Here is a 139,424-nt window from a genome sequence, read left to right as displayed (position 1 = left end):
TTGGGAATCGAAGGGTCTTTCTTGGGATTGCTATGAGCTCAACAGTAGTTTCAATCCACTTTCAATCTTGCCTCTAAATCTAAATGCTGCAAACAGCTTCTACAAAATAATAATAATACCATAATAATAACAATAATATTAATAATTATTATAATTAATTTATTATTATTTATATATTTATCTGCCACCCATCTCACCACAAAGCAACTCTGTTTTGAACAAATATCATTTTCTGCTGTTAAGACTTCTGTCCTATAGGCTTAATATAAAAGTATGCAATTTTAAACCAGCTGAAAAAATATCAGACAACTTTTAGAAGAATCTATTGAACTGCTTCCTAAAGGTCAATGATCAGAGTTCTACACAGATTTCTCCATATTGTATCTTATTAGCAGGTCCTCCATTCCCACATAAAAATCACTGAAACAGAAGAATAATGAGAGCTTAAGATAGTTCATCACATCTCACATTATTTGTTTGCGTGTTCCTGCGGCTGTATTTCTAATCTATCACACCAAGAGGAAACTATGTAGCTGCAGGTAGAATATAAGCAAATAGGGAAAAAGGAGGATGTATGCCAATTAACCAGCTTAGGGTCAATTTAAACATCATGAAGTAAGTTTCCTTAACTTTAGGATAATGCAACACAGATTTTGTACCGTGGCGCAGAAAATGTTGAATAAATGTTGCTTGTTATCCCCTTATTTCTGAAAAAGAGTCTCAGGAGTTAGCATATTGACTCATATGGTTTGGCTTTCACATTTGCAGCTGGCATGTTATCAATATTGTGTGTGTGTGTGTGTGTGTGTGTGTGTGTGTGTGTGTGTATATATATATATATATATATATATATATGTATGTATGTATGTATGTATGTATGTATGTAGGTCGGTCTTTGGTTATTCGGGTTTTCTCTCGCGTAAAATTGGAAGTGTCTTGGCGATGTTTCGACGAAGTCTCATTCGTCATCTTCAGGCTTCAGCTTCGTGCTTCTGGGAGCAATGTGTGATTGCAGCTGTTTCTTCCTTTTTAACTGCTAGTGGGGGTTTGAACTGATTGGGTGGGAGCTTGGCTGTGCTCTGATTGGATGGGGTTTTTTTGTGCTCTGATTGGCTGGGGGTGTGTCCTGTTTGGGTGGGGGCTTGGTTGTGCTCAGATTAGTCTGAGTTGCAGTGGGATTTGAGCTGACCACAAACCTAAACTCTGGCTCAGATACGTAGACGACACCTTCATAATCTGGCCATATGGGAAAGAAAAACTTGACAACTTCCTCATACACCTCAATAGCCTACACCCCAAAATACAGTTCACCATGGAAACAGAAGTTAACAACCAACTTCCCTTCCTAGATGTCTTAGTCTACAAGAAACCCAATGGCTCCCTAGGACACACCATCTACCAGAAGAAAACACACACAAACCGCTATCTGCACGCACTCTCACACCACCACCCAGCACAGATCAACTCTGTAGCCAAGACACTCATCTCTAGAACAAAACACTTAGCTGACGAACAACACCTAAAAACCGAACTACACACTCTCACAAACGTACTAACATCCAATGGATTCCAGAGAAATAAGATTACCAAACTAATCCAAAAAGAACCCCCCACTAAAACCCAAGACAGAGAACAAGAAAACGGCACAGCCCTCCTCCCATATATAAAAGGCACCACAGACAGAATCAGCAAGATCCTCCACAAACATAACATCAAGACAGCATTCTGCACAAACCAAAAAATATCCACCATCCTAAGAAACCCCAAAGACAAAATTGAGTTAGAAAACCAAGGAGTATATGAAATCCCATGCACCACCTGCAGCACCACATACATTGGACAAACCAACAGAAGAATAAGTGCATTGAAGAACATAAGAACTCAGTCAGAAAAGAGGAACCAACTTCTTCCCTGGTCCAACACCTTAAAGCCACAGGACACGATATTGACTTTAAAAAGACCAGAACTATCGCCAAAACTGAACACTTTAACAACAGAATAATCAGAGAAGCCATCGAGATAGAAAAACGCCCACACAGCATGAACAAACGAGATGATACCTCCCGCCTACCAGCCATTTGGAAACCCGCCCTTATTGACAAACGAGTCCTTAACACGAGGAATGACACCAGACCCACACTCACGAGGTCCACAAGGATGTCACCACTACACATCCACCCAGAAAGCAGACCCAAACCCACACTGATCAGGAAGCACGACCAAGGACCAGAAGCCAGACCGCAGCTGCAACATCAGCCATTTCAAACCCCTCCAATCCATACATGCAGCAGACTGACACCCACTATGAAGATGTAGCACGACCACGAACACGAAGCCAAACAGCAGCAGTGCAGCTCACCAGCTCAAATCCCCCTGCAACTCAGACTAATCTGAGCACAACCAAGCCCCCACCCAAACAGGACACACCCCCAGCCAATCAGAGCACAAAAAAAACCCCATCCAATCAGAGCACAGCCAAGCTCCCACCCAATCAGTTCAAACCCCCACTAGCAGTTAAAAAGGAAGAAACAGCTGCAATCACACATTGCTCCCAGAAGCACGAAGCTGAAGCCTGAAGATGACGAATGAGACTTCGTCGAAACGTCACCAAGGCACTTCCAATTTTACGCGAGAGAAAACCCAAATAACCAAAGACCTACATACAAACACCCACGAAAACCTCAGAAAACAAATATATATATATATATATATATATATATATGTATAAAACAATATAAATATACCATTGTGAACATGACATTGGATCAATCCTCCTATTGTTTGTTGTTCAGTCACTAAGACATGTCCAACTCTATGCCCCCCCATGAACTATGGCATGCCAAGCTTCCCTGTCTCCCCAAGTTTGTCCAAACTTAAGCCCCCTGCATCAATGACACTATCTAACCATCTCCTACTCTGCCTTCTCCTTTTGCCTTCAACCTTTTATCAATGACTCCCCTCTTTTCATTAGGTGGCTAAAGTATTTGAGCTTCAACTTCAATATCTGTCCTTCCAAAGAAGAGTCAGGGTTGATTTCCTTTAGGAAATTCCGCATATTAAAGATAAATATGTTCTTGATCATATCCATTGTATTTGGCTAAATAAATTATCATGTAATATAGAGAAGATACCACCATACTTAATTCGCAGGAATACAGTTTTTATATGTGTTGATTGTCAATATTTCAATTCTGGGAGGTTTCCAACATAAGGATGAAGAAAATTTTCAGGCAAAGATTTTCAGAGTTGTTTTGTTTGAAATATAACATTCCAGACCATTTGTTTCTCACCTCAGACTTTTTTAAAAAACTATTGTCTTTCCATCTTTTTTCTGCTCTTTAAAAATTATCACAGTGTGTTATGATTCTTGTGCTCCATTTACTAAAATTTGTGATTGGTATCATTGAAAATAAGCTTCAGTAAAATCATTTTAAATTGGACAGTGACACCAAGTGGTTATACCTAGTATTATCCCCAGATGCTACCTGTGCTCCAAATTCAAATATGCTTTTTATCTTCAATCCACTTAGTGAAAATTTTAAAAGCTCTCTTTGGGGAATAAGTCTATCAGGTTGCCATTGTTTAACTCTCTCTTTCTTTCCTTCTTTCCGTCTTTCTTTCTTTCTTTCTTTCTTTCTTTCTTTCTTTCTTTCTTTCTTTCTTTCTTTCTTTCTTTCCTTCCTTCCTTCCTTCCTTCCTTCCTTCCTTCCTCCCCCGCCCTCTCTCACACACACACACATTATGAATTTGTAGAACATTTTCTTAGAAATACAAGCATAGCTTCCAAAAGGGATACTTATCAGGATCATGGCAAGCTGAGAAACAAATTTGCCTCTTCCAATTTCTATTGCACCTAATATTTATGTAATTAAAATGCAGATTATTCATCGAATTAACATTGGTTTTGCTTTTGCCTTACAGATGGTATTGACTTTATTCAATGATTTTTATCCAACAGATACTGAAGTAGCTACCCTGAATTTGTTTAGAAACATCCAGCTCCTTTCTTATTAAACTAACAGTAAACTGAGATACCACTTCCTTTGGAATGAGCATACACTTTGAAATATATTACTCTGTGAATTAAAAAGAAAATATATTGCTAAGTTAATTAGTGGCCTCCAAGATGTTGAGTACCCAGTGAAGGAGACAGAGAAATGATAGCAATAGCACTTATATATTGCTCCATAGTCCTTTACAGCACTCTTTGGATATGGACAACATATCATCCCCAATAATCTGGGTCCTCATTTTACTGTCCTCAGAAGAATTGTAAGGCTGAATCTACCTTGAACTGGTCAGGATCAAACTCCTGGCAGTAGGCAGAGTTAGCCTGCAATACTGCATTCTAACCACTATGCACTACAGATGATGAAAGGAATTGTGGTTTTTGACCCCCGAACAGTTATCGAGGTAAAGGATTAAGAGTGGAGAAAAGGACATGGATCTCTTTTCTCTGCACAACATAGTAATTAAAAACAAAGATTTGTATCTGTCAGTCTGTTCTTAGTCTAAACTCTTTATATACTGCATATAGTACAACAGGAAAACAGTGAGAAAGAAAAGGTGACCTTTTTTCTAAATCTACCCCCACAGATCTGTCAGATTTTTATACCCCACTTACTGGAATCTCTAAATTGTTTGCCAGGGTCAACTTTCTTAACATAGTTCTTTTCAGAATCATTAGAGTCTCATTATCTATAATGAGCATGATCCGTAACTTTTGTTTACACAGCCCTATTATTACACTCTGTAATTTAGGTTACAGAGTGTAACACTGCAGATGGTTTGGTTTTCAGGGCCTGTCCCCCTCATGTCTCCAAAGAATGAGAGGTACTCTTCAAAATATACTTACTCTAAGATGCAAAAAGCCTTAGGGGAACTTGATGTTGCAACATTGGGGTTTGCAATTCCATATATCATAAGATCCAGTGTGGCTTCGTCTTCAGTAACAGGTTGCGTTGGAATAACCTGAATATTGGACTACAAAATAATACAGGCAGAACACAGATAAGGAATTATTTGAAATTGCCCACTGTGTTAACTGAATCAATAAAATAATGTTTTTGACTTTACATGGTACAAGATATTTTCTACTTTTCTATTAATAAAAAAATGTTTAATTATAGTCAATTAATATTCATAGGCACCCAAGAATCTATTTGTCATTTCAAATAATTTTCAGTGTTTGATTTTATATAGGATCATATGATTGCATTACATTTTTATTATTTGATATTACCAGAAATGATGTTACCAAAAAGACCTAAGATTACATTGGGGAGCATACATATTAAATGCATATGCCTAATATGTGAAAATCATGTCCCTTACAATCCCTTGTAGACTTACCTGGATGGGTAGCCACAGTGGAATCTGCAAATAAGAGTTATTTGCCTGGTGGGTGACCATGGACATTGAAGAAATAAAGCCAATAAATAGATAAACAAATAAAACTAAATGTGCTTAACATCATACTGATGTGATCATTTGCCGTAATTGTTCTCAATGAAACAAGGCATTTTAAATGCCTTTTCTTCATACTGAAGGCATATTGAAGGATATCTTTGTGCCAGGTCCAAGCTGGTACATGTAGTTCTCAACTTACAACCATTCGCTTAGTGGCCATGAAAAGAGTGACTTATGACCGTTTTTCATATTTATGACCATTGCAGCATCCCCGTAGTCATGTGATTGAAATTCATATGCTTGACAACTGGTTCATATTTATGACAGTTGCAGTGTCGCAGGATCATGTGATCACCTTTTGCGATCTTCTGACAAGCAAAATCAATGCAGAAGCCAGATTCACTTAACAACAGTATTATTAACTTAACAACTGTAGTGATTCACTTAACAACTGTAGCAAGAAAGGTCATAAAATGACACAAAACTCACTTAACCATCTTGCTTAGCAACAGAAATTTTGGGCTCAATTGTGGTCATAAATCGAGGATTACCTGTACCAAATTCCACCGTTAATGAAGATATGAAGATATATAACCACTATAAGATGCAGGGAAGAGCAGTATAAAATATGTAATAAGTACAATCTTGGCGATTTTGACAATGTCTACTAATTTACCAACAGAATAATTCTGCTAGAACTATTTGATGGTACAAGTAGGTGTTGCAGTGGGGTCCCTGTCAAGTAACTTACAATCTTTTAGGCCTTCTTCAACAACTCACATTTACTGCTTTTCTCTCACAAAGCAAAAATAAAGCTTTCAGGTGTATTTTATGTAAATTTATATCAAATATCAACAACAGAGGCTATAAATCCAGCAGAACATTCAAATCTACAGCAAAATTATTACACCTCAGAAGACAAAAGGATAGATCTACCTAGAAAGACGAAGAGACTTCCGTCATTCATAATGCATAGATGGACATGGCTATAGCATATCCAAGATATTTTATTGATTAAAACAAATAACTCCTCCCCACCTATATTCTACATACAGAAATTAACTGGAGCTGGTAGATATCTTTAATAAAACTATGGGCAGCAGGTCACAACAAGTGGCGGCACCTAAGTGACCTTGTATAAAGCGCCAAAGCTCAGATTTTGTATTTGGTTGATAGACTCTTAAGAAACAGAGGTGCAGGTTGGACTAGGAAGTTAAAAATGCACCCCAGAGGAAGACAATGGCAAACTTTTGTATCAGACCAATCCAGCTTCCTGAATGACCAAAGCCATGGAGAAGGCTTTGTTCCATGTCTCAGCCAATTACACCTCAGTAGTAAAGCAAAGCAGTGCAAAAACTGAGAAAAATAGCATGGGCAGCCTCTTAATGTCCAGCATTCTGTTTTTCTCATTGTGTTCCAAAATTGTACGCCCAAAACATTACAAAATGATTACACTACAAAACATGGCGGCCATTATGTTTTTTTCATTGTAGCCATTTTGTTTTTCCCACTGTGTTGCACACTGATAATGTCCAGGACAACATGGGAAAAATAAGAATGTGTATGACAGCCAAACTATAATGATTCTCCCAAGTCACTGCCTTTTTATTCAATTTTTACAATTGTTTTTTTTTATTGTAATCAAGTAAGTAAATGTGTCTGCCAGTTAAGAAGAACATTCCTTACATCTAATGTAGTAGATTGCTGTAATAAGGTGAAACCTGATGTCAATTTATTTTTCCAAACTGAAGCCCCCCCAAAGGCAAAGCTGTTAAGCTTTTATGAAAAAGACAATTGTGCGGTTCTGATATCAGAAGCAGACACATAGCAGGCTTGTAAATCAGATTATATCTAATCAGCCACAAGAAGACTTAATGGGAAACTTGTAAAAAGTAAAGAAAGTGAAGAATCAATGAAACAACAACAACAACCCTCAAGACTAAACTAAAACTTAAACAATGACTTTAACAGCAGCATTTATTTAGAAATAGCTGTTTAGGAGAACACTTTTGCTGCCTTGGATGTACCATGCAGCTTGACTGACTTTTAAACACAGGTAAGTCTGCCTTTCTAATGCAGATCTATAATTTTTGCTGACAGAAACAGGTGCTCCTAACTATGGCAGAGACCATTTCATCTCATACAGCTTTGTAGGACTGTTAGGGCAATGTTTGAAGGCATGATTCAGCTGTGAATATATTGCAAAAGCATTTTAAAAGAAGATTTGCTCTCTCTGAAGTATTGAGTTGACAAAAACCACAATTACAAAGATTTCCATCAGAAAAGAAATCCCTGAAGATTAGATTTCTGGCCAATTTCATTATGTCATTTGTTTCCTTAAAAATGTCTCATACACCTCAAAAGTGATCTTTTTTTTTCTTTGAACAATTTGTAGAATGAATGAAAGCTGAAGCATGGCCGTAACTATTGAGCTGGGAATATAGAGTGCAAATCCTGTCATCATTTACTTAGCCTTATATTTTAAGAATCTAAATAAAGAATTCTGCTTTACTGTGTTACTAAGTACAAAAGTATTACAATTACTATATAACTGCTTCTTTGGGATGGATGTTTATATAATCTCAGATCACCCCAAATGGACCTTCTTAAACAAAAGACATTCTGGAAAAGACTAATGTACCCCTTCCAAAATATTTAGATTCTGCATTTATATCCTGCTTTTTCTCTTAGCACTCAAGGCAGCAGGGAGGGTGGGCTCCCTCATTTCCCACCACCACCACCACATATAATGTTGAGAGAAAGAGAGAGAGACTTGAGTTCAAATCATGCCGTGAGCTCTCTGGTTGACTGGGGACTTGAATCTGGATCTTCCCTGTCAAAATCCAGCATATTTATATACATATGCCAAAATATATGCATACATTTATACACTCAAGAGCACAGACACACAGACTCATACTCCCCACTGAGCTCTTCCTGACAATCTTTCCTTTTACTGCACATCAGAATAGAAATAGTAGAGCTACTAACATTAGAAGTACTAGTGGAAATAGTAGAATTGCTACTATTACCAGTAGTAATAATAACACAGCAACATAGTGTTTCTGATTCCAGGAAAACACTTTGAGTAAAGGAGGTGGTGACAGGGTAAGATGATCTATCAGCATCTCCTTAAACCTGTATATTTCTTGGAGAACCTAAGGAAACATGTGGTTTCTTTAAGGAGGTCTTCAAACAGAGGCTGGTTGTCAAGTTCCGGGTTTCAGTCAATAGAAGACCCCACACTGCAGCTGCCAAACCAGATGATCTCTAAGGTACTTTCCAAGTCTAAAATTGTACCTCTTTGATCTAATGGAATACATCTTTTATGTTCTCAAACAATTTTCTTGGAATCGTGGAATGTGTGTAAGCTTCCAGGATTTGGATTTTGCTATGGTTTTCTTACCTTCCAGAATGGAATTATATTGCTAATATAAAAAATTGGCTCTTGCAGCAACAGCAGAAAGACAAGTGAAGAAAGGAAAAGAAGAGAAAGAAAAGGCCTTTCTAAAAGCTTACTATCTCATAATTACCACTTTAGAAGCAGGAAGCCTCCGGCGCTGTTTGTACATATTGATGAGTCTGTTCCAGGGAGAGAGCTCCGATTTTGGAGATTCTTTTTGTACATCTTCTACAGGAAAGAAAAGCCACATCACAACAGCTTTCAATAGCCAGTGTTTTCCTAGGTTCTGCCTCTTCGCTTACCCCGAACAATAAAAGTATCATGTATTTGACTCTATTTACTTGTGTGGCGCAAAGAAAACAGGCAAAAATCAGAAGCAATTTGAGGTAACAAACTGCTCACTTGTCCAGAGCAGTAGGACATTTGCACATGAACTGGGAGTGTCTTTTGCAACAACTGACCAAACTTACCTGCAGCTCTGTTCCATTAAGAAGTTGAAAGAAAGGGCCCTGAGCGGGAGTATTAGCTAGGAAGTAAAATAGATATTGTAGAACAGCCCTCCACAGTTGCCAAAAATCACAAGTTGGTAGCACCTTTTCCGACTAACACATTTTATTAAAAGGGATAAACTTTTGTGAGTATCTAAAAGCATACAGTATACTTTTTAATTGCCATATTTTTTGGAATATAAGACACACTTTTTTACCCCCTAAAAGAGTGTGGAAATGTTGGTGCATCTTATACACCAAATACAGCCATTTTTGGCCTCCAGAAGCCCCGCCCCGCACATCCTGTTTTTCGCGAAAACTGGGCATGCAGAGACTTTGGGAGCCCTGCAGAGTGCTCCTGTGGGTTGGGGAGGGCAAAAACAGCCCCATTTTTGTGAAAAACAGGCAAAAACCGGGCCCATTTTTCGCATAAAGAGGGCGCACAGAGGCTTTGGGAGGCCTGCAGAATGCTCCTGGGGGCCAGGGAGGGCAAAAACCATTTTTTTTCTTGCTTACGTCTTCGAAAACTTGATGCGTCTTATATACCAGTGCGTCTTATAGTCCGAAAAATACTGTAAATGTGTTGATGAGAAAAAGTGCTACATGATTCCTTCTCATTCTAGGAAAGTATAGTTCTTCAAATTATGCAAGAATAGGATTTTCTTCTTCCGAAAAGAACCAGCCAATATAATCAGATGGGGTGTAGCGCTCCCAATAGTTCATTTTTTTACCCATTTTAATGGCCCTTCTAGCACAGTATAGTGTAACATGTCACCTGGTTCCTTTAAATACAACTTTAGACTCTCAGTATTCATGTATCAAAGGAGATGCAAGCAATAGGATTAACCCATAGCTATTTGAAAAATAGATCAGAAAAACCCTCCTCCATTTTTCACCTTTCAGCAGATGCTCTGTTTCATCTTCAACATTACAATCCTTAATATCTGCCATGGATCCAGCAGCCATTGAGACTCCATCTTCTGCATATGTAACTGGGGTGATTTCATGCCTAAATCCAAAACATGGTTTTTATGAGTACTCTCTGAAGAATACATTCCCTGCACTTGATTCTTTACCTATCATGGGGAAGGGGAAATCCCCATTTCTCTTCCCACCTTAATATCTATGCCCAAAACCTTTATTTATTTGGTATATCAGTGGTACCGCCATAAATGTAGGCACAGACATTGCCGGAGTGAATAAAACCTGCACTATTGACAACAGTGTTATTAGGAATGAGGAAAGAGAGTGAATTGGATTTGCTAGGATCACACGTATCCGGAAGCTATACCCCTTGTTTGACTGTATAAATTAAGCTATTAATCTTTTTGATAATCAGCCCAGTGACTCAGTCTCCATGATTATAATTATAGAGTATGGAAAACTCTTCACTCAGAAAAGGTTACATAAAGCATTACGCCTGGTGTCATTGTTTATGTAAACCATAATACTCAAAGCTACCTTCACAGGATAACTAATTCTACTAATTCCTAATTACTACTAATTCTCACACAAAATCCCACAAAAGGTTTAGCTTGTGAAAGCCAAATTAATAATATCACATTTTATTTCAGAAAAATCCTTAGGATTCTCTCCCCCCTTTAGAGTAGTGTAACATACTTTGTTTGGATTGTGTTCTAAGGCCTTTCTCCTGTGAAAGGAATATACTCTGTTTTTGCTGCTGGGTTTCATCAGTCTTCCAGGAACTGGGGCACCATAGGATGAAACAGAGTGGACCTTTCTCTGAAAAAGTTCGTCTAAGAGCAGCAGCTCAGAGGCAAGCAAATTTGTGTGATGTTGCCAAATGAACTCGGACAAATGCCAACATTCACTTCTGCATATTTCTCAGTAAGAGCAGCTCTCCCAGGAACAAAGTTACTATTATCATTAGATAATTCATAATACATTCATTAGATTGTACTATGTGCTAAGTCTAGTTCTGCTGGATTTTTCCTCTGACTTTCTCTGACTGCAGAAAAAACAATTGCTACCAACCTGCCTTCTATTGAGGCAGGTTGGTAGCATATATATACTATATACTGCATGAGTCAAAAAGAGGGCTGTGAAAATATTTACAGACCCCTCACATCCTGGACATAAACTGTTTCAACTCCTACCCTCAAAACAACGCTACAGAGCACTGCACACCAGAACAACTAGACACAAGAACAGTTTCTTCCCGAACACCATCACTCTGCTAAACAAATAATTCCCTCAACACTGTCAAAACTATTTACTAAATCTGCACTACTATTAATCTCATCATTCCCATCACTCATCTGCTTCCACTTATGACTGTATGACTGTAACTTTGTTGCTTGTATCCTTACGATTTATATTGATATTGATATTTGTTTCCTGCTCATTGCTCATTTGTACCCTATCACTATCATTAAGTGTTGTACCTTAGAATTCTTGATGAACTTATCTTTTCTTTTATGTACACTGAGAGCATATGCACCTAGACAAATTCCTTGTGTGTCCAATCACACTTGGCTAATAAAAAATTCTATTCTATTCTATTCTTTGCATCCCTCACTCCTGGCAGCACATCAAAATGATAACAAGTGGATACTGTGAAACATTGGCAGGCTGCCAACTCTGTTCTTCCTTCCCTACATGTCTTTATGGGTAGTACAGAGCCTCATACCATGGGCTTTAGTTAGCTGAAGACCCTCATGCCATCAGTTCGGTGTATGATATTCTATGTAAAGGAAAGTTAACAAGGAAACCTATTGTCTTAGCCAATCATAGCCAAATAAAAATAGAAACAACTTGATCTCTATAACTAGAAGCTAATTAATAGAAATCCCTGTTGGATTATTATCTAATTCTCTGTTCACATTCTGCCATGAATGAGACAGGGCTTAAGTGAACTATGCCAGTCAATCCAAAAAGAGAATCACTTTTACTTGTCCCTGATAATGTGAAAAAGAGCCAATCTCAGACTGCACACCATGAAAACTAGTAGCCTACTTAATGTGAGGCCAGTCAGAAATATTGATTCACATTATGCTGTGTAACCACAACATTGGTAGTACAATACTTACTTTCCTAGTGTTCCTCTTTCACTAGAATCATGGTCCTCCTCTCCTGTAGCAGAAACTCTTTCATTGTTACTTAGCATAGATTCAACAAAGAGGGCTGTGTCTCCTAGGTCCATCCTTGTTGAGTTAAATAAAGCAGAGACTTTGTTCTCATCCTTAAGGGCAGTGTCTCCAAGAGTTGCTTCCTTTATCAGGGAGAGCTCTTCAGTATGGCTACTCATTACCACCGGGCAGATTTCACTTGAAGTCATCTTGGGAATGGAAGGCTCTTGGCTTGGGATGGCTACTTCAGTGTCAGACAAGGCACAGTCCAAGAGCTCACTGTTGATGTCATCTTTCTCTTTCACACCTGCTGTAGGTTTTTGCCCTTCTTGGGTCACATGCCTGCTGCCTCCAAATAGGTTTCGGAAGAACTGAAGCACCCAGGCCCTGTTAGAAACAGAGGAGGCAGTAAGAGTTTCCATTGTGAGCCACTTATGGGACAAGATGGCTGTTCCACTCACAGGATTGAAAGCAAGGCTTCAAACTGAAAACCCAACTGCTCAGAATTCTCTGGGAATTCTGAGGTTCTCTAAAGGGGTGGGGTCTAAGAATAGGAACTTCCTGGATTTCAGCATCTTGGATTAGATGTCTATCCCTCCCATTACACTTCTGTAGTCTAGTGGCTACAGACCGGATGTATTTGGACTGTCTCTCATAATCTCAATTGCCCTGTTGAGATATAGAAGTCATAATCTAAGACTCAGAAATTCTGTAATAAGGAAGGTTTCCACATAAACAGCTGTGTCTTAGACCTAAATTATTGATCTCTTGGTAATTAGTAACATTTGAATAATGATCTTTTGTAGGAGATAACAGGATAAAAACAAGGCAGCCCAACAGTGGGGTTCATCGTCATTCATCCAAATATCCCAATATTGCCTTTTATTGTCTACCAGTGTTGCTGCGAAGCTCAGGCACATAAGCTTGGCATTATGCCGATAAAAACTTGATTCCCTGAATTTGAGATACTTTTACCTTTGCATAGGGGCTTCTGTGCCCACCTACAAATATGAATCACCAAGTACAGTAATTCAAGCAAAGCAAAGAGTCTTTAATAAGGGGAGAGTCAATTCTTTTTACAGGGCACAAAAATAAAGGATTCATATATTCCGTTTCCGTGATACGTTAGAAAACAAGTGAATCAAAGAAAGAAAGAAAATGATTACATGTGAGAATTGAACAATAGAAATGTGGCAAGTGGCAAAATTATGGGTTACATTACTCTTTCCCAGATGAGTTTGTATCTTCTTTAAACTTGCAAGTGTATTCAAGGACTTTCAGAATACACTCTTATTATTTAGTGCTGAAAATACAAGTTCTTGCATAGCAAAAGACATGGTCTTGGCTAAGAAATAAAAACTGCTTTCTTGAAGATAAAAAAAAAGACTAGACTGCCATGTTAAAAGTATTATATCACCTTTTAAAATGCTAATAAGCCTAAAACACCAGCAACCTCTCCAGAATCTTAAAGAGAAATGTCATGTCTCACATTGTTTGACTCTTTTAAATAGAAGTACTACAGACTGAACCAGGAGTCTTCAGATGTAAGGCATGTGCTCTACTGGCAAAATGTCAATATCTTCTGGGATAAGCAGCAAACTTCTACAGGAAGAAACTTTGTGTGTCTTTGTGTGTGTACACATGAGCATATACGTAGGAATGTGTGGCACTTTTCAAGGAATGTTCTCTTAAGGCAGCTCACAATACTATCAGATTGTAACATCAAATTGCAGTCTACACAAGCAATGGCAAAAAGAAAACACAAAAAGACAAAGCAGTATGGAGCTGTGAACATGGCCCTGCCCCACCACTTTGTTTGTGAAGGATAGCAACTGACTGGTTTTTCTTGCATGGCTGGCTGGTGGGAGTGCACAATTGTTGGGAGAGGCAAAGCAGAGACCAATAGCTACATTCAGAGTGCTCTCATTCCAGGAAATTATTAAAACAGCAGCTCTTGCTTTCTTTATTCCCAAAGCAGAGAAGTGACCGTCTCTCACAGTGATGGCTAACCTTTTTGCCGTCATGTGCCAAAAGTGGGGGGAATGCAGGGGAGTCATGTGCACGCATGCCCATAACCATAATTCAATGCTCCCCAACCGCTGTGCATGCATGCGTGACCCCCCCCCCGCACTCCCCCACTTTTGGCACGCAATGGCACGGGGGCCCAATGTTGTGTCTTGTCCGCTCTCACCGCAGCCGGGGTCTGCTTATCTGCTCCCGAACACGGAGGAATGTATGCCTCCCGGCCCCAGTTCTGGCTCCATGCCCAGACAAGCTGCAGAGGAGGGGGCACCTCCCGGCCCCAGCCCTGGCTCCATGCCCAGGCAAACGGAGCAGCTAGACCCCTCCCCCTCCTCCACAGCATGTGAGCCTGAGGAAAGTTTACTTCCAACAACAACTGATTCGAGTGACCCTCGCATCAGAAGATTGGATAGGCGGAGGCAACAGAAGGAAGGGAGGGGCAGGCCTTAATGAGTGCTGAGTCATGGAGCCACACCCCATGGCCTATATAAAGGATCTGCTTTCTGGCAGTCTCTGAGTCAGGCAAAGTCGAACTTATCTTGCTGAAGTCACTTACTGGTCTCCTGCCTGCTCTGAGGACTTTGCTAGGACTTTGGGCAGAGCTGCAGAGGCAAGCCTGATTCGGATTTCCCTGACCCGGCCATCAGCGGAGGAGTGGGACACGACACCCGGTAGGTCCAGAGGCTTTCTTGGAGCCTGGGAGGGCAAAAACAGCTTCCCACCCCCACCCCCCAGAGGCCCTTCAGAGGCCAAAAACAGCGCGTTTCCTGACTTCCAGTGTTGTGTCTTGCCCGCCCTCAGAGCAGCCGGGGCCTTCTTACCTGCTCCCCAACACTGAGGAATGTATGCCTTCCGGCCCAAGTCCTGGCTCCATGCCCCCACAAACTGCAGAAGAAGGAGCATCTCCCTGCCCCAGCCCTGACTCCATGCCCAGGCAAACGGAGCAGCTAGACCCCTCCCCCTCCTCCACAGCAGGTGAGCCTGAGGAGGGTTTACTCCCAAGAACAGCTGATTGGAGTGACCCTCGCATCAGAAGATTGGAGAGGCGGAGGCAACAGAGGAAGGAGGGCAGGCCTTAATGAGTGCTGAGTCATGGAGCCACACCCCATGGCCTATATAAAGGAGCTACTTTCTGGCAGTCTCTGAGTCAGGCAAAAGTCAAACTTATCTTGCTGAAGTCACTTACTGGTCTCCTGCCTGCTCTGAGGACTTTGCTAGGACTTTGGGCAGAACTGCAGAGGCAAGCCTGATTCGGATTTCCCGGACCCAGCCGTCAGCGGAGGAGTGGGACACGACATCCAGTGGGACCGGAAGGCCCATTTTTCGCCCACACTCGAGGCTTTCTTGGAGCCTGGAGAGGGCGAAAATGACCTCCCCACCTCTGGAGGCCCTCCGGAGGCCAAAAATGGCCTGTTTCCCAACTTCCGGTGGGCCCAGAAGACCTGAAAATCAGCTGGCTGGTGCGCACATGCGCACTGGAGCTGAGCTAGGGCAATGCTCACGTGCCCACCGATATGGCTCTGCGTGCCACCACATGCCTTAAGTTCGCCATCATGGGGGGTCTATCAAGACAGAGCAAATTTATACTGGTGGTCTTGGTGCCATTTTAGAGACTGAAGGCAGGCTTATTAAACTCACTATCTCGATATGCCAAGAATGCTGAATCTTGGAGGTGCAAACCAGGGGTGAAATGTAAAATTTGTTACTACCGGTTCTGTGGGCGTGGCTTGGTGGGAGGTAATGTGACTGGGTGGGTATGGCCAACTTTTTTTTTTTTTACTTTTAAAAGCATTTTTTCTACCGAAGAAAAAATGCTTTTAAAAGTAAAAAAAAAAACCTCTGATGATCATGCAGCTCAGCTGGGCATGTGGGGGTCAGGGATTTTTGCTACTGGTTCTCCGAACCACCCACCACCATTGCTACCAGATCTGGTCCAAACCAGGAGCATGGTGCAAACTCACATTTTGTGGGCATGATTGCAGCCCTATCAAGTTCACTTCTCCCTCCATGAATGTGTCTGTTTTATCTAGACTGAGTTCTTTTAAAATTTCAAGCATAATTCAATTCTACAAATCAGTAGTGGGTTTCAAAAAATTTTACTATCGGTTCTGTGGGTGTGGCTTGGTGGGTGTGGCATGGCTTGGTGGGCGTGACAGGAGAAGGATACTATAAAATCTCCATTCCCATTCCACTCCATTCCCACCCCACTGCAAAAATCCCCATTTCCTCCCGATCAGCTGGGACTCGGGAGACAAAGAATAGATGGGGGCGGGGCCAGTCAGAATTTTTACTACCAGTTCTCCAAACTACTCAAAATTTCCGCCACCAGTTTTCCAGAACTAGTCAGAACCTGCTGAAACCCAACTCTGCTACAAATACTCTTGACCCTCTAATCTGTCTCCAAATTAATCAGTTTACAATTTACAACAATTATTTTTTTAACAAATCCTATCCAAGTCCACTTAGTAGCATTTTTATTAGCTGTTTTCTGGTAATTGCAGCAAAACTAATATGGTTGTGAACAAAATAGATCCTCGGACTAGTTTAAATTTTCAGGCTAATATTTAAGAGCTCTTAATAAATAGAACATATTATCTCAGGGTACTTAAAACTAAATCAAACTTCTAGTTTAAACACTCCTTTCTTTTAAGGCCTACATTGCAAATACAATCAACAGCAAAATTAAGCATTCAGATGCTTTGCCCTTAGATTTTAACAGACCACTGTATCATCAACCACAGGCTGTTTATGATCAATAATATAGCAATTCTCCCAGATGTAGGATAGGGCTAGTTATGTATTAGGTTCATCACTCCTTAGCTTTTGAACTCAAAGAGGCTGCCATTTGTAGTCCTTGACTTAAAACCATTCATTTAATGACTGTTCAATGGCACTGAAAAACGTGACTTATGACCGTTGATGTGAAGGATCCCCATGGTCATGTGATCAAAATTCAGATGGTTGGCAACTGGTTCGTATTTATGAGAGTTGCAGTGTCCCGGGGTCACGTGATCCATTTTGCAATTTCAGAGAAGCAAAGTCAAGGGGAAGGCAGTCATCTTGCTAACTTAAAACTACAGTGATTCACTTAACAACTGTGGCAAGAAAGGTCATAAAATGGGGCAAAACGCACTTAACTGTCATATCTAGGCTCTGCGCATGCGCGAGGATGGCGGTTTTCTAGAGGAGCTCGGATCGGCGTGGGGGACTGTTTCCCGAATGGAGGACTCCGGATGACCTACCAGGCTGCTCTTGTCCCTCGGCACGCTGTGCCATCTGCTTGGCGGCCGCAGGAGAGGTCTTTTGGCCTTCTCGGATGTGCGGCAGCCGAGAGCGGGCCGAGGGAAGAGCGGCGGACCGGTTGGTGGCGGCCATCTTGGGGACGCGAGGGAGGCGAGGGAGGCCTGCTGCTGCCTGTGTGGATTGCAGGCCTCGATTTTCGGCCTTGATTTCGGCCCGGCTCCAGCCGACTCCAGCGGCGATGGGACTTCGGCCCGTTTCTATCTGGGGCATGGATTCCGGCCCGTTCGCCTGTCCGTGGGCCCGCCTGCTCCATCGGCGCTTTGTTGCGCCTGGCGGGGCCTTGTGGGCCGTGAGGCGCCTGTCCAGCGGCGTCCAGTGTTCTGCGGCCCCTTCGGCGGCGGGCGTGGTGAGGCCGCGGTCGGAGATGAGGCCGGAGGCAAGGCTATGGTTTGTCTCCCTCTTCTGGCACTTTTGGCACTTTACATCGTGCTTTGTTCATCTGCCTCTTGTTGTATGGCTTGCCTTTCCCCCCCCCTCCCGGACTTTTGACCATCGAAGTTGGGTCGCCAGGTATTTTTACCCACGGGTTTTTGGACTGGACTGGACTGGACTGGATTGGACTTTGGACTATGAACAGATTGACGGACTGACAGTCATTTCTACCTTTGTTAAGACCTTTCGTAGAAACGTTCTCCATAGGTTTACCATGGAGGCTGCCGGTCTGTTTGCTTAGGCTTATCATCTTCATCTGGTTCCAGCTTTATTTGTCCTCTTTGACATCTAGACATCCGTTGGAGGATCCATCTTTTAATGTCTTACCATCTGGGATGTTACCATCTTAGCACCCTCACCGATTCGTACTTTTCTATGCGTTACGCTGTACAGGAACTCCTGCGCCTGCGAGGTGCCCCCGCCTCGCAGGAATGGCCCGCCTCATTACCAAGGGCCGGCCTCAATGTGGTCTTGGGACCCACAGAGGTGGCATGCGAAAAGAAAGAGCCTTTGGGGGTTTTTAGATAGGGCATTTTTAAGGGGTGGGAGGGGTAGGGCGGGTGATGGGGGTAGCCCGTCGGGAGGGAAACCAGTTCCAGCGCATGCTCGTGGCGATTATCAAATGGGTTCGGAGGTTATGGGGGGGGAGGGTGTTCCTTTGTGTGAGGGTGAGTCTATTGGCACGGTAAGTGGGAGGGGCAGATATGGCGGAAGGGGGGGATCGTATCGACATAGGGGGTCACGCGTTCGATGTACGCAGGCGATCGCGTGCCCCGATCCCCCTAACTTTACCCGTTCCCCGGATGGTCAGGACCCTCAGAGCCTGGGCCTTCGGCTGATGTTATGCAACGCACGGTCCGTGGCCAATAAGGCCCCCCTAATACATGATCTAATTCAGGGGGGTGCCGCGGATATTATAGGCGTTACGGAGACCTGGTTGGGCAATGAAGGGGGTGTGCCCCTGGTTGAGATGTGCCCACCGGGTTTCCGTGCATTCCATCAGCCGAGGCCCAGGGTAGGGGTGGAGGGGTGGCGGTTGTGATTAAAGAGAGTCTAGAGCCGAGGGAGACCACTGTACCTCAGATAGCCGGGTGTGAATCCCTCTTTGTGAGGTGGGGTCATAGATGTCAGATGGGCTTGCTGGTCGCGTACCTGGCTCCTTGCTGCGTGACAGCTGCCCTGCCCGAGCTCCTAGAGGTGCTTGCCGGGTGGCGGTGGAGACCCCAGACTTTTAGTCATGGGGACTTTAACCTGCCATCTGCCGGCTCGTCATCGACAGTAGCTCGGGAGTTCTTGGCTTCCATGACGGCCTTGGACCTGACTCAAGTAGTGGATGGCCCCACTCACATCGGGGTGGCACACTGGACCTGATTTTGTCTCTGGTCAATGGTCGAGATCTGGACTTAAAGGAAATAGTCATTGAACCTTTGTCATGGTCAGATCACTCTCTCCTTCGCCTGGACTTTCTGACCGCTACCCAACACCGCAGGGAGGCGGAACCATTACGTTGGTACCGTCCCAGGCGCCTGATGGACCCAGTGAGGTTCCGGACGGAGCTTGGGCCATTTCCTGAGGGTCTGGCTCACGGCACGGCAGAGGAACTGGCTGCAGCCTGGGAGCGGGCTGCGGCCGGGGCCTTTGACCGTGTCGTGCCTTTGCGACCTCTGACCCGGCGTAGATCCCAACCGGCTCCTTGGTTCTCCGAGGAGCTGAGGGGATGAAACGCCGGAGAAGACGCCTAGAGAGTTCCTGGAGGTCCAGCCGTTCAGAGGCTGATCGGACACTAGTTAGATCCTATACTAGGACCTACCTAGTGGCACTGAGGAAGCGGCGTTGCTCGCCTCCTCCCTCATTGCGTCGACAGATAACCGCCCAGCCGCCTGTTTGGTGACCCGCTCCCTCCTTCACCAGGGGGCGGGATGACCCGATGCAGGGGCGTGCTGAGGAGTTTAACGGTTATCTATCGATAAAATCGTTCAGCTGAAGGACGGTCTGGACCAAGATTGCAGCGATTCGGACGGGACGTCTGAGGGCGGTCTTGGTGATGTTGTGTGGGATGAGTTTGACCCGGTGACTCCCGAGGACATGGACAGGTTGCTGGGTAGACTGAATGCCACCACATGTTTACTGGACCCGTGCCCCTCCTGGCTGGTGCTGGTCACTCAGGAGGTGACACGAGGCTGGCTCAGGGGATTATGAGTGCTTCTTTGTTGGAGGGAGTCTTTCCGGCCGCCTTGAAAGAGGCGGTGGTGAGGCCCCTCCTCAAGAAGCCTTCCTTGGACCCGGCTGTTTTAGGTAATTATCGTCCAGTCTCCAACCTTCGCTTCCCCGCGAAGGTTATAGAAAAGATGGTGGGATATCAGATTCCCCTTCACCTGGAGGAAACTGTCTATCTGGACCCGTTCCAGTCCGGCTTCCGGCCGGTTACAGTACTGAGACGGCTTTGGTCGCGTTGGTGGATGATCTCTGGAGGGCCAGGGATAGGGGTTATTCCTCTGCCCTGGTCCTATTAGACCCCCCAGCGGCTTTCGATACCATCGACCATGGTTTCCTGCTGCGCGGGTGGGGGGGATTGGGAGTGGGAGGCACCGTTTACCGGTGGTTCTCCTCCTATCTCTCCGACGGCCCGCAGACGGTGTTGACGGGGGGTCAGAGGTCGACCCCGCGGCGCCTCACTTGTGGGGTGCCGCAGGGGTCGATTCTCTCGCCCCTTTTGTTCAACATCTATATGAAGCCGCTGGGTGAGATCATCAGTGGCTTCGGTGTGAGGTACCAGCTGTACGCTGATGACACCCAGCTGTACTTTTCCACACCAGGCCACCCCAATGAAGCCATTGAAGTGCTGTCCCGGTGTCTGGAGGCCGTACGGGTCTGGATGGGGAGGAACAGGCCCAAGCTCAATCCCTCCAAGACGGAGTGGCTGTGGATGCCGGCATCCCGGTACAGTCAGCTGAGTCCGCGGCTGACTGTCGGGAGCGAGTCATTGGCCCCGATGGAGAGGGTGCGCAATTTGGGCGTTCTCCTGGATGAACGGCTGTCTTTTGAAGACCATTTGGCGGCCGTCTCCAGGAGAGCTTTCCACCAGGTTCGCCTGGTGCGCCAATTGCGCCCCTTTCTAGACCGGGATGCCTTGTGCACAGTCACTCACGCCCTTGTGACGTCTCGTCTGGACTACTGCAATGCTCTCTACATGGGGCTCCCTTGAGGGGCATCCGGAGGCTACAGTTAGTCAGAATGCAGCTGCGCGGGTGATTGAGGAGCCCTCGTGGCTCCCAGTGACACCTATCCTCGTCGGCTGCACTGGCTACCTGTGGCCTTCCGGTGCGCTTCAAGGTGTTGGTGAATGTCTTTAAAGCGCTCCATGGCATAGGGCCGGGATATTTACGGGACCGCCTGCTGCTACCGAATACCTCTCACCGACCCGTGCGCTCTCACAGAGGGGCTCCTCAGGGTGCCGTCGGTAGCGACAGTGTCGTCTGGCGGCGCCCAGGAAGGGCCTTCTCTGTGGGGCTCCGCCCTCTGGAACGAACTCCCCTGGACTTCGTCAACTTCCGGACCTCCAGACCTTTCGCATGAGCTTAAAACCTACTTATTCATCTGCGCTGGACTGGGTTAGTGTTTTAATGGGTTTTAATGGGTTTTTAGCTCCAAATTTTAATCCTGGCCAATTTTAATAAGTTTTTTAATTGTATTTTAATTTGTATTTATTGTATTGTATTTTTACCTGGCTGTGAACCGCCCTGAGTCCTTCGGGAGAAGGGCGGTATACAAATTTAAATAATAAATAATAAATAAATAAATAAATATCTACAGAAATTTTGGACTCAATTGGGGTCGTAAGTCGAGGACTACCTATACATTATTGCTTAGTTACACTAGCAATTACAACTATAAGTCCAGAACTCTGGAATTCTCTGGTTCTCTTGCAGTCATCATTGCTACTAACTCAATGACAATGGAAAGAACCTTTGTTTGGACTCAGGAGCTAAGCACTGATGGGCCTAATAAGTACACAGATAGGAGATGACCAGATAATGCCATGGCTACAGCAGGGGTGAAATCCAACAGGTTCTGATAGGTTCTGGAGAACTGGTAGCGGAAATTTTGAGTAGTTCAGAGAACCGGCAAATACCACCTCTGGCTGGCTCCAGAGTGGGGTGGAAATGGAGATTTTGCAATATGCTTCCCCCAGGAGTAGGGAGGGAATGGGGATTTTGCAGTATCCTTCCCCTGGAGTGGAGTGGGAATGGAGATTTTGAAGTATCCTTCCCCTGCCACACCCACCAAGTCATGCCCACCAAGCCACGCCCACAGAACCGGTAGTAAAAAAAATTGGATTTCACCACTGGGCTACAGGCAAGACTGGAAGCCAATAGCCCCCCGTCAAAGAAAGCAATGACTTTCATCCTCTCACCACAAAAATTGTATGAATGAGTCCATGACATCACCAGAAGTGCAACTCAACTCAAACAAGTCTTTGTTATTTTTATTTGGTTACAAAATTATCATGCATGTGACGCAGAGGAGCCCATGAAATTTTAAATTGTGACTTTAATTAAAGTTTAAGCCATGTTAAATGTTTTAGATCCAGTGTGCCACAGGAATCTTTTGTCATAGACTTCTTTGTTCCAAAAAGGTTTATGTATGCAGTTTGTATAGTGTCACAAGAATTATATGGCAGCCAGCAGAAACATTTCTGCTGTCAGATGGCACATAATAAAGATGTGTTTGATCTAGAGAACACCTGATGGATGCTCTGTCCAGACCCTTGCATGATTTGAAGCTTCTGTCTACCTCTGAATTGGCAAAACTTTCATCAGATAGAAAATAAAGAACATGTCAACAGCTAACTGCATCACACTCATTCATTTTTCAGAACAAAAACAGCTCTGTAGAAATACTAAAGAAGCTTATACCCAGATTCCAATATCATTAGTGATAATTATCTTCAAGAACTTCCCTATTATTATTTGGGTAGGTCAACTGAAATAAAAAATATGGTTCCATCAAGCTGTAGTCCAATTCTTTTTCAAGGAGGCTCATTCCAATATATGATGTCCGTTTTTTTTTATTAATGTATGTTGCAGATGTTTTGTGCTCTTATAGAAATTGTCACAGGCTGATTATCCAGAAAATATTTGACTGTGCCGAAATGAATAAACTAACCTTAGAATTAAAAGAAAAAGATGATTCTGAATATTATGCAGTTTGGGAAAAATGGTATAGACAACAGAAACAAAAATAGATAATATTCATAAGGAAGCTGAGGATGTATATATATATGTATATAATGTAGATTTTACTTGAGCTGTTAATCCAAAGTATATAAAAATGACACTGTCTGTTTGACTATGTATTAGAGTTATAGAAAAGAAAAACTACAATAAAAATATTTATAAAAAAAAGAAATGGTCATAGGATTAAGATCCACCATTTACAGTGCTTTGCTGTTCTCCTTTTTTTTTGGAGGAGGAGAAGAAGACGTGTTGCAGAACTGTCAAATGCAAACTGTCAGAGACAGTCAAAAAAGTGTGCATGTCAGCTACCAAATGCAGGCAATTATGCATGATTTTAAAATGTTTCAACTGCTTACAGATAAGTTTCTCTGCCATTTGCATTACAGGTAATCCTTGACTTACAACAGTTCATATAGTGACCGTTGAAAGGTACAACGGCACAGAAAAAAGTGACTTATGACCATTTTTCACACTTACAGCCATTGTAGCAGCCCCATGGTCACGTGATCATAATTCAGATGCTTGGCAACTGACGGTTGCAGAGTCCCAGGGTCAGGTGATCACCTTTTCCGACCTGACAATCAAAGTCAATGGGGAAGCCAGATTCACTCAAAAACCATGTGACTAATTTAATAACTGCAGTGATTCACTTAACAACTCTGGCCAGATAATTTGTAAAATGGGGCAAAACTCACTTAACAACAGAAATGTTGGGCTCAATTGTGGTCGTAATCAAGGACTACCTGTATGTCCCGTTTTATATAATTTTATTTAATGTATTACATTTCTATCCCACCTTTATTACTTTATATATAACAGAGTAGTGAACATACAACCTACTCTTTACTCCTCCCACAACCCTGTGAAGTGGTTTCAGCTCAGTGGTGAAATCTAAATTTCTTTCCTACTGGTTCTGTGGGCGAGGCTTGGTGGGCATGGCTTGGTGGGGAGGTCATGTGACTGGGGGGGGTGGCTATGTGACTGGGGGATCAAAAGACAGAAACTCACTAACAATGTCCTGCTGGAGCAAGGTTGGACTACATGACCTCCAGGTCCTTTCCAGCCCTGGATTATCCTCTAAAGCTACGTCTAGTGCCAGGTTTGTAGTCCTTCCTTCCTCTCCTTTTTCCTCCCTCCCTCCCTCCCTCCCTCCCTCTCCTTCCTTCCTTCCTTCCTTCTTTCTTTCTTTTTCTTTCTTCTTTCTCTCTCTCAAATAAAACTCCCCATTTTTTGCCTACACCCCCCATTTTTTGCCTAGCAAGTTTCAGCTTTTTTTACCTTTTAAAAAATGCTTTTAAAAGTAAAAAAACCCTCTGATGATCAGGCACCTCAGCTGGGATCATCAGAGCCTTGTTTTTACCCTTTAAAAGCATTTTAAGCACCTTAACCACTAGACTAAACATTATATAGTCACTTGCAAGATTTCTTTTATTATTAGCATTAAAAATGGGTATGGAGATGATAATTGGTACATTCTATTGCTATTCTCCTCCTATATTGATTCATGTGGAACAGTTTTACTTCCCCTTCAAGTTTTCAGAATTGTGCATGTGGCGCGGATACAATGTTTTTCAATCTTGGCAGCTTTAAGATGTGAGGACTTCAACTTGTTAAGCAAAATACTATGGTCAGTAAGGTAATCTGCAGTCACTGAGTGAACACCACGGTCGTAAGTGTGAACTCATTCTTCAGAAAAATAGCAAAAATGGTTGTAAATCAGGGGTCTCCAACCTTGGCAACTTTAAGACTTGTGGACTTAAACTCCCAGAGTTCCTCAGACAGCGAAGCTGGGAACTCTGGGAGTTGCAGTCCACAAGTCTTAAAGCTGCCAAGGTTGGAGACCCCGGTTGTAAATCATAATCACATGACCACAGGACTGCAACTGGTCATAAATGTAAGTTGGTTGCCAAATGTCCAAATTGTGATCATGTAATTGTGGGCGTGGTGTGATAGTCGTAACTTGTACCTGCGAAGTCCGGAGTTTTTTCAGCACCTTCGTAACTCTGAGTGGTTGCTACATGAATGGTCATCAATCAACTGAGGACGCTTCTTCAATGAGAAGCAAAATGTTTTCTTCTTCTTCTTCTTCCTCAGGGAAAAAACAATCCAGTTGACTTTGGAAAAAGCACCTTTGAGACAATCTTACCATTATTCCAAGTGTGTCTGATCTTTTGATTCATATATAACCTTCTTAAATCAGATTTTTATTTACCTTTTCTATTTATTTCTAATTCTTTATGTCCTTAAGCGTATAGTTCAATTGTCAATTGTGTTGTAAATGTTGTACCTTGATGAACGTATCTTTTCTTTTATGTACACTGAGAGCATATGCACCAAGACAAATTCCTTGTGTGTCCAATCACACTTGGCCAATAAAATTCTATTCTATTCTATTCTATTCTATTCATTTTTCTTTTATTCAAAATGAGGATACTGGTAGTCATTTTCAAACCTGTTTTGAAGATCTCCAATATCCTTAATGCAGTTGAATCAGTAATTTTCAAAAGCAATTAGAAAGTGAGTTTAATAAATTTGGTGTACTCAAAAGCTGAAAGCATGGCGGAAAGTTCCCTTTGCCACTTGACATTCAAACCCATGGGAAACTGCTGTCCTGTCCTGCAACCTCCTCGCAAGGAGCAGCAATATAGAGCGCAAGAGGGCAATCTCCCATTCTCTCCTTGTCCAGAAAGGTTCTGGGCAGGGGTGAAATCCAACAGGTTCTGACAGGTTCTGGAGAACCAGTAGCGGAAATTTTGAGTAATTCGGAGAACTGGCAAATACCACCTCTGGCTGGTCCCAGAGTGGGGTGGGAATAGAGATTTTGTAGTATCCTTCCCCCAGGAGGAGGGAGGGAATGGGGATTTTATTTATTTATTTATTTATTGTTTAAATTTATATACCGCCCTTCTCCGAAGACTCAGGGTGGTGTACAGCATAGATAAAACAAATGTACAAAAAAATTAAAATGCAATATATATTTAAAAATCTAATTCCATGAGCCGAGATTTAAAATAGGAAAGTAAAATTATAAAATAAAATAGCCCCACTAAAAAACCCCGCTAGGGCCTGTCTGTGGCTCAGACTGCTAATGCAGTCTGTTATTAACAGCAGCTGCCTGCAATTACTGCAGGTTCTAGTCCCACCAGGCCCAAGGTTGACTCAGCCTTCCATCCTTTATAAGGTAGGTAAAATGAGGACCCAGATTGTTGGGGGCAATAAGTTGACTTTGTATATAAATATACAAATAGAATGAAGACTATTGCTAACATAGTGTAAGCCACCCTGAGTCTTCGGAGAAGGGCGGGATATAAATGCAAATAATAAAAAAAAAACTCCTCAATTAAAGTTTATCATTAGGCCAGCCCTGCTTGATGAAAGAAAAAAGTCTTAAGCTTGCACTTAAAGGTCTGGAGATCGGGGAGTAAGCGTAGCCCCACAGGTAGTTCATTCCACAGGGCAGGAGCCCCCACAGAGAACGCTCTTCCCTTGGGGGCCGCCACCCGACATTGTTTGGCCGATGGCACCCTAAGGAGGCCCTCCCTGTGAGAGCGCACAGGTCGATGGCAGGCTACTGGTGGCAGCAGGCGGTCCCGTAAATATCCCGGTCCCATTCCATGGAGCGCTTTAAAGGTGATGACCAAAACCTTGAATTGCACCTGGAAGACCATCGGCAACCAATGCAGTCTGCGCAGGAGAGGTGTTATATGGGAGCTACGAGATGCTCCCTCTATCCCCCGCGCAGCCGCAGTTTGCACCAGTTGGAGCCTCCTGATGCTCTTCAAGGAGAGCCCCATGTATAGAGCATTGCAGTAATCCAGGCGGGAGGTAACAAGTGCATGAGTGACCGTGCATAGAGAGTCCCGGTCCAGGAAGGGACGCAACTGGCGAATCAGGCGAACCTGATAAAAAGCTCCCCTGGCGACGGCCGTCAAATGATCTTCTAAAGATAGCCGTACATCCAGGAGAACGCCTAAATTGCGCACTGATTCCCTGGGGGCCAACGATTCGCCCCCCACAGTCAGCGATGGAATTAGCTGACTGTGCCGGGACGCTGGTATCCACAGCCACTCCGTCTTGGATGGGTTGAGTCGAAGTCTGTTCGTCCCCATCCAGACCCGAACGGCCTCAAGGCACTGGGACATCACATCAACGGCTTCGTTGGGGTAGTTCGGGGTGGAGATGTACAGCTGAGTATCATCAGTGTACAGTTGACAACTCACCCCATAACCACGGATGATCTCCCCCAGCGGCTTCATGTAGATGTTGAACAGGAGAGGCGAGAGAACCGACCCCTGTGGCACCCCACAAGAAGGGGTGCCTAGCGGTCGACCTCTGCCCCACTGCCAACACCGTCTGGGAACGGTCAGAGAGGTAGTAGGAGAACCACCGAAAGACGGTGCCCCCCACTCCCAAACTCCCCAACCGTCGCAGCAAGATACCATGGTCGATGGTATCAAAAGCCGCTGACAGATCTAATAGGACAAGGACAGAGGAACAACCCCTGTCCCGTGCCCTCCAGAGATCATCAACCAACGCGACCAAAGCCGTCTCCGTGCTGTACCCTGGCCGGAAGCCAGACTGGCACAGGTCTAGATAGACAGTTTCCTCCAGGTACCGGGGAAGCTGCCATGCCACCACACTCTCAACAACCTTCGCAACAAAGCAAAGGTTGGAGACAGGACGATAGTTAGCCAATATAGCCGGGTCCAGGGAAGGCTTCTTAAGGAGGGGCCTCACCACCGCCTCTTTCAAGGCGGCTGGGAAGACTCCCTCTATCAAAGAAGCACTAATAATTCCCTGGAGCCAGCCTCGTGTAACCTCCTGTGTGGCCAGTACCAGCCAGGAGGGACACAGGTCCAGTACAACCTCCCCAGTATCTTGTCCATGTCCTCGGGAGTCACAGAGTTGAACTCCGCCCAAGTAATATTCTCAAGAACCCCCTCCGTCATCCCACCTGAATCTACCCTTCCCCCTGGATTGGGGAGGGAATGGAGATTTTGCAGTATCCTTCCCCCTGGAGTGGGGTGGAAATGGAGATTTTGCAGTATCCTTCCCCTCCCATACCCACCAAGCCACACCACGCCCATCAAGCCACACCCACAGAACCAGTAGTAAAAAAAGTTGGCTTTCACCACTGGTTCTGGGTGACCAATCTACTTGCCAGTTCTTTCTTAGCCACTCGTCATTCCACACCAGGAAGCTCTAGTACCCTCTCTATTTAACATCCACATGAACTTACATAAGATCATCTGCCACCATGATATATCTTTTTTTTTAAAAAGAAGTTTTTTATTAATAATTCAAAATTAAAAACATTGGACATAGATATGACATCACTGGTTCCAAGCATCTTCCAACACTTTAAATTAATACATAATAAACTAATGATAATATAATAATATGTTTCTTAAACCTTATACATTATTTACACATAATATAATAATTTATATCAGGGGTGAAATGCTCCCGGTTCGGACCGGATCAGGTGATCTGGTAGCGATGGGGGCGGGTAGTTCGGAGAACTGGTAGCAAAAATCCCTGCCCCCTCCCGCCGCCCATGCTCACCCAATCGCCCGGTTCCTACTTGCCTACTTGGCAGCTTGCTGCTTCTTTCGGGCTCGCTTGCTTTTCCTGCCTTGCTTCGGCAGCTGCAATCAATTGCATCAGCTAGCAACTCAATCTGCCTGCCTTGTCCCTTGAATTGGGTAAGTAACTGGGGTTTTTTTGGGCGGGGGGAAGCTTTAAAAAAATAGTTAATTGGAGGTTTTTTAAGGAGTTTTATTTATTTTTTTAGACATAGCAATTTAAAGTTAAGGATGTTTTAAATTTAGCTGCTTTTATCTAAAAATAAATAAAATAAAATAATAAAATAAAATATTTGTACAGCTTTCTGAGATTTGGTGTGTTTCTGTAGTGTTTCACTCTAACTGCACAAACACATAAAATCTCACAAAGGTGTAGGTAGCATTTTGTGTGTGTCAGTTGTGTTGTGTGTGTGTAAAGTGTAAAAGTTGGTTTTTGAGCTTTTTGTGGCTGTGTGAGGTTCCTGCTTGTTGCAGGGGCCATTTTGGGTGAAGTGCAGCTGCTTTTACATTGTGTGTGAGTCAGTTGTGTTGTGTGGTGTGGTGTGGTGTGTAAAGTGTGAAAGTTGGGTTTTAGTACCTCTTATTGTTTTATGTACTTTATTATTTTTATTATTTATTGTTATTGCCCACGCCCACCCAGTCACCTGACCACCAAGCCATGCCCACCAATTAAGCCACACCCACAGAACCGGTAGGGAAATTTTTTAGATTTCACCCCTGATTTATACCTTAATTCTTTACAATTACAATATCTATTGATACATATATCTATCTATACAATTCACATACCGATTTATCTATAATAACGTATATATTTCTAGTCTAACACTACATATTTTTCTAGGCTTCCCTCCTTTTATCTAACAATTCATAGAATTTTACCCAGATTTTACAGCACGTTTCACTTTTATCCTTGAGTTCCAAGGTGCCACCATGATATATCTTGGTGAGGTGAGCTAACAATACATCTTTAATCCGATGAAATAAGTGATGGTCTTGATGTCCTATCCCAATGCCTGCCAATTATGGGGAATAACAGGCTTCCGTTGAACTCTGGCAACACTGGGTGCATTTTAAATATTGAATTAAGAATCAAGTCACAAAAGAAATATATGAAAGAAGAGTGGATGAGCGGAGAAAAAAAGGAAGCTTGCAAAAATACACAGCTGAATGGAGTTAATGAGAAAGATGAGAAACTAGGCAATGTAGGAAGTGGTAAGAAGCAAAAATGGTTTTCAGAGACATAGGGAGATGTGGTGTTTGAAGCATTAGGTAAGGCATTAGGCTTGAAACCAGGAAACCCTGAATTCTCGTCCCACCTTAGGCATGAAGCCAACTGGTGACCTTGGCCAGTCACTTTCTCAGTCCTAGAGAGAAGACAATGGAAAACGACTTCCAAAGTACAGGGACTAGTCCAGGAGTCACCACTGACCCTTCCCTGATCAAAAAAAAAAAAATGGACACACAGGATGAATGGTATTGTCCTATAGACTTAGCAAGTTTCCTGTTGAGTTTTTAAACCCTTTTTCTCCGCTTTCCATAACCGCATCTTGCCAGGGGCTACTAGCACTACAGTAGTACGACCCACGTATACGAACCTATGTTTTCGAGCCCCATTTGCTCAGGGCCAAAAGGAAGCGATTCCCTTCTCACCCCCCCATTTTCCTGCACGACATACGGCAGCTACGAAGCACACGACCTCTAGAGGGCGCTGCAAGAAGTCCCGTTGCTTTCACCTGGTTTGCATCTATGATTTTACATTTTTTGTGTGGGGGTGGGGAGGAGGACTTCATCCTTCCTTTCGGGAGCAAAGCAAAGAGTCTCTGGCTTTCGCCTGCCCGGCAGCGCAAGACCGCGGGCGGCGAAGAAAGAAAGCGATGCAAGAGCCGGGCGAGAGGCCCCGGTCCACTTTCTTCTTCTGAACAGCCCGTGGAAAAGCCGGCTGGCTGGAAAGGGCGCGGCCGTCTCGCCGCCGATCCCTAGAAGCGGGGTGAGTGCCGCGGCCGGGAAAGGCGGGGAATCCGCGAGAAGGCGGGTCCTGACGTTGTGGGATGCCCGCGCCGTGCAGCAGCAGCAGCAGCCGCCGCCGCCGCCGCGTTCTTCTGCCTCTTCCCGGCCCAAGGAAGCAGGAAGAACTATTGCATCTGTTATTTCTTCGCGGTCGCTTCTCCCGGGTGGGCCTTCGGCTGGATGCGGAGCAGGGGATGCGAGGCTCTGCTGGCGACGCTTGCGCCCTGAAGCGCCGCCTGCTAGGCTGAGCAAAAGTGCGCCGCAGGCCTAGAGGTGCTTCCGAGGAGCAGAAGGGGTCAAGCAGGGAGGACCCGGGGAGAAGGACGAGAGCCTCCAGGCGAGAGATTGCCGAGAAATAGAACGCAATAATCCACCTCTTTCCTCCGAGCTTTGCAGTGCATCGCTGGGGAAGAAACCTTGCGCTCGTCGTTTAAAGATATTGTAAGTTGGGAACTACGGGATGGCAGTTATCCCGGATTAGTAAACCTCTGACCTGCGGCGTGAAATTTAGAAAGGGGTGTCCCGTGTTTTCCTAACGGACTTACGTTCATCCCCCCTCCCCCTCCCAGCGATAGTACTAACAGTGGCAAGTTTTCGAGGTGCGTTATAAATGTTCATCGGTGGTTGTTTTGACTTGGTCCTTTTTTTTTTTCTTGTGCCTTATAATGTAGGGAAGGCTGCACGAAATATTGGCTGACTTTTCTTGGGAGTAACAAAACCCACTTTAAAACTAGCCCCGGAAAGCGTAAGGCGTGCCCCGATAACGTTGCGAATGGTATCCCTAACTAAAAACTTCCGTTTTAACCGACCACAGCAAGATCGGTTATCGCAAGTGTGAAGTCTTCTGTTGCCAGAGTTCACATTTGTTTCACCTGAATTAAAAAATGAATAAATAAATCAGGGTTTGCACAACTGGAAGCATATGAGATGAGACCTTATTGGGTTGCATGATGCTAGCCTGTTTAGCTTTAACTTAAGATTCCTTGTGTTTTGCCAATTCATGCATTTGCATGGAGTTCGTTAGTAGATCGTTTAATTATGCTTTGTCAAAATCTGTCTTATATAGCTTTAAAATATTGTTTTCCGACTTTGGCAACTTCGAGATCTGTGCACTTCAACTCTTCAGAATTGTCAGCAGCATACGGGTTGGGGAATTGAGGGAGTTCAAGTTAATGTATCTGGAAGTTACCAAGGTATTTTACAGCAATATTTGCATTAGTTTAAGAATGGCATATAAGGTGGAATTTTTTTGGAATATGGTTTTATAAATTATTGCTTTAAAGATTAACAATTATTAAATCTGACTGTGTTAATACTATAAATATAAGGCACTGATTCAGCTTAAATATCAGAAAATGAGGCTTTTCTGAACCTCCTTTACCTAATGATTAATCATTTTCATTGTTTCTCCTAGCACATATGAATACAATGTTTTATCCAGGACAAAAAAAACGTACATAGCATAGGACTGGCTTTAGGTGGCTTCTACCCTAATTTGGGTAGCCCAGAGATATTTGACTTTCACTTTCATAATTATCCAAAAAAAGTCTTCAATTTATCAGTCACAACTCTTCATTTTCAATTACCTGTTTAATTTGTGGATAGCTGAGGAACAGGAAGGCAGAATAAAGGAGAAAAAAACCCCAAGGAATTACTTTCATAGTTGTTTTCTCTCTAAATAAGCAACAATATACAAAAGCAACAAATAGCTGCAAAGTGACAAGAATGAAGTAGTATAAATACTCCATGCAGCTGTAAATTAACTTTTTTTAGCTTTTTTTCTCAGAGGTAGTCATCAACTAAGATTTATTCTTGGTGTTTCATTATCAATGTGGTTTTATTAGCAGCAGTAGGGAAGTGGTTTGCCCTTAGTACCTTCTGAGATTTGGGGGGGAGGGGGCTTCCAAGACTACTTTCGTGCCTTGGTATTCCTTGATGGCCTTATATCAAAGTAAGAACCAATCCTAACTTAGTTTTGCTATTTACTGTGAAAGAGAATAAAGAAACAAATAGAATCGCCGCCCCGCCTCCCAATTTAGATGCCAGTTGAATGAATTATCAAAATGACTTGCCTGTTTAATACAGTTCCTGTATATCAAAGTAAGAACCAATCCTAGCTTAGTTTTGCTATTTACTGTATATTTCAAAATTTGAGAGAATCTGATTGAGTTCACAAAACACCCTAAGCTAAAATTAAGCCATGTGGTAAAAAGAATGGTATATATAAACTCAGTCAGCTGTTGCTTATTTAATTAGCCATGGTTAAACGAATGTATTAAGTTGTTTAGAAACACATTTCCCAAGCACTTGGTGGCATTTGGGCCAGTAACAAGTGGAATAATTTGTTTAACAAAATAGCCATAATGTTTGATGCAATCAACTTCAAATAGGACTTCTTCTTAAGAATCTGGCTCAGTGTTAAGTCAAGCGTATGTTCTCTGTAGCCTTGATACAGGCAAACCAAGGCTAGGATGTGTGGTAAATGATTTACTGTGATAAAAGGTGAGAGGAGTGCAGTACAAGAAGTTAACACGGAAGACTCTAAATTGTTTAGTGTGGGGCAGGCCCAATGGATTGTTTACTCTTAAGAAAGCAAGAGGAATCTTGCATTATGTCACTGAGGTTAATCACTGCCCATAACTACTGAAAGCTGTAAAAATAAGCGAAGGTTGGCAACTGCATATGAGGAACATTTATTGCCTGGAGTTGCCAGTTGGTTGCCTGGAGGAACCACTGAGGTACTTCAATAACTTTTTGTTGTTATTATTATACAGGTAGTCCTCAACTTACAATAGTTCATTTAGTGACCATTCAAAGTCATAACTGCACTGAAAACTGTGACTTACAACCATTTTTCATGGTTAAAACCTTTGTGGCATCCCCATGATCATGTGATCAAAATTTGGATGCTTGGAAACTGGTTCCTATTTATGACCTTTGCTGTGTCCCAGGGTCATGTGATCACCTTTTGCAACCTGACAAGCAAAGACAATGGGGAAGCCAGAATATCCAGGTTACAAACTTATCAACTGCAGTGATTCACTTAACAACTGTGGCAAGAAAAGTTGTAAAATGAGGCAAAACTCACTTAACAAATGTCTCACTTAACAACAGAAATTTTGGGCTCAACTGTGGTCATAAGTCAAGGACTTCCTGTATTAATTTGCTAATTGTCTTCATAGACTCGATGATGCATCATTTCATCTGTGCTTGGCAGTTGTGGTTATTGTTGAACCTAGTTCTCTAGCAGCAGGACGGATTGCTGTCCTGTCTAAAACTGTACCAGGAAAATTAAAGGGGAAAGGGAAGAAAATGACTGCAAGAGAAACCAGTGAAACAAAAAGTGGTGAATGAAAGCAGTTTGTCTTTTGTTGCATTACAATGGAATATGGGAGCAATACCAGGGAACTGAAGGAAGAAAAGAATAAGGTACCATAATACGCTTGGGATTTCTTTTTATTGGAAACCAGTTCTGAGTATTTATTGGTGCTTCATTAAACCTGACCAACATTTTCAAGCTTCCACACAACCCTCTTTTCCAAGTTGCTTTTATTTCAATGTTGGGGGTGGAAATATTGAAGAAACGTATTCTGGGTTTTCAATAGGAGAGAGGTGTGGTGTTCCCATGATCCCTAAAGCACTTTTTCCAAATCATTTTTGTGGTTTTTAATCCAGCTCTTCCCTTCATTGCCAGAGAAAAGGGATCAGATTGAAAACACAAAACAATATTAAACTTAGAGCAGCTTTTAGCTACTTTTTCTGTTCTAGCGAATAGACAACACTTGGAACCAATGTTATCTCTATGCCATTTTGTTGTCTTCCTCTTGCAAATTATAACTTTAATTAGAAATTGGAGGAGAATCTTATTTGCCTCTCTAGCAAGGGTAAATTCTATGTCCAAAAATGAGCAACTATAGACTGGGTATGTCTGAGCCTGTCTGGCAAGAAAAGTTGGCAAAGAGCCTGGTTGTTGTTTTTGTTAGTTGTGAAGTCATGTCCGACCCATCGTGACCCCATGGGCAATGTTCCTCCAGGCCTTCCTGTCCTCTACCATCCTCTGGAGTCCATTTAAGCTCACGCCTACTGCTTCAGTGACTCCATCCAGCCACCTCATTCTCTGTTGTCCCCTCCTTCTTTTGCCCTCAATCTTTCCCAGCATTAGGTTCTTCTCCAGTGAGTCCTTCCTTCACATTAGGTGGCCAAAGTATTTCAGTTTCATCTTCAGGATCTTGCCTTCTAAAGAGCAGTCAGGGTTGATCTCTAGGACTGACCAGTTTGATCGCCTTGCAGTGCAAGGGACTTGCAGGAGTCTTCTCCAACACCAGAGTTCAAAGGCCTCAATTCTTTGGTGCTCATCCTTTTTTATGGCTTTCACAGCCATACATTTCAACTGGGAAAAACCATAGCCTTGACTATACGTACTTTTGTTGGCAGGGTGATGTCTCTGCTTTTTAGTACGCTGTCTAGTTTTGCCATAGCTTTCTTCCTCAGGAGCAAGCGTCTTTTAATTTCTTGGCTGCAGTCCCCATCTGCAATGATCTTGGAGTCTGGTGGTAATAATAGCCAACTCTGATAGTTACAAAAAGGATTGTGCTGTGCAGGTTCATAGAGGATTAGACTATTAGTGGGTAGGAATTTTGATGGCTGCTTATCATGAAATGAAGGAAGAGAGGTGGTCTGAGGGATCACTTCTCTCCCCTCATTTCTGTCTATTTCTCAAAGTCTGATAAAGCAGACATATTTCATGTCCCATCCATTAATCAATGTTCTCAGATGAGGTCTTGTAAACAGGGCCTGTGACAATTCACTACTGCCAATTCACCACGACCAACCCGCCATACTAACTTGCTGCGACCAAGTCGCTGCGGAACAAGAGTTATACTAATATCAAAGAAATGGTGGATTAGAATAATTAAATAAAGGATGCAAAAGGAGGAACAAAATGAAATGTGAATGACAAAAATTAAAGTATTTTTGTATTTGTTTTAAATAATTAATTTGAATTGTCTAATTGTCCCGTGGTGAATTGTTCTGCAGCAAGCTGGCCGTGGCAAGTTGGCCATGGTGAGGTGGCTATGGCAAGTTGTCCCATTCTGTTATAAGCATGCCTTCTCTGTTACAGTACCTCATCTATGGAGTAGGTCTTTGATATTCAAAGTACTGTTTTGAAAACTTCTTGTCGCTCCTGTCATCATCACATTAAGGCATCACCATGCCTTAAATGCAGTTTGCTGGGAACCAATAAAGGAAGATACCACACTCTAGTCCAGATGTTCAATTTTCCTAATTGGAAACTAATTGGCTACTATGTTAATTAGAATGCTGGACTAGATAATGTTCTTATGTCATCTAAAGTATTGAAATATTCACATTCTGAATAAACACATTAGGGTTATTATATCTGTGTCCAAGCAGTATCAAAGCATATATTATTATATTATTTTTGATTATATTATATTATTAATATAATGATTATATTATTTTTTTCCTTTAAAATCTTAAGATTTTTTTAAAGCAGTTCATTAGCAATAATTTCAGATATTGTGTTCGTTTAGTTTGCCATATGAATGGTAGACTAGGCACAAATTATATCTTTGGTTTGGGCCTCTCCAGCATAACTCTGTATTCAAGTTCTAGCATTAATTCAGTCTTGGGGGGGGGGAACAATAGTGGTTGGGGAGGGGGATAACAACCAGAGTGTGAGAAAAATCTTTACATAAGACTGAGAGGCAGAACATCAGGGCTTTCATCAACTAGAATTGTTGAATGGGCAGGGTCTGTGAACAACATAATACATTTTATATTACGTTCACTTGCCATTGCCCTCAGTCAACAAGCTATATTATCCAGGATTGACAGTTTTTCCCCAATAGGAACTCTGTGCAAATAAAGAGAAAAAGGAACAGCCAAGTGAATTATGTATCTGTAAGTGAATTATCAAGTAAACAGGAGAAGAAAAATGGGCATACTCAGCCCTGGCATAATGTGGTAAATCATGCTACACAAATTACCTTCCTAGTGCAACCCAATATTATTTTGAATAAAACCTTTCAGGAAACTTAAAGATCTAGAATTCTGTGAAATTCCCTGGCAACATTGGTCTCGCTGACATAACTTGATGCAGTGGTAATTTATCAGTTGCCATTATTAATGGCTTTAGTTTTTCATTTCAGTGATGTATGGAGGGCTCATTGTGGTCTCCATGGTGATTTTGTACAATTGTATCATCATACAAAATTAGTTGCCAAGATGCAGTGACATCTTTCCACCAAATAAATAAATAGGAATAACATTTGAAAAAATGTTTTTATATATATACACACACACATACACACCACGCATTCAGTGCAAGACATAATCTAAGTGGGCTAATTCTCATGGTGTTTCCTATTCTTTTGTATGTGTGGCAAAGAATTCCATCATATAAATATGAAATAGACTCAGCAGATTATTTCATTACTGTCAGTAATTTATTACTGAGTGCCCTCATAGAAGATGATATATATGTCTTTTCTCTTTTATCCATCGTATGAATTATTCTGAGCAAAAATATGGATTATTATGACATTTCAAGGACTGAAATTTATTTAAGGGGAAGAAAATGTTCTGGCTTAAGACTAAACCCTTATTTACTTAGAATTTAAGATCCCATTGCAGAGATTAGTTATTTCTTTACACAGAGGTTCTCAAACTGTAGTTGACCAGAGTCCCAAACAACTTAAAGAAGGGACTGCAATATGCTTCAAGCATGGAATTCAGGCTTGCATCATGAGTGGTAGTAAGCTTACAAATCAGTTGTCCATCTGCTTACATTTCTTAGTAGAGGTGCAAGGCTTCTGTGTGTCAAGATCCTTAAATTATAGCATGAAAATCTGAAAGGAATATTTGTGTCATATTTATTTGGTTTAGAAAATGTTTACATTTAGGCATTGACATCTGTTCTGTTTAAAAAAAGTTGGTAAGGTTTTTGTAATTCGATTTTATTGAAAGCTAATGCATTTGTGGATAGAAATGGATTGACCCCATTGAGATGGACCAAAGTCTCATTTCTGCATAATACTTGATATCTGTTGATCATATGGCAAACTATTGCCACATACTGGCAATCCACTGGATGTCTTAAAACTAAATACATGACCCCAGCATCTCTGTGAAGTGTTATAATATGTCTGTTGTTTTTGGAATGTCTGCAGAAACATATGTGTTAGTGAGAGTCAGTGTTTTCCTTTATTTTCCTCTATAAAATTGTACCATTCTATTACTGTTTTTCCTTGAGGAAGAACAAGGAAAGTTTGAAAAAGCACCTTTGGGACAACCATGACGTGGATGACTGAGAATCTCCTTAGAAAACAGTATGTAGTAGATTTCTTGTCAAACCGTAGCCCAAGGAAATAATGCCTTTTATTCATGGGGAGGCGAATTCCCATACAACCATATATGATTTATCATGTTAGAGGGTCACATTATCTCAGAATTTGAAAACTACCACCTCCTTTAACAATAAGGCATATTGGAAGGAAATCAATCATTACATTTTCCCTACTCCTACAGAGGCATTGATATTTTATCATATTCACATGCCTATGTAGAAGGCAAGGATGGGGAGACTCCCTGGATCTCATCGAAAAGCTGAATCCACCATCCCAACAACCAGATGACATTATAGCAACCACAAAACTATTTAGGTGATTATGCAACACAAAGCACCTTAACATCAACCTGTCTTTTACTGTAAAAGGTCCCTGGGGACTTAACATTGTATTAAGCAATCCATACAGGACATGTCAAAATCTTCCATGCCTCCAAGTATCAAATTCTTCCATCAATAAATTGATTGTTAAGATGATACGTACAGATCATTAAAATGTATTTAGGGTGTATTGGACTCTCCAAAGAATATATTTTAAAAGATGGACATCAGATTTTCTATTTTGGAAGTGCAGTGTAAAATATTTGAGGATTCACCGACCGATATGATATAATCATGGGATAAATTGATATCTTTTTGGAATTGTGTGTTAATATGTATAAGCAAATTTATAGGAAACTCTCTAAACATTAAGGATGTTAACATGAGGTTGAACTATTTACCAAAACGTTGGAATCTGTACATCAGGAATTGTAGGTATATCAAATGGAGGAGCTAGAAGAATCATATTGAGAAATTGGAAAAGTGATACTTAAAATGTTAAGCAGTGTTTGTCAAATACATGATCTATTTACTTTGAAAAAAGGCAGTATATTTTACTAATCAGAAGATGCTGCAATATTTGTTATTATGATAGATCTATTTTGTAATATATATGATAGCAGTATATTTATCACTAGCTGAATACCCTGTATAAATATACCAGTATATTTATCACTAGCTGAATACTCTGCTACAAAACTATGTGATCGGGCTTGATAAATCAATACTTAGAGCTTGAAAATTAATGAGTAGTTACGATCATCCTCTCCTCTTCCCTTCTCTCCCTCAGCCTTGCCCACAGAAACGTCTCCTATCCTATCCCCTTCTCTCCCTCAGGCTTTCTAGCCCCTTCTCTCCATGAGACTTGCCTCACAGAAGCCTGTCCTATGCTATCCCATTCTCTCCAGAGTTATTTTCAAGTTGGGAGAGGGAGTAGAATGTCTAATTAGCATCAGAGCATGTTATAATAATATAGGAAATACTAATGCTCTGATGGTCATTTCAAAAAATCCTTTCTTAGTGAGTACCTAGAAGCCAAGAGGAACACACGTGGCAAATTTCAAGTTTGTAGGCTTTACAGTTCTGGAGATTTTGTGATTAATGCGTGAGTGGTTTTCACTTTTATATATGTAGATTACAAATATTTATAAGGAATGTTTTTCTTTTTTCTGTTTCTTAGTTTGTCTGGGGTTGTATTTTTTCTAAGTTTCTTTTGGTTCAGTCTCTGTTTAAAATAGAAAAAGTTTTAAAAATATTTTCATCATGCATGTTAGAAATGTAAAATAAACCTATGAATATACAAGCAAGTTCAGGGCCTCCATCAACTGATTGATGTGTCGTCATTTTGAATTGTAGGCACCACATAGATACAGATGTAGATGCTCTCCCTGACAATTTATCCCTAATCTGTTCTTTCAAATCTCCCAAGGATGCACGTGTTGCCTTTGTTCATCCACCTTACTCCTCTTCTCTTCTCTTCTCTTTCCTTCCAACTAGAAAAGAGTTAATTCAGCACAATGCTAGTAGTTTTCTTTTGCAGAAGAAATGAAAGAGGAACCAGAACCAGTCCCAAGTAAATAGATGCATCAGTAAGCAAAGCCAGGAATAAGCAACTGCTTATCAGTTTGTCCAAATCATACAGGTCCTTAGTGCTAACTATAAAACAGACCTTTGCCTCTTCTGTCTTTCCAAATCGTACAGTAGTTGCACACAAAGAGCAACAACTTCACACAAAGAGCAACAACTTCCTTCTGTCGTGAAACCCTTTCTTTATCAGAATTATGCCTAAGGTGATTCTTGGAAACCATTGCATATGACAAACAATAGTGAAAACAGAAGTAGACTCAGGAAGACACGGAAGCTGATAAATCTAAACCACATAATTCCTTACATAAGCAAGAGAAGGGGCACTCCAAAGCAATTAACAACATCTGTATTCAACTGAAAGAGTGAGAAATTGGGCTTTGAGTCTCATTAGATTGTAAAGTGGTGTGGTTTTTTTTAGGGCAATTTATGGGATTGTGAAGGGGATTAGAATTGTTGGGCTACATTAATCAAAAATAAATAAGCAGGGCCCCCAGCCAACCATTGCGTTGCATACCCACTGAACGGTGAGTTTATCATACTCTTCCAGAATATCATCATTTTCTTTCCCTCCTCTTTCAGTAGTAGCTGTTTACCAGCCTGTCAGCCAGCCCTTCACAGCAGCACCAGATTCTCTGCTTAGTCATGTCAGCATTTACTTCAGTTGCATATTACCTTGAGTAGATCTACATTGGTTTGGGCACATAAGCAAATCATTCCCAAACTTCTCATAAAAGATCAAAATGGCCATTACTTTTAAAAAGCAGTCTGGAGTTACTGAAAGAAAGGCTAAAAATGAGTGGCTTCATGCCATCTCAGATATAAACGTCTCTAATTGAAGCTCGAGTTGGAAGAAGGCAGGTATCAAAATTGGGACCATGGCTCATCTATTTTTTAGAGGCCAAGGAAGCCAAGAATTGCACTATGTTTAATTTAATAATAAACTCTTATTGGAAAAGAAATGTATTGTTTTACACCAAGCATAATTGGAGCCCTCAAAGAGGTACATAAAAGACTTCCTCGATATCTGGAATTATTGAGTTTATCAGACCTGAACACCCTAATTTTACAAAAACAATACCCTGCATGGAATTGCCTTTTTTTAAAGACATTATAATAATTCTTAGGTTCTTGGTTAGGACTTGGAAGTATTACGTTCTAATAATAAGTCTTATGTTTTATATAAATCCTAATGTACAAGTATATGACTAAATCATTACTTTATACTTAAGTTTTATTTATAAATATTTAACATAACATAACATAACATAACATAACATCAGAGTTGGAAGGGACCTTGGAGGCCTTCTAGTCCAACCCCCTGCCCAGGCAGGAAACCCTACACCATCTCAGTCAGATGGTTATCCAACATTTTCTTAAAAATTTCCAGTGTTGGAGCATTCACAACTTCTGAAGGCAAGTCATTCCACTTATTAATTGTTCTAACTGTCAGGAAATTTCTCCTTAGTTCTAAGTTGCTTCTTTCTTTGATCAGTTTCCACCCATTGCTTCTCGTTCTACCTCAGGTGCTTTGGAGAACAGCCCGACTCCCTCTTCTCTGTGGCAGCCCCTGAGATATTGGAACACAGCTATCATGTCTCCCCTAGTCCTTCTCTTTGTTAAACTAGACATACCCAGTTCCTGCAACCGCCCTTTGTCTTATTGCTGTGCAACTTCATCAGATATAGAAATATTTATTTATGACATCAATTCACCAATCTCAGAATTGAAAGTATGGGTATTGCATATATTGGTATATGTTATCTGTCTGTCGACGTCAAACAGTGTCTCAGCAATTATTATTTTATTATTTTTATTTCTTTTATATAGTGTTTTTATATCCTTATAAACTGCCTTGAATCGCCATGTGCAAGTAGGCAGAAATATAAATTTTCTAAATAAATAAATCAATTCAAATCATTACAAGTTTTTTTAAGCAGCTCTCATTTCCAGTCTGCTTTTCAGGAACTGTTTTGCTGTATATCTATGAGAACAATTGGAATGATAGCATCAAAAATTAAGTTAAGGAAGTTAAGGATCAATGTTATATAAGTGTAGCAATAGTACTTCCAGTACAGGCCCCTGTAATAAGGATCATTGTTTGGGGGGAAAGGAATGATGGGAAGGGGGGCATTGCTTTTCTAAGAAAAGTGAGGCAGAGATTTGAGTGATGAAAGTGAGAGTTGGGTTTGTGATCCTGGAACAGTTATAAGGACTATTTTGTCTGTCTTTTTCAGATTAATTCGGTTCTACCAAAGCACATACCAACATGGCCTCATGGAATGGCAGCAACCCAGCAGACAGGAGAAGAACAGGAGAAAGGCGCAGATCATCTCAGGAAACGACATCAGGTAAACATGGTTGCAGCTCTTTCATTGACTCTGATGATGAATAACCAGTTGGCAGGCTTATGACTTTTGCTAAGAATATAGCTCTACCACATTTTAATGCTTTTTGTAGGAATTTATGTAGCAAGATCAACTCAAATCAGAAGAACAAATGGATCATGGCATAGGGTACATCAAACACGCCTCCCAATGCCAGCTCAGAAGCACCAGGATTTAAACAGAAGGTGGATTAACATATAGGAAGGGGAGCAACCCTTCACTTCTTGCAGTAAATTATCTCTGAATATACTAAGAGTTACAACCCTCACCTCCTGCTTCCCAGTGTGCTCCATCCGAAACATAAAACCTAATTAATACCTAATATTGATAATGCCCCTGGATTTGGGGGGGTTCTGATTTGGAACAAGCTTGTTTAGTACTTTTGAATTCAGATTTTGAGCAGGCATGGTTAGGACTTTCTGTCTTTCTTTATTTGAATTAATAACTTTCTTAATTTGAATTAATTATTTGGTGACTGCTTTTCCTATTATTTCAAATTCAATCTCAAATTTTGAATCTCAAATTCAAAAAACCTACATCCAAACCTTTTGCTTAAGTGGAGAAAGCACTTTCCTCCCTCTTTTTGCTTCTTTTTTCCCACTCTGACAAGTAAAGTTGCCAGGAACGGACGCCAAGAATTTGTTGCATCTCTGGCTCTGGTTTGACAGTACATATCAGGATAATTGATAGTCCCCCCATCCCCCATTATCACTGTTACATGTCTCTTTGAAAGCCTTGGTCTCATCCATATCTTCTGCCTGCCAGGTGACCGATAAACATCCCTATTATTTGGAGGGCACTGAAATATATAATCAAGCCATTGCAAAGTGACTAATCGTATATATAATCAGTATTGCTTTTGTATCAAGGAGATAAAGGGGAGTACTATATGAGTAATCATCAGGTTGAAATAATTCTTTGTGGTTTATTGGTGGCTGTCACTTTAGAACAATTTTTTCTGGACATGATAAGCAGCTATAAGGGGAAAAAATTCCACTGAGGTTTCATTCAGTTACCAGCATTTGATATATGGGAACCATAAAATGACATCTGCATCAGCTCTTGATAATGTGGAGTTGTTGATGTCATGGTAGGCATAATCTATGTGCAGTATTTTATGACTGTGCCCAAGAATTTATTGGCACCTCTTTCTTTCCCAGAAAAAAACAAAACCTTTTTCTGTATTCTAATATGAAGGAGAAATGAATAAGTATCTGGTGTAATTTACTCATTTGACAAGCCTGGTGCCAAGGAGAGGGTTTCAAAATTATTATTGGAGTGTGTGCATTGTGTAGTAGACTGTTGGAAGCTCAGCTACAATTTTGAATAATTCCTTCAGCTTGGCAGTCATATTTCAGCGTCATCCACCCATATGTGCAATAGTCATTAGAAAAAATCGATCAATGTGTAAGCTCCGTCTTAAAATATGTCACAGCAGGTAAATTTATTTTCTGAGCATAGGGGACTTTTGATCTTATTTGTGAATTACCAGGGTATGAAAACTTTTAGATTGGGGCCAGGGGTTCTGATGGGTTAGACTCTGCAGATGGCTCAAGTTGTTTTCCAAAATAATTGTCAAATATTTTGCTAGGAGTGTGTTAACATCTCATTAGAGGTAAACTTGTTGCAGGTTCTTATTTCCTATCCCAGGGATGCAGTTGCCTAATACTGTGCAAATATTAAATTTAAGCATAGCTTTGTCACTAACATACAAATAGCACATGGGACAGTATATTGTTTGGAATCAAGTCCAAGATTACTTTGGATTATAATTTTACAGATTTCTGTCTTAGAAGAAAACTTAATAAGCTGCTATAATATATTCATTAATACACTAAACCACTTAGGTCTGGCATTTGCATTCATCCCACCTATAGGCAGCTTCTTAAATTTTGTGGCAGTTTATAGACTCTTTGGTTCAACTTTCCCATCCATATATCTTGTGTGCAGATTTAACTGAAAAAAAATTGCTATGTTCTCAATGCAAATCTCTTAAAACCCTTGAATTTTTAAGGACAGTAGGTAGAGTGCTTCCTATTAGCCTCAACCATACGGAGATAATAATCTTGAGTGGATACCTGCTGTATAGATTAACTGAGATAAAATGTTTGTTACTAGGGTACTCGGCTCTTATGCCACTGTATAACCTTGAGATACGAGTTCTTCAGTATCATTTTGTATGTATTAATGCATAGACTATGTTTTCATTGCCGCAGCTTCATTTGTATCCTCTGAATCTGCACAATATATGACAGATAGACTGAAATTTTATTTTAGTCATTGACTATTAAAAAATGTTTGGCAAAACAAGCAAAGTTAACCCCTAACATCAATGACTATTAGCAACGATTTAGAGTGAAGTCCCAAAGGTACTTTTTCAAAAGGCAACTGGACTTTTGTTGTTTTTCCTTACATTTTCATAATTTTGCTCCATTATGTATAAGCTTCGCTCCGAAATGTCTATGGAGAGTCTCAGTCATCCAGGTCATGGTTGTCCCAAAGGTGCTTTTTTAAAAGTTCTTTCAAAAGGAAAACGTCTTCAAGGAAAAACAAAGTCCAGTTGCCTTTTGAAAAAGCACCTTTGAGACAGCCATGACCTGGATGACTGAGAATCTCAATAGACATTTGGGAGTGAAGTTTACGCATAATGGAGCAAAATTTTACTACTTTAGAGAGATTTATCCTGGATATCCAACAGACATTGCAAATAAAAATTATCAGGGTATCCCTGAAATATAGATGAAAAGGAGGTAATCATCTGGCCACAAATATCCCTGTAGAACTCACTGTACAAAAGAATACACCTGTGCAATGTATGATTATGAATAATTCCTAATCAATGAATAATAGTGTTTTCAGTGACTTTGGGATCACAATGGCTTATTTACTGGTTTTTTAAAAAGTAAATATACATAATTAATGCAAAATTAAAATCATTGTTGAGATACTGGAGCTTTGAGATCAGAATTAAGAATATGTATATGAATATGCCGTTTTTTACTTAGAAAATTTTGAATATTTAAGTTTGTTTCAACGACTTGTGAGTAGTAGAATAGAATAAATATCTACCCTATTTAACTTACATAGGCTTTTTCCAAAGCAGACTTAATTATATGATATGGGGCAAAATATACTGAATGATCAGGATTTTTAGATAATGTTACTTAATTTGTTTTACTTCAATTATTATTTTTATCATTTACATTTTGCAGGGGGGAAGACAAATGACTAATTATAAAATATAAATATACAAAAGTTGTGTTAGCAATTTGCGATATTTTACAAAACTAGAGAATTGATTATTTATTTATTTATTTATTTTTATTTATTTATTGTTCACACTTTTATACCGCCCTATCTCCCTAGGGACTCAGGGCGGTTTACAGCCATATAAAAACATATATATATACAGAGTAAAACATTAATTTAAAAAACTTATTACATAAGGCCGAATATTTAAAATAGAGATATAAATAATAAAAACCCATTAAAACCAGATTTAAAATTTAAACATTTAAAAATTTAAAAATTCTAGTCCAGTCCTGCGCAGATAAATGATGTGTCTTAAGCTCGCGGCGGAAGGTTTGAAGGTCAGGAAGTTGGCGAAGTCCTGGGGGAAGCTCGTTCCAGAGGGTGGGAGCCCCCACAGAAAAGGCCCTTCCCCTGGGTGTCGCCAGTCGGCACTGCCTGGCCGATGGCACCCTGAGGAGTCCCTATCTGTGAGAGCGCACGGGTCGGTGAGAGGCATTTGGTGGCAGCAGACGGTCCCGTAAGTAGCCCGGCCCTATGCCATGGAGCGCTTTGAAGATCATTACCAAAACCTTGAAGCGCACCCGGAAGGCCACAGGCAGCCAGTGCAGTCTGCGCAGGAGAGGTTTTACGTAGGAGCCACGAGGGGCTCCCTCTATCACCCGTGCAGCCGCATTCTGAACTACCTGGAGTCTCCGGGTGCTCCTCAAGGGGAGCCCCATGTAGAGAGCATTGCAGTAATCCAGACGAGATGTCACGAGAGCATGAGTGACCGTGCATAGGGCATCCCGATCTAGAAAGGGGCGCAACTGGCGAACCAGGCGAACCTGGTAAAAAGCTCTCCTGGAGACGGCCATCAAATGGTCTTCGAAAGACAGCTGTCCATCCAGGAGGACGCCCAAGTTGCACACCCTCTCCATTGGGGCCAATGACTCGCCCCCAACAGTCAGCCGCGGCTGCAGCTGACTGTACCGGGATGCCGGCATCCACAGCCACTCCGTCTTGGAGGGATTGAGCTTGAGCCTGTTTCTCCCCATCCAGACCCGTACGGCTTCCAGATACCGGGACAACACTTTGATAGCTTCGTTGGGGTGGTCCGGTGTGGAAAAGTACAGCTGAGTGCCATCAGCGTACAGCTGGTACCTCACACCGAAACCATTGATGATCTCACCCAGCAGCTTCATGTAGATGTTGAACAAGAGGGGCGAGAGAATCGACCCCTGAGGCACCCCACAAGTGAGGCGTCTCGGGGCCGACCTCTACCCCCCCGTCAACACCGTCTGCGACCGATCAGAGAGATAGGAGGAAAACGGTGCCTCCCACTCCCAATCCCTCCAACCGGTGCAGCAGGATACCATGGTCGATGGTATCAAAAGCCACTGAGAGGTCTAATAGGACCAAGGCAGAGGAATAACCCCTATCCCTGGCCCTCCAGAGATCATCCACCAACGCGACCAAAGCCGTCTCAGTGCTGTATCCGGGCCGAAAACCGGACTGGAACGGGTCTAGATAGACGGTTTCCTCCAGGTACTGGGGTAGCTGACATGCCACCACACTCTCTACAACCTTCGCCACGAAGCGAAGGTTGAAGACCGGACGATAATTCCCTAAAACAGCTGGGTCCAGGGAAGGCTTCTTGAGGAGAGGCCTCACCACCGCCTCTTTCAAGGCGGCCGGAAAGACCCCCTCCAACAAAGAAGCATTCGGAATCCCCTGGAGCCAGCCTCGTGTCACCTCCTGTGCGGCCAGCACCAACCAGGAGGGACACGGGTCCAGTAAACATGTGGTGGCGTTCAACCTACCCAGCAACTTGTCCATGTCCTCGGGAGCCACAGGGTCAAACTCATCCCAAATAGTCTCAACAAGACAGCTCTCTGACATCTCGCCTGGATCTACCCAATTTTGGTCCAGACCGTCCCAAAGCTGAACGATTTTGTCGTATAGATAACCACTAAACTCCTCGGCACGTCCCTGCAACGGGTCATCCCGCTCCCCCTGTTGAAGGAGAGAGCAAGTTACCCAAAACAGGGCGGCCGGGCGGTTATCTGCCGACGCAATGAGGGAGGAGACGTAGCAACGTCTCGCTTCCCTCATTGCCACTAGGTAGGTCCTAGTAAGGATCTAACTAGTGTCCAATCAGCCTCCGAACGACAAGCCAGCCGAAGTCCAGCCTTCTGGACTTTTTGTACAGATTAGGAATCATTTTATTATATCCCAACAAGCACATTTCTTTCCTGTTTGTGCTACTTATACTCTTTCTTTAAATCCTGCTGTATGAGCTAACATTGACTTCCTGCACTTATTTATCACTCCACTTATTATTCATCACTGCTTGCCTATGAAGCAACAATTTATAGTTCAAGGGGATTAATGCAAGGACTAGCAAGGAGGAAACGACCAGTTTTATTTGAATTTGTTAGTGAATTACAGTAGAACAATTTTAAATGGCCCTATGAGACAAGAAGAATGGGCTATTAACATCCAAACTTGAAAGCCTATTTAAAAGCATGTTGAAAAAGATCATTATATAATACCATAAACATAGTGTGGTTCAAAATTGCATGAGCTGTGGGTTGTTGTTGTTTTCCTGAAAGTTACATCTTTCTCTGTCTTGGAATAGTATCTTTTAAAGATGAGTTGGGAGATGCATATTTTTTGTTTTTTTTACTTTTGTGTTTTTTACGGCTGCTGGTGACATGATGCTGGTAGAATGATGTCACCAAAGGAGGAGGAGGAGAGGATGAAATGTTTAGCTTTTCAGGCAGATTAAGTAACAAAATCTATGGTGCCAGGTTTCTCTTTGGATTGGTGAGGGTGAAGGGTCTTAAGGCAACAGAAAATAGTGTGGACAATAATAGGTTGCCTGATTTTTTGGTAACAGACATTATATTAACATGTCTAATAAAACCGAAATGCAATTTTATAGCTGTTTTTTAAAGATAGTTCACTTTACATTTTAAATGTCCTAAAAGTTTTCTTTTAAGCAGACCAAAAAAGGAAAGTGGTATAATTTTCAAAAATGCTCTTTTGCTTATTTTCCTATTTGCTTATTTTTCAGGATTCATTTACCGTACTTTGCTAAGAAATGGTAGAAATAGAGATTGTGTTCTTAATAAACTAGGTTGCAGGGGGGGAAAGATTTCTTTTAATTGTTTGCTTGTAACTTGTGGGTGATTTTGCAATGCTTCAATGAGAATGTGAGTCAATTACTTGCTTTTTCTTTGTGCAGCTGTTCTCCTTTCCCAACCTGTGGTGATCTGGTGCAAGACACTGATTTCTTCTGATTTTTCAGCCATATCAGGACTTTCCATTGTACCTCACCTTAATTAGCCTTCCAATAAAAGTTCAGCTCTTGAAAATAATTTAAGTGGCTTCTTTAAGTGAAAGATGAAAAACATTCCCATACACTTCCAATCTTCATGCTATAATATAGATACTTTATAAATATGTGATTAGTTGGAAGAGGGCTGCAAATAGCTTGAAAAGGTCAATAGCTTGGAAAGCCAGCAAGCACTTCACTGACATAGTACAAAAAATGTTAACCGCATTGCAGCTTTCTTGGGTATAATTTCTTTTTTTTTATTACTTTTTTTATTACTTTTTTCCAACAAACAAAAAAAGAAAATACATTATTACACCCTTGTGCTATACATAAAAAAAAAGGAAGATTTGGGTCTTCGGATATGTCCTCATGATTGCCAAAATCCCCGTTCTCGAGGTACAGGTACCGAAGCGTCCAATTTTCCAAGCGCATAGTCCACGAATGGTTTCCAAGTCTTCCAGAAAATATCTTCTTTATACACACCACTTCTAATTTTAATATCACATGTCATTTTATCATTTAAGGCTAATTTCCACATTTCAGAATTCCACTCTTCTATTCTAAAAATCACATCTAATTTCCAATATCTAGCTATTATAATTCTACCTATTATAATCATAATTCTAATCAATTCTTTTTCATATTTTGTTACCGTATATACTCGAGTATAAGCCGAGTTTTTCAGCACGTTTTTTGTGCTGAAAAACGTCCCCTCGGCTTATACTCGGGTCTATACGGCTTATACTCGAGTTTTGTTTTTTTTTTAAGCCCCTCGGCTTATACTCGAGTATATACGGCTTATACTCGAGTTTTTTTTTTTTTTTCTTTTTTTCACATTTTACCGGACGGAAGCCCTGCCGGTGCAGTGAGAGGGCGGGGCAGGGGAGCCGCCAGCCTTCTCAGCTGAGGGAGGGAGGGTTTCCCCAACCGGTAGGTGCCTCATTTCCCACCCTCGGCTTATACTCGAGTCCCCAGTTTACCCCAGTTTTTGGGGTAAAATTGGGGACCTCGGCTTATACTCGGATCGGCTTATATTCGAGTATATACGGTAATTCTATTTCCTTAATTACCAACAATAATATAGTTTCCACTCTCAATATTATTGCTTTCCCCATCATTTCAAATATCATTTTCTCCAATTGTTGCCAAAACTTTTTAACCTTATCACATTTATACCACATATGTTCATAAGTCCCCAATTCCATCTCACATCTCCAACATTTTTTACTAATTTTTTTATCCATTTGTGACAATCTTACTGGAGTCAAATATCATTTCCAAACAACTTTATAATTATGCTCTTTAATCCTTATAGATAAAATTCTCATAATTCTACTATTCCAATTCACATTCCAATCTGACTCTGGTATTTCAATATTAAGATCTTTTTCCCAATTTGTCCTCATCACTCTTTGTAATTTTTCATCAGAGTTTATAATCTTATAAACCCTACTAACGAGTCCCTTTAGTCCAATTTCATCTTTCATAATCCGAGATACTAAATATTCAAATTCAGTTTCACATCTATTTATCGAATAGTTTTCCCTTAATTTTTTTGTCCATTTTTCTATCTGTATTTTTTCAAACCAACTTAACCCTAATTTTTCAATAATTTCTTTATTCCTCCTTTCATTTTCCATAACTTTTATCCAATCTCTAATAATTTCTATATTTTCCTCTTTAATCACTTCATTATGTTTTATAATATTTTTAATCGGCCAATTTCCAATTGTCTCCCCCAAAAAGATTATGTCCGGAATTAAAATTTTAACAAATTTGTTCCACATTTTACTTAATCCCTTTAACCAATAACTTCTAATTACACATTTTGAATTTGCTTTATCTAAAAACCACCTTGATCCAAATTTCTCTATATCCCTTAACTCTAAGTCTCTCCAATAGTTATCTTCTCCTTTAAATATTTTTACCACTATCCGGATACCATACGCACAGTAATAATTAAATAATTTGGGGATTCCTAATCCACCTTCCTTTTGATTTTGATACCACATTTTCTTCACTAATCTAGGTCTTTTCCCACCATTACAAAATTTATCCAATTTTTTCTGATATCCTTCAATATCTTTCTCTGTCAAATTTAACGGTAGCATCTCGAATACAAAGTTGAACTTGGGCAGCAACATCATCTTACACATTGCAATTCTACCAAACCAAGACAACTTTAACATTTTATATTTATCTATCTTCTTCTCAATTTCATTAATCACCACATCATAATTAAGTTTTTTCAATTCTTTAACCTTGAGTGAAAGCACTATACCCAAATATTTCAATGTATTTTTAATCCTTATCCCAAATTGCTCTTGCATATTCTCACACTCATTACCATTACTATCCATCAATAATTCTGACTTTGACCAATTTACTTTCAGACCTGTCATTTCCTCAAATTCTTTCAAATGCTTATATATCTTTTTCAGGTCTTCCTCTACATTTTTCAAAATAATTAAAGTATCATCCGCATACAAATTTATCTTATACCCCTTATATCCTTCTAATTCTTCATCTTTTTCTATCATTTTTGTCAAGATTTCCATAGCCAATAAAAATAATGTTGGGGACAAGGGACATCCTTGTCTCGTACCTGCTTCTAATTTTATCTCTTCAGTTAATATTCCATTCACCTTCACTCTTGCACAACTTTTTTAATACAATTTTGAGATAACATGTATAAACTTATTACCAAAGCCTAAAGCCTCCACAATTACTTTAATAGTTTCCCATTGTACGGAATCAAAAGCTTTAAAAATGTCCAATGATACTATACCAATTTTATCACCATTATGTTCAGCTACATCTATAATATTTAATACTCTTCTAACAATATCACTCATATATCTACCCTTCACAAAACCTACTTGGTTGTAATTTATATATCTATCTATAAATCTATTTAATCTATTACTTATAATAGCAGTAAATATCTTTGCATCCTGATTAATTAAGGAAATGGGCCGATAGGACTCAATCCTTTCTAAATCTTTATCTGGCTTAGGAATTAGGGATATCACCGTTCTATTCCATGACGAAGGTACTTCTCCACCATGTAATATTCCATTAAATAATTTTTGCAATCTTGGTATTATTAATTCTTTAAATTCTTTATAGAACTCAGCAGGTAATCCATCCTCACCTGGAGCTTTCCCTAATTTTATTTTTTGTATAATTCCATTAATCTCATCTTGTGTTATATCTTCTTCCATCAATTCCTTATATGTTTGATCAATTTTCACCACATATTTTTCTAAATAGCTTTGCAATTTTCCCCGATTAACTGGTTTCTTTGAATATAGATTCTGAAAAAAATTTCTAACCACTTCACATTTCTCTAATTTTTTATAACATCTTATACCTCTGTCATCTATCAAAACTCCAATTTCTCTCTTCTCTCTTTTTTTTTTCGCCATCTTTGCCAATAACTTAGAATTCCTGTTACTAAATTCAAAAAAAATCCTATTTAAATATCTCAAATTTCTTTTTACCAACTCTGTATCCTCTTCTATCATTTTATTTCTTAACATATTAAGCTCCTGAAGAATTTTTTTTCTTTAGTAAACAAAAATTGATTTTCCAATTCTTTAATCTGGTTTTTATCTCTTTCCATTTTAATTTTATAATTTTTATATTTTCTACTTGATAATTTAATACTCTCCCCTCTAAACACCGCTTTCATCGCATCCCAAACAATTTCAAATTTAACCTCCCCATTATCATTTAATCTCCAACTTTCCTCCAATTTTTTAAGTATCCATTTTTTATCCTTTTCATTTTTATACAGTTTCTCCTCATATCTCCAATAGCTTCTTTTTTTCTCAAAATTAAAATCTAAATCCACCATAACTTCTGCATGATCAGAATCTTTAAAAATTCCCACATCTACCTTATCCACATTATTCAATAAATCTTTAGAAAGAAAAATATAATCAATTCTAGAATATGTATTATATATCTTAGAGAAAAAAGTATATACTCTTTCAATTCCTTTGACCTCTCTCCACACATCCACCACGCCGTTTCGAAGCATCCACGTATTTAAAATCCCCATTTTATTTGCTCCTCCACAGCGGGTGGGGTTTGTACTATCTATTTTATCTCTGATTAAATTAAAATCCCCAGCCACAATTACTTTCCCTACACTTTCCTTCTCCAAAACTTTTGTTATTTTTTCAAGAAATTCTCTTTGTTTTTCATTCGGTAAATATAAATTAACAAGTGTCACTTTTTCCTCATTAAGATTTCCAACAATTATTACATATCTTCCCTCCTCATCCAAAATTACCTGATGTTTTTCAAAATACACCCTATCTGATATCAGTGTTGCAACTCCTCTGGCTTCTCGGCCTTTTGGCTAAGATCAAGTGTAGTATCTTGGGTATAATTTCTTATTCACTATACTAGTTTTAATTTGCCTTTCATAATACAAATCCTACTAAGGGGATTTATTTTAAAAATATCAAAAATCTTAGCAAAAGGAAATAATGTTTTTGTAAAGATTAAAAGGGCATTGGTGATTTTTTTTCCTAATGGCTGTTGGTAATAATGTGGTCTTGTTGGAGGGGAAAGGAGAGAAGAATCTAATTGGAGAAGGTTTGATGAGGGGACACAGAATATTTCATAAGGTTGCAGATTAGTTGATTAAAAAAACTCATGCCTAACAGGAAACTAAAGAACACAGCACTTGCACTAAGCACAATACCTAATTTAAGGTTGTATCATCCTTCGCAGCCCTCTGAAAATTAATGTTTTATTTTAACCTGCAGTGGCCGTACATGACGTAAACATTTGACGAGAGGTCTTAATTGCATTTAGTATAAAGATACTAATCCTAAACCCACCTAGAAACTGAATGTCAAATGTGCAGCCCAAACATTGTAGACAATAACCCACCCTGGCCACAGTTCAGCACTACTAGTGGCACACGCAGTGTGTACAGAATTATGGCATCAACTTGCTTCTGACCTTAAATGATTTTGGGAATGAGAGTAAGTACATAGTGAAGTATATTACAAGTGGCAGGAGCATACAGGACCTACATGAAACTTTGGTGATTTAAAATTTTGTTAGATATAAAACATAAATGATAAATACAAAATAATCCAAATAAAAGTACATGGCATCACATAATGATTCATAATGCCCTGTAGAAGAGGGCATTTTCAAGATCATTCTAAACACTCCAATCTCTTTGCCACAAGACCTTGTGTCCCTGTTTGGGCTCAAGAAATAAGCAGGGTCGGGTTTACTTAACCCTTGGATGGAGGATCACAAGAAAATCCCAGACAGGAGGACAGATCACAAAAGACACTGCAATTGTGATACAAGATCCACCGCTTATTCATTGTAATACTGTACATGCAAGAAACAAATTTTATGTGGTACCATCGCCACATTTGTTTTGTCGTTTTGACAAATTCATTCTGCAAATGCTTCTGTCCCAAGGCTGTACGTTAAATTGGAAAATTGGCGCGGGGGGGGAATCACGGAAGAAGGCAGTAGCTCTTACTGTGATTAAGAAAAATAGTGTGGACATGTACCTAAAGTCACAAAGAATTGAACTTGACTGAAGCTTACTCCAAGGAAGTATGCACATATATATGATAAGCATTAGTGTCAATTACTGCATTCTGGTTTTATGCTGCCTGTCCTTGGAATTTTCAGGACACATAGCCATTCCCCAATATCTTCATAATAATACTGGAAGATAGTTTAGGCTGAATTGTCCTAAAATCATCAGTCAGCTTTAGGGCTAGATTTACTTTAACCATGAATTTCCACAATCCAGCATTTTACTAGCATTGTGCTGGCTCCCACTTTAGCCTATGATAATGATCCTGGGACGCGGTGGCTCAGGGGCTAGGACGTTGAGCTTGTCGATCGAAAGGTCAGCAGCTCAGCGGTTCGAATCCCTAGTGCTGCCGTGTAACGGGGTGAGCTCCCATTACTTGTCCCAGCTTCTGCCAACCTAGCAGTTTCAAAAGCACTTAAAAATGCAAGGAGAAAAAATAGGGACCACCTTTGGTGGGAAGGTAACAGCGTTCCGTGCGCCTTTGGCGTTGAGTCATGCCGGCCACATGATCACGGAGATGTCTTTGGACAGCGCTGGCTCTTCGGCTTTGAAACGGAGATGAGCACCGCCCCCTAGAGTCGGCAATGACTAGCACATTATGTGCGAGGGGAACCTTTACCTTTACCTTTAATGATCCTGCAGCTAGAACGAATCTTTGTTGCTTTGGCTATTACCTTACAATAGTTTAGTGCAATATAAAATGTCTTGCTTTTTTGTTGGGAAATGAGATGAACAAAAGTTTGCATTTCTTGGCTTTACTTGCTAGCTGAAAAGAAAGATAATGGAGCAAAATATCTAAAATAATGCCCATTAAGCACACATAATCATATTCTCAGTTGAAATATAGGGGAACAGAAGAGAAAGTACATGCAGCCCTCTCTAATGTGGCTTTGGCTTTTGCACTTCAGGAGTAGAGAAGCCACAAACTGGCAATAGGCCTAGGTCTTTTATCAAAACAGCCAAAAATAGCTTGGGGGGAGGGCAGGCCCGGTTTAGAAGTAACCAATGATGAAAGGTTAATCTCTTTCTTTGCTGCCTTCTCTTCTGCATTTCTTCTCATCCAGCATATGAAATATTAAAATCTGTCAGCCCTCCAAGGTAAATCAGATCAAGAAATAGGCACCACAGGGATTCTAGGAACACTATTTTATTATTGAAAAGGGTATTAACAGAATATGTATTATCCTTTTTTTTTTAAGGACAACCCTAACCCTATCTTGATTCTCTTTCTCATGTTTTCTCATACAGTTTGTCAGGGCTGAGTCATTTCACTTCTCTCACTTCCTTTCTCAAGGCCAGAGTAAAATTTCTCAGCAAAATCTTTTTGGGTGTTTTAATGGGTACAACAACAACAAAAGAGTTATGGGAGAGAGAAGTGTAGAGGGAAAAGCAAATGGGGGTGGGTGGGAAATAATCCTATTACCAGCTGTTTTTTCTGCAGATTGCATTGTCTTCTTCTATGTTGCTGCTGTTTAGTGAGTTTTTAGTTGTGCACAGTTCGGCCTGCATGGACTATGACAATGTGTGAGGAGGAAGAGAGGCGTGGCCAGCGTCGCAACGGGATGGCATCTCCCGGTGCTCTGGGGAAAATGCCAAAATTCCAGTCGTTTGGGGGGTCCTTTGTGGACCATAGCTGTCCTGGAGGGACAGCGAAGAAAGGAGGCATTGGCCGGTGTGAACAGGGAAATTGTAAATTTCCTGGAGCGCCAGCATTAGCCTTCGATCCAGCGACAAGGAAAGGCAGCTATTAGGAGCTGTCAAAGTTGGGGCGGCCACACAAAAGAATTGAGCAGGAGCAGAGTATTGTTACCGGGTGAGTGATTGGCCAACTCACAGGTAAGAAGAAATTTTTTTTTAAAGCTTAAAAGACTTTCTAACTTGAAATTAGTGGCTAATTGGCATGCAGAAATTCATAGTGAAGGGAAACAAAAAGCAAAGAGGAACTCTAAGACTGAAGCCCTAAAAGAAATAACTTTCCATCTGGATTTAAAGTTGGATTTGGAAGAAAAATACTAAAAGGAGAAGAAAATTGAGAGAAAGCATCTTTTACTAACAAAAAGACTTAATCGAGGAAGACAGAATAATTATTTTTGTGGATTAACAAGTGACATTTTGTTGCCAGGGATTTGTATATTGGAGAGAAACATCAGCTGAAAGAGAGAAAACAACAACAACATTGCATTGTTTAGGCTTTCATGGGAAAAGCTGGAGGAGTGATTGTTTAAACAGCTGCATTATAACATCAAAAAGGGACTTGGAAGATTAAAGATTTGAATTGGAACGGCTTAAAGAAACATCTGAACTGAAAAGGGAGAAAAAGAGACAATATTTGGACTTGAATTGGAACTATATATAAACTAAAATAATAAATTTAAAAATCCTTTCTCCTTAAATTGAGACTATGGAGAGCTGGGAGGATGAGTATGAGGAACTAAGGGAGATGGTTCAAATGGTGAGAGAATCGTTTAAGGGAAACAAGGAAGCAGAGATGTTGTTAAAAAGTAAAAAAGAAAAAGATGAAGAAATTATGAGGAACAGACAAGAACAAGAATACACTGCTGAAAAGGAAATAATTGAAGATAAAAACATAGATGATTACACTGGGATTGACAGTGATGGAATAGAAATGGGGAGAGGGAAGGATATTTCAAAAAAGAAAAGAAAAAAGGAAATGGAAAAAGATTGAGGGGAAAAATTAAAAGAGTAAAAAAATAGATGATTACATCTATTGGCAGTGATAGATTAAAGAGAAGAGGAGGAAATGGAGAAAGATTGAGGGGGGAAACTAAAAGAGTAAAAATTAGAGAAAGGAGATGGAAAGGAAGAAATAAGAAAGAGAAAAAGAAGAAGATAAGAGAATGGGAGAAAGGGAGAAAAGTACTAATGGGATTTTGGAGACACTGAAAGAAAATGGTTAAAAGAAGTAGAAAAATGAGTAGCAGAAAAGAAATTAAAATAGCTGTAGAAATTTTAGGTAAGATGTAATTTAGAAGAAATATATAGATGATTGTAAAAGGGAAGTAAAAAAGGTTGAAATGAAGTGAATGTAAGAAATAAAAAAAGAAGAAATATGCTGTTAAATGCAAAATGGAGAAGTAGATGAAATGTGAAAGATATAATGGAATATATATTTTATTGTTTGAAAGTGTATGGAATGTGAGAGAATTATAGTGGATGGTAAAGAAATATAAAGATAGAAAAGAATAAAGAAATTGATTGAAATTAAGATATATAAACTGAGAAGAAGTTAAAAAAAAGAAGTATATTGTTTAAGAAAAATAGTCCAGCAGATGAGATATGAAAGACAGTATGGTGTATAAGTGAAAATAATTGAAACTGAGATGTAAAATGGAATAAAATTGAAATGTTAGTAAATGATGTATCCTATTGGAAGAGAAAAATAATTATTGAATTGTGAATAAGAATTTAAAGAAAATAAGAGATGGAAGGTTGTACTAATTAAAAGGTTGTAAGATAAAAATGGAATAAGATGAAGACAATGTTAATAATTAAAACATATGAGGGGAATGCTGAGAAACATACTTAATAAATGGGAAAATCGGGGTTGTCTGGACACCATTGTTAAAAATATTGAAATGAAAATAAATACAGCAAGAGAGAGAGATAAGAAGGAGGAGAGAGACGGAAGGAGGGAAGAAGGGAGAGAAAAAGAAGAAAGGGAAGAGGAGAGGAGAGGAAGAAAAGGAGGGGAAATAAGAGTAGGAGAGAAAGTTAGATAGGGAGGAAGAAGGGAGGAAGGGGAGAAAGGAAGGAAATAAAGAAGGAGTAGGAGAGGAGAGAAGAAAGTAGGAAGGATAAAAGAAGGGAGGGAGAGGAATGAGGAGAAGAAAGATTGCTGTAAAATGGAAAAGATGAAATGGAAGAAAGACAACCCCGAATATGTTTGAATATATCAGGATAAAAATTGAAATACCTAAAAAATAATAAAAGAGAATAAATATTAGTAAAAATGGAGAAATTAGAATTGGAGGGCATAGGAAGATATGATTTATATAATTGAGCATGGAAATATTAAGACGCTATTAAAATATGGAAAAAGAATACTTTGGCAGAAATTGAAATAGACTGAAATGTATTTGGATATGTTAAATTGTATAAGATATGATATGGCCAATACTCTGTTCATAAACTATGTATGTGTGTGAGGGGGAAATTGAAAAATCAATAAAAAGTTGAAAATGGCAAAGAATTGAAAGGACCAAAAAAAAAGGCAATTTGTGATGATTATTATAGACCAGGGGTCTCCAACCTTGGCAACTTTAAAACTTGTGGACTTCAACTCCCAAATTACTCAGCCAGCAAAGAAAGGAATTCTGGGAGTTGAAGTCCAAAGTCTTAAAGTTGCCAAGGTTGGAGACCCGTTATAGACTATTGACATCTGTACCTCACCTATGTATAGAACTCAGCCAATAAGTGTATACTGATGGAGAAGAAAGGGGATTGAAAATTTGAGCCCAATCCCTATTTCCAGCTTCTTCAAGGCTGCCTTCTTTGAGTGAAATTTAACCATCTGATGAACTAAAAAAAAAAAAAGGCTTGTTGCAGAATTGAGACTTTGGGCATTTCATCATCATGGGCTCTTAGGTGAGAGGTCTCTGCAGTTCTACCTCTTTCTCTGGACAAAGGTGCTCCCAAGATGAGAATGGCCATATTCCTACTACTGTTACATTCAGGAAAGCTGTGAAGACCTGGCTTTTTAGAGGGCCTCAGGGATGATGTGGTGAAATGGCCAATTGTATATTGTGGAAGATTAAGATACTATCACGTTTAATAGGATTTGGGTTTTTTTCCCTGTTATTTAATATATCAGTGACGAAATTACCATGAGGAAGATTATAATCCATTCAGTTTTTACTGCTTCAGCATTGCTGTTTCCTGCTGTTCCTAGGTGTCAGATATTAAGTTCTGTAAATTCATAAGTCATAGTTCTTTTTAAGAAGTTTCTTCGTTCTTTATAATGCAGAAGGTGAATATAGTTATTTTGTTGTTTAGTAACAGTAGTTCTTCCTTTCTATGTAAAGACAGCAGTTCAAAATGCCATGTCTCACCTGCTGTAAGTATTTGGTTAGATTAAAAAACAAAACTGGATAAGAAAGGCAATGGAAAAGTTCCCCCCCCCCAATTCCCTTTTGGGGAATTAGCAACATAAAGAAACAAGTCTATGGAGATTTTCAATCATCCAGGTCATGGTTGTCCCAAAGGTGCTTTTCAAGAAGCAGCTGGACTTTCTTGAACTGAAGAAGCTTCTTGGATGAGAAGCAAAACATTTTCAAAAAAAACCAAGAAAGTTCAGTTGCCATTTGAGATAAAGAAACATGCTGCAGAATAGCCAAGACCTAAAATTTGAATTTCTTAAAGATGAATTGTGGGTTAAACTCTGTCAATATCCTTAAGCAGAAGCTGCCTTTTTCCATCAGCATCTGCGGTATAATAGACAATGTTGCTGAACACATTTGGAGAGGATTAATTGGAAAATATTTGAACCAGGAAAATGAAATTCAAGTTCCGACTTGACTATCAAGGTCAGTGATGATCTTGGCACATTACTATTAGGTGATGTTCTGTCCATAAGCAGGTTTGAGCAACTTTTAACTAGGAAAACATGTTATGAAATCCAATGAATAAAGTTTTCTGGATTTATAAGCAGAAAAAAATGTCTATCCTGCTTTACAGGGTTTTGTGATAAAACAGCGAAGGACCGGCCCACAGTGCCTCTGCCAGTGAAAATGGAGCTCGGGAGGACCACATGTTGAGCTGACCATGGCCACCCTGGCTCATGCCTCCCCCCCCCCTTTCAGGTCAAACATAACCCTGATGTGGCCCTCAATGAAATCGAGTTTGAGACCCCTGTTTTAAAGGCTTAAGAGACACATTCTCAGTGTTTTAGGGAAGGGGCAAAACATGTCCTGCTAAAAGTTGATGTTTTGCTCGTGACATTCAGCAGCCTGATCTGAGAGGAGAGGGCCTTGGGCTACAATAATGGTGACCTACCTCTGCTCAAAATGAAGCTGCTGATAGCTGAAGGATCCTGTTATCTCTTCTGCAGAGGACTTGGTAGCTCAACAGACTGAGGAGGTGTTCCAGAGCTATGCTTTCCATCGATACCAGCAGGAGCAGGAGCAAACTGAGGGGGATGTGCCAGTAGATCCAGAAATTGCCGCAATTCAGCAGGAGCCAAATAGGTAAGTACCACAGGCTCTTAAATGTTTACTTAGCCTGCCTCCATGTTCCAATTTAACCGGTTCATTTGTTCATTATGCAGCATCAACAGTCAGGTGGGTCGACGCTTAGCTATCATTGCTGATGACATCAATGCACGGTATGACAAGGAGTTCTCTGAGATGCTGAAGTCCTTGCAGCCTTCCAGGGACAATGCATATGAGTACTTCACCAGAATAGCCTCCAGGTAAGTGAGACCAGGGCCATCTACCACAGTTTGATGCTTATGGTTTTTTTCAAGGTTGTGGTTGATCTATACTGCTTGTACATGACAAGGATCCCTAGTGGTATGCAAACCAAACAAATAACCAACCAAATAACAAACATGGAGCAGACTAAAATCACAAATCTAAACTCCGATCTTTTGGGTGGGGGGTTTCTGCTTTCCGCCTAGTTTAACCTGTTCTCATAATCAGATATATCAAACATTTTTTTTTTAAAAAAGTATGCTAATTACTACCTTGGTTCCAAAATCCAGCCCCTAATTTAATCATATGTTGCTGTCGCTTTGGGTAACACATGTTCTGTGTAAATGGTTTTTGACCCTTCAGGAGAAATGGAGGATTTTTCTCTGTCACATAGAGCATTTCTTGATAGCAGGGTCTTGGATTTACTACTGTGTGAAGTGTAAAGGCAATTGGTTCTTAGTTAAAAAAAGAAGATTTTTTAAATCTTCTGAATGTAAGGCCAACGTTGTGGCATCTTATCTATCTGCATTCCTGTTTACTGTATTAACTACATGGAATCTGCAATTCTGTGGCCTCTGGGAAAGGTTCCCACAGAGCAAAGGATATATCAGCTCTTCCCCTGTGAAGGTGGAGAGAAAGGATCAACTTTAGACAAGGTGCTCTGACTTCAGAAGCTGCCTCCCAGCCTCACTGAAGCTACATGAAACCAGTTCATCCACAGAATCGGACCCAGGATATATCTCTCATCGGGAGCTCCATGCAGGATGGGGTCCAAGCCAAACTGAAAAAAGAGGGTGCGGTCTTCAATCACACACAGCAGTGGCCACCATTCAGGGCTGGTTGCTGGGGTACAGCAGCAAGAGTAGACTACTGACCTGCCTATAAGCTTGCCAGGTGTGTTATCTTAGCATGGGAAAGAGGATGCTGGACTAAAAAATGGCCTTTGATCTGATTCAGAAGAATTCCTCTTCAGGTTCTTAGGCCATCAGAAGTATCATGAAGGCAATGAAAACCATTATGGACCTGGAGATTATAATGATAGTGATACCCAGACAAGAGGCTGTATGGAATTCCAAGGTGGTTTATGGTGTTCCGCTTAGGAAAGATTTAGCCACAGTTTTCCCCTCTGCTTCTTTCTTTCCTTTCCCTTTGATTTTTATTAAAGAAAAGAAATGACAAAGTGTAAAAATCACCAACAGAGAGAAAGCAGTGACAATGTGTTGTATACATGCATCTTTACATTCACAAACAATGTTTTCCTGTTCCATCTAAAGTTTATTTAACTCTCTCTCCTGTCCTCTTTTCTTGCTGTCCCCTCCTTGGGAAGCCAAGTTTCACCATTTTCCTGCCTTGAGGTAAAACAGCACCTATTGTGCCTTCTCTTTCCTCTTTGTCAGTTGCTATGTATGGGAACACACTCCATGCTATGCCTGCTATGTTTTCAGCCGCATTGAAATTCTAATTTAATAAAGCTGTTTTTTTTAAATTGGATATCGGAATCGGCCCATTAGATAGCTAAAGATTATTTCTAAGCAACCATACATCAAGTTAAAAATTAAACATCTATAGCTACACGCAAGCACAGATTTTAAAAAAAGGATGCTGCCCAACATCATGGTGGCAGAATAAGCCTTTATGGACATTGTAGCAGAAAGGAAAGCCAGCTTCTTTCTCTCCAGAGTGGGATAGCCAGGTCGGAGCTGGTCCTGCAGATTTAAGTACTGTATTTTTCGGAGTATAAGATGCACCTTTTTCCCCCCTAATGGGGTGAAAATTTAGGTGCGTCTTATACACCGAATGTAGCCCCGCCCACCCACTGGCCCCCACCCTTTGGCCTTTGCCTCTAAGCAGTTTATCTCCTTGCAGCAAGAAGAAACAGCTCATTTCAGCTTCAGCACAGCCTAATTAGCACAAGTTGATTGTCAGTTGGATCAGCCTCCCGACTCTCAGCTGTTTTGCTGGGGTCTCTGCTGCTTGCTACACAGAGGTAAATTGCTGGGGGCAGTTTTTTTGTTTTTTTTGTTTTTTTGTGCTAATCAAGCTATATGGAAAATGAAAGTAAAGCAGGCTATTTGCTGTTTGCTGCAACGAGGCAAAATTGCTGGGAGGCAGAGGCAGATTTCTTTTTCTTGTTTTCCTTACCAAAAAAGGTTGGTACGTCTTATAGTCTGGAGCATCTTATACTCCAAAAAATACGGTATGTATGTATCTCAAGTCATCTGGGTCATGGTTGTCCCAAAGGTACTTTTTCAAAAGGCAACTGGACTTTTGTTTTTTCCTTTGGACAAGCAAAACATCAAAAGGTGTGGGGGAGGGAAGCTGCACTTTGCTATTATTTTCAGCAGCCAGTGACCAGAAAGGCAAAGCAAAGATGTATTGACTCATATTTCATAGTTTTCCATCATTTTTAGCCCCCCCACTTCCTTGTTTAGAGTGCTGAGCTTTTCCAAAAAATTAACTTGTCATTTCTTTTCCCCCTTAGAAATTGGTATGAACTTGCACTGCTTATATTCAGTGATTTGTTGCCAAATTTTGGTGTTGGGATTTTCTAATGTTTCAGGATTGGCAAACGAGGGGATTGTGGGTGGCAGGTTGTCCAGTCTGAAATAGAACACAATTTTGTATTTAACTTTCAGTTTTCAAAACCATTTCAAAATGCCTAGAGATTGAAACCTGTGGCATCTCAGCCTTTCCCCTAGATTTACTGTAAGAGCAAGTAATAGGAAACAGTATTAATGTTCATTGCCTTGACTCTTATATGTAAAAAAGCTGGAATCAAAATCTGATTATTATCATGATAATGACTATTACTGGTCTGGGAAGCCCATCAGATTCAGAGGAAGAAAGCTACTTTACACAGTGTTTCTCAACTTTACGATGAGTGGACTTGGCTGGCTGGGGTTTTCTGGGAGTTGAAGTCCACTCAACATAAAGTTGCTAAGGTTAAGAAACGCTGCTTTAGAAAGTGCACAGGTACACTTATAACACCTGTCAGCAGTTCCTTAAACAGCAGTGTTTAAGAAAACTGAAGTGTTTTCCCAGGATCAAGCTGCAATTCTTCTTCCCTTTAGAACCATTAGCATGAATGAGATATTAGTTGCTGTGATCAAGGCATCTGCGTAATGCCTTTCCTGAAGCAGAAAAGAACCGAAAATCTCTAATTGCAACTGACCTTTCTCTTCCCCAGTTTGTTTGAAAGTGGCATCAATTGGGGGCGTGTGATAGCCTTGCTGGGCTTCGGCTACAGGATGGCAATCCATGTATACCAACATGGCATAACTGGCTTCCTGAGAAGAATTGCACATTACATGGCTGAATTTGTGCTACACAATCGCATTGCACAATGGATTGCTCAGCAAGGCGGATGGGTAAGTGAACCAAAGAAACAAGAGTATTCTTTGAAATATATAAATTACATAAGTTTCTAGTTTGTATAAAGTCTACTTCTCCATTTAGGCAACTAGAATCTATTTTGATGGGCAAGAACTATCTAGGGCCATGATGGCGAACCTGTGGTACGCAGAGCCATCTCTGCGGGCACCCCAGCCATTGTCCATTGCTCTTCCGGGTTCTGCCACACACATGCACACTGGCCAGCTGGTCTTCATGTGCGCATGTGCACCAGAAGACCAGATGACCACCGCGCATGCGCATGCCGAAAACCAGAAGCTCAGCTTCCTGGCACAGACATGCGCACCAGGGAACTGCTCTTCTGGTTTCCTGTGCTCCCACGTGTGCGCACCGGGGAGCTTTTCTTCTGGTTTCTGGTGCTCCCCCATGCACGTGCGCTCCCATTTCAGCACTCAGTGCTGAAAAGGTTCGCCAACACTGATCTAGAGTTTCTAGACTCAATGTGGAAGCCTAACATCCTATTTGATTCCTTCAACTGAAGAGGCCAGAAAAAAAAAAGCATAGCTGCTCTTGACAGGAATTTGAACCAGAGACCTTTGGAACCTATGAAGCTATCTTTTCAACTGGGTCAAATAATTGGCCTTTCTAGCTTTGCATTGTTTGATGGAGGCTGTCCAAGATTGATTGATTGGCAGATGGGTTGATTGCTTTGCTATAATTTATATGCCACAGTTTAAAAAAATGTTCCAACTGGTTTCCAGGAAGGGCATTCTTCAATCTATCTGGGGATACTGAGGCTAATATTTTCTGTTTCTCTAAAGCACGCATCCTGCCTCTGAACCATGATGCAAAACAGCTAAGCAAACAGTAAAATAATACATGGACCCTTGATGAATAATTGTGAAGAAAGACACAGGGGAGGGTTCTCTTCCTTCTAAAAACCAAGTGTATACTTTTTAGTTCTTCAGATACTAGTGGCCCTTTCCGAAATTACTCGGGAATATGCTGAGAGAAGATCTTAAAAGAGCCTGCCCCAACTTAATGCTTCCCCTTTTTGGGGGCTGTAATTCCCAGTGAGCAGGCTGATGGCAGTGCAGGAAGTTTAAAACCAACACTTCTAGATAGCACCAGGTTTGGAGAAGGCTAATGCAGAATTGGATCTATAACTGTACTGTACTGTTCTCTCTCTAGGTGGCAGCACTGGACTTGAGCAATATTTATTGGAAATACATGTTGATGGTAGCAGCCGTGATTTTGCTGGGCCAATTTGTTCTACGGCGTTTCTTCAATGAATGACAGGAAAGGAAGATACTGCTGGTTTGTTGCATAAGAAAGAAAGATCCAAGAAACAACAAAAGGGGAAATGATGCATGTTACCAGCTTCTGTTCTACCAGGACATCAGTTTATTTATCCTCTGCGTGGTGATTCATCTAAAGAGCCTGTAGTTTAGTTAAAAGAGTGGAACCAAGCCTGAGGCAGAATTTATTCCATCCAGCGGCCATTGATCAGCAGTTCTACATAGGAAACTCCAGGCAGGTACTCATGGTATTGCAGATGAGAAAATTAAATGCACTTTCCTCTGCAAGGTCTTTTTAAGAAGAACATCACCTCTTTGAGATCATTCTCAGGACCAATTGAATTCTCAATCAGCTGAACCTCATCACCATCGAAAGAGTAAAACCACAAGGGAAATGTTCTTTGATCTGTGCAAACCAATTTGGAGCAGTTCTGTTCCTAGGAGCTGGACAAGGGCTGAAATAATTAAATAATTGTATAGCTCTCTGAATTTATCTGAGAATCACATGCAAGATTAGATATGCTAGATATGAATATATATCTAGATATTCCAGAGGAGTTGAGAAAATAGTGATAGTAGCTACATTATTTTATAGGCACTTTTTCATGCACTTGATAATTGCTGTCCTAAGTTGCTTGTACTATGGGCAGTGTAGCTCCTGCTCTGAAACAATATTGTAATGACTCTTCTGAGGTGAAGAGAGTCAGCTGCTTGTAAAGATTAAGAAATGAGGCTTGTTTCTTTTCAAAGGATGGTGCTCTATTTCCCTTTTGCTTAGGTATGATTGTGGTTCACCTCAAAGGTGGATGTGTGTTTGGGATTGGATTGCAAAGAAATGACAACATTTCTTCAGATTCCATTGTATTTATTTTTTTTATTTTTTTTGACAATCGTTAAATCTGTCTTACCCAAAGGATAGACAAAATGTGATTTCCTGCTGTCACAGGAGTTGGAATCTGCTTTCCCTAATGAAAAATTGGCAAAATTCAGCCAAATTGAGCAAATTTTAAGGCCATTTCCTATTAAATTAGTGAGGCTCGCTTCTAAGTAAACATGCATATAATCAGGCTGCAATCCTGTATTGATTTCAATGGGAAGTTGAATATGTGTTTAATCTTCCATCTGAAATCGGTAGAACATACAAGTGTTTAACATTATTTGGATCATGCGTAACTAAATTCCTCCTTGCCTGTTTCATGAAACATCTCAATGGGAACACAGAATTCTTTGTAACAAAAGCAGGCAAATATGCAAAGCTGAAATTTTCTGTTCAAAATAATTGTTTTTTAATCTTGGGGTTTTTTTTATTTTTTATTTTTTAAAAAAAAAAAATCCAAAGTCAATTCTGTTATTTTTTTTCCCCAATACTCTCCCAAATGTTTACTGTATATAGCTTTTTTCTAATTCTGAGTCTCATTTTGACATCTGAGATAAAACTACTACTATGTCAGGAAAAACTGACATTTTAGATACAACTCTGTTTACTTTGCACACTGTATAAAGCCATAACTCAATAGTGAAACTTGAGTAGTTTTTCCTGCCATACAGTTACCAAAAATTCTTAAGCAGATGACTTAGTATAAATAGTATAAATAGTTTTTATATTTCTGAACTTTTTTTAAAAAAAGATACTCCTGAGATTTCCTGAATGCATATGTCAATTTATTTTTAATACTGAAAAACATTAGCAGCTTTCAGTTTAAAGATAGTATCAATCTGAACCTGATCAGTCTTAAATGAATTGTCATGACAAAGGATAGATAAATATATCTATTTCCTTCTACCTGAATCAGTGTTTGAGGATTTGGCCAATGTTTGAACCTCTTGTGGCAGAAGGGTAATCTAATATACTCATTTTAATGCACTTTTCTTCTTGAGCTTTCCTTACAAACTGTAATCATATCTTACCCTAATACAGACTTTTTTGTGTGCACAACTCCTTAATATATACACTTTTATTATTATTTTCAAATTGCAAATTGTGCAGCTTGCAATATGTAGATTCATACTGGTGAGCCTGATAAGTTCCTAAACTAATTGAACAAATTTCTCTTTTATTCCTAAACATGGCACTCTGCCATGTTTATCTTATACTTGCTTACTTCAAAGGATGCCCCCCTTTTTTTGTGCTGGAGCTTGCTGGCAATGCTTTCAATTCTGAAACTTAATCTTTAGAATAAACCTTATTTCCAGAAATTCTTTGTAAAAAAAAAAACCTTTCTAAAGACCTTCATGTTTGAATGGTTCAGCACAGTAACTTAAGATAACTTATAGTTAGGGTTTCAGGCAGATGTTTCTGGTAAGTAAGAGTTGTATGATGGTCACAATTACAACCAGAGCAAATAGAATACAGTTAGTGTCACTGAAGCTTGCTCCATTTTTCACCAGTGCAGTTTTATCTGTAGTGCACAAAACCAATACTAAAGCAGCTACTGATATGTAGCAATCCAGAACAGAAACTTGGAAGGGCGTTGAAAAAAATTGTCTTTTTTAATATTAGGATCAACATTGGGATCTGCAAAATACTTGAAGCATCTATTGCAGTTAATTTTGCTTCCTTAGTGCTGCAAATGAATTGAGTATTTTTCCTCAGTAACGTCTTCTGAGGTCCTATCTCAAGTTTGCCTAACGGGTTCCCCTTCATTTAGTGGGTGAATCTACCTCAGAACTCTCAGGTTTGGGTCCAAGGGAAACCAAGGCCTCTATCTCTGAAACTGACCATAGTTAGGAGAGGAGTATCTTTTAACCAGTTAACCTTAACACCTTATATATGCTTATAGGCACTGTAGTAGGCTATGCTTTTTCCTCTATTGTTGGCTCTAGAGTTTGTTGAGATCTAGGTTTCTGGTCCTCCTGTTGACTCATTTATACCAAGCAGCAGTTTTCCTCTCTCTGTTGCCATTATTCTACTGTCTTTGACAGGATTATGTGAAGGCCATCATCATTCCCACACAGTTCTCTTTCTTTAGGCTAACTTTGCCTATAGGCAACATTGAGGCTACCTTAGGTGCCTCTTGGAGGCCCTGGAACTGATTATTGTTTTTACAACAGGAGACACTGGACGTTGTGGATTTTTCTCCCTTGGGTGTCAAAAGAATTTGGCTGGTTTTGGAATGATAATCCTTAACTTTGCAAGCAAGAAAAGCAGCAGGAAATTTTGCTCTTCTGCCTCAGGTGACAAAACGTTTTGGGCTAATGCTTTATAAGAACAAGAAAGTAAGCCCTCAAATTCATAAATAACAAAAAGAGGATACCCAATGAGATTTACAAAGCAAAGCTGGGCATGACTTCCAAGAACATTTTCCAGAAGCTTGAGGAGCTCCAGTTGACTAGTGCAGGCAAATAATTGCATAGAATAAATGCCTAGCTGCAGATAGGCTTAAAAGAATGTCATTTGCCTTGCTGCATAAAACATTCGTATGTCCACCTTTTATCCTCCCCTGTAAGTTGGAGAAAATGCAGGTCTCATTTCTACTGTCCTCATGTGTAAATATGCCAGAAGAATTTTAATGAATACCCTGTGATGGACCAGTTGCCTTTTACTATAAAGGCTTTCTTCTGCCTTTACTAGCTGTGGATGCTTGGGACGTCGCTTTGTCAGGTGTCCCACAAGAAAAGACAGCATGTGGCCTTTTAAACATTTCATTATGTCATGGAATCCCAGGCCACTGCCAAAAATCCTGCTGCAGGTTACAAGGCACACAAGATGCTCTAGCATCGGTTCTGCTACCCAGTCTGAACTGAAGGGCTGCCTTACACCACTTCGCGCTCTGCCTGACCCACTAGGGAAAAAAAACATGGAAGTGGTAGAAAGTTCTTTTAAAAAGAAAGTTACCTGCCATTGCTAATCATAGAGTTTCTGCATTAATATTTGAAAGTGTGACAGGACTCCCAGCCCAGTTTAAAAATCAACGTCACTTTGTCAGTTACTACAGTATTGTTTTTTTGCAGGGAGGGGGGAAGAACAACAATGTCTGATAATAAATTTTTCATTTTTGGTTTAAAATGTAAATAATCTGAGCATAGTATTTTAACCCATAAACATGTAACACAGAGCCTGATATTCGTCACCCTGATGATTTAAGATGTATTTGCCTCAGTACATAAATGACTTGGCATTAATTGGTTTTTGAGAACTAAATAGCATCATTTGATTTAAATTCTCCATCTGAACCATGGAACATGTGCCTAACTAAAGCATTGTATACATTCCTGATGATATTTGTGGCAACTTTGAATTTACATACATGAAGGTTGAAAACAACAGAAGTAAAATAAGAACTGTCCAATCAATGAAGAAATATGTTGCTTTTTTCTCCCTTTAGCTGTAGTTTTGTTTTTTAAGTTAAATACTTGAAGGGAATATAATAATGAATGACATTGCTACATCTCTAATTTAAAAGACTACTTATTGTTGCATCATATCCTGCTTTAAAATCCACTTTCCTAAGGAGTTTAAAGGGAAATAAACTAGTGCAACTTGCCAACTTTTAAAATGTGTGGACTTCAATTCCTCAAATTTCCATGCTGGCTGGGACACTATTTAATAGGTACTAGCCTTTCTGCTAAGCAGCCAGAATCACCATTTTTTCCATTATTTTATTTAGAAATTTGAATTACCAGAGAAAGCAAGAGCTTTCCACTCACAAAATACCTCTGAAAGTTTTCAAATCACTTACTGTAAGTAGGTACAGTCAAACGCAACTATAGAAAGACAGGTTTTGGAATAAATTTGGTTTTTGAAGGATGTTGTTGAGATCTTAACTATTCTTTCTACTTGCATTGGGTTGAGGTTTGGAAATACAGTTAAATACAGGATGGTAGCTGGTAGAGGTGCTTCGTCTGGCCTCAATATATCAAAGAGGAGAAACTTTTCTGTTGTTGTTGGATAAAGAAGATAATCAAATCAATCATGTCTTAAGGAAAAAAGAACCATAGGTGGGTTCCATTCTACCTCTATCATAGGAAAAAAATGGAAATTAACCTCTATGGGGCAGGCTGCTATTGTTTCTGGAGATACAAAAAATGTGCCTTATCATATACCATAAATTTACAAGTATTTCATTGTATGCCATATCAATGAGGAAATGTATTGGGTTTTTACCAGAAAGCTGAATCTTTTATGTACTTCTTTTATTTAAAAAAAATCCTCAAATTGTGAAGTGCCTAGCACGTTGTTTGTTGGTTAAAAATAAATGCTATACAGCAGGGTCTGTAAAATATATATTATACACACACATTAAAATAAAACATGTTTATTCATATGCTTCTCTATTCTTTGAGCAGAGAACTCCAAATTATATTTGATTCTTCTCTTGTTTTTAAGAAAAACATTGAAAAGTGCAGGTGCTCTGAAAGATACCTATGACTTATAGTCATTACGCTGGAGTGTGAATGCCATAAAAGGTATTGATAATGCTACATCCAGGATTGGATGTAACAGCTTGAATAGGCAATGTTTTTTTCTTCCTGCTTTTCTGTTTCTAAATTGTAAGCTTGTATTTTCCATGTTGACAGTCTGATGAGCATAGACAATTAAAGGGAATTGTAAATGACCAAAAGTTAATGAAGGAAAAAGTCAGTTAACTTATATAGCTATAATGTTTGAAATGGAAAATAGAAAGGAGGATTTAGATTGCAATCTGATACAGTGTGGAGGGGTGCATCCCTTTTGGAGCTGAGGGCCATTCCTGGCCTTTAAATGGCACGCCAGTGACCCATATTTCAAAAAGCAAAAGCAAGGACACAAAGCTGTATTTCAATTCCATTTCAATTCCATTCAGTTTAAAATAAAAAAGTTCCTTAAGCGGTTTTCTTTATTGTTTCAGTTTTGAGTTCAAAGTGCAGCCCATTCACAAAAAGATATCATCAGCACCCACAGCAGCTGAATGTTTTTTCCTGGGGTGGAATATTTAATATACATACAAGCTTAAGATGGATCAAAGCAAAAATGTTTTGCATAGCTGTTACTAAACCTAATTAAATATAGTAATTAGCTGTATTATTTACTTCCACATTGAAAATTACAGTTCACAAGGACTTTTGGAAAGGCTCTGGAAGCATTATCCAAAGTGGGAAGGAGGGGGCAAACTGAGTACCTCTGATGTCCACTCTTGCCAAAGTTTAATTGGCCTGATGAATTCCAATAGGCTTATTTATCAGACATGTAAGGAATTGCACAGTTGTACACTTTTCAAAAAATGGAAGCTGTCATCATCTTATGGTGAGCATTCATTGCATGCCAACAAAAATTAGCTTGGTTTCAAGCAAGTGTATATATTATTATAAGATAATACTGTTGTATCATTTATCTATTAAAAATAATAATGATGCACGGGATCCATTAAAAAAAAAACAAATTACGTTGTATCCAATTTTGTGTAGAATGAGGAAGACAATATTTGGCCCTCCACATGAATGTTTGACTCCAGTTTCCATCACTATTTGCCAAACATACTGGGAGCAGTAGAAAATGGACTTCCTACACCTCTACCCATTGCCCAACTCTGTTGCTGAAAAACTATAAATGTATTTGTTATAATATTTTATTATCTTGGTTTGCAATCTATTTGAACATATAAAACAACAAAAAAAGAGTATTAAAGACCTGAAAATTTAAGTTACTGGTTTTGACTGTTGGCTTATTATAGTAATTCCTATGGAAGCTATTTAACTCCGTGTCTGCAGCTGTTCAAACAACTCTTGGGGATTTTGTAGTCTGAACATCCATAGACATACTCGGTCTCAGTGACATTGCAGGTATTTACTACAGAGAGCCCCCTTTTGGATCTGAGGGCCTTCATTTTTTTTCCCCCTGACTTTTGGGCTTCTGCTCTGCACAGGGTTAAACATTTGGAAATATTTTTCCAAATAGTCACTGAAGCAGTAGGCATGAGTTTAAATGGACTCCAGAGGATGGTAGAGGACAGGAAGGCCTGGAGGAATGTTGTCCATGGGGTCGCGATGGGTCGAACACGACTTCGCAACTAACAACAACCTCTCCTATTTTCAGGCAGGAAAGGAAACTTTACACACACTTTTAAAACAGAAGCCTCAAAATACTTCGAATTAGAAACAGAATTTGAAATTTTGAGAACCTACTGCATGCTACCAAGCAGGACTAATAAGAAAACACTTAATTTCTAGAATGCAAATATGTTTTTACAGATATTGCAATAAGAAAAAAAAATCTCAATTTCAAATAAAACCAACTCTTTGGAATGTTATTTTTCTTTGAAACATTTTGCATAGATTGTATTCCAATAAACAAACTCAAAATTTTGTGTCCTATATATATGGAAGTAAAAACAAGTCTCTTGTTCCCTTCTATAAAATTTTCTTCCTCACTGAGGTGGTGATGCTGTAGGGTAGACACTTTCTGCCAGTAAGTTCACCAAAGAATTGACCAAGGGAATGATTATCTCTAGAATAATTTTGAAAACAAACAAATTTTAAAACATGTTTTCTTCAGAGCTCATACATTTGGAAGTGGTTGGCCACAGAATGTTTATTTCAGATAATTTTGTATACTTTTAATGCTTTGCCCCCTGCCTACTGGCTGTGGCCATGGAAAGCTCCACAGCTCCACGTCAAGGAGACATTTCAGTGTCAATTGCTAGAACAATCCAACTTGAAATATCTCCTTCAGTCAAAAACTCCAGTTTCTCCACACTGAAACCTTAATGCTGGTGGAAAAGGTCATTTGCTCCAGTGCTTCAATGGTGGCAGGCAGTGTACATAGTTTGAAGGGGCTTGAAACGAGCACTTTACTGCAATTCAACAAAATGTGGAGCAAATTAGTTGTATTAAAGTGCTTGTTTTAAGCCTCACTGTCTAACCCCTTCCAGAATTTATTTTAAAATGCCTCTAGACACATGTGGTATTCAGAGGCTTCTTTAAAACATTTCTTAAAAAATAAAAGTAAAGTTGGAAACTGATATTTGATTGACCTCCATTTTGCAATTATAGGTTGGGGGAAATCAGATGGAAGAGAGGCTGTCTGTTGCCAAGCATCATGTTGGATATCCCAGTTATAAGAAAAGATCTTTTGCTAATGGGACAAGAGTTGTCCCCAAGTTTAAGCCTCCCATAAAAATGTATAGACTTGACATCATTGGAGAACCAATAAAGCTGAGTGAAAATACTTCAAATAACTAAATTAGAAGATTAGACAATTAGAATTCTTTATTGGCCAAGTGTGATTGGACAGACAAGGAATTTGTCTTTGGTGCATATTCTCTCAGTGTACATAAAAAGAGAAGATACATTCGTCAAAAATCATAAGGTACAACACTTAATGATAGTCATAGGGTACAAATAAGCAATCAAATCATACAAGGAAACAATATAAATCATAAGGATATAGCAACAAGTTACAGTCATACAGTCGTAAGATTAATAGTAATAGTAATGCAGACATAGTGAATAATTTGTTGAGGGAATTAAGAGGACAGTCAATATATACACTTTCTACTGACACAGCAATACTGAACAACAGTATTGTTACCAAAGGGATGTCCATGCTCTAAAATATTCCTTTTGCTGAGTAATGTTCCCATCATACAACTCTTAGCAAAAAGCCCTTCGGTTCTACCTTGTAACCTATGAACCTCAAGGATGAATTGAGCAATGAACCGTTGTTCTTCTAGCACCCTTATTTTATACCTAGTCCTTGAATTATGAGATCATCATCTATTCTTAATGCCCTGCCTGTTGGCAGATTGGCCAGCGGCCTATAGAAAGAGACTCAGAAAGAATGCTTGCAGCCGCATCTGCTATGACAGGCGCTTTCCCCCTTTGTTCAGAGAAAGGTTAAATTGTAATGAAAGACAAACGGCCCTCATAAAAAGTGCAGCTGTCTACCCTGCTGAGCCTCCTAATGTGAACATTGCCACTCCACGTTGTCAAGGGGATGATATGATAAATGAAAAGTTTGCACACACGGTCTTGTCAATGAAGCCAACATTGGAGTAAGGATATTTCAGTCCAGAACCATCTTTGCTCCTGATTTTCTGCTTCATAAGCAACACGGTTAATCTGTCCTGGGTGAGAGAAAGAAACCAGATGAGAGCTAGCAAAAGGGAGAATGGCCACAGAGAAGAGAATCAACAATCAGAAAGGCCCTCAGACTCCACCCTGCACAGCTTATAGTGGAATTGATCACTTTTTTTACTAGGGATTCTTAAACTCAAATTAAATACAAGAAGAGGTGGTGAGAAGGAGCTGAACTGTGTCTTATTGCCTGCAATCTATTTTATTTCCTTCAAGTCCTCAGCTGGCACAAGTACAACAGATTTTCCACTCCAGCACCCATATGGGCTCTGGACCGCCAGGATTAATCCAAAATGTTTATTATTTCCTTTTATTTCCTATATATTTTAACCTGCATCAGCGTCTTCAGGGTAGAGCCTCCCTTCTAGCTTTTGGCACCAAGTTGAGCAGTCTAGAGCAAGGTTTCTCAAGTTCAGCAACTTTAAGATGTGTGGACTTCAGCTCCCAGAATCCCCCATGCTGGCTGTAGAATTCTGGTAGTTGAAATCCACACCTTAACCTTGCTGATCTGGAGAAATCCTGTTCTAGGCAAACCATCCCATACAAAAGGAGGCCAATCCAGTTATTCCATTTGTGGCTCCAGTCTCAATTAGACACCTGGAGGTTAAAAATAAAAAGCCACATGCCAAGCTATTTGTGTAGGCACTGCACAAAATAAAATATTTTTAGAAATCATTATCAAAACTCCAAGGAAAACACTGATAATGTGGCTGTGCTGATTGGTGAAGTCACTTTCTAGTAGAATCAATTAGCAGAATGGCATAATAATAATAATAATAATAATAATAATAATAATAATAATAATAATAATAATAATAATAATAATAATAATAATAATAATAATGATGATGATGATGATGATGTTTTAATTTGTATACCGCCCTTCTCCCGAAGGACTCAGGGCGGTGAACAGGCAAATAAAATACAAACAAACGTACTCAATAATTAAAACGACCCTTAAAAAACTAATTCAAATATGCCAGAAAATTTAAAATGACATTACACCCCATAAAATTACAAAATTTAAAACCCATCAACAATTCAATTAAAATTTAAAATTAAAATCAGGCCAGTCCAGCCATATGAAATAAATAGGTTTTAAGTTCGTGGTGAAAGGTCCTAAGGTCAGGTAGTAGTCGAAGCCCGAGGGGAAGTTCATTCCACAACTTCCCCTCGGAAGTTGAAACAGGAAGTCGTTCCACAACTTCCCCTCGGAAGTTGAAAGAGAAATTGGACTATTCTTTTCTCTTCCTTTTAGCAGTCAGATGGTGGCTGGGAAGGCAAAGGATGCCTCAGTCTGCACCGTGAAAACATCTTGTTACTGAATGGTTAGACCAAGGATCAGCAAATCAAATAAAATCAAAATAAAATCAAATAAAAAATCAAATAAAATCAAATAAATAATAATAAAAGCAACCCGCAGCTCTGGAGCCACATGTGGCTCTTTCATTCCTCTGCTGTGGCTCCCTGTCGCTCAAAATATGCGTCACAACCACCAATGTGTGACCCGCTGGGATGCAATTTATTGAGCTTTTCGACCTCCAGTAGATCAACCATGGATAAATCCAGGAAAAGTTAGGTTTCAAAAGAAAACAGAATGTTTAATTCAACTAAATATGCTAGTTTTGTGGCCGCTCAAGAAAGGAGTCAGGGCTATACTACCCACTAATTAATGTGTGTGTGTGTGTGTGTGTGTGTACACATACATCTCCATCACCCTATGTATGACCCTTTGGGGAAAGCAACATGAAAAATGCAGAAAAGTGGTAAGAAATCATGAACAAAAGAAAATACAGGGAGGAAATGAAAAGAAAAAGTAAAGTAAATTCGATTGAGTCAGTACCAGTAGCCAAAGTGCTAGTTACTACCATAAAGCCATTTATGGCTTGATGTTTTGGCATATGCAGGATCTCCTTCTCCAAGAAGAGTCGATACTTCTGAGGTTCCTCCTCAAAAAACTGTTTGTGGTGCCCCATTTTTGTGAAATGAAAGGGACTGCTTTTTGGTAATCTCCCTATAGTTCAGAATAACCTCATCCAGAACTAGATTAGCCCTTTATGGTAGTTAACGAAACTGAGCTCTTCTGGAGAACATGTGGGATTAATGAGAAGTTGCCATCTACGTCAAATTCATCGCTCAGTTTTATATTTATATTTTTTACTCTGGATATTTTATTTCTTTGCATTGATGTCTGTATTTTCTTTCGTTGTTACTGCCAGCCAGTGGGATTTGTGACTTATACAGGCAGCATACAGACCTAATAAGTAAATAAATTTTTGAAGAAAATGTTTGCTGAAAGCCTCTCTTGCATCAGGCACTTAGTATCACAATTCCAGTTCTTGACTTAATTCATATGTTTTACTATTTGAAGAGAAAGCTGAAAGCAGTTAGTTAATAGCACTTCCAGAAAATTCTGGGTAATCCCGTGAGCTGAGCATCTGCTCCTTAAAACAAATGACTTCCACCGAATAATTTTATTCAGTGCTGTTTGAGCATCATAAAACATCACACTAATTCTTTGCAATCGCAATAGTGCTAAATTCCATCTGGACACATCAGCTCTGCTTTAATGCCATAAAAAATGAAATAACTATTTATAGGCAAAGTGAAGAAGTTTTAATGCTCCTTACATTGCTGGCAAATCACTAATGGAAATTGATATCTAGCTTTTATTTGCATTTAACCTACATCTGTAATGTTGTTATTGTGTATTCAAATAGCTTGTGCTAACTTTGCTGAAGAGGTGTTCCCAACTGCATATGGTTAATGAAGGCTATGAGGAAAGAACATCAGTAATTAAACTGCAAATCCAATTGCTCTGATGTTTATGCATCTAAGTTTGTTACAGCACAGGCCTGTTTGAAATGCATATTCAGGGCCGATATTGCTATAAACAGGAATACAAGCAGAGCATTTTTAAAAAATCATATTGTATATGTTACTTAGCCACTGCTGAGTCACTGTCAGTAGAAATAAGCAACAGGTGATCCTAGAAGTCAACTAACAGATGACCCTAAAAGTCTAGAGAACTTTTTCCAAATTATTTTTCAAATGGACAGCATCTTAGTAACTATAGGGACCAGTTTAGCTGATGTTTCCAATCCAATGCCACCTTCCTAGATTCAGCTGTCCAAGCAACAAACATCAGGAATAGGCAACTGGGAGCAGGTTAAAAGCACATAACTGTAAACCATTTAGGAACATCATATTGCAATGCCTCAGTTCAATAATCTGCTTCAAAAATAAAAAGGATAATTCTACCTTTGCAAGGAAAAAGGAAGCAAGCTTGAAGACTCACTTAAATGTGTATATGTATGTGTATATATCTTGCTAGCAGTCCATGGTTGGTAACGAGTTTGCTTCATGGATCCTGTCAATGCAACATTTCTACTTCAGAATCTGGTATGAAAGACTAAAGAAAATATGGCGTTCATCCAATAAAGTATTCCCATTGCTTGGACTATACTGTAAGCAAGCATGGGATGAAATCATAGGTTGGTTTCAGCAGGTTCTGATCAGTTCTGAAGAGCTGGTAGTGGAAATTTTGAGTAGTTCGGAGAACCTGTAGTAAAAATTCTGACTGGCCCCGCCCCCATCTATTTTCCCTCCCAAGTCCCAGCTGATCGGGAGGAAATGGGGATTTTGCAGTAACCTTCACCTGGATTGGGGAGGAAAGGAGATTTTACAGTATCCTTCCCCTGCCATGCCCATCAAGCCATGCCCACCAAGCCACACCCACAGAACGGGTAGTATAAATTTTTGAAACCCACCACTGGATGAAATGGTCTGTTTATTTCTTGGCTTCATCCATGGGTGAAATCCGGCAGGTTCTGGAGAACCGGTAGTGGAAATTTTGAGTAGTTTGCAGAACCAGCAAATACCACCTCTGGCTGGCCCCAGAGTGGGATGGGAATGGAAATTTTGCAATATCCTTCCCCCAGGAGTAGGGAGGGAATGGGGATTTTGCATTATCCTTCCCCTGCCATGCCTACCAAGCCACACCATGCCCACTAAGCCATGCCCACAGAACCGGTAGTAAAAAAAATTGGATTTCACCACAGGTTTCATCTAAGACAATTTTTCTAAAACAGAATATGAAGCAGGACTCAACAAAACATATATAGGATCAGACAGAGAGAAGCTGCCATTGTTTTATTGCCCGAGAGATAAATTCTGTAGTGCAACTAATAGCTTCACTTAATGAGGATACCATCTTCAGTTATCTATATCTTGGAAGATAGAGTTAGTTATTGTAAATCTCAGAATGATGGATACTGTTTATTGCAGGTGCCTTGGGTTGTTTAGAACAGGGGTCTCCAACCTTGGCAACTTTAAGACTTGTGGATTTTAATTCACAGAAATCCTCAGCCAGCAAAGCTGGCTGAGGATTTCTGGGAGTTGAAGTCCACAAGTCTTTTTTTTTTAATAAAAAAGTTTTATTTCCATTTTCCAACAACCTATTCAATGTACAGTCTCTTATTCAACATTAGTCATTAACTTTCATTTGTTACTTATTCAGACCTGCCCAGCTACCACTTCCTTCCTTGACACAACCTTTCCTCCTCCCTTCTCTACTTTCTTCTACTTTCTTCATCCTTCCTCTCCTTCGCTTTTCTACTTCCTCTCCTCCTTCCCCACTCTTCTCTTCCACCCTTTCTAACCCTCTCTCTTTCCCCTTTCTTCTTCCTCTTCTTTCCCCCTCTTCTACCTCTCTCTTTCCTACCTACTTTCTTCCTTCACTCTCTCTACTCATCTCTCCCTTTCCATTCCCTTCAGAAATGGCAACTGAGCAGCCCCAATTTCATTTCAAATTATTTCTATTTCGTAATTACATATCTTCAATCATTCCTTTACATTGATCCTTCATCTCCCCCTTCCCCTCCCTCCCCCCTCCCGCCAGGGGGCAGGAGGGAAGTCCACAAGTTTTAAAGTTGCCTAGGTTGGAGACCCCTGGTTTAGAATGTTTGCTAAATCATTCAATGATTGTTCAAGGCAAAGAGTAATAAGCTTTGGGATATAAAGCAAATCCTAGTAATATGAAGAAATGAACAGCAAGGTACTAAAGCAACTAAATCCTTAAATTTCTGTTTTGTATTCTGTCTGTTTGAAATATCTACAGATAAAATTTCAGCAGTGCCATACTGTAACATCATTGCTCTAAGTTACATTTAACTAGAATAAAGCTTATTTTGGAAATTGGGCTTAAAGAAGATATTAGCTGTAAAGTTTTGACTTGTTTTTCTGCAGCAATTCTTCATATTTGGTGTGGCAGGACTTGCATAGCTTCAGCAACTGAGCAGTTGTTTCAAAGCCAAGGAATTCCATTTTTCCTAAACTAAGCAGACTCTGATATTTGGAGCTCATAAACTGAATCTTTTTTTTTAATGTATAGCCAATATTAATGTTAGCTAGACATCTGCTAGGCTTTCAATCTGCTCTGGAATGGGGAAATTTTTTCAGAGGAGAAAAAAAATCTAATTTTTGTTGTTGTTTAAATGTACCAGGAAAGAGCAGAAGAGTCATTGAGAAGTTTAATACTCAATTTAATAGCCTAGGAAAAAAATGATGGCTCTGATAACATTATTTTCCTTAGACTAATGCCCTATGCCAGTTATACCAAGACCCAGTAAACAGTGTAAATGGGAAGAGTTAATGTATTCATAATCTTGTATGGAAAGTCACACTTGCTTTTAAATATCATTTTTATTCCTCTAGCAATTATTTTTACTGTATACACAGGGTGCCATTGGAAGAATTCTCAAATGCACCCAATTTTTCTTCAAACCTAAACATGTTTGCCAGAGTCTGACATAAAAGTATAATTTCCAGCTGAACCAGGGAATTGTTTCCTGCAAGTGTTTTTGATCTCTTGATTTGACCGGAATATTACCTTTGCATAAAACCTTGAACCAAATTGAGTATATGCCTTGGGAGGGGGGAGATGTATCACATAATTAGCTATAGCTAAAAACCATACTTTTTTCAAACTATGTCCCCTTGATCCCTTCAGCTGCCCTCCCACTACACAACATCCTATCTTCAAACAAGGATGGTTTTATAAAGTAGTGAGGTATAGAGGAACCCAGGAAGACTGACAGAAAAATACATCCAAATACTGGAATACTTTATCCATTTTCAACATCTAAGTGCAAGCAGGTGGATTTTATTTATCCAACTGAATGTTCAAGTTGTTTACCTACATAAAGTATCATTTAGCTGGTTCTGCAAAGATAAGCAAGATCTATCTTGGCTAGTACTTGGATGAAGGACTAGCTAGGAAGTCCAGTGCTGTAAGCCTGATGTCAGGGTTCCAAGGAACACCCCCAACGAAATAAAGCTCTGAGGCTTTATTTTCTTTTTGCTTCTTAACTGCCACCTTTTTTAGAAGCTAAAAAAAATCCAGAAGATATAGCAACCCTCATTTATATTATGCCAAGGAAACTAAATCATCAAGATAATAGCTCAACTCAAAGGTGACATACTAAAGAACAACAAGCCCCTAAAAATAAAAATAAAAAACAAATTTTGGATTGAATTACATTGGGAATAAAGATTGGTTTCTGTAGGTTGAACTAGGCAAAGGATATATCAAGGTTCCCCTGCCCACTTTTTGAACTATATTCTGTGCTCAGACATGCACAGACCAAAATCAATTTTAATCCTCATTCCAGACTGAATGTTCTGTGACTCAGCCTTATGCTTGGCATGGTAGGAAACACCTGGAAGACACCAAATCAGATCATCCAAAACATTAAGCAGTATTTTGCTTTCTCTTCTTGGAAAGTATTAAAAAAACAACCCCTTTCATGTAGGATAAAATTGCTTTGCCTTCAAGAATTATAAAAACCAGAAGTCTTGGGATATCACTGGGTAAAGGTAATCCAAAATTGATTCATACTGATTGAAAACCATGGTATATTTAATCAATTCTCTTTTATAAAATATCTGTAGTTTTATTTAATTGATCAATTCAGACTCTTCTCTGTTAATTAATAAATACACTGAATTGGGAATTAGAAAGGTGTTTTTTTTAATATTGTCACCTCACCTGGTGTGGATGGGTTTATCCATGTGCCAGACTGCTGCATACAGTTCCTGCGAGTTTATGCATTGATCAAGACTCAAAAGAAGAAAAGTAATTTGGGATACGCCATACATGAATGCCCATCCTGTGCCTCTTAAGGGTTAAAAGCAGGGGTGAAATCCAGCAGATTCTGACAGGTTCTGGAGAACTGGCAGTGGAAATTTTGAGTAGTTCGGAGAACTGGCAAATACCACCTCTGGCTGGTCCCAGAGTGGGGTGGGAATGGAGATTTTGCAGTATCCTTCCCCTGTCATACCCACCAAGCACGCCCACCAAGCCACACCATGCCCACCAAGCCACGCCTACAGAACCAGTAGTAAAAAAAAAATGGATTTCACCACTGGTTAAAAGTATTTTTTTACAAGTCTGAAATTCCAGGAAAAGGATCACCCTCTTTAAAGTATTGTCAGATCCAGTGTGTCCACCTATGCCAACATCTAATTGGAATCACGGCACATGATCTAGCATTTAAGAAGGAAAAAAGAAAACTCTGAAAAGGAGACATATTATCCTTCCTAGAAGGGCAAACCTAAAGGCTGGATTATTGTGTGTTCAGATTGTAATTTAGCAATTGTTGTAAATCATGGGAGTGATGACACACATAAGAAAACCTGGCAAGCTGTTATACATTCCCTACTCCACTCCCTCATTCCCAGGTTATCACAAAGGTGAAAAGATTTTAGCCCAGCTACAATATCCTGAGCAATTCTGTTCTTCCGAATACCAGCACCCTGATTTCCACATGTTCCCACACGTTCAGTTATCTTGGCAAAGCAGAAGGGGGACAATTCCAGAAGGGAAAAAGTTGGGACACGTACGAAAGATAGCACAACTTAGCCCTGAGTTCTCAAAGAGATTGTAGAGAGCCAGGGTGGATTCAGTTGCTCTGATAGCTGTGATTTTGCCAGAGCAGTAAGTGGGTGGTGCTGTAAGCCACAAAGCTGTAGCTGGGTTTCCATCTTGTAAAATGCATGCAAAGATTCAAATGTTTGGAATGGAACAAGAGCAATTTCCAGTAAAATAGCCTTTTTGCTACTGCAAGGTGAGGGTGGGAGGGAGGGAGAGAGAACTTTCCAATACAGAGAGAGATACTGGTGTTTAAACTAAAGGAAGTTCCGTTCGGTGCTGGAGTCTATAGATTTTGTATTTTGAAAAGGCAAGAGAAGATTTAATATCCCTTCTTTGTTCCAGAAGCCCTTGATATACCCTGAAATCTTTTCAGCATCCAAGGGAATTTTTAAGCTTATTTAAAATAATCCGTCTGAATTCCATGAGCTTTATTCCAAGGTAACATAAGATTGCAGCATAAGCCTACATGTACACAGTTGTTCCGGCATTTCCATTATAAACTGTGAATGTTGGGGCTTCAATACCATATTCTGCTCTTGCCGCCCCCCCCCCTTCACATATTTTATTTCATGCCAACATGGCAAAGAGGTTGTGCCTTGTTCTAATAGAGGCATTACCTTACCAGAGATTTTTAAAAAAATGTTTTCTAATTTAGCTATTTTTCACCATTGCATGGATCATGGGACAGCTGATTAAAACTGCATCAACGTGTTTTTTGGCATCTATCACTGGGAGCATATAACAAACCTTACATTGGTTCCTGGGTATAATTTAAGGACCCAATGTTAACTTGTAAAGCCCTTTTATAGCTTGGCACTTGGCTAACTGCAGGACCAACTATTCCAATCAGGACTAGACAGTTAATTAGCTCAGAGAAATTTACTAATCTCATATTTTTTAAAGTTCCAGGAGTTTAAAACAATCAGGCATTGTTTTCCCATGGCAGTACTGATTTTGCGGAAGAAACTCTTGGTTGAGATCAGACTAGTCCATTCCTTGTTGATATTTTGGAAGCTTTTAAAAAAAAACAGTTGTTCTCTTGATTTTATTCTTCCCACCTTCATTTTCTCTTTTTATTGTTTATACTATGCTGTTGTGGTTGTGTTGCTGGATGTCTTTGGATTGCAGGGTATGTGTGCATATAGAGCTATGGGATAGATAGATAGATAGATAGATAGATAGATAGATAGATAGATAGATAGATAGATAGATAGGTAGGTAGGTAGGTAGGTAGGTAGGTAGGTAGGTAGGTAGGTAGATAGATAGATAGATAGATAGATAGATAGATAGATAGATAGATAGATAGATAGATAGATAGATAGATAGGGACAGACGATGATGAATGGATGGATGGATGCAGTGGTGGGATTCAGCCAGTTCGCACCACTTCGGGAGAACTGGTTGTTAACTTTCTGAGCAGTTTGGCAAACTGGTTGTTGGAAGAAATCATTAGGGCAGAGAACCGGTTGTTAAATTATTTGAATCCCACCACTGGATGGATGGATAGATAGATAGATATAGATTGAGATATAGATTGATATATAGATTAGATATAGATAGAGATAGAGATAGAGATAGAGATAGAGATAGAGATAGAGATAGAGATAGAATGGATATGGATATGGATAGACATATGCACTGTGGTTTTGCAGGGCTTTGAATCAGAAGGAAAAATCTGCTTCGGAGGTTGTGGGAAGTGCATGTAAGTTTGTTCTTCCTGAAACCAGGAATATCTTTTCCCATAATGGCCTGCAGCTGCAGTTAGCAACCACCTCATTGTCCCAGGAAAACAAATGGCTGCTTTAAGGAGCTGCAGATAGGTTGTATGATAATCCTTCAGTGCACCATCTTTGTATCTGTACTGCTTCATGAGCCTATGATTTAAAAACATATAGCACCATCTAGTGACGTGAAGAAAACACAATTATTCCTCAGGACAAAACATTATTTTTGGGTATCTTTGGCAAAGACTTAAGGCAGTGTTTTTCAACCTTGACCACTTTAAAATGAGTGAACTTCAACTCCATGGGGAATTCTGGGAGCTGAAGTCCACATCCTAAAGTGGCCAAGGTTGAAAAAAAAACACTGGTTTAAACAGAGAGGCACTTGCTCATTAGAATTTCAAGCAGGAACTTTTCCCAATATGGCTTGGATATTCCAGGAATAAAATTTGGAATCTTTTGTAGGCAAAACTATTATGCTACAAGATTGAAAGAAAAGAAAGTTTGCATAGAACTAGAAGAAAGTGGCCAGAAGAAAAGCATACTTGGAGCACAGCCAATTTCATACCTACTTCGTATACAGAATAGAAAATTCTAATACACAGTTACATGTACAGAGATACAAGTGAAATATTTTAAATAACTTTAAAAAAGTATGTACTTGTAATATTTATCTAATTTTTTGTTCTATGCAATAGCATTTACCTTCTGAGACTTTAGTTATGGAAATCTCAACTCAAGCAGGAATAGGAAGTATAATGAATGGTAAATTGCTACTTCCCATTACGTCCCATAGAATTACCTAGTGAAGACTTACGTCCCAGAACTCTTTGATTTCCATAAAGTAAATGGGTTGTCTAAGTTTATCGCCATTTACAAAATATACCTAGCTATTAGATTATTCAAGCATATATATTGCAATAGACTCCACTGAATTAACTCATGTCATCTCCTACAGATGAACTTGCATTCTGAAAATCTTATTAAGGATGCTGATCAGTAGGGAAAAAATTCAAACTAATTCTAGAAAGACAATGCAAGCTATCATATGACATGAGCATTTCTGTCCTTGATTTTTTTTTCCATACTGTTGCTACTCCATGCTGAGCATGGTTCTACAATAGGGAGCAGCAAATGCTATGAAAGATTTCAGCTATGAAATCTTATCAATCCATTCCTGACACTCCTGGAAAAATTCCCAAGAATTAGGAGTGGGGTAGAGAGATGCTATGGCCTATAAAGCTGGAAGAACAAAGGACACACACACCCCTACTTTACTATTTACTAATTCATTGTTTATTGCTTTGCAATAGTTACACAGGAAGGGACAGTGAAGCTTTGGAATTACTGCCAGACAACATATCCAGGGATATGTTTTATTTTGATAACCAGCTGTCCCTTTTATTCTAAAGAGCACACCTCATCTCTGCATGATACAGTGTCTTATTTCACTTTTGCCTTTGGCCAGCTAAATATTTTCTGATCCTGTACCAGTGAGACTGTTGCTCTTCGGAGCTCTTTATAATTAGAAAATAACCTAGATAGTTTGCTGGACATCCAGCAAAGCTATGGTAATATAGGCATGCTATCCAACAAACCACCCCTTAAACAATTGATTGACAAAAGATCCTAAACACAGACATAATTTTAAGGAGACCTGTCAATGGATAGAGCTGAGGCAATTTTGACTGCTGCACAATATAAGACAATGAGATAAAAGCTAGTTTTAGTCACAGTGAGTGCAGTTAAGACTAGATCACAAATTGTGATTGACCAGCCTTATAAGTGGTAGAAATTAAGATTGTTATTGTTTTAATATGTTTGAACATTAAAAAGAACAAGAATCCCTGCATTGTTTTTAATAAACTTGACAGATTGTAGGACAATTTTGGCAGGGCAATATAGAAGTACTGAATAATATTGGACGTAACCGTATCAGATGTGTGTCAGGATGACATTTGAACTGTCATAGAAAAAGTGACTCACGTCAAACTGCATTTATAAAAACAATGAAATAAAAATAATGAGGACATCAAAGGTATGTTATAGAAAATCATTGCAACTATTCTTTTTAAATTCTATTTACTTATATAACAAAGCAGCCTTAACATAAAATAAATTTTCTAATTATTATACAAAGCTGATAAGTCATCCAATGTGGATGCTACTGCATATTCAGAAAATCGAACATCTAAGTATATTGTCTCATAGATATGTGCTAGAAAAAAAACTTTATCAACTGTTTCTATGTCCTCTAGCTCTAGATATCTAGTCTTCAGCTCTCATAACCCCTATCTAGCATAGCCAATGACTTGTAAGGATTATGGGAATTGAAGTCCATCACATCTGGAGACTGCCAGTTTACAGAAGATAGTTTTGCATAAGGATCACACTACTTTAACAAATGTCTTTTAGAGTCTACTGAGAACACCAATTTCTGTTGCCTCACATTGGATCAAATTGTGGCTAACAATGAATAGACTAGACTAGACTAGACTAGACTAGACTAGACTAGACTAGACTAGACTAGAATAGAATAGAATAGAATAGAATAGAATAGAATTTTTTATTGGCCAAGTGTGATTGGACACACAAGGAATTTGTCTTGGTGCATATGCTCTCAGTGTACATAAAAGAAGATACTTTCATCAAGAATTCTAAGGTACAATACTTAATGATAGTCATAGGGTACAAATAAGCAATCAGGAAACAATCAATATCAATATTGGGCCTCTTGTGGCTCAGACTGTTAAGACAGTCTGTTATTAACACAGCTGCTTGCAATTACTGCAGGTTCTAGTCCCACCAGGCCCAAGGTTGACTCAGCCTTCCATCCTTTATAAGGAAGGTAAAATGAGGACCCAGATTGTTGGGGGCAATAAGTTGACTTTGTATATAAATATACAAATAGGATGAAGACTATTGCTAACATAATGTAAGCCGCCCTGAGTCTTCGGAGAAGGGCGGGATATAAATGTAAATAATATATATATATATATATAAATCGTACGAATACAAGCAACAAAGTTACAGTCATACAGTCATAAGTGGAAGGAGATGGGTGATGGGAACAATGAGAAGATTAATAGTAGTGCAGACTTAGTAAATAGTTTGACAGTGTTGAGGGAATTATTTGTTTAGCAGAGTGATGGCATTCAGGAAGAAACTGTTCTTGTGTCTAGTTGTTCTGGTGTGCAGTGCTCTGTAGTGTCGTTTTGAGGGTAGGAGTTGAAACAATTTATGTCCAGGATGTGAGGGGTTTGCAAATATTTTCACAGCCCCCTTTTTGACTTGTGCAGTATACAGGTCTGCAATGAAAAGCAGGTTGGTAGCAATTGTTTTTTCTGCAGTTCTAATTATCCTCTGAAGTCTGTGTCTGTCTTGTTGGGTTGCAGAACCAAACCAGACAGTTATAGAGGGGCAGATGACAGACTCAATAATTCTTCTGTAGAACTGTATCAGCAGCTCCTTGGGCAGTTTGAGCTTTCTGAGTTGGCGCAGAAAGAACATTCTTTGTTGTCCATTTTTGATGACTTTTTTTATGTTAGCTGTCCATTTTAGATCTTGCGATATGGCAGAACCTAGAAATTTGAAAGTGTCTACTGTCCCATGATGTAACCCTGCCCATGAAACCCTCTATCCTTCCACTGCAAGCATACAGTCCCGCTTTTCACATCCATATACTGTAACTTCTCCCTTGATGTTCTTTCCAAGGCCGCTGGTTACACCTTCAAGATCATCTCAATGGTCCAGAACCACCCCAGCTTACTTGCTCTTTCCAAGGCCTTTGGTCGCCCTTTATATTGGTACATATCAACTCATGTTCTTATCACATATGTTCGATCCACCCCTGGTTGTCCTTTTTTTCTCTGCCTTTCACCTGACACCCATATATGCTCGTTACCGTTCCCTCACCGGGGTAGACCATCTCACCGGGGTAGAACTATATTCTTGGCCTAGCATATTCTCTATACGGATACAGAGTCACACTATGAAGCTAGTTGTTCAACCTCCTGTCTGAATGCGGATTCATCATTGTCTCGAATAAGACCGATCACTGTTGTGTCATCTGCGAACTTCAGTAGTTTAACAGATGGATTGTTAGAGATGCAGAGAGAAGAGAAGTGGGGAGAGAACATAGCCTTGGGGGGGGACTGTGCTAATCGTACAGGTATCTGATGTGATTCTGCTTAGTTCACCTGCTACTTCCTGTTAGTTAGGAAGCTTATGATCCATTTACAAGTCTGTTCAGGAACCTGTAGCTGGTTTAGCTTAATTGGAAGAATGTCTGGAATGATGGTATTGAATGCTGAACTAAAGTCTACAAAGAGGACCCTTCCGTAGGTCTTTGGAGATTTAAGATGTTGTAGGATGTAGTGCAAGGTATGACATGTGGCACTTTTCCACATCTTCAATCAGGAGACTTTCTTAGTTATAACTGGACTAGAAAAATCCAGGGTTCCGTTTCTTGTTATACTTTCCCCATTGTGGTTTGGGGGAGGAGAACATACTTTCTTATCAATGGGCGAGGTCTCTTTTTTTAATCAGGCATAAAGATGAATCACCTGATTTGAAACCCACCAGGGGCAAAAAGAGATGAAATGTAAATCTGTAACATGGACTGTTTCTATTCCAGTAAAGTAGTTTAGGTTCCTGGTTAGCATCCTTTTGTTTTGCAATGCTTTCTTTCTATTTCTAATAGATTGGGGGGAGGGGTATGTGTGCACGTGCACTCTTTTATGTCTGCAAATAAACATACTTTTTGTATGTATAGAATCAAATAAACCATTTGATCTGTAAAGCATAGCATCGCTATGTAACATCTGTGGCTGGTCTACGCAGAGCCCTTGGTGGTCTGTCTGTGCAAATGCTGAGTTCTGCCCTAGAAGGAGTTCAGCAGCAGCTGAGAGAGAAAACTTCTAGCCCAGATCTACATTCCAGAGATAAGATTAAAGCTGAACATTGATCTGCAAGGCTTGGCTGGCTCCAGTGAAAGTTAAAGCAGTAAGAATGATGGGACCCTGATTAATCCAGCAGTCAAGAGTTTCCAAAAATAAAGCAGGCCAGAAAGAGAGGGGAAGAGTATCACTCAACAGCTCAGGACTCCCATCCCTATAATTCCTCTGTAAAATGTCAAATGTGACAGTCATAGGTTTGGAATACTGGAATTTAAACATAAATTAACGCTGAGGGGAAAAAACAATAAAACTTTGTGCCAAACCTATTTCATACTATTTTTTTAAAATAAACAAAAAACATTTCTCCTAATAAGAGGAAATCAGAAAGTGCACTTTAGATATATGGTACAATCACTATCATGATCCCCAGTTACCTGGTTTGGAATTATGGGGGTTATGGTTCAACATGGATCTTGAATGGGTTACGCTGCAATATAGATATATGGTTGCTATCTACTGGTATATATCCAGCATTTGTTTTTAATTAGCCAATTTTTATAACAAAACCCACACCAGCAATGCAGGTTACCAAATGCACCATAACTGTTCTACACATCCCAACCATCAAGTCCTGGTACTACCTGTTAATCAGTGCTGATACGATGGAAATTCTGCTAAATAACTCTGAACATTGGCAATCATTTTGTAAGTACTGTATTAAACAGAAGAACTGAAGAAAAAAATAAAACATTTCATTTAGATAGGAAAAAGTTGAGTTAAATAGACTGAAATACGCTTACAAAGGCTTACTGGGTTATTCTGAGAGTTAGCTTTGTTTTTAAAAATCTACTTTTTATTTTATGAGACAGGGTATTTCACTATTCCCCGTTTTCTCTAACCTAACCATTTGTGCTATATTCACAGCCATTCTGGATATTGTTTTCAAAAATTCAATTCTGAAAGAGCTGCGGAGGGTAAAAAAACCAGCAAAAAAAGTGCCCCAACTTTCATTAGCCAAAGTGCAAAAAAATCACTATTTTTAAATTCACATTGCATATAATTTTTCTAAATTACACAGAGTCCAATTGTCTATGTGGCTAATATATATTTGCAAATGTATACGTTTTACAAATATACTTGTTGAGTGCACAGTTGTGTGCTTATTTTTTCAAATTGCCTTGAATAGAATAGAATAGAATAGAATAGAATAGAATAGAATAGAATAGAATAGAATAGAATAGAATAGAATAGAATAGAATAAGTATTTATCAGAAATAATTGAGAATCATGGGATGTATCAATGTATAACGGTATGTCAACTATCTACAGAAAGCAGTTTTGATACCATAATAATACTTTTTTAAAGGTTGTAAAAGTGAGTACAGAGTACAAGATTATCTGCCATACTTCAGCTTCTAACTTGCATGTCTCAGTAATACAACTATCTGCAAAATAATATTGCTGAGTGAATATGAATAATGAGTAAGCAGTATATTTCTTAAATTCTCTAATAAGAAAAATCAGTGCACTTTCATTTCCTTGCTGCAGCACTAACTGCAGTTCAGAGAAGGAACCAAGTTTTTGCTTCTTACAAACCAGCTGCAGAGTCCATGGCACCTACCATCCCATATCTCAAGCGGAATCAATTTCATACCTCATCTAGTTAGATTTTTCACATTTCCACATTCATTTCCACATTCTTTTTCTTATTTTAATATCTTGCCTCAAGATAATAGCAGTTGGTGCTGGTCCCTTAACTTGGAATTCCAGCTGAGCACAATATTCACACTGCCAGATTGACTGTAAGTCACAAAGGAAAAAGCCAGCTGAGCATTAGAAGGCTTTTATAATAGCATTCTTAAATCTTCAATGAAAGTCCAACTGTGTCCAACAGGTTTTCTGTCAGCTGCCTAAGGAGGTAAGGAAAACTGAAATCAATTAGGTTCAGATAATAGCGTAATAGTTTCACCTGAAATATTTTCAGTCTGTGCTTTTCAATACATCTGCCTAAGAAGTAAGGCATTTTAAAGCTGTCACTTTCATGTCAGGAACAAAATTCAGGTTTGAACAAAAAACCCCAACCCTCTGACATTTTATTCCAGTTCCACCTAATAATATCAGGAGCATTCTTTTTAACAAAGCTACCTGCCTTTTTCTGACACCTCTGGAAGGTGGTCCCTCAAGGGCAGGAAGAAGGCATCTCAGTAAGTCCAAGAGCATAGGAGAGCGGCCAGCTCTTCTGCACCGTGTCAGATTTCTGTCATGGCTATGGATAAATAGGTTACTTTTGCATCCCTCCATTACCTAATCCACCCACACTCCACTCATCACTTCATATTTAAAATAAAAGGGGAGCAAAAGAATGTCTCAGGCCAGAGTTAAAAGTGAAGGAGGTGATATCTGAGAGTACTGAGGGTCATCCTAGCCTATTCCCATCTCTGCCACTGCTCCTGTTCCATATATAGCTCCTGAGAACTGCCATTTCCAGCTCTCTGTCTCCCTCCCTGCTCCATTTCTGTTTCTGAAGCCTCTGCCCAGTTCTTGGCCACTGCTGTGCTCTTTGGGCACCAACTACAGTACAACAGGATGGCTGAGAAGCAAGAACAACCTCCAGTAGCCCAGAATGGTGAAAAGGCTGAAAATGCAGAAAATGCAGAGGAATCCGCAGAGGGGGAAAAGCCAAAGGAACTGGAGGAATTGCCACCCTTTGAAATTGTCACAGGGTAAGAGCCCTATTTCATCGCCACGTTGACATGAGCAACTCCTTGCTTAGGAATCTGCTAAGCTAACATGTTTGCAGGTTTCTGCTAAGTTAACATGTTTGCAGGTTTCTTTAGAAAAAAAATGCCAGTTTCTTTAGAAAAAAAATACCAGTCTCACGTGTGAGGATTTTGCTGTTAATAATGAAAGTTTGTATCTGAGTCCTGCAATAAAATGGGGAGAGACTTAAATTATATCCACCCGTGCTGAGCTGAGATATATCTGGAGCAAAGCCACTTATTTTAGCATGATCATGTGTGGCACTGAAATGATTATTCTCCCTTTGAAAATGAAAAAAAAGAAAATAAATCTTATCCATGACTTAGCTATACAGTATTGCTTTGCGAAGCCCATAAGATTGCTTAAAAGCATGCATTGTTCCACATAAAAAACTCTGTTAAAAAGCACTGATAGGTAAAGCGAAAAGGTAGAACAGGACAAAATTTAAGGCTAAATTCATTCCCTGGAAAAATAAGAACTGCTTGTTTATTTGGAGGTATTTAAAATCAGATAAACAGAAAGGCCTAATTGCAGCAGTGAGCGGTAAGTTCATTGGATAATTCTGAAAGGATTGAAATAAGAGAAACACACTTTAAAAAAAGAATGTGTGATCATTCTGTATCAGGAATTATTTTCTGCAATCATTTATAGAATGATTGGGGGGAAATCAAAGAAAAAATAAAATTCGTTAACCATTTGTAAGGTTTAGTATAAATTAAATATAATTGAATTAAAATTATAATTTAATTAAATATCAATATGATTTCAGAGTCAAGCATATAGCATTATCTTGGTGCTTTTTACAACTAACTACCAAGTTTCCCCGAAAATAAGACCCTGTCTTATATTTTTTTGAACCCTGAAATAAGCCCTTGAACTTATTGCCATGTGCTCAAAAGCCCGATTGGCCTTATTATCAGGGGGGTCTTATTTGGGGGGAAACAGGGAACTGTAATTATATTTCCTGGACAAACTCAATCTGTGTAGTTACTAAGACTCAAATCTGACTTGATGGCACACATTTAATAAAAAAATCAACTAACTGGTTTATCACACGTTTATCAGCTAAGTACCACACAAATTTGTTGGATTTCAAATCCTACAATCTCCTAGATGGCATGTTGGAACCTCAACTGGGGCACTTCAGCTTTCATTTTGTAGATTAAAAATAACAGAATTACCATAAATGTCAGTGAAGGATCTAGATACAGTATGTATTGTCAAGTCATTGTTAGCTGAGATCATTGTCTATCTGTGCTATTTGTTTTTTTTAGTAATACATATGACCTATGAAAAGTAAGTGTTAATATGTGAAGCTTGCAGTGAAATCCTGAGACTTGACTTTGCTATTATCCAAATCCATAGAAAAATGTTAGATGAAAGCTCTCTAAGATTCAGTTAGAGGCATTAATTTTTCTAGTCCATTAAGCCATGCCAGGGTGGAGCAATGGTTAAATTTTAATCATTCCTTTGTTTAATGGCAAAAATAGCAACAAGGCAATTTGGGCCAATTTGTAAATGTCAGTGTTGCTGCAGGGAGTATTGTATTATTTGAAACTACAATAAGAATGTAAGCAAAGGCTCCATCCTTTAAGCAATAAATCCCATTGAATTCCCTAGTAAGATTATAAACTAGAGCAAAGATGTCCAACCTTGGCAACTTTAAGATTTATGGATTTCATCCCCCAGAATCTCCCAGTCAGCCATGGTTGAAATCCACAAGTCTCAAAGTTGCCAAGGTTGGACACCCCTGAACTAGAGTCCTTATAAAATACTCCCAATTCAGGGTTCAAAAATGCCTTTGGGCATTGCTTCTGATCAGTTGAATCAAAGCTGCCCCAAGATATTCCAGTAGCCGAACCAAAGCACACCATGGGATTTCTCCATTCCCTTCAGAGAACCTTGCTCATTTTTAGGTAATGGTGTTTTAGCAGTGTACAAGATTAACAAGACTAGGACAGGTACAAAGCCCTCAAAGCTCCTCTTTTAACCCTTTGGAGATAGTCTGTCCTACAGGAACTGCTGCCTAAAGTAATAGTTTCTAATGCAAAAGAAAGTAGTACTGAAAGAAAGACCAAGTCCATGTGTGTGTGTGTCCCCCCCAAAGGCAATACCACCCAGAGATTGTCAAAAGTTGTTAAACTGTAATTTTAATCATAACAAAAATTATCAAATGTGTGACTGAAGGATACTCATTAATATTTATTAAAATATACTAAAATATATACATTACTTAAATATGTAATTGTAAGCTTACCTGTGGGTGGAATAAATCATATTTAATCTCTGGTTTGATCTCAATAAGTCTTTTTGGTGTGTGACTCCCCATCGTGTCATTCAAGTCCAAGCGCAGCCCTTCACCTGAAAGAAGATGTGACTTAAATTTAGGGGTAGGATCCTATATAGGATCATTTATTTATTTACTCATCCCCAGTGGTGGGATTCAACCAGTTCGCACCACTTCGAGAAAAGCGGTTGTTAACTTTTTGAGCAGTTTGGCAAACTGGTTGTTGGAAGAAATCATTAGGGCAGAGAACCGGTTGTTAAATTACTTGAATCCCACCACTGCTCTTCCCTCCTATTTTCTCACAACAACCAGCCTGTGAGGTGAGTTGGACTGAGAGAGAGTGACAGGCCCCAAATTAAATAGGTTCGTGGAAGGCAGCAGTGTCTCTAATTCTGGCAGTTCTGTTTAGACTGCTAGAAAAGCAAATTAGAAAATATGTACCCTGGGGAATTAGGAAAGCATAATGTTTACTTTATTGATTATATTTATATTTCATGTTATCTCCAAGGTCATACACATGGTGAGGTCTTTCTCACCATCAGCCTCATGTCACCATCGCAACAATGTCATCATGGATTAGATTAGAATGATAATATATTGGAATTTTATTCCAGACCTAAAATGTTCAGTTAAGGAGTCTGTGTCAAATTACTTTCATTTAATAGATTGAATCTTAGTTAAAATAAAAGCAACATTAGTAGCCTACTTTTGTAATGTTGTTAAATTTCTTTACATCTTCAATAAGATGCCAGTTTTCTTTGTCTTAATTTAATTCTTAAATTAATTCTTAATTTAAAAGTTTTATCCATAAAACAGTATTATTCTAAGATTTACATCACCCCTGTGGCCACAAAATTAAGTTATAGTTTCAATTATTTACATATTAGCATGATGAAAAAAGACATTTAGTTAATGAGGAATTAAAAACTTTAAGAATAACAGTGCTGCCTAATTATCCCTGGCAGTTGAAACATTTCAGCTACAATCACTAGATTACAAGTTTGCTTTCTTGCCAAGGTTTCATTTAACTCTGCCCCAAAAGGATGTATCTGTGGAATTGTGGGTCCTATGGCCTGATCAGTTTTTAGAATTAAGATTATTCCTTGTTCCATTTTTCAACACAATAATTTATTCTACAGGTAGCCATGTAATTCTTGAGATATATGGAGCATTCATTTATACTACATTGTTCTGCAGCCAAGATTAAGCAGTTAGAACCAGTTCATGATTATGTTACATCCCCTACCAGATAAATATGTCACCCTCAACCTGTTCCCATCACACTTTAACCAGGTGAAACCGACAAGAGTTCTAGATCTTTGCCCTTCTAGCCCAAATGATATGAGGAATTGCTGTTTTCTTTATCAGTCCTCAACACATTCCCAAACATATCCACTAAAAAGAAAGCAATTGGTGCTTAATTTCCAGCATGAATGAGAGGGGTAAGAAGCAGGGAAGTCCACCAATCAAGGATAATGGAAATTGCTATGGTACGTGGACATAACTCTGGTCAGCATAGTTGCCAAAACCTGAAATCCATGATTTTTTAAAAGCCAGTTTCCTTTATAATAACCAGTTTTAAGACATAAGCAACTTAGCAGGAATAGCATCCTATCACTGATCTCCGGGTAGATAGATGGCTCTCTTTAGGCAGAAGACTGTCAAAAATATAATTTTTCATAAAAGAACTAATCTAGAAGTAAGAGGTTCAAAATTCTTTAATACAGATTAAATAAAGACCAATCCATTCACTAGTACAAGAATGTTAATGTAACACCTAATAATTCTCTTGTGCACAGCCACCATCACTTTTTGGGCTTCTATATTTTATTTCAATGTGGAAATGAAACTACATTGTACCATAGTTCAGAAAAACTTGTGAGATATTTTTTTTTTAATCTTAAAGATATCACAAGATTTTCTGTTTTCTCTGTTAACTATAGAGCAATCTGGCCATTTATTTTATTGAAATTTTATTTCAGTAAAAAAAAAATCTTTCTTTTTTTTAAAAAAATAACAAGTTTTATGAGGTCAATTATTTTCAGGACCACCCTTCATATAATCATATTGAAATGGCTGAAAACATTTGTCTAATAACATATGGATATACAGGTAGTCTTCTACTTGCAACCACAATTGAGCCCAAAATTTCTGTTGCTGAGATATTTGTTAAGTGAATTTTGCCCCATTTTATGACCTTTCTTGCCACAGTTGTTCAGTGAATCACTGTAGTTGTTAATTTAGTAACACAGTTGTTAAGTGAATCTGGCTTCCCCACTGACTTTGCTTCTCAGAAAGTCGCAAAAAGCGATCACATGATCCCTGGACACTGCAACAGTCATAAATGTGAGTCAATTCCCAAGTGTCCAAATATTGATCACATGACCAACAGAATGCTGCAATGGTCCTAAGTGTGAAAAAGGGTCAGAAGTCATTTTTTCAGTGCTGTTGTAACTTGGACGGTCACTAAATAGATTATTCTAAATCGAGAGCTACCTGTAATTCCTAGCGTCAATAAAAATAATGAGAAAACTACTTCAGTATTCATTAATAGCGAGCATGCTATCAAAAATGTGTAGTATAAAAGTTTGCTAGTTGGTACCCAGAGGGAAAATAATAACAGGGATGAACAATTTTTCAAAACAAAGACTTAAAAGTTTTCTAACTTCAACTTTCCAATAGCATATATAAATTGTACATCAGTATTATTCAGAAAGGAGAGGTTAATTTAAAATCTGTGTATAACATACTTCACAGCAGTATAGATCAACTGCCTAACAAATCAGGATAATTGAAGAGGTGCTGACAGCTGAATTTCCTGGCAATGATCATTATAAGCATGCATCCAAAGTCTATGAATACATGTGTTATGAGGATTGCTTTGCTTTCCTTCTTAATCTTTTGATTGGACTGGACTGGAATAGAAGGGATGGGGCATTAGAGATTCTCTGCAATGAAAAGGCCAAAAAAAGCTGCAGAAAAAGCCTTGTAAATGTTCTGGAGATACAATCATACTGTTTCTACACCATCATCTCACACTGCAACAGCTAGGCTACTTAGTATTGTTAATGTTGTCACTTGGGGCTCTTGGAGAAAAACCAGGAAAGGAAAATTAAGCATTTTTCCTTTCCTACCAATTTACCATTGAAAATATTCTGTAGTATTCTCACACATTCACATCTCACTGAACACGTACTTGGGAATCTTTAAAAGAATAATAAAGAAAGGAAGACATTATATGATTTACCTTTATTTTCCACAAGGCTTCTGGTATAAGAACAAAATTAAAGAAAACAGTGCTAAATGTTTTTAAAGGTTTATTTTCAAGGACTCAAGAATTATGTCACCCATTTTCAGTAAAATAAGAACTATTTGTGCTTTATTGATTTTATTCTTTTATATAAAATAATATTGACTGAGTAATATGTATGAGTTAAAACAAATCTATTCTGAGGAGGAAACTGGTAGAAAAGTAAAGGAAATGTGAGTAAAATGCTTACTGGCTACTGGCTTTAGATAACAAAAATGTAGAATAATTACATACTTCTCTAGTAGACTGCATCACTATTCTAAAAGAAAATAAGAAAATGAACAAAATGTAAATTATGCTTTTAATTGGATGTATCTTCAATAGAATACAAAAACAGTACATAGCACACAGCCTACCCTTTGTACAACTTTCCAGTTCAAATCTCAATAAATTAAACTACTGAATTAAAATTCTATAATTTTTTATCCAGGTGAGAAATGTCCAAAAAACAACAACAAAAAGCTGGTAATAGTTGTAACATTGTGTGATTCATCTCTTTTCACGTTTTCCCAATTCAAAGCAAATTCCTAACAATTCCTATTCCATAGCTCCAGAATATTTATTGGTGAGGTTTCTTCTACATAAACTGTAAGGGGGAAATAGCTATTGTCAAGTTACTTCCCACTTGTATACTTTGGGGAACAATAGTGTTGTCATAAAATTACTTTAACAAAATCGAAACTGTATAAGGTACTCTGAGAGCATATGCACCAAGACAAATTCCTTGTGTGTCTAATCACACTTGGCCAATAAAGAATTCTATTCTATTCTATTCTATTCTATTCTATTCTATTCTATTCTATTCTATTCTATTCTATTCTATTCTATTCTATAAGCAGTTGCATTGTAACTTCTGTATCCACACTGATACTTTCACTCCTCTCTCCAGGGAACGGCTTCCAGCCAGCTTTTTCAATTTCCAGTTCAAGAATGTCGAATACAGTTCAGGAAGAAACAAGACCTTTCTATGCTACATCATAGAGATTCAGGGCAAGGAGTCCAAAATGTTACGGGGCTACCTGGAGGATGAACATGCAGCAGCCCATGCAGAAGATGCCTTCTTCAATACCATCTTGCCCAAGTGCGAGTCTGGCTTGCGCTACAATGTCACCTGGTACTCCAGTTGTAGCCCCTGTGTAGGCTGTGCTGATCGGATAGCTAAAGCACTTCAGAAGAATAAAAACCTACATCTCTCCATTGCAGTAGGTCGTCTATTCATGTGGGAGGAACCTGACATACAAGCTGCCTTGAAGAAAATGAAAACAGCTGGTTGTAAATTGAGGATCATGAAACCTCAAGATTTTGAGTATCTCTGGCAAAACTTTGTAGAGCAGGAGGAGGGAGAAGCAAAGGCATTTATACCCTGGGAAGACATTCAAGAGAACTTCCAATTTTATGATGAAAAGCTTGCTGAACTTTTGCACTGAGGTTAGTGTTAAGTGTGATTTTGAAATCTCCCCGTTTAGGGTACTTTTTCAGACCATCATAAATTTAAATTTTGGTTTTTAATTGGGCAGATTAGCGCACACATCTCTGCATTTCACTGCAGAGGCATACCGAATCCTATTTTATCAATTGCTGGCATATTGCAGGAACCCCTCTAGATTTATTCAGGAGACAAGGGGAAATAAATGTCCTGGCAGTATATCAATCAAGGAAAAACTGAAGTCTGATTCCAGAATAAGTATCAAGAATTCAAGTCTTTTCTATGCATATCAAACGTAGAATACTAGAGACTGAAAAGGCACAAAAGTAAAAAAAAAAATTGACAGTGATTTCCAAAGTTGCTTTCAGCTACAACAGTATTCCCTGACTGGATTATGCACAAAAATAGCAAAATTCCATAGCTCAAATTGGCCTCTAGATTAGTATTCTAATCTGCATGTTTCACTAATCTCTAACTATGTATTGTAATTCCCCAATCTTTAACAGAGATTTCTACATGGCTGCAGTGTTTCTTTCCTGGTTTTCCTGGAAGAGAGGTGATCCCACTTCTTTGGTGAAAGACATGCAAAACAGAGGTCCCCCCCCCTTTTAAAAGAAAACCCCGCCTCTTTATAAGATTGTTTCTGCTCCAACCTGGACTCACAGATCAGCTTGTTTTTCCATAGTGCTTCTAGAGTCTGGATCCCATTGAATCCATTCTTTCTTCACTCACCACACTTCCATATGGCAATGACTCCATGTATCTACATTAGGTCAGTTAGAAAAACCGATTGGTGGAAATAGCAAATGAATATAGGAATCAGTCTTACAAGCAGCCAAACAAATGATCTATCTATTGTAATTCAGTATTTTTCAAACTTGGCACCCCTAAGGTGTGGACTTCAACTCCCAGAACTCCACCCATCATAAAGCTGCCGATTTTGAAAAACACTGACCTAATTCAACAGTTGCAACTGCTAATGTTTCAGGGAGCGATACTTTAGTGGAATTGAAACACAATATTTCTGAATGCAAAGGAATGCTCTAACACAGGGGTGTCAAACTGCTGGCCCATGGGCTGGATGCAGAGGCCACGCCCACTCCAGCTCCGCGAAGGTGAAAAACATAGCAAAACATCACAATGGCAACGTGACCGAACAAGTTTGACACCTGTGCTCTAACACTAAACTAGATCTCTCTCTCTCTAATCCATCTGCTATGCTGTTTAAACAGAAATATAACAATCTATTATAGTAAAACATATTTCAAGTGGTGCTGCATTTTCTACAGTACAAATTCCATGCTGCAATCAATTTGAATCTGAATATAAAAAAAAACATAAATAATATTTTAGAGTATTTTAAACAACAAAAATAAACATATAATTAGAATAAAATTAACCTGGAAAGTATAACATTAAATTTGTTGTTTGTTTAGGAAATTTATTTGCCACCTATCTCATATCCTACATGGCAAAAATCTCAATCTCAAAAATCTCAATCTCTATAAAATTATCAAGAGAGGGTGCATAAAGGGTGGCAAATGGATTTTATGAATTTAGAAGTGAAGAAATCAACCCCCCTCCAAAATAAGGAACGTTTATATTAGTTCTCTTTTGCAAGAAATAAAACACCATATTGCTGACAAAACCACTTTGTGCCTCTTTTTCTGTCTCTCCAGGAAAAAATGTGCCAACCCATGGAGCAACAAGCATGATATACTCTTAACATTTGGGACTCTCAAGTCAATTTTCCAGAGCTGCTTTGAAACAGGAAACACCAGAAGTCCCCAGTTGACACACTGCTATGCTGACAGACTAAAAATACATTTATTATGGTGCATGTAGGGATTTGATTTTTTTAAATACATAAACTGCAGTGCTTTATTCACATAGAAGAAAAAACATTATAAACAACAAAGAACAGAATCAAAGCAAAGTTCTATTATTTGTGTTTACAAAAGTCCCATCCAAAGAACTTCAAAAAATAAATTTAACAATTAAATTTTTAATTTTTTAATATTTAAAAATTTTAAATTAATATTCAGTCAATAGTAGGAGAAATCAAAGGAAAATGTTAATAGGGAAAGAGATTACTAATTATTTTATTGACAGTGATCATTCAAAGCATTGGTTGAGGGAGGTAAAAATATTTTTGCACTTGTGAACTGATTAGCATATATATTAAAAAAAAATTGGTCTCTGTTAATCAATGAGAAATAATTTCCTAATGAATGCTGGCTCAGCTGCTTATAAAATTTAAAGCATTTTTATTATAATTTTTTTAAAATTAAACAAATGCCAAGAATACAATCTCACTAAACACACCTAGTTTTCAGTAAGTTGTCCCCAATTATACTTCTAATTTGAAAAGACCTCTTTTGCATAGATTTAAAATATGATTTTTATTCCATTATCCATTTTTATTATAAATTTGGCCTGGAGATAGTCAAAAATTGCCCTCATATTCACACTAAATTATTTTATCTAGCACTCATTTGCTACTTTAGCAATAAGTACTCTGTTAAAGAAACCATTTAAGCAAATCTGATTCAGCATTCTATTTATTCATGGAATGTTTAAATAGCACCCCCACACATTTCAACAATTGACCTGGGTGGACAGGAATAATTTTAACATGTGCAACTGATATACTGCAATATTTCAAAAGCATAAATACATAAAACTCGTATTTGGAAACGCTCTTTTATTTATATATGTGAACATCTGGGGTTTTTTTGTAAACATTTAAATCTTTAACTGAAATACAACTTTCCACCTTATTCTAATTTCTTCCACATGATTGCAAATATAGATCAAAAATTTTCAGTTTTATTCAGTGTTTTTCTTAAAATAACATCTTCCAATTGCTAAATAAACAAATTGCTAAACACAAAGTATCTGAACACTAGAATGTACATTTTGACTTTAAAAAAAAAATTGAGTAGAGCAGATGACTTAACGAATTGTGGATACTGGAATTAAGATAATTCTATCAGCCTATGCCAGCTAAAATACAAGGATATAACAACAAACAGAAAAGACAATTATACTAGGAATTAAAGAGTATAAACTGTAATATGAATATTTGTATCTTCAAATACTACTTCAAGAATTGCTGAAACTTTCTTCCAGTCCAAACGGTCAAGTCCGCAACCAATCCTGAAATAAAGAGAATACAAGATGTCTTTTGGGGATATTTTCTTTGAAATATTTATTTCACCATGATTTATAGGAAACATATAAGCAGTGCCAAAACAAGGATTAGTTCAAACCAACATATTAGGTGCAAATATGATACAATACTAATCACATAGCAAATATCTCAATAGTCACACTTATTGATTTATCCTAAAGAAACATCCTCATTATTATTATTAGCCCACATGTGGGGAAAAAATCTTGTGGCTCACAAAAATATTTGTGTGTGTGTAACATTCTAAGAAACTAAAATTCATTCAACTAGCTTATTAGATATATCACTAAACTAAAATCTGGATTTTTTTAGAAACTTATCCATAATTATGACCATCTAACAAGCAGCTTTATTTTAGGTCACATTTTTCAAGCTATAGAAGTGTTACACTCTCAAGCACTGTACGTTTTCTTTTATACAATCATATATCAGAACTATAAAAGTGTTATCTTCTATTTAATAACACCTTCAAATTTAATGAAAACAGGTCTTTTGCTTTATATATACAAAAATATATTCTGAATGTGCTTAATCTAAAATCAGCAGCTCTTCCAGTTCTTTTGGACTTATTATGGAGCCTTGCTTTAGAGCCTTTACAAAGACAAAATATTTCAATATAAATAAAAAAGTAGATTTTCAATTAATGAAAAACTATTTTATTTGTCAATGTGTAAATATAGTATAGTAACTTTATAGTATAAAAATGAGCTTACTTTGGCATAGAAATGTGAGTTACTGCATTTTTCAGACAATGGATTTTCATAGCTTCTAAACTCCTCCGTAAATTGTCATATGTAGGTTTATGAAAATATTTGTTCTTTGAGATCTAAAAAGTGGTAAAATGTAGATTAGACACATTTTAGATTTGATTCCTTTTATGTTGCATGTTATAGGTCTATTTAGAAATCTGTCAATTCAGTGGGAAATCCTTGATAAACATGCTCCGAATTGCAGCCTTAACCAAGGAACAAATCCAACGCACTTTACTTCTGGATAGAATACAAAAGATTGCAGTTAACTAATATATTATGGTCATGTATTAGATTTTAAATCTTTAAAATTAAATGTTATGAAATTAATACATTAATTACTGTAATGGAATTCTATAGACTGCATTGGGAAAGAGTCATATAATGATCCTCAGAAGTTTTCATTGATTATGCACTGCATTGGCCCCAACCTTTTGGACACCAGGGTCTGCTTCCATGGAGTTTTTTTCCACGGACTAGAGGGGGCGTGATTTCACATGTTGCCTGCATCCCGCAGATGGGGCTTTACTTGTTTGGGTGGCCTGCTTTCTGGCACGCTGTGGTCCAGTGCCAGTCCATGGACTGGGGTTTGGGGACCCCTGATGTAGTGGTTAATAATAAATATAAAATGGCACTCTAACTCATCAGTCAAAGGAATTCTTAGGTGTTATAATGTGTGCTGTCTAATGAAAAAAAAGCATGGATGATAATTTAGAGGATAATGAGAAATGAATAAAATTTAATTAAAATCCTTCAGACCCATTCACTACTTGCTTTCAGATAGACATAATAGGAACATACTCAAATTATAAATACAATTTATTTAGAAGAAATCTAACCAATTCAGAATGTTACTTCTAAATGACTTGGTTTAACCATTTCAAATGATTTGAAAGAGATCAAAGTAAAACTTCATGAATCATTGAATTTCTTTAAACCGTGATTATCTGATGTCAATTGAAAACTTATTAGATAGTAATAGGAATAGCATTTAGACTTATATACTGCTTTATAGTGCTTTACAGCCCTCTCTAGACAGTTTACAGAGTCAGCATATTGCCCCAACAATCTGAGTCCTCATTTTATCGACTTCAGAAGGATGGAAGGCTGAATCAACTTTGAGCCAGTGAGAATTGAACTGCTGGCAATCAGCAGAATTAGCCTGCAATATTGCATTCTAACCACTGCGCCACCATGGCTCATCTCTCATGCAGCAAACATTGCATTTGTATAGCAATTCCTTCAGAGAAACTATTAAAAATTTCAGCAATATTGGTCAATGGAGAGGATGTTTAACTTTTGCCAATCATAATTCTTGATGCATAAATCATATATTTATCTGTAGAATAAATATCAATAATGTGCCCAATAACATACCAAGTAATATATGTATCTAGTTTCTCTCTTCAGAATAGCCACATCTCCAGTCTTCTTGTCTGTTAATTTTTTTTTAAGAAAAATCAGTTAATTCCTAATCTCCAGAGTACTGAAAATATGTTTGAAAAAAATATTTTTCAAAACTACTATAACAAACATATAAGAAACCACTATGGTAATCCCCTATTCTCATGTATTTTTAAAAAGAAACTAAACAATATATAAATTGACCATATATGAAAAATTTACAGCATAGGATTCAATGAGTTACAGATGAACTACACTTAATCAAGTGTAGGTAAAAATGAGATAAATGCTTATATAAGATTTGTTCTAAAATGGTGGGGTAATATGATCACTGTCATATTTCTAACATTTTCAAGTTACAATTCCACATTATACTAAGCAGTAAAACTGAATAATCTGGTTATAAGTGTATTATAACTACATCAGGGTGTCAAGCTGGTGGCCCATGGGCCAGATGCATCACACAGGCCATGCCCACTCCAGCTCCGCAAAGGGAAAAACGTCAATACGTCACATGACAGCAACGTGACACAGCAGGTTTGACACCCATGGTCTACATATAGAGCACATTTAAAAACTATAATGTATTGATACAATTCCTGCCCCATCAATAGTCTCCAAAGTCCCAGACATAGAGCTTATGTACAAAGTAAGCTTTTCAATCACCTAGTGGTTCTATTCATCTGTTGTTGTTGCTGCTGCTGCTGTTTCTAACACAGGCCTTGTTTAGATACTTTTAAACAAAAGTAATGAACTTATGGCTGCTTGTCTCACAAGGCAGGGGCATACAATGATAAAAATTAGTAGCTCCATTTGAAAGAGTCATATAGCTACAGCAAGTTAAACCTCTTCTGAGGCAAGCTTAACTACTGATTGTTATTTAATAATTGTATTATTTTTGTTACTGTTAACTATGCTTATACTTGTTTTAAATTGCTTCTAATGGAAACAATGGAATAAGAAGGGGCAATTGTCCCTGACCAATAAATGCCCTCAACAGCTAGTCTAGAAACTCCCCCACTCAAAAAACCCCATCTGGAGCATATTATAAAGGTATTAGTGGAGCAGGACAGAAAAAAGTGTATCTGCCACCTGAAGAAATCTATTTGCATAATGCTCACTTTTACTGTATAGTACCTAGATTCTGTGGTTCTATAAACTGCTCTACCGTGGCCCTTTACTTACGTTGGTTCAAAAGTTCCTGAACACCACCAAACTTCTTCTTAAAAATAGCAGCTATGCCAGCACTCATGTGACAATCCTCACTAATACAGTGCGCCAAGGAATCTGTTTCTGGACAAGTAAAAAGATCTCCCTGCACATATTTAATCTGGGTAAAAATGAAATAGAAGACTCAATATATGAGATAAAATTCCAGAACTAGAAAATATAAGGCAATATATAAAGATATCACAATTTAAGCTGCTAACTGCTACACATAAGAGAGATTTTAAAATGTATTTACTAAATTTCTCACTATATAGAGCTCCTTTTGAGATATGCACAAAATAAAATAATGAAATAGAATTTATTTCCAAGAATTATGCATTATGCCTTCAATATGCATATGCTGCCAGCATCCATAAAACTCCTGGTGATTTCATTTAGTTATCTGGGCAACAGTACTACACTAGCTTGCCACTGCCACTTTCTCAGACATTTTCTTGATTTCCTACAATAAGGTCAAAGCTGTTTTCTCTAATATCCAAAGGATCACTTCTCCTGGTATATATCCACATAAACATTAGTCTCTTTCCTTTCACAGTGGTACATTGTGCAAAGAAACAGGAGAGACTTTTCTAAAGTCTAACACCAAGATTCAGGATCCTCCTCTTTGTGGAGATTCTAAGTTGGCTTTATTTTAATGTCAGCTTCTTACCTGGCTATTCATCTGTTGACAGTTCTATATGCTGTGGATTACTGACTTGTTTTATTTTAATTTCTTCAACTGCCTTTCTTATTTTTAAATTTGTATTAGGAAAACTGAAATTTTACATTTTTGTTTTGAATCATGGTCATAATTCTCTTCAAGAGGAACTTCCATTGAATTAAGCAATCATTTTCTTAAAGCCTTTAGTGAAATCATTACACTGACTACCGGCAACCAGAGTTAAAACAGGCACAACTGGTCAACTTATTTTAGAAGCAAAGTTCTACAGTTGCTGAGCTAAGGTATTTGTAGACTCTGTGAATGGCACTTGGGGAATTTATAAAACGGAGAATTACGCCACCAGTACTTTATAGAGTGCCAATGAATTTTTTACTATACTTTTCTAAATAGCAGAATCTAATAAATATACACTAAGAAAATATACATCACTGCAAACGTATCAGAAAAATCGTAATTATAAACCTTTAAGGGAGTAATTATTTTATCTCATGCTACTGAAATCTAAGGCTTCATGCTATATAAAAATAAATTTTGAGATATTGAGAAACTTCTTATACAGACTCATGCTGCAATCTATTCTGGGAACTCTTATGCTGTAACGTAAAATCAATTTAAGTATTCCATGCTAACAATCAACAAATCATTTATGCTCTAAACATTAGAATGGTAGAAAACTCTTCTATTCTTTCTAAAGGTAAATGTCTCTTACTGCAGAACTTTAGGACAATTTCTGTTTAATGACCTGTGGTACTGGATTAAAGGCATATTACCTGTGATTAACAGTTAACAATTCTTAAATCTTCATTTTCTGTATCAATACTAAAAAATAGTCATACAAAAATTTCAATAGGTACAATGAACTATATGCAAGTTCCAATTACTTTCAAGTAAATATACATGATTTAAAATGGTTAGTTTATATTATGGTTTGTTTTATAATATAATCAATAACACTGCAGAAGGTAAGAATGCAAGGGAGCTTCACCTTGACTTCACCTTGTATAATTACCTCTTTGCAACCTGCAATGGAGAAATTATTTGGGATAGTTTTTGTCCTTAGATGATCTATTCTAATTTAATTAATATTCTTTATTAAGATTAAGATCACTTTTATATATTATATATTATATGATGTATAATATATCATATAAAAGTCATGTTCACAGAACACACAAGTCAAGTTCAATCAGATCACATTTAATTTCACATAATTTGGAATTTTACATCACTGTGATTTTCAAGCATGATTTATGACTTAGAATATAGCAAACACAGCTTCTGCACAACATGACTAGGGTCCATAGCCTGCAAAACAATGCAATATGCATGGAAGCAAATATACATCCAGACATATGCACTAACACCAGCAAAGACATCAGAGGATAATTAGAACTGCAGAAAAAACAATTACCAACAACCTGCCTTCCATTGAGGACTGCAGAAGTCAAAAAGAGGGCTGTGAAAATATTTACAGATCCCTCACATCCTGGACATAAATTGTTTCAACTCCTACCCTCAAAACGATGCTATAGAGCACCGTACACCAAGACTAGATACAAGAACAGTTTTTTCCCAAACGCCATCACTGCTAAACAAATAATCCCCTCAAACTGTCAAACTATTCACTAAGGCTGCATTACTATTGCTATTGGTCTTCTCATCGTTCCTGTTGCCCATCTCCTCCCACTTGTGACTGCATGACTGTAACTTTGTTGCTTATATTCTTGTGATTTATATTGATATTGTTTCCTAGTATGATTTGATTGCCTATTGTACCATATGACTGTCACTGGGTGTTGTGCCTTGATTTTTGATGAATGTATCTTGTCTTTTTATGTACACTGAGAGCATATGCACCAAAGACAAATTCCCTGTGTGTCCAATCACACTTGGCCAATCAAAAATTCTATTCTATTTTATTCGGCTTTTCTTTTAGCATATTTATTTGGAACTGTTCCTTTTGGCCCCATAAAGTTTCTAGTAGATTGTAACCACTTTGTTAAAAGGAAAATTTAATATATTAGCCATTCTGTGAGTGCATCAATCACAAAATTATTCTTGAAATTCCAAATTAATTCTTACTATAACACTATTTCTCATTTATAAACATTATTGGTATAGAGTAACTTTGAAATTTTTAGCAGAACAGGAAGAGCTATTGATTTATATTACACTTTATAGCTTTTTAACTACTGATTTGGCATCCCAAAGGTGTTCTTTTTTCAAGAGGCAAAAAAAAGCACCTTTGGGACAACCATGACCTAGATGACTGAGAATCTCGACATACTGCCTTGGGAAATTGCCAAATGATATGGGATCAACTTTCTTATGAAACTAATAAAGGGGAAAAAACAAAGAGTCAGCCATTATATCTAGGTACTTTTCCTTCAGTTGCAAATATTTTTTTTACTACATTTTTACACTTGAGCAATCAGCCTAAGAAAGAAGTGGCTGGGTGAGAAAAAGACAGAACTACCAACAGAATTGACTTAGACATTGCTGAATGTATTATTAGAGGATGGATAAAATATAAAGTAGTGCTGAAAATGGATTGTATTATAACCTATTTGGGAGAACTATATTGCTAGCATCTTATGATGAAGCGAAACTTATGGAAAAATTAATCCCAAATTTTACAAATATGATTTAGGATTATTTTTTTACTGCACAAACAAAAGCCTAAAATCAATCCCCCATAGCCAGATGGTTTTTTTAAAAAGAGACCAGCTAAAACTATCTTTAGAATTCAAATCTGAATTGCAATAATGTTTTAAAAAAACTTCACTACAAACCCTTTCTTCATTTCCAGAAATCCGGGCACTAGCCATAACTGGTTGGATCACAGGGGTTTTTTTTCAGCTACAAGAACTAGAAAATAATAATTTTCACATTATGGCAGGAAAAGCAAACAAAGAGAAATGACTACTAAATATATATATAATTGCTGTAAACCCAAACTATCAAATACGAATTAGGGCACTAGTTACGTAGCGATAACCTTCCCCCACCCACCCAAAAAAATTAATTCTGAGACGTTTTAACACATCCTTCGCCCTCTCGTGTGAAAAGGCCTACACAGGGTACAACACTACTGTTTCTGAGACAACCGGCCAAGTTGCACCAAAGGGCTGGCGGCTGCCCCTCGAGGCGTCTCCAAGGCATGACGTCTTTTTCCTTAGCCCGCCCCCGCCCCCGCCCCCTCTAAGCCAGCAATGGCGAAAGTAAGGGAAAAAAAGAACCACACCGGCTACCAGCCTACATATACAACGGCAGCAATCAGTTTCGCCTCCCACTAAGTTCTAAATTCTGTTATGGCAACCGTCTTTGGGAGCCCCTTAAACAAAACACACAAAATGTCAGCCTTCGCGTGGACCCCCCTAGGAAGAGGACTCTATGGCACAGGCCGAGAGCATGCGTTATAGAAAGAAGATCCGTGAAAGAACCGTGAAGTGCCATTGGAAAAAAAAGCTGCTGGGGAAAAAAATTGTCCCGCACATGCGTAGAAAAGCCATCTCGAGAATGGAGGAATTGAATGGGAACAGAAACGGTCCAAACGCACCCGTCAATTCGAAAGAAGCCAACGCATGCGTGCAGTTTTAAACTAGCGCAAGCATCCGCGGGAGGAACTTTTCTACCGCGCCTGCGCGAGGGTACCCTCGCCTTCTCTTTGTTGGGCTTCGGGGGTTGGGCGCCATTTTGCGCGGCGGCTGAGTGGAGGCGCTGATTGGGTTTCGGGGACCGGTGGCGGAGCCAATCAGAGCGGGACCCGAACCGGGGGAGCAAGGCACGGTGAGTTCGAGCAGCCAATATGGAGCCCCCGAGCGCCGGCCCAAGAGCCGGGATTGGCGGGGCCGAGTGGCCAGTCAGAAGGCCGCGCGCGGGCTAGGGCTGGGCGAGCGCTGGGGCAGCGAGTGGCTGTGGCCCGTTGGCGCCCGGAACCTGCATCGAAGTGGGATGGGTGGCTGACGTGGGAACCGGGATGTTACTGTTTGGGGCGAATAGGGTTAGCTAGTCCAGTCTTGCTCGGCCGGTCCCCGCGGGACCGCCGGAGGACCTTCGGAGATGCCTTTGTGTGGCCTTCGCCGGAGGAAGGGACCGAGAGAAAGCCCGTGGGGCGTTTCCTCTGGTGGCTTCACGGGGCGGCTTTCAGTGGCCTGTGTAAGGGGTTCGCCATCCTGTGTTTGGCGGCCTCTGGCCCTGGAGGTCAGTTTCACTCGCACGCCTTTCAGGGCACGGACTGTAACCGAACACCGCGGGGCTGAGAGCGCTGCGTTTCTTCGTCAGCCGCTCTGCCAAATTTTTGCCTCCAAAAAATACGCCTTCGGTCGAGACCGATATTGTAGCCGAGAAGGCCTCTTCATAGCTCCTTTTTCCCAAGACACAAAACAAAGGAGTTTTTCTTACATATCGGGTTACAATCAGTGTTGCGATTCAAATAATTTAACAACCGGTTCTCTGCCTTAATGATTTCTTCCAACAACCAGTTCACCAAACTGCTCAGAAAGTTAACAACCGGTTCTCCCGAAGTGGTTGGAACTGGCTGAATCCCACCACTGGTTACAATTATACTAAAATAATCTGCCTCATGAAAGCCACTGCTGCTTATGCCCGTTATAAATTGCTCACGTACCTACTACAAGTGTACATTGCATAGGCTGACCGGTAACCCGAAAGAAGAGCCTTTCAATAAACGGTGGAGTTAAGGCATGTTTTCTTCTCTCATGTTAGAATAACCTTATGGTGATTTATTGTATTTTTTGTGTGAAATCTTTTTATGAAATTCCTGTACAAAATGATTTAGTGGCTTTCAACATAGTTCCATATGACAAAGAGGGGATTCTATATAGTATATAGTAAATGATTTCTTAAATTCAAGGTTAGGAAACAATAGATCGTTTTGGTTTTGTGGTTTCATTATGTTCTGTGTTTGTTTATATATTATACCATTGAACATAAAAGCTTACAGAGGCCATGCTTTGTGGCCCATTCTAGAATTTGCAGAAAGGGAATGGGTTGTATTATTGGCTTCTTTTTTTAAAAAAGCTAATCAAATTAATTACTGTTTATATGCAAGTAGGTTTAACATGTAGTTAAAATAGAGAAAGGAAGGTAATATTTCAAGTGTAAGACTAAAGTACAATAGTTTTCAATTGGCTATCTGTAATTTGACAAATGTACATCATTTTTCTGCTGAAAACAAAAAGGGTAGAATTTAGTAGTAACAAAATAACAGTTGGAAGGAATCTTGGAACTCTTCTAATCCAACCCTGTGGTCAAGCAGAAGCCCTATATCATTTCAGACAAATGGCTATCCAATATTTTCTTAAAAACCTCCAGTGTTGCAGCACCTACAATTTCTGGAGGCAAGCTGTTCCACTCATTAATACAAAATTTCACAATCATATAGCTTGCTTGTCTCCTCCTTGGTCTTACAACTGAATTTAGAAGGAAATCAGACACATTCTGATTTCATCTTATCAGTAGGATTTGCTGAAATACTGTGTCTTGTACAAATACATTTGATGAAATACAATTCCTGTTTCTTGACTGAATTAACAGTGGCAGTGCCCTGCAAAATTAATCAGATGATGTGAATATTTGAATGTTGTTTACGTGGACCATTGTAGTCCCACTCCTGCTGGTTTCAACCTACATCATGCTTGGATCTGTTGGAGGTACTTCCACTACTTCAGTCTTCACCAATCCTAATTCCCTGCAGATAATCACGTAATTTATAGCCACTATATCTTCACTATGATGGTTGGGAAAAGCAGGCCAATATACTTAGAGCTGTTAAGTAAGAAATTGAACTATCAGGTGTTTGTTATTGACAATTATAAATTCCTTTCCAAGAGGATGTAAATCAAATTTCCCACTGAACAGTTTGACTATTACCTTACCTATTGTTGATAGGAGTAAAATGAATAAAAACTCTGTGCATTCTTGAATTCCCAAGAGGATAAGAAGGTATAAATTGAGTAATAAATGCAGTAATACCTATAGTAAAAAAATGCTTGGTAAGTGGGAGAAGAGAATCCTTCCTCTCATAACTTCTAGAGACCCAGAACTTTAACCCAGTCATCTGCCCCTAATGCCACCTTTAAGTTTTCCTTTTGAAATTCTGCTTTACCTGAAAATCCTTTCTTTGTTTCCCAGTTTCTACCATTTTACTATGTTGCAGTTGGACCCACTTGGTTTTTTTAGGGTTCCCAGGTGCACTCAGTACACCCCGACAATCGTGTTCTATGTTTTCTTTTAGATTTCTGATTGAAGATTGGATAAAAAATTGATATAGAAAACTATGGAGCAGTACACCACAAACAGCAGTAGCTCAACAGAACAGATAGTTGTGCAGGCTGGACAAATACAGCAACAGGTATGACAGTTATTTGTAATTCAGATTTCAATATGTTGGCTCTTAACATACTTTTTAACATCAGTTTTAAGTGACCAGAAGAATAAGTACTTCCATATTCATTGTTAGAACTGTGCCAAATATTGGGTTACCCTTTTTGCTGCAAAAGAAGCATTTACTTATTCAAGTGTAAAAGCAATCATGCTCCTCCCCAGTGTTTTTGCCCATATATGTTCACAGAGGCTACTTCTGCCAGAATTTCTGCCAAAATGAATTGTACTTCCATATGGTTTGCATAGCCCTACAAGGGCACATTCAATCTCTATCATTAAAACATAATTATGAAAACTAAATGGTATGTCTATTTCTTGGCCAGGTCTAACTTTAATATAACAATTTGTTTGTGGGTGATGGTTGCATAAGATAATTTAATACTTAACTACAGTACTATGTATAAGGTTAGAAATCTCTTGGATTAATATAAATTAGGTTATGCTTATCATACTGGGGTTTCTTTTTGTTATCTTGTCTATGTTTCTTAAATGTCAATGCTTTTTTCTGAGAGATCACAGTGCAACTACACTGATTTAGCCACAACACAATATCATTGTGTTCAGATTTCTTCCTTTCAGAAGCCACAAGTCAGCCATCTGTTTCTTTTCTGTCCTTATTTAGAGCTTCCAAACTTTGCACTGAGAAAGGGTGTACTTCGCTTCTTTTTGACCAGAGACTAATATGCAGATTAAATATTGGTAGGCTACCACATTAGAAATGGATTCACTCATTCCTCCTTGTAGGGCCTGTTGTCTCTTCTGGCAGTTTTTTTTAATCTTGTCTTAAGCATTTCCTCCTGCCAAGTTTCAAGCTCTTCCTGTTCCTGTTCCCAGCAGCAGGGTGGTGTGACTGCTGTCCAGTTGCAGACTGAGGCTCAGGTGGCATCTGCCTCAGGCCAGCAAGTTCAGACCCTCCAGGTAGTGGTGATCTATCTGTTGTTTTTGTGTGAGCATTGCATGAATCACACTATCACTGCATGTTCAATGCTGTGTTTGCAGTGGGGCTTGAAATGGAAACAGAAAAATAGTGGCAGTTTTAATTATAAGTAACATCTCATGTTCCTAAATGAGATGGAATAAGCTTCTCAACCAATTCTCATGCTGGCTGTGAATCAAAGGAGTTATAGTTCAATATATGAACAATATGTATATGTGTGGGTGATAGCTCATTCTAACTGTAGCAGATAATAGTCAAATTAACTGTTAAAATGGATTATCCAGTTAAAAATGCATGTCTCAAACTGAGTATCTGAAACTTCTATTATTACAGATTTTAAAAAATAGAGATGATATGCTGGGGTCGGAGGGACTGTGGGCTTGCCACCCTTCAAAAAAGTCTTTTTAATAAAAAATACTTAAAATTATATATTTTAGGGGTTGTTTTCTCTTTTACCAGTGAGATTTGCAAAAAAAAAAAAAAAGAACATTTGTTTGAGAGATTTAGTTAATGGATTATGTTTAGGACAAAAATCAATAATATATATTATCTTAAAATATTAAAATACTGGAGAAGAAAGATTTCAAATCCTGATTTGTGTTTTTCTGAAATGATAAATGTCATGTGAAGACTCTTATCATTTGTTAAATAAGACAAGACTACTATTACTTTCCGTTTCCTCTGCCCTTTTAAGGATTAGTGTTATAAAGCACATTAACATCCATCTTTTGATGGCATCAAAGGTATCTTTTTTCTTGTTTAGATTTTTTTTTGTTTTAACTGCACTTCAAAATATTCAATATTTTATTATATCTAAGAAATAATAAAATAAAGTTGATAAAGTTTATTTGCATTGTATTGACTTATCCTGAATTTTACACAATGTTCCTTTTTAGCTCTTCTATTTCTTGTTCTGTTAGTCTTTTCCAGTCTAGAATTATCCATATTGTATGTGTTCAATTTCAAATCCATAATTTGGTAATTATGAAAATTAAAATCCAGTGTTTTGAAAGCGTTTTATTTAGCTGGCCTAAGTCACATAGAAAGCCTTCAGAAGACATTCATATTTTGTATTGTTCCTGGACTTCCATTTCAGGTCCCAAATATGTCTGAATTAATTACAAGTGCACATCCAGGTAGACTTTGACTTATGACCACAATTGAGTCCAAAATTTCTGTTAATAAGCAAGACGGATGTTAAGTGAATTTTGCCCCATTTTACAATCTTTCCTGCAGTTGTTAACTGAATGTGGCTTCCCCATTGACTCTGCTTTTCAGAAGTCTGTAAAAGGTGATCACAGAACCCTGGGATACTGCAACCGTCATAAATACATGCCAGTTGCCAAGCATCCAGACTTTGAACACATGACCATGGGGACGTTGCTATGGTTGTAAGTGTGAAAAAGTGTGAAAAACAATCATAAGTCAGTCTTCAGTGCCATTGTAACTTCAAACAGTCACTAAACAAATGGTTGTAAGTCAAGCACTACCTGTGTTCATAAAAATATTTGAGCTTCATTAAATTTAGCAGCCGATCTTCAAAAGATACTGCTACTTCTTGGTGCCTCATATTAATAGGAGATGATATAGTATGAGTTCTTTGGATTCAGTCTTAGAAAAAAAGTGGCTGCTTTGAGATGTTGCAAACAGGTGGTCTGTTTGATTTATTTATTTATTTTATTTATTTTTCAAATTTATATACCGCCCTATCTCCCTAAGGACTCAGGGCGGTTCACAGGCAGTTAAAATACATATAAATACAGATTAAAAAACAATTAAAAAACTTATTCTATTGCCCGAAATTTAAAATAGTATAAATAATAAAACCCCTTAAAACCCATAACTTTAAAATCTAATCCAGTCCCGCGCAGATAAATAAGTGTGTTTTAAGCTCGCGACGAAAGGTTCGGAGGTCCGGAAGTTGGCGAAGTCCTGGAGGGAGTTCGTTCCAGAGGGTGGGAGCCCCCACAGAGAAGGCCCTTCCCCTGGGTGTCGCCAGACGGCACTGCCTAGCTGATGGCACCCTGAGGAGTCCCTCTCTGTGAGAGCGCACGGGTTTGCATCCTGTGTATTCACTTAACAGTTGTTAAGTGCACAACTGCAGTTGCACAACTGCACAACTCACTCAACAATTGTTAAGTGAGTTGTGTTCAAATATGCGACCTTTTTAGCCTTGGTTGTTAAGTGAATTATTGCAGTTGTTAATTGAATCACAGTGTCATTAAAAAAACTGACTTCCTCCATTGACATTGCTTATCAGGAGCCTGCTTGGGAGATCACAAATGGCAATCATATGACCCTGCGATGGTCATAAGTCATAAATCATTTTTATCAGTGCTGTTGTAACTTCAAATGATCGTAATTATTATATGTTCAGGACTAGCTATATGTCGTTGGGAAACAGGTTATGGGTCTGCACCCTGCAATTTTCAGGGTGTCAATGACTTTAGTCAGAATCCATGGAGGTCAACTTGCTTGGCCCATGTACATTCCTATTGTGATGTCTATTGTTGTCCCACAAACTTGTCCAAATGTTAGGGTCACTTTGTCAGGCTTTTCATTATTTGTGGTCAGTCCTTTCCTACTTTCAAGAGTTTTCTAGAATTAATGCTGATTTGCTTTAAACTGCAAGTTATGTTGGAACTGAATTATTCCATTGTCATGCCACTTGATCTCTATAGTGGCACGATTCTTTGTTTCAGTTGCTCTGTAGCCTTTGCAGTTCTCCTGATCATGCTTTACAAACATATTTGCTTTGATTTTCTTATTTTTCAAGTTTCCTTGCCTCAAATTCTTCAAATTGCTCAAATCTATGCAAATTTCTTTCATTCCAGTCACATTTTACATTTTGTTCTTTCATTTCTTAATAATGTCATTCCTTTGTATTTTTATATATTTGTATTGCCTATTATTTCTTCATATTTTTATATTATTATGTTTGGTCACATAGTCATCAGATATTTAGACTTAATTTGACATTTTTATTTGCCTATTCAGGCCTTTTCAGGGACCTGGAATAGGCAGATAATGTTTTTGATGGTATATTATTATAATGATGATTTTCTGCAGAACTTCTACATAGGAAAATGTTGGTGCCTGAAGCTAATTAATTGCTTAGTCATCAGATATTTAGACTTAATTTGACATTTTTATTTGCCTATTCAGGCCTTTTCAGGGACCTGGAATAGGCAGATAATGTTTTTGATGGTATATTATTATAATGATGATTTTCTGCAGAACTTCTACATAGGAAAATGTTGGTGCCTGAAGCTAATTAATTGCTTATCTGAGCTTGTGTTTCATTGTGTTCTTTTCTTTTCCCATTCTTTAGGTCCAGGGTCAGCCACTGATGGTACAAGTGAGTGGAGGCCAACTAATCACATCAACTGGTCAACCAATTATGGTACAGGCTGTACCTGGAAGCCAGGGTCAAACTATTATGCAAGTTCCAGTTTCAGGATCACAAGGACTTCAGCAGGTCAGCATACCCAAATGATGTACAAGTTAGTGTTAAGCAATGCAGTGATTCTATTAAATTGGTTTTCAATCGAATCGGTTTTCCAAAATCAATTTAAAGACTTAAATCATCAAATTACTAGCTTCAGATTGATTCTGCAATTTGGAAAAGGTTCTGTACTAGCATTTTCCCTAATTAATTTGAAGGATCAAATTAATTAGTTTGAGTGGGTTCAAATGAATACATACATTTCTAGATAAACCAGCTTTGTCTAGGAAAATACCAAAAAATATTCCACTGCCTAGGAAAACACAAGGAAGCTCAAACTGAAGTAACCATGATATTGCTTGCCCCATCAACTGGAATTTAAAGATGCAATATCTTTAAATCATCTATGCTCTTTTTGCTGATAAATGTAAATTATTTCAATAAATTAATTTGATTTTTTTTGTAAAAAATACTACATTTCTGTGAAGAAATTTCTTAGATTTTTACTCTGTGAACAAAATAATGTTCGTGTGTCAAACAAGAAAAAAATCCATTTCAGAGGAAGACACATTTACCATTTTTATTGTAATATAGGTAAGCCTTGCTTAACAACCAGTTTTTTACCAATCCTTCAAAGTTTTAACAATCCCCTCAAAAGTACTGATGACCCAGTTCCAGAGTTCTGATGACAGCATAATCATGATTGTATTTCAGGCTCTTGGGAACCCAGCACATTTTTACAGCCAGTTGCATGTTCCTTGGTCATGCCTACAACTGCCATATTTGCTTAACGACCACCACAAAAAAGGCCATAAAATTTGGTTGGTCACGTGGGTGCTTCAACTTATGACTGTAATGACTTATGATGGACGTTACAGTCTCCATTATAGTTGTAAGTAAAGGACTACCTATTGGGCCTCTCAATTTAATCCAATTGGTGCTTCCCAAAATAATTAGTATTGATGGTGGATCTGTGATTCTCCAGGTGCTGCTGGAATACATGGTTGTATCACTTGTGTTAGTTGCCTACCCTTCCTCTTTAAAGGAAAAGCCTTATAAAAATAAATATAATGCACTGCTTCAGAATGATGAAATTCCAACCTCATTTTTTAATCCTCGTTACAAAATCAGTGTAATGTTATTAATTGGGGTCATATTGAACATTGTGCAAGAATACTCCCCTGCTCAATGAAGAAGAGCTAATACTATATGTTTAAACACTTCTTGCTTAAGACTTCATATTCTTTTGAATTGTGAAGAATGTTTCCTAGGAGTTGCAAAGGATTTTTCCCCTATTCTTATTTTTTAATAATCTTGCTGTAGAAAATATGTATAGTGGTGCAGCAAACTCACCCTTCAGCATTGTTTTATTCCTGCTTTTTTTATTTAATGTGCATAATTTCCCCCTAGCTTTTGTTTCATTAACAAATCACCTCAGAATAATCAATTAAAGCCATGATTAGGAATAGTAGTTAACAGCATCTTACTCTATTTTATATGTCCACAGATTCAGTTGGTCCAGCCTAGTCAGATTCAGATTCAAGGTGGACAAGCGGTACAAGTTCAGGGCCAGCAGGGCCAGACACAGCAAATCATCATCCAGCAGCCACAGACAGCAGTAACAGCTGGCCAAACACAGGTAGCATATTAAAAGGGGGAAGAAGTTGGAGAGGGGTTTAACTAAAGGGAGGAAGGTCAATGGAACATGCAGGAAAATTAATTTTTGGCATAGTGTTTTATGTGAAACCATGGGAAATTCCAAGGTATAATAGTTTTATATTACTCACTTTTTTAATTTTGTGTGATGCTTGTTTCTGCAGACGCAGCCACAGATTGCAGTCCAAGGACAACAGGTAGCGCAGACAGCAGAAGGTCAGACAATTGTCTATCAACCAGTTAATGCTGATGGAACAATTCTTCAACAAGGTAGGACTTCTATGTGCTACAACCATTTACTAAGAAATATTAGCTGTTTCAGAATTACGTGCATTTTTTTAAATTTCTGGAACATGAGTGGGTAGCTAACGAGTTGTATACAGTCCTTGTCAGCCTCTCTACAGTGTGCTCTTTAACAAGAAAACCAGTGTTTTCATACTGTTCTCTTTCTTCAGTTCCATGTTTTACCAGACATACTTTTTTAGAGGTATGTATATATGCATTTAGGGACGCGGTGTCTCAGAGGCTAAGACGCTGAGACTTGTCAATCAAAAGGTCGGCAGTTCAGCAGTTCGAATCCCTAGTGCCGCGTAATGGAGTGAGCTCCCGTTACCTGTCCCAGCTTCTGCCAAGCTAGCAGTTCGAAAGCACGTAAAAATGCAGGTAGAAAAATAGGGACCACCTTTGGTAGGAAGGTATCAGCATTCTATGTGCCTTTGGCGTTTAGTCATGCCGGCCACATGAGCACGGAGACGTCTTCGGACAGCACTGGCTCTTTGGCTTTGAAACAGAGATGAGCCCCGCCCCCTAGAGTCGGAAACAACTAGCACATATGTGTAAGGAGAACCTTTACCTTTATATATGCATTTGTCAGTAGCATCTATACAAGATAAAGATGTTTCTGTTTTAACAGACGTCAACAGATGCTGCATTTCCATTTTACCTCAAAGAGCCTAATCTAAAATACTATGCGGTCTTGATTCTACTAGAAGCTAACATGTATGAATTTTCTGCTAACTTATGCGTAAGATAACAGACATCCTGTTCCCAATAGCTAATATTCAGAAATGCATTCCCATAGAACTGGAAAGCTCTTTAGCAATTCCTGTCTGTAGCTTTCTGTTCCATGAGTTTATTTAAGCCTATATAAAGCTTAGTGGACATTATTATACCTTTGTGGAAACAATAAAGTTCAATTAGCAACAAGTGAAAAGTAAGTTCTCTCATATATTTTAACATTTATTGCCTTAACAATAAGGTATTTAGCAGAAATCTTGAATTACATGCTGGTTTAGCTTTGTTTAGAAATACATTCTTAACTCACATGTGGATAGGTCATTTTAGATCTCAGTTTAAAAAAATCATATCCACAACATCCATAACCATGGCTCAGAATGAGGGAATAACATTTGAAATGGGATTAAATTTGTTCCTTATTTTTTATGCGTTCTGTTCTGTTTAAAGTTACAGTCCCTGTTACAGGCATGATCACCATCCCAGCAGCCAGTTTGGCTGGAGCACAGATTGTTCAGACTGGAGCCAACACCAATACAACTAGCAGTGGACAAGGGACAGTAACAGTGACTCTGCCTGTTGCTGGAAATGTGGTTAACTCTGGTGGAATGGTCATGGTGTGTATTGCATTCTATACTCCCCCTTCTATTATTGTGTATTATTGTATACCACAAATGGGCAAATTTGTGGCCTTCAGAAACATTGCCTATTTTTTTCTCATGGCTTTTGTCCCAGCAAAGTTTCTTACAATTACTAATTTTCCTGAACCTTGCCAGCAGGAGAAACAAACAAAATGTACAGTAGCATCATTGGACAGGAAAATACTATATTAGCTCATCCACTGATAAGCTGAACTTCAATTTTTAACCAAAATATCACAAAAAATGTGCAATCCACAGATATCACCTATCTACATTTTTCATTGTATTTTGCTTAGAAATTTGAAGCTTGGCTTATCGGTGGATGAACGTAACTGTGAGTATATATGAGAAATGTAGTACTTTAGAAAAGTAGCATGCTATGTATTTGGGGCTAAATCCATCCATGGATAAGCCAAAGTCAATTTTAGGTCTATTTTGGAACCTAAAATTCTCAAATTTTATTTATTAATTAAATTTGAGAATTTTAGGTTTCAAAATTATCCATGAGTATATAGAATAATGAAATTTCCCTCCACCCCAATGATGGGAGGTTTTATTAGTATGTGTGATATATGTGAATGAGTACTTTTGAATGATTGCAAAGCCCCTTCTCAAAAACATTCATGAGCCACAGCACCAAAAAGGTTGCCAGCTTGATTTATAAACTAGATTTCTTTTTAACTTCATATCCATTCACTTTTTTATTTTTAAAGAAATTTGCTTTGATTTTGCATATTTGGAATATAGTTAATGTAGTAGAAATATTCAAACTACAGACATTTTTATGTTAATTTCTATGAAATTTGCTGCAGAATTTTGAGATTTTTTTTTAGGAAGTGAGTTGAATTCTAGGAGTTGATTGTGTTCATTTCCCACTCCTACTTTATCTTTCTGTGCCTCTTGGTGAGAAACAGTTTAATCAGTGCATTTCCCTGCTTTGATGTAGATGGTGCCAGGTGCTGGCTCAGTGCCAGCTATCCAAAGAATACCTTTGCCTGGGGCTGAGATGTTGGAGGAAGAGCCTCTGTATGTAAATGCAAAACAGTATCACCGGATTTTGAAGAGAAGGCAAGCAAGAGCCAAGTTAGAAGCTGAAGGAAAAATACCTAAAGAGAGGAGGGTAAGATTATCAGTTGCTATTAGAATTCATGAGACGCAGAAGATAAATAGCTATATATCATTACGATTGCTCAGTAACATCAATCTGTAGAAGTCTTTTCCCAATCATTATAATGAACCATATTGGACTCAAAAAGATACCATATTTACAGTATAAACTGTTGCCTTTTTGTTTAATGAATAGAAATAGATTATTGGTTTTCAAAATCTTTTTTGGCAAGTCACTAGAAGTAGATTGCCTGTGTTTTTTTAGTCGTAGAAATTGCATACACTTTAATGAGTTAAAATAAAGTTTAGTTGAAAATTACAGAAAAAGTTCTTAGCCGATCATAGAAGGATGAGAGAAGATATACATATGGAATATAATGTATTTTCACCAGGAGTTTAACACATTCAACACATTAATACTAATGCCTTGTTTAGACAGTGATACAACTTAGGACAGTGGTAATAACATGGAATGCATAAAAGTGAAAAAGGAAATGTGGCATGTCTGTAGAGCTTCTTCTCTTCTTTCAGTACTGGTATTTGACTACTGAGGCATTTTATCTAATTCTAATTCCTGTGCATTCCTTGTTAACTTTATGCATTCCATGTTAACTTATAATTTTGTATTAAGAAATACAGACTTGACAGTGCAATAAATGAGCAAGATGTAGAAATGAATCAGTTATTCTAAAGAAAGAAATAAGCAATCTTTGCAACTTTAATTATATTAGGTAATATGGAGACGGTTATTATACAGGGGGTAGTTACATAATACAAAGTGACTCATGAACAAAGAGATGGGTTCTGAACATTAAACGAATAAAGCTCAAAATTATTAGCCATATAACAGTTTCCATATGTTTTGTATTCCTTTCATTCTTTTTTGTTTCTCCTCTAATCTTTCTAGCCAAACAAATAATTTACCCCCCAAAAGATCATCGTTCATTCTTTTTCTCAGATCTTTGAGCAGTCCTCTTCTTTATTCTTTCTCCAAGGAATGCACAGGAATTAGAATTAGATAAAATGCCTCAGTAGTCAAATACCTGTACTGAAAGAAGAGAAGAAGCTCTACAGACATGCCACATTTCCTTTTTCACTTTTATGCATTCCATGTTAACTTACAGGTCACTCCAAATGCTGTCTTATTCTTAGTTGAAGTAATATTTAGCAGTTACTCCAGTTAGATTCCAGGCCCAAGAGATCTGAGTATCTACTTATACAGGCAGTCTATATAAGTCTTCAGGTCCCAACTTTTCTGTTTGATGATTTGTGTGGGGAATTAGTGCACATTTGTTAGAAAGATGGCACTTCCCAGATATTCCTTCTTATATCATCATGAGAGCTGGGAGGAAAAAAGCAGTAGCCATAAGAAATCTGTAACAAGTCACCTTTATTTTAAAGCAGAAGTTGTTTGATCAAAAAATATAAATGTTGATCTATTTTGATAGTTCTACATTTGATCATTTGATCAAACATACATTTGATCCCTAAACATAATGTTTTCCTTTATGAAGCATCTGAGGTTTCCCTTACTGAAAAGGCAATGTTGGGCAGTAGATGCGAAGACCAAATGGGCTTTTGTTTTTACCTCTTGACATCAATCCAGCCTAGTTGTAAAAATGCTAGTTAAAATTACTGGAATAAATTATTTACAATTGATGTTCTTTAGGTCTGTGAGGCCTCAACATTAGATTTTGGGAAAATTTCTTCTTTCAGACTAGATGATACTGAGCAGTGGTCACCAACCAGAGGTCCACGGACCACTGTTGGTCTGCAAGAAAATTTTAGTGGTCTGCAGAAAAATTATTTGCCTTTTTTATATTGCACTAAATACTATTTATCTTTTTTGAAAAAAATCATATTAGTGGTCCATGGGATTTAAAATTACGAATTTTTGAAAATTATGAATTCCCTGAGGTCTGAAAGGTTGGTGACCCCTGATACTGAGGGTTTTTCTCTTCCTTTTTAGCCTTAATATTATTTCAGCCTTTTTGGTACCTGGTCTTTAGTTAAGATGGATGGATATATATGTGTTCTAGTATTACATAAGGTGTACTTTCATCTCTACAATTTTGTAATTGTATATACAGAAATATCTCCATGAATCCCGACATCGGCATGCGATGGCAAGGAAACGAGGAGAAGGAGGACGTTTCTTTTCTCCAAAAGAAAAAGATAGTCCCCATATGCAGGTAAATGAAATTTATTTACTTACTTAAATTGATCTTCATGGGTAGGTGCTTCCAATTTACAAGTTTAGCATTAACCAGAAATAAATTCTGAATTCTTGTTGTAAATTTTCTCACTTTACAAAGCATGCAAACTTAGTTCACTTTGATATTTTCATCTAGCTTAGTTACTAAAAAACTATGGAACACTTAAGTAATACATCTCAGAAAATAGTCATCTCCAGGTGAGGGTGAGTGTTTTCTTATATATGTTGAAATTGTTATATAAAAATAAAGTTTATATTGTTAGTACATTATAGTATAGGTAGTTTCAAAAACAGTACCACTGGTATTTATTTAGCAACTGGTTTTGACAGAAATCTTACTTAATTGTGGGGATGATCTGCTTTCTTTTCCTTTATAGAACAGCTTATAAATTATGATATTCACAGAGTAATTCTGCTTATTTATTTATTTTTATTTACATATTTTAAAATTTACATTAGAAATCATAAACACTATTTGTTTCTGAACTTTTGAGAGGTTGGATGATCTTAAAACATAAGAGACAGGCATAAACAAATAGGGTTTTTTCACATCTGAAACCAGTTCTTTATGGTTTTATGAGTTTTGCTGAACTATTTTTGGTAGGTTACAGTTTGGGCAATCCCATAATAAATCTAGAGATATCTTAAAAAGGGGAGTTGGGAAGTGCATCTCACCCCGTCTCTCCTCCTTTGTATGGCTTACATGCCAGCCTGTTCTCCTATTGATCTGTTCAGGGCCTTCAGTTCCTCCCATCTCCTTAGCCCTCAACTTCAAGAATGGCAAATTCGAAAGTGACTATTCCATCCACAGGACATTTTGCCTTCTGCTCATTGGGTTTAATTGTGTTAAGTAGACTTAGGAGTGTTGGAAGATGTCAGCAGTCTCACTCGCTGAAATAACTGTTCAAATTACCATATTTTTCAGACTATTAAGACACTCTGAAGTATAAGATGCACCTAGCTTTGGGGGAGGAAAACAAGGGGGGGGGGAAATCCGCCTCTGCCTCCCAGCAATTTACCTCCTTTGCAGCAAACAGCCTGGTCAGCTTTAGCACAGCCTGATTTAGCACAAGCAGCTGATTGGCGATTGGATCAGCTTCCCAGAATACCACCTATTAGCTGTTCCAGGCTGCAGGGATTGCCACTGCTCATCACCACCCTCATTGCCTCTGCTGCCTATCACTGCTTCCACACGCCCTGTTTTCGGATTCCGTGCGTCCTGGTTTTGGCCCATTTCAGGCAGCCTATCCCCACCGCCTGGAACGGGCCAAAAAATGGTGTGTGCAAAGGCCAAAAGTGGGGCGTGCAGAGGCGGCGATAGGCGAAGGCTGCAACGGGCAGTGACGATCCCTGCAGCCTGGAACAGCTGATAGGCAGTATTTTGGGAGGCCAATCAAACCGCCAATCAGTTGCTTGTGCTAAATCAGGCTGTGCTGAAGCTGACCAGGCTGTTTGCTGCAAGGAGGTAAATTGCTGGGAGGCAGAGGCTGAAGGGTGGGGGCTGGTGGGTGGGCAGGGCTTTGGCAACATTTGCTGTATAAGTCACACAGATACTTCCACCCATCTTTTAGGGGGAGAAAAGTGCGTCTTATACACAGAAAAATATGGTATATCTTATGAACTAGAAAGATTATGGTACTTCTGTTCATACTCATTCATAAGAGAGATTGTAGGTAGGTACAGAAGATCCAACTCTAGTTACTTTTCATTTCATACTGAAGCAAATTAAATATTGCATTTCCTATTTTGCTTGAAAACAACATGTTTTTTATGATGTTTTCAGAATAGCAAACAAGTATAATGCTTTCTTTTTTGAGAATTAAAACCTTTAAACATGTACCATCATAATAAGCCATTCTTCAGTCTGATACCATAGCTTCCTTAGCGAGTTTTCTGAAAAACACTGATATTGCCTTCTTTTCCACATTTCATAATTCAGAAGCAAATTAGAATTATCCACTGAAGGATTTATTTATTTTTATTTATTTATTATTTAAATTTATATACCGCCCTATCTCCCAAAGGACTCAGGGCGGTTCACAGGCATATAAAACATCAGTGTACAAAATTAAAATAATCTTTAAAAAACTTATTCCAGTGCCCTATAATTAAAAATAGAAATATAAATATTAAAATCAATTTAAAACCCCTATAAAATTTAAAATCTAAGCCAGTCCTGCACAGATGAATAAATGTGTCTTGAGCTCGCGACGGAAGGTTCAAGGTCCGGAAGTTGGCGGAGTCCTGGGGAGCTCGTTCCAGAGGGCGGAGCCCCACAGAGAAGGCCCTTCCTGGGCGTCGCCAGACGACACTGCCTAGCTGACGGCACCCTGAGGAGTCCCTCCTGTGAGAGCGCACGGTCGGTGAGAGGTATCTGGTCGCAGTAGGCGGTCCCGTAGATAACCCGGCCCTATGCCATGGGCGCTTTAAAGGTGGTCACCAAAACCTTGAAGTGCACCGGAAGGCCACAGGTAGCCAGTGCAGCCTGCGCAGGATAGGTGTTATCACGGGAGCCACGAGGGCTCCATCTATCACCCGCAGCCGCATTCTGGACTAACTGTAGCCTCCGGATGCCCTTCAAGGGAGCCCCATGTAGAGGCGTTGCAGTAATCCAGGCGAGACGTCACGAGGCGTGAGTGACCGTGCATAGGGCCTCCCGGTCCAGAAAGGCGCAACTGGCGCACCAGGCGAACCTGGTAGAACGCTCTCCTGGAGACGGCCGTCAAATGATCTTCTAGAGACAGCCGCTCATCCAGGAGGACGCTAAGTTGCGCACCCTCTCCATCGGGGCCAGTGACTCGCCACCGATGGTCAGCCGGATTTAGCTGACTGTACCGGGATGCCGGCATCCACAGCCACTCTGTCTTGGAGGATTGAGCTTGAGCCTGTTTCTCCCCATCCAGACCCGTACAGCCTCCAGACACCGGGACAGCACTTGATAAGCCGTTGGGGTGGTCCGGTGTGAAAAGTACAGCTGGGTGTCATCCGCATACAGCTGGTACTTCACACGAAACCACTGATGATCTCACCCAGCGGCTTCATGTAGATGTTAAACAGAAGGCGAGAGAATCGACCCCGCGGCACCCCACAAGTGAGGCGCCTCGGGGCCGACCTCTGCCCCCTGTCAACACCGACTGCGACGGTCGGAGAGATAGGAGGAGAACCACCGATAAACGGTGCCTCCCACTCCCAAACCCCCCAACCGGCGCAGCAGGATACCATGGTCGATGGTATCGAAAGCCGCTGAGAGGTCTAATAGGACCAGGGCAGAGGAACAACCCCTATCCCTGGCCCTCCAGAGATCATCCACCAACGCGACCAAAGCCGTCTCCGTGCTGTAACCGGGTCCGAAACCCGACTGAACGGGTCTAGATAGACAGTTTCATCCAGGTGCAAGGAAACTGATATGCCACCATACTCTCTACAACCTTCGCCGCGGCGGGTTGGAGACCGGACGATAATTACCTAAAACAGCGGGTCCAGGATGGCTTCTTGAGGAGGGGCCTCACCACCGCCTCTTTCAAGGCGGCCGGAAAGACACCCTCCACCAAAGAAGCGCTCGTAATCGCCTGGAGCCAGCCTCGTGTCACCTCCTGCGTGGCCAGCACCAACCAGGAGGGGCACGGGTCCAGTAAACATGTGGTGGCATTCAGCCTCCCCAACAACCTGTCCATGTCCTCGGGAGCGACAGGGTCAAACTCATCCCATACAATGTCACCAAGACCACCTCAGGCGTCTCACCCGTATCACGCAATCTTGGTCCAAACCATCCCGAGCTGAACGATTTTATCGTATAGATAACCGTTAAACTCCTCAGCACGTCCCTGCAGCGGGTCATCCGCTCCCCTGGTGTAGGAGGAGCGGGTCACCCAAACAGGGCGGCTGGGCGGTTATCTGCCGATGCAATGAGGGAGGAGGCGTGATCGCCTCGCTTCCCTCATTGCCACTAGGTAAGCCCTAGTATAGGACTTCACTAGTGTCCGATCAGCTTCTGAACGGCTAGACCTCCAGGAACTCTCTAGGCGTCTTCTCCGGCGCTTCATCCCCCTCAGCTCCTCGGAGAACCAAGGAGCTGGTTTGGACCTGCGCCGGGTCAGAGGCCGCAAAGGCACGACCCGGTCTAAGGCCCCCGCCGCGGCCCGTTCCCAGGCCGCAACAAGTTCCTCAGCCGAGCCGTGTGCCAGACCCTCAGGAAATGGCCCAAGCTCCGTCCGGAACCCCTCCGGGTCCATCAGGCGCCTGGGACGGAACCAACGTGTCGGCTCCGTCTCCCTGCGGTGGTGAATGGCGGTCAGAAAGTCCAGACGAAGAAGAGAGTGATCTGACCATGACAAAGGTTCAATGACTATTTCCTTTAAGTCCAGATCTCTCAACCACTGACCAGAGACAAAAATCAGGTCCAGAGTGCCACCCCCAACGTGAGTAGGGCCATCAACTACTTGGGTCAGGTCCAAGGCCGTCATGGAAGCCATGAACTCCCGAGCTACCGTCGATGGCGAGCGGACGATGGCAAGTTAAAGTCCCCACGACTAAAAGTCTGGGGTCTCAACTGCCACCCCAGCAAGCACCTCCAGGAGCTCGGGCAGGGCAGCTGTCACGTAGCAAGGAGCCAGGTACGACCAGCAAGCCCATCTGACATCTATGACCCCATCTCACAAGAGGATTCGCACCCGGCAATCTGAGGTACAGTGGTCTCCCTCGGCTCTAGACTCTCTCTAATCACAACCGCCACCCCACCACCCCTACCCTGGCCCTCGGCTGATGAAATGCTCGGAAACCCGGTGGGCACATCTGAACAAGGGCACGCCCCTTCTGGGCCCAACCAGGTCTCCATGCGCCCATAAGGTCCGCGCACCCCTGAATAAGATCGTGAATTAGGGGGGCCTTATTGGCCACGGACCGTGCATTGCATAGCATCAGCCGAAGGCCAGGGCCCTGAGGATCCTGACCATCCGGGGAACGGGAGAAGTTTGAGGGCTCGGGGGGCGCGATCGCCTGTAGGCATCGAGCGCGCACCCCCCTAACACGATATGAGCCCCCACTTCCGCCATATCTGCCCCTCCCCCTTACCGTGGAAATAGCACCACCCTCGACCAATGGAACACCGACTCCCCATGACCTCGGACCCACCAACCCCGCCACGAGCATGTGCAGGAACTGGACTCCCCGACGGGTTACCCCGACACCCACCCTTCCTCCCACCCCCAACCCAAGCCCGTCGGTTTCCTCCCCTTAAAATCCCCTTTAAAATTCCCCTTAAAAAATCTATTAAAACAGCCAATTAAAAAACCCCTAAGCCTCCTATTTTTCGCATGCCACCTCTCGGGACTCCAAAGCCCGTCCTCAAGGTGGGCCCTCGATAATCTGGAGGGCCAAACCCGCGAGAGAGGGGCATCTCGCAGGGCAAGAAGGTCAGCCGCGGTAAATGTTCGCATCACTGAGACGGTCCGGGCAAGGCCCATCCTGGGCTGGTCAAGTTGGCAGCAAAAGTCATAACAGATGATAAAATGACCATGACCAGTCTGTCCTGATGGGAAATAGTTCGAGATAATCCATGTGCGGTAGATGACAAAACCGCTGACTCAGTCAGTTCACCACCCCATACAAACGACCTGGGGTGGGCTAAGGAAGAAGGGGAGAGGAACGATGGTAGGGATGTTATAAAGATGGTAAATAGTGGAGGGGTGTCCGCTGGACCCGCGGGCCTTCCTCCGGCGCTGCCACATATCCGCGCCACTAGGGCAAGGTCACAGCCACCCTGGGCCTATCGGGCCATCCGCCACTTCAAGGCACCGGGGCAGGCCGCCGCCGCCCACCGCCTCCGCCAGGCCATCGCCACCGGAAACGCCCCCATCGCCACCGTGAGCAGGCCAATGGAGCTCCCCCAGATGAGAGGGGGACACCCGTCGCCAAATCCGCCAGCAGACCCAGGGCTCACCGGTACCAACGCCCGACGGAGAGGGAAGGGCCAGGCCGCCGCCCTCGCCACCGCAGGATTCAAGGAGGCCGATGGAGCCCGGGCGGCCCTCCAGATCTTCATTGGGGCGCAGCCTCCGGGCTCCTCCCATCGCCACCGGAAACGCCCCCATCGCCACCGTGAGCAGGCCAATGGAGCTCCCCCAGATGAGAGGGGGACACCCGTCGCCAAAGCCGCCAGCAGACCCAGGGCTCACCGGTACCAACGCCCGACGGAGAGGGAAGGGCCAGGCCGCCGCCCTCGCCACCGCAGGATTCAAAGAGGCCGATGGAGCCCAGGCGGCCCTCCAGATCTTCATTGGGGCGCAGCCCCTCCGGGGCTCCTCCCATCGCCACCGGAGACGCCCAAAACTCCAAACCCAACTTCCACTGGCCAAGTCTTCCAGGCAGGGGTCCAGGGGGCGCTGCCAACGCCCCCCTACCCCCCGCCGCCGCCGCCAAACCGCCGAAAAAGGCTGGCGGCGGCTCGGCAGGCCGCTAGGCCGCCAGGATTACCTCCGTATCTCCGCCGTGACTCCGGGGCTTCTCCCAACGCCCCGCGGAGACGCACAGCGCCCAGCCACCCTATTTACAGGTGGCTGGATCTTCCTCCATCAGGGCGGGGGGGCCTACGATGGTATCAAGGCCCCCCCCAGACCCAAAAAGAGCCCGGAAAGGCCCGTCGCCGCGCCCCCGATCAGCAGGGCGGCGCCATCTTGGACATGCGCAGAAGGCTATATCTGCCTTGTGTGCAGGAATCTAAAGTACAAGCCTGCCATTCTACAATACTTAATTAGAATGACAAGGCTGTAGATATGGCAGCTGACTAAACAAATGTATTGCAGCATAGTGTCACCTCTGTATATAATATTGTTTATGTAAACATCATAGTACACTGAGGGAAAATCTAAGGGGAGCAGAATCTATCCGAGGAGTTGAAGACAGATGCTGCCTACATTCGGCCATCCCTTAAACATACAATACTGTATCCTACTTTGGTAGATGTTGAAATACCATATTTTTCAGATTATAAGACGCTCCAGACACACATTAGCTTTAGAGGAGGAAAACAAGAAAAAAAATATGGGCCTTTGCTGCCCATTCGCCGTTGCCACAGCCCGTTTGCCACCAATCGCTGCAAACAGGCAGTGGTGATAGGCTGCGGCGGCAGCAGTCCCTACCACCTAGAACAGCTGATTGGCGCCACACCAACTCCCTCCCCTGCTGCAATATTTGCTGTATAAGACGCACAGACATTTTCACCCACTTTTGGGGGAGGGGGAAAGTGCGTCTTATACTCTTAAAAATACGGTATATAATATCAGTATAATAAGCTAATGTCTAGCTTATTATATGAGTACCACATTCCAAGTAGAAACTGTATAATAAATCCTTCTCCAAATAGTCTCTTTGAAGCAAGTTTCTGTCATTTCTGATTTGTACTATAGTAGCATAATGTCTACCTTTAAATAGCATGTGTTTATGTTTTGATACTATGAAATAGATAATAGAGATTACAAAACCTTTTTATATATATATACAGGATTCTGGCCAGGCAAGTGAAGAAGCTATGACACAGATGATTAGAGTATCCTAACAACCAACTAAATAACAAAACATCTGGACAAACATCTTGTGTCTCTGCAATTGTTCCTTCTCCTTTCTATCAAATCAACTTCCGAAGGGGAAAATTTGCTACAACCTTGTTCTTTATCAGAACAAATAATACACTCGCAGTGAGTCATTTGTTTTAGCTTTTAAATGCAGTGGATTCAATCAGCTGAGGTACTAATGGAGTGTCCATTCACCCTTCTCAGACCAAGGATTGAAAATCTGGCTCAAGAGACCTTTAACATTCTTGGCAGGACAATGGCCCATCTTGATAGCAATAGCAATAACTGACTTGTTATAGGACAGCTATACCGTTTGAAAACTATGGGGTTTGAACCACATAGAAATACTAATGTTGGAAACAGCCAGAGCTGACATGTTTTGTTTTCTCAGTGTGATTTTTTTAGTCTCACAGATGCCGCTTTTTATTAGGATTGTTACTACTTTCTAGCAGCATAACTTTCTATTGTTGAAGCATAATCTCTCATAAAATCTTGACAAGATGCCAAAAGTTGTCCTTGAAATACTGTCCATCATATATCTATCTGGGACAAAATTAATCTCATCTCAGGGAATGGGCATTGAGGGAGGGGTATCTGATTTTATGGCTAGTAAAGTGTTTTGTAGCAGAATTGTGGTTTTGACAGTTAAGTTCATTAACTTGTTCCCCTAGAACCTGGCCATGCAGGTTGTGAATGTCTCCAGTTATGTAAACTAATCCTTTGCCTGGACCCATTGATTTTCTGTGATCAAAGGATAAGATGCAATACTGAACTGTGAACATCAGACAGTATGTAAGGACTGTATCATTCATGTAACCAAATCAAAATTCTATATATCCTGTCAAAATTCAGACTGCTTTGGATATGAAAATATAAACTCTCCTTTCAAATTTTACATATAATGTACTTTATAAATCTAACTTCAAAATCTATTATTTCCTCTTGTGAAGAGCTTTTTCTTCCCTTTGGTCCTGAATGACCAAGTTTTATGTTTTATTCTTACACAAAACTGCAAAACCATGATGTTTTTTTGCAATCTCACTTGATCATTCAGATTTTGACATCAAATCTGACATTCCTTCCTGCACATACCGCTTTGTTTCATTTGTATATCTTCCATTACTTAATTCTGGTAAACGTCGAGAGGTCTGCTTTTCAGCCCTTCAGTTGCTCAGCAAATCTGAGAATGGAGGAATACTGGAGTTGGTCTGTTATGAAAAACAGCAGTGGGCTTGACACACAAGTGCTACGTACAAAAAGTGGTCTGGTAATTGACCAATACATTTTTAAAGGGGGTCTTGTGATTTTGGAAGAAGTGGTTCTTTACTGGAAAAAGTAAACATTGGTCCTCACTTAAATTTTGTTGTAGCTTGGAAAAGTCTGCCTTCACAAAATTCCTTTTTTACTTGAAATAGAAGCAAGTTCAAAAGGGATGAAGAGTGTGTGTAAATGCAAATTATTGTTATTAAAAATAACAATGATATTTAACAGGCTGGTAAACCTTTGGAATTAGTTTTGACAAATTTCAACTTGAAGTTGGGTGTGGACTGAATTTTAAGGGGTTGCTGGTCACATGCAGTTCAGTGCTCTAACTTAAACTCTTGGCAGCAAATGGATTTCTTTCATTTGGTATCTGTAAAGTCCTGTTTAAGTCTGTATTATAGCTTGTGTATTTATAAATGTGTTTCTTCAGTCTTTCTGATCTTTATATTTTCAGTATACTGAGCATTTGATTATTGTCTTGTTTCTCAGCCGGCTGCTTCAGCATGTAGCATTTCTCTTCACTGTTTTAAATAACAAATATCTGATTGGTATTTAAGTGATGGTATTAGTGAAGGAACAATGAATGCTTTGTGGGTGGGGAATGGATTTTCGTTTCTACTATTGTTGTATATTGGCCTTCCTACATCTTTTATCTTCCAGATGTGTTTAGGTCCATCGCTCCTATAATTCCCATTGACAATTCCCAAAGGCTATGCTTTCTGGGAATTCTTGGGATTGATCCCAAAATATCTATAGAACATCAGGTTTGGGAGGTTATTGTAAATATTAAAAGCACTGATGCATTTTGAAATAATGCTGAATGAGGGGAAGATACTGTATTGTTTGGGTTAGGGATTTTTCTTCCCATAAATTCCTCTTTTCAGATGTCATTTTAATACTGCATATTGGGATATTAAGAGAATCAAGGTTCTCCTAATTCTAATGTATATTTAAAACGTAACAATACATTTGCAACTTAAAATTATCTAGCCATTGCAATCTTTACATTTATTAAAAATAGAAATAAAAATGGTCTTTGTGATTTCTGTATGTAGATGAAGCAGAAACCTATTTAATTTTAGTCTAGAAAATTTTTATAGTTAGTTTTTTTCTGTAATGGTGTAAATTACCTGATAGAATCTATTATTCCAATGGCTTAGATTTCATGTGTGTAAGACAAATATATTTCAAACTATTTTTTAATCTTGGGAATCTCAAACTACAATATGATGCAAAATGTTTTGTTCTTAAGCAAAAATTAAAAGTAAAGTAATACCAAATGCAAACTCTTAATTAGAAATGAAAAGAGAGAACATGACATGCTTAATTGGAAATAGACTTAAGGATAAAGATGTAATGTAAAGATGTTGGGTTTAAGGAAGGTGTGCATTGTTCTTTTGAATTAGAAAGCACTGGAATGTTGAGCCTATATAAAGTGGTTTAATACTTAGGGAGGGAATAGGTAATCCCCAAGTGATGCTTTTTCCAAAATTTTGCATGTAAAAATATTTTTTATTTTTCTTTTCTTTTGGGTTATGAATGGAGCTGGGGCATTGATATTTGTGAAATTGTAATGCAAAGTTTGTATATAGTTCAAAAGTTTATAATTTTTTATTCTGCATTTTGAAGTGTATTTTGTCTTTAATAGATACAACTGTAAGTACTGTGTACACTATTAAACCAATAAAATGTTTATAAAATATGTTGTTCATTGCATTCACATTTTATCTGGAATTATAGGGTATTCAGCAGTTCTGAACAGCTAGAAATATCGTTTAAAAGTTTGAAGTTGTAGAAACATTTTCTCAGCAGCAGTTTATAAAAGCTATGCATTTTCACTGCATAATTACATTAAGTATCCAGTAGTTATAGTCTTCTTACTTGATTAAAGAACTGTCTTGCATTTTACTAGAACTCTGCTGATTCAATCTTTTGTTCCATAAACTTTCTTATACTGGAATTTAAACTACAATTTACTTTGGCTTTAAAGATAGTTTACAATCCCCCCTCCCCCCATTTTGAATTGAATTCATGGAAATTTGCATAAATTAATCTGGGATCATTATTCTTTGGACATTTCCTAATCTTAATCACAATTACAATCAAGATGACGACATCAGAGTGTTTACTTGTTTATGGAACCTTTTAACATAGAAAAATGGAAAATTAGGACATTTTTTACAGTACAGTATTCCAGAAATGTAGTACATAGTTATTAGATAATTAATCAGATAGTAAGTAACAAATTGGCCAGGTTGTCTGGATCTCTGCCGCTTTCGTTGATCTGTAACATCTACTCTGAGAGAATAATGGCTGCTCTTTTTAAATCACAAGTATATCATAACTTATATTCTTGGGGAATTATCAGTACTGTAGTTCAGAGCTGTCAAACTCGCTGCACGTGGGCCGGATGCATCACACATGGCCACACCCACGCCCAGTTTAACAAAGGGGAAAAAGTTGTGACAATGTAAGTTTGACACCCCTGCTGTAGTTCATCTGTTAGTTTCTGCTACTTTTCAACAGCCCATTGTAATGGAATTTGTCTTTACTAGTTTGAAAAATGCTTCAATTATGAAGGTATAAGGATTTTATAAACTTTTGCAACCTAGTCTAATGTATCTCAAAAATCAAGATAATGCTTTTTAATGCTACATACTTTTTAAAAAAAATGTTAACAGTTGGATTTCAGAATTTTAAAAGATTTGATTTTGAAGTCAAGGGCTTGCACATGGTTCAGCTTGGCACTCAGAATCTCTAACAAGTTATAGCAATGTCATAATAGCAATAGCACTTAGATTTATATACCGCTTCACAATGCTTTACAACCCTCTCTAAGCAGTTTACAGAGTCAGCATATTGCCCCACAATCTGGTTGCTCATTTTATCAACCTTGGAAGGATGGAAGGCCGAATCAGCCTGGAACTGGTGAGACTCGAACTGCTGGTAGCCAGCAGTCAACAGAAGGAGCCTGCAGTACTGCATTCTAACCACTGCACAACACGGCTATGATGATGATGATGCACATATTATGATGCAAATAGTACTTACGTACTTATATCATGACATCTGACATTTATACATAAATTGCATCATGTGCAAGCTGTCATGATACGTCATTTGTCCTGTTGCCTCCCCAGATGCTGATAATGCCACTCAAACATAGCATTTATTTCCTGAAGTATGCCATTTAAAAAATATGGCTTCTCTCGAATTTTTACTAAGATTATGAACCAGCAGAAGATATACCTCTCAATCACTATAAACAAAATTAATGCTATTGATATCAGTTCAAATATAATGGAAAACAATGTTCTTTTTATCAGCATTATGATAAGATTCAACTGGCAGTTCATGTCAACATCCAACACCTGCTGTGCTTTGAAGCCATAAAGTGCAGGGCAATTTTATTTTGTCTCATACTTTTGATGCATAATCAGAATGCCTTCCGTTTCACTTTCAATAGGCTCTTTATCCATATCTTGCTAAATATCAGAGATTTCAGCCCATTCTAAGTCTAGTGCCAAACAATTATAGTTGGAAGACAAAACGTTTTTGAAAAGGCTTGGCTAGGGAGAAAGGCAAGTAAAAGTGTACAAAGTAGATAGTAAGACTATAAAACCTAATGTTGTGACCCAGGCCCAAGTAGGTAGTAGGAAACTCCAATCAGTGAAAAAAACAAACTATTTGAACAGCTGAGAATTACTTCATTCCCAGCATAGTTCAACTAAATTAAAGCAAATTCCTCCCAACTCAAATTCCTCAGTCTTATCGCAAACCTTGGTCCAATTAGGCAAACTGCCAAAGGCCTTTCTTGGCAAATGTTCAGAAGTCACAGATACAGAAATAAATGCAAGATGTAGACGAAGATGACGAAGCTACCAACGTAGTTTTCCGGCAAAGCCCAAACGCTGTTGCTGGTCTGTTTTAAGTCTTATGGGAGGGGCCAATCATCTCTTGGCCCTACCCCCGAGTTGTCCTCTTTGCTTGTGCTGCTCTTGCCTTCTGGCAGCTCTTCTCATGCATGCATTAGGAACGGGCTCCTCTTGTTCCTCTGCCTCACTACTATCAGGCTCTGGAGTCCACGCCTCACTCCCCGATGACCCTGGCCCCACCTCAGCCTCATCGCTGTCTGACTCCGTTGCCAGCTCTGCAGGCTGCTGTCGGACCACAAAACCTAACCCTTTACTAGTATTTCCTACACACAAGGTCCAAAATGCAGTCAGTAATTTCCAAAGTTTAACTAGTCACCATGATTATCAGAGTAAACTGAAGGTGATGTCTCTGTATATGAGCATTATGATTCTGCATCAAGGCAGATTTAAATTAGGCCTGCACAATGTATGGCCCATGGACTGCAAATGTCCTGCACAATAGCTCAGCTTTTAAAAAAAGACCTCAGTAAATGTACCAGTTTATTCACCAGCTGTTGGCAGATGGGGAAGGAAGTGAGTGCATTTAGAAATGTGGGAGTATCTGTCGCTGCATGGGTTGGGAAGGATGTGAAGGAATTTTGCCAGAGATGGCATGCAGATTGGGAAGAGCAGATAGGTGAGTAGCATAGGTCAGGAAGGGAGTTCGGGGGGGGGGGGCGTGTTAGGTGCTCTGTGTGTCATGTCAGCTACATGGAGGAAAAGTACCGTAGGTCAAGATGGGTGCATGAAGGTCAGTGTGTGTGTGTGTGTGTGTGTGTGTGTGTGTGTGTGTGTGTGTGTGTGTGTGTGAAGTACTGTATCAGTTGGGAATGGCCTGTGGGGGAAGTGGTTGAAAAGCATGCTTGGGAGTGAGCTTGGGTACTGTGCAAATCAGAGACGGTGCATGGGGATGGCACAGGTTGTGAAATGCATGCAAGTGCCCAAGAGTCATCACAGGTGTCAGGGAGCGTGTTGGGGTAGGTGTATGGGGTGCTATAGGGTGAAGGAAAGCACTTGGGGGTAGCATAGATCAGGAAGGAGGTGTTGCATGGGTCAAGGAACGTGCATGGGGGGGTGCGGGTTGGAGAAGTTGTACAGGGGTATGCAAAAGGTGCTGCAGAGCAAGGAAAGACATTGAAGGATTGAGAAGGCCCCCATGGGGTCATGGAAGATGGATAGGGTGTGCAACAGGTGCTGCATGGGTTAGGGAAGGAGAGGGGCACAGGGTGTGGGAAGGTGTGGGGAGGTGTGGGGAGGTGGCATGGGCCAGGGTTTATGGCAGGGGTGAAATCCAGCAGGTTCTGACAGGTTCTGGAGAACCGGTAGCGGAAATTTTGAGTAGTTTGGAAAACCAACAAATACCACCTCTGGCTGGTCCCAGAGTGGGATGGGAATGGAGATTTTGCAATATCCTTCCCCTGGGAATGGGGATTTTGCAGTATCCTTCCCTTGAAGTGGGGTGGGAATGGAGATTTTGCAGTATCCTTCCCCTGCCACACCCACCAAGCCACACCACACCCACCAAGCCACACCCACAGAACCAGTAGTAAAAAAAATTGGATTTCACCATTGGTTTATGGGTGTTCCTTGTTCCCTTCGCCCTTCCCAGAAGGCAGATAAATGGCTGCTGCTGGGTGGGGAAAGGAGTGAGGGACTGCGAGGCTGGCTGAAAATTGTCATGGAATGAAGAAAATGAAGATCTAGTGATTGCAGCAACAACCCAGCAGCATAGCATATAAATAAAAACATTTTACTGCAGATCCTGCTGATCTCTTATAAAACGTAAACAAAATAGAAACTTCAGAGTACAAGATAAAAACTATTTATTAAATATAATTAATTACTTTGATTTTGCTATATAAAAGCACTCGGCAATTCGATGAGATTATAAAACAGCTTACATTATCTGTAAGAAAACTGGGCAAACTTTTACCTGTGAAAGCAGCACCAAATGATAATTTGTTATAGGTGAATTACCTTCTTTCTCCCAGTGACCTTGAGTGGACTGCCTGGGAAAAGAGGTAATGCTGTCCCAAATCAAGTTTACTCTTTTACAAATCAAGTTTTTGTTTTTGTTTTTTTGTTGCAGGCTTTCTGTTCCTTTACTAGCAAGGGTACTAACAGCAACGAAATGCCAGCAGTCAGGAAATGGTTGCTGGAAGAATCAAACAAAACTTACAGGAAGCAATTAACACTTAGAATTGTAAATTTCAGGTTGTTTTAATTCTAGGAAGAACATTATTTCCATTTTTAAAAGTAAACAGAGTGAAAGTCAAATGAATCCCATAGCTGACTTTGATAGCGATTAAATATTGCCAAGCAAGTCTTTATCTGTATTCACATATGCCATGGTTTATTTTAATAATTGTTGAAGCACACACAGTGATTTTATTCACTCATGCTTTTGATGTATAATCAGAATGCCTTCACTTTCACTTGTAGTAGACCAGTGATGGCTAACCTTTTCCGGACCAAGTGCCCACAGCGCGTGCACCCAAACCCCCAAAATGCAATGCGCTCCCCCACGCATGTGCTCTGCCCCTGCGCACGTGCTTGCAACCCCCACACATGCCCCACCCCATTACACATGCGTGCACAACCTCCCCAGGTGCACCACGCCCCCCCTGTGTATGCGCGGCAGAGATCCGAAGGCTAACTGGCTGACAGGAAGTGTGCGTGTATGTGCAGCAGAGCTGAACTGGGGCAACAGCTCACATGCCATCAGAGAGGGTGCTGCATGCCAGCTCTGGCACACCTGC

At 39.4% G+C, this 139,424-nt stretch overlaps 4 protein-coding genes, 1 long non-coding RNA gene and 1 pseudogene across 32 annotated transcripts; 4 read left to right on the top strand and 2 right to left on the bottom strand.

The window, feature by feature from the left end:
* The first annotated feature begins 30,748 nt into the window (after positions 1–30,748).
* BAK1 (BCL2 antagonist/killer 1) lies at positions 30,749–68,942 on the top strand. Of its 9 annotated transcripts, none has more exons than XM_058176086.1 (8): positions 30,749–30,958; positions 38,255–38,330; positions 39,690–39,773; positions 42,490–42,603; positions 60,865–61,000; positions 61,081–61,224; positions 64,413–64,593; positions 65,768–68,942. In XM_058176086.1, the coding sequence occupies exons 4-8, from the start codon at positions 42,522–42,524 to the stop codon at positions 65,870–65,872; spliced, it is 648 nt and encodes a 215-aa protein (XP_058032069.1). In that variant the 5' UTR covers positions 30,749–30,958; positions 38,255–38,330; positions 39,690–39,773; positions 42,490–42,521; the 3' UTR covers positions 65,873–68,942. The 9 variants fall into 9 exon arrangements, with proteins under 9 accessions (XP_058032069.1, XP_058032068.1, XP_058032065.1 ...); XM_058176088.1 differs by lacking the exon at positions 30,749–30,958 and adding an exon at positions 30,979–31,419 and having other exon boundaries at positions 38,259–38,330; XM_058176083.1 differs by lacking the exon at positions 30,749–30,958 and adding an exon at positions 30,979–31,419.
* LOC131196467 (U2 spliceosomal RNA) lies at positions 53,560–53,661 on the top strand (annotated as a pseudogene).
* A 5,157-nt stretch (positions 68,943–74,099) lies between the features above and the next one.
* Positions 74,100–91,762, bottom strand: LOC131194738 (uncharacterized). Its single transcript, XR_009154287.1, has 3 exons — positions 91,623–91,762; positions 91,132–91,383; positions 74,100–74,915 (listed from the first exon to the last, which is right to left on the bottom strand). It is a non-coding gene; the product is annotated as an uncharacterized LOC131194738 (long non-coding RNA).
* Positions 91,763–91,987: 225 nt separating this feature from the next.
* APOBEC2 (apolipoprotein B mRNA editing enzyme catalytic subunit 2) lies at positions 91,988–99,263 on the top strand. The gene is made up of 2 exons (XM_058176078.1): positions 91,988–92,200; positions 98,724–99,263. Exons 1-2 carry the CDS (start codon positions 92,064–92,066, stop codon positions 99,259–99,261), a joined length of 675 nt encoding a protein of 224 aa, XP_058032061.1. The 5' UTR covers positions 91,988–92,063; the 3' UTR covers positions 99,262–99,263.
* Positions 99,264–101,102: 1,839 nt separating this feature from the next.
* Positions 101,103–110,119, bottom strand: OARD1 (O-acyl-ADP-ribose deacylase 1). Of its 5 annotated transcripts, none has more exons than XM_058176095.1 (6): positions 110,057–110,119; positions 109,290–109,365; positions 105,792–105,936; positions 104,580–104,638; positions 103,167–103,279; positions 101,103–102,419 (listed from the first exon to the last, which is right to left on the bottom strand). In XM_058176095.1, exons 2-6 carry the CDS (start codon positions 109,323–109,325, stop codon positions 102,317–102,319), a joined length of 456 nt encoding a protein of 151 aa, XP_058032078.1. In that variant the 5' UTR covers positions 109,326–109,365; positions 110,057–110,119; the 3' UTR covers positions 101,103–102,316. The 5 variants fall into 5 exon arrangements, with proteins under 5 accessions (XP_058032078.1, XP_058032076.1, XP_058032077.1 ...); XM_058176093.1 differs by lacking the exon at positions 110,057–110,119 and adding an exon at positions 109,757–110,029; XM_058176094.1 differs by lacking the exon at positions 110,057–110,119 and adding an exon at positions 109,848–110,029.
* A 20-nt stretch (positions 110,120–110,139) lies between these two features.
* Positions 110,140–134,453, top strand: NFYA (nuclear transcription factor Y subunit alpha). Of its 16 annotated transcripts, XR_009154283.1 has the most exons (11): positions 110,142–110,286; positions 112,757–112,873; positions 113,740–113,826; positions 117,174–117,320; positions 118,795–118,926; positions 119,108–119,213; positions 120,408–120,574; positions 121,545–121,718; positions 123,796–123,897; positions 124,057–124,124; positions 131,419–134,453. XR_009154283.1 is itself a non-coding variant. In XM_058176066.1 (10 exons), the coding sequence occupies exons 2-10, from the start codon at positions 112,799–112,801 to the stop codon at positions 131,470–131,472; spliced, it is 1,026 nt and encodes a 341-aa protein (XP_058032049.1). In that variant the 5' UTR covers positions 110,142–110,286; positions 112,757–112,798; the 3' UTR covers positions 131,473–134,453. The 16 variants fall into 16 exon arrangements, 15 of the variants coding, with proteins under 15 accessions (XP_058032054.1, XP_058032056.1, XP_058032053.1 ...); XM_058176066.1 differs by lacking the exon at positions 124,057–124,124 and having other exon boundaries at positions 120,426–120,574; XM_058176065.1 differs by lacking the exon at positions 124,057–124,124 and having other exon boundaries at positions 110,143–110,286; positions 113,743–113,823.
* Positions 134,454–139,424: the final 4,971 nt, after the last annotated feature.

This window comes from Ahaetulla prasina, chromosome 3 (genome assembly GCF_028640845.1).
Source record: "Ahaetulla prasina isolate Xishuangbanna chromosome 3, ASM2864084v1, whole genome shotgun sequence".
In the NCBI taxonomy this organism is placed as follows: domain Eukaryota; kingdom Metazoa; phylum Chordata; class Lepidosauria; order Squamata; family Colubridae; genus Ahaetulla; species Ahaetulla prasina.
Note: the sequence above shows the minus strand (reverse complement) of the source record. Positions and strands in the feature narration are given on the sequence as shown.

Bases quoted from the DNA above. Each gene is read 5' to 3' on its own strand.
- BAK1 (XM_058176081.1), top strand. From the start codon at position 42,522: ATGGCCTCATGGAATGGCAGCAACCCAGCAGACAGGAGAAGAACAGGA. The intron at 42,604-60,864 runs GTAAACATGGTT...TCTCTTCTGCAG, and splicing joins ATCTCAGGAAACGACATCAG to AGGACTTGGTAGCTCAACAG. The intron at 64,594-65,767 runs GTAAGTGAACCA...TTCTCTCTCTAG, and splicing joins TTGCTCAGCAAGGCGGATGG to GTGGCAGCACTGGACTTGAG.
- OARD1 (XM_058176095.1), bottom strand. From the start codon at position 109,325: ATGGCTAGTGCCCGGATTTCTGGAAATGAAGAAAGG. The intron at 105,937-109,289 runs GTTTGTAGTGAA...ATTTTTACCCAG, and splicing joins TTTCTGGAAATGAAGAAAGG to ATTAAATATGTGCAGGGAGA. The intron at 102,420-103,166 runs GTAAGCTCATTT...TCTTTATTTCAG, and splicing joins ACTCACATTTCTATGCCAAA to GATTGGTTGCGGACTTGACC.
- APOBEC2 (XM_058176078.1), top strand. From the start codon at position 92,064: ATGGCTGAGAAGCAAGAACAACCTCCAGTAGCCCAGAATGGTGAAAAG. The intron at 92,201-98,723 runs GTAAGAGCCCTA...TCCTCTCTCCAG, and splicing joins CCCTTTGAAATTGTCACAGG to GGAACGGCTTCCAGCCAGCT.
- NFYA (XM_058176060.1), top strand. From the start codon at position 112,799: ATGGAGCAGTACACCACAAACAGCAGTAGCTCAACAGAACAGATAGTT. The intron at 120,575-121,544 runs GTGTGTATTGCA...GCTTTGATGTAG, and splicing joins ACTCTGGTGGAATGGTCATG to ATGGTGCCAGGTGCTGGCTC. The intron at 121,719-123,795 runs GTAAGATTATCA...TTGTATATACAG, and splicing joins AAATACCTAAAGAGAGGAGG to AAATATCTCCATGAATCCCG.